The 120,775-nt window shown below is 39.8% G+C and overlaps 1 long non-coding RNA gene across 1 annotated transcript; it reads left to right on the top strand.

The window, feature by feature from the left end:
* The first annotated feature begins 19,496 nt into the window (after window positions 1-19,496).
* Window positions 19,497-101,350, top strand: LOC111092164. Its single transcript, XR_005377355.1, has 4 exons — window positions 19,497-19,558; window positions 67,804-67,906; window positions 78,383-78,512; window positions 100,455-101,350. It is a non-coding gene; the product is annotated as an uncharacterized LOC111092164 (long non-coding RNA).
* The last annotated feature ends 19,425 nt before the right edge of the window (window positions 101,351-120,775 follow it).

Below are 120,775 nucleotides of genomic sequence, written 5' to 3'. Positions count from 1 at the left end.
TTACCCTTATTTCCATCTTCAGATCGTTTCTACTTTTATGAAATATGCATTATCACTTCTAAAGCTGGCAGCTCGTGAGTGCGTACTCCCAAGAAGATACAACTTTAAGAAAAATGAAGGAAGCACCCTCCCTCCCTTGCTTCTCCCCGGAATGCTGAGCCCCTTCTGAAACAAATGATCCTCACCTTGAATGGCGCAGCAGGTGTGCAGTTCCTCACCCCAGGAGGCTGAGTGAAGCTTATGCATAAGTTTCTCTAGGGTCTTCTGCATTCGTTTTTTTCTTAAAAGGTTTTATTTATTTATTCATGAGAGACACAGAGACAGAGGCAGAGACACAGGCAGAGGGAGAAGCAGGCTCCACGCAGGGAGCCCGATGCGGGACTCAATCCCAGGACTCCGGTATCATGCCCTGAGCCGAAGGCAGATGCTCAACCACTGAGCCACCCAGGCATCTCTTTCTGTATTCATTTTTGAGTTTTGTAGCATTCAGGTATAGCCTATTAATATCAAAACACTCTGGAAAATGGTGCTATCTTCAGCAGTTCCTCCCACTCTAGCCAGGAATTGTGCAGGGCTATTAAAAACTAGAAAGATCTCAGGGCTTAGAGATGGAGAGGGAGGGACTGTAAAATAACACAAAAGGCCTTGAAAAAGTCCACCTGTGAATTTCATAGAAATTCAGAATTTCTGGCTGCCCCAGATCTGGTGGGGGTGGGGCCCAGAAATCTGTGTCTCAACAAGCCCCGCAGGTGATCCTGATGTACCCTTGACTTTGAGAAGCACTGCGCTAAACTACTGGTTCAACATCCATGACAACTTCTGCAAGAGTAGCAGAAGCCTGGTTTTATAAAACATTAGACTTGCTCTGACATGAGGAGAATTTAGCAAGTGTGTACCCCATCTGCAACACACTCACAATGTTTGTGCTACTAATTTACATTGTGGAAGCATGTCCTTTCTTTCTCACTGTATTGCAGCGTGTCCCTTCCTTGTGGACCTTACAAAAAAAGCAACTTTTGAGACAAATTTTATTAATGATAATTATAAGTGATGCAGGAGATAATTTTTCACATTCTTTTTGACCCAGAAGAAGTCAGTCATAATTCAAAGAGAATCATGAGGGCTTGTCTGGGTAGAAATACAGAATATAGGGGCACCTGGGTGGCTCAGTCAGTTAAATGTCTGCCTTCAGCTCAGGTCATGATCCTGGGGTCCTGGGATTGAGCCCCACATTGGGCCCCTGCTCAGCAGGGAGCCTGCTTCTCTTTCTCATTGTGCCTGCTGCTCCCCCTGCTTTCTCTCTCTGTAAATAAAATCCCTATATATGTGTATATAAATATTTTAAAATATATACATATATGTTTTATATAAATGAGGAATGGCTACTGAATATCTGAGAATTTTATCTGCTTTTTTGCTGCTAAAATAATAGGATAAGAGATTTTTCCTCCTGGTGCTATATTGTGTTTGATGTGTTTGGGAACTGAGTAAAGCAAACTGCACTTTTGGAAAACCACTAGGGTAATGGTATTACTGGAGTGGGTGTCAGAACACTTGAACCCTTGTTCTGTCCTGATGACTCACTAGCTATGTAAACTTGGATAAGTCAACTACTTCCTGAGCCTCTATGCCCTCCTCTGCAAAATGAAGGTATAGTCCCCCTCTCTATTTTGAAAGTGGTTGTGAGGATAAAATGAGAAAATGGATACAAAAATACTACAAATAGGCAGTATACAGGCCCCATAGTACCCTGGAGGCATATGTCAGAATTCTTCTCTGTACCCTTAGCCCTTCTGCTTCCTCTATGTAGAAACAAAATAGTCTGAGGACCAGACTGAGGACCAGAAGGGAACATCTGAGGCCACACACGGTGGCTTTTCAGGGAGCCAGTGGGAAGGAGAATCCAGGAATCCATCCAGAGGTGGCTGGCTTGTTGTGGAGGACCAGATTGAAGTCTATAGGTTTTGCTGCTACCTAGGGAGGCCCACCCAACAGAAGCCTTGGAGAGGAGATGCACATATATACTTGGGGCCTTTGGAGGTACTTTCTGAGCTTGTGACTCTGCTGATCTAGGGGAGAAGACCAACAGACTGGGTTGTTACTGGGCCTTGTGTGGGGAAAGGGTTAGCATTTGCACCTGAGGAGCCCAGCACTGGACTTCTCATTTATAAGCAACGTAGAGAAAACTAGAGGAAGTATGATTTTATACCCAGCCAAGATAGCATAGGCTAGGGCCAGTAATAGGCATCTATTTTCAGAGTTGCAAAGTCCCAGAGAATAGTACGGAGAGAGTATTTCTAGAAAATGAAACTACATGAACCATGAGGGAAATACTCAAGGGCACAGTCTAATGAATGAAGATTGATTCACAACATGGATCTCAAGATAGGAAATATGCAAAACACAGAAGGGCAAGACCAGCAATGGCCCTGCTTTTATACATGTATAATTAGAGGGAATAGGAAAACAACACAACAGATAGCAAACATAAAATAATCTGGGCAAATAAACTAGTAAATAAACTTTGTAAAATAAATTTAAATCAGCTGAATTCCCCTTTCAGAGGAGAGAGATGATCAGATTGTACAAATTGAAAATAATCAACTACATGCTTTTTGGAATTATTGTACATAAAACCAAGTGATAATAAAATACGGACCAAAAGGATGCCAGGAAATCAACTCGAAATGGAGCAAATGGGAGACTCTTAATGTTCAACAAAATGAAATGCAAGGACAAAGCATTGAATAGGGAAAAGGAGAGGAACAGATAATGGTAAAAGTTTTATTCAGCAAAGGAGATACGATAGTTGTAAAGATATATGCATCAAACATCACATCTGCCAAATACAGAACGAAAACAAAACAGACTAGAAATGTAAGGAAACTGGGACAAAGTACAATTAGAAAGCAGCTGTTGGTAAACGGCTTTCTGCATTCCAAATATCAAGTAAATGAAAAGTGAGAAATGATGTGTTGAAGAATATAATCATTAAACCCTAGTAGAAACATGTGAGGATATGGACATGACAAACAGTGAATATAGACCTTTTTCTTTGTGATCTAGAAACAGTATACGTTCCTCCCTATTTTGATGGAACAACTACTAGTATTGATCGTGTATTTAGCCACAAAGAAAATCTTAATGAAATATCCTAAATAGACATTTTATAGACCATATTCACTGATTCAACACAATTAAGCCAGAAATCAGTAATAAAAAGGCCAGAAAGCACATTAACTAGATGGAAGTTAAAAGTATTCTCCTAAATAATTACTGGATCGATAAGGAAATTAAACTAAAATTACACACTATTTGAGGTATTTGGAAAATAGTGTAAAAAAGAACACTTTGTACAAAAGAAAAAACTGTGGGGTGTAGTTAAAGCTGTATTATGCAAAAAGAGCTCTTTATTGCATTTGTTCTTTACGAAGGGTGATCAGTAAGTGAACTTCATTTTCAAATTAAGAAATCCAAAGGACAAAGTAAACCAAAATAAATGAGGAGAACAGATGCGATTGATTTATTTTAAAAAATGGAATTAGAAAAAAAATTGTAGATAGGAAAAATCAAATAAAAAACAATTTCACTGAAGAGATGAATAAGATAGACTGGCAAGCATGACTGGTGAGAAAAAAAAGGCAAAAATGTGCACTGTTTAGCCTGAGGAAGGAGAGAAACCACTGATCTGTGAGAGATTTAAAAATGTAGAATATTATACATAAATCATGTATTGCACACATATTACACATAAATATTATACATATACATAAATACAATAAATGTTATTATCTGAAAAAGTATAATTGAATAAATGGACTCAACACAAATTAAAATATCTGGTTAGGCCAAAAACCAGTAAATTGATGGTAAAATAATTAAATATCTACCATTTTTTTAAAGGATTTTATTTATTTATTCATGAGAATACACAGGAGAGAGAGAGAGAGAGAGAGAGAGAGGCAGAGACACAGGCAGAGGGAGAAGCAGGCTCCATGCAGGGAGCCTGACGTGGGACTTGATCCCGGGTCTCCAGGATCAGGCCCTGGGCTGAAGGCGGCGCTAAACTGCTGAGCCACCTGGGATGCCCAAATATCTACCAATCAAAGAAAATCACTAGGCCCAGATAGTTTTATAATCAAATTTAACCTAACTTTTAAAAATATGAACATTTCTCTGTAATTTAGGTGACTAGAAACTGCAGGGAAATGATAGAAAGCTGTCCAACTCATCTTATTAAATATATATAATCTTAAGACCAAAATCAAGCTCTTAATCAATTTACTTATGGATATATAGATGCAGATTTTCTAAAGTAAAGTGTTAGTGAAGAGATTTCAGTCAAATAGTAGAATATTTATGGCACACCCAAATAGTATTTATTCAAAGGATTCAAAGGGATTTATTTCAAATTTTGAAACATATCACCTAGTTTTTTGCCTCAATAAATGAAAGAGAGGGAAAGCTATATGATTATAGCATTAGAGACTGAAGGAGTACTTTATAAAGTCCAGCATCCATTCCTCTTAAAAATTCAAAGTAAAATTTGGATAGAAGGAAAGAAGTAGGCATGATAAGGACCATTTACTTAACAGAAAACATGAAAATAAATGGTAAAACCTTGAAGCTAATTCCATTAAAATATGAAAAAATTAGGGATAAACTTCTCTTACTATTAAAATTGAACAATGTTTGATGAGTGCTAACTGATGCAATAAAGCCATTTATTTATTTAAAATAAATCAGCATAAATACAGTAGAGAAAGAGTCTCAGTTATTGTATCCTTACAAAATTCAAGAGACCCCAACTAAGATAACTACTAAAATCACTAAGAGAACAGGGAAAATATCCAAGATAAATATACACAATCAATAGCTTTTCTTCATAACTGAAATATCAAGTTAGAAATAGGAAAATATTATTATTTATAATAGTGACAAAAAAATAAAATAATGGAATAAATAAAATGAGAAAAATATAGGTTAGGTGGGAAAACTATAAAATATTACTCAAGGATATAAAACAAGACAAAAAATGAGGAAAATATATTTCTGGATGGGAGGATCAATATCATAAAAATACCAATTCATCCCAATTTAATGTATACAAATTTAATGCAATTTCAATTTGAATTGGATCTGATCAAAATCATTAAATTCCATTGGAAGACTAAATGATTAAGAAATTCTAGCAATTCTGAAAAAGAGTAATGACTAGGGACTTGACTTAGCACTTACTAAAAATGCAACAATTCCTCTATTAGTTTCCTGTGGGTGCTGTAACAAAATACTGCTAATTTGGTGGGTTAAAACAACAGAAATCTAAAGGCGCCTGGGGGGCTCAGTCTCAGTTGATTAAATATCTCTTGATTTAGGCTCAGGTCCTGATCTCCTGGTGGAATGGAGCTCTATCCTGTGTCAGCTCTTGCCCCCGCTCCCGCCAACTTGCATACATGAGCTGGAGCGAGCACTCTCTCTCAGTTTAAAACAAAATAAATAAAATCTTTTTAAAAAGCCAACAGAAATTTATTCTTTCACAATTCTGGAAGGCAGAAGTCTGAAATCATGGTGTTATCAGGACCTGCTCCCTCTGGAGACCAGAAGCTGAAAGAGACAAGGAACAGATGACCAGAAGCTGAAAGAGACAAGGAACAAATCTGTTCCTTGTCTCTTTCAGCTTCTGGTGGCCGCCAGCAATCCTTGACTTGTGGCTGCCCCATTCCTGTCTCTACCTCCCGGATTGCATGGCCTCCTTCTCTTCTGTCTTGGTAACTTCAGTCTCCCCTTATAAGGACGCCTATGACAGCATATAGGGCCCACCCTGATAATCCAGGATAATCTCATCTCAAAATCCTTAACTGAATCATATTTACAAAGACCCTTTTTCCAAAGAAGGTAACATGTACAAGTTCCAGGGATTAAAGTGTGGCTATTTTTGGAGGGCCATTTTTTAGCTTACCATGGCCACGGTAATCAAAACCTGTTGCTACTAGAACAGGCAAATAGATCAACGGACTGAATAGTAGAGAAGTAGAATCATGTACAAATGGTAACTGAGATCAGGACTTGAGCCGAAACCAAGAGTCGGATGCTTAACTGACTGTGCCACCAAGCACCCCTAAAATGAATAATATTTAAAGGAGAAAAATATTGCCTGTGTTTTGGAGCCATAATGATATGTATTAGTCTTAGCTACCACTATTATTTATAGTATATATTTATGAACTGTACTTTTTCTACCTGTGAAAGGGCTATAACATCTACCTCTGTAGGTTGAGGTGATTATATGTTCAGAAATTTTATATTGAGGAGTTGTAGGTATAGCAAACTGTAGAGAAACAGGGGTGGGGTGAGGGCTAGGGTGTATACCTGTAGTTGATTTGAAAAGTAGTTCACATACAAGTATGAAACCTAAGAATGTGTGTATCTAACCATAGGGAATGGGAGGCCAGAGATCCAGGACGGGCTCAAAGCCCCACCTGCACCCCAAATATCTCTTGCTACTACTGCTAGTTGCTAGAAGTAAAAAAAAAAAATATTAATTATATCTATTCCCAACTAATATGGCGATTAGAGTACACTTTTTCTCAAAATGGATATTTTAACTTACTCATCTAACCTCCAATCTTTTGTAAAGTCTTGGATATTTTTTCTTCCCTTACATTTCCTGTTCTTAGCTTCTGGATTTGTCTTGCTGAAAGAGAGAGGTATTTTCTGAATTTCACCAGCAAGGCTGTTGTGGGAATTTCTTAAAGCATTTAGGTTAGGGTGCCTTTGAAATACAAAAGTCACAATTTCCTAAGCTAGTATCTATTAGGTAAGACACATTCAAGTCTAGGAGATTATCGCATCCTGCCCCAACTTTTTCACAATTACATCACTTACTTGAATAATAAATTAACATTACTCTTCGAGAATAGAATGGAAGAGCTGAAAAATTCTTTAATTTACTTCTTCTTATTTCAGAGAGAAAGGAACCAAGGCCAACGATGGGTCAAGTGGACCTACCACTGTTACAGGGCTTGCTCCTACTGAGTGAGGACAACATCTACATCTTCCAAACCCAGTCAGTTCTTTCCCACACACATGGCCCTGCCTAAAGAATGTGAGGACAGGGATCCCTGGGTGGCGCAGCGGTTTAGCGCCTGCCTTTGGCCCAGGGCGCGATCCTGGAGACCCGGGATCGAATCCCACGTCAGGCTCCCGGTGCATGGAGCCTGCTTCTCCCTCTGCCTATGTCTCTGCCTCTCTCTCTCTCTCTCTCTCTCTCTCTCTGTGACTATCATAAATAAATAAAAATTAAAAAAAAAAAACTTAAAAAAAAAAAGAATGTGAGGACAGAGTCTCCTCTAGTCTGGCGGGAATAGTCTATTGTCCTTGTCTCTTAGAGCCCTGAATAGCTACTATTTCTTTTTTTGGAGGTGAATAGGAAGTGTCAGAACTGCATTATCCACCTCCAACACTCTGCTGCGATTCCTTCCAGTCTGAACTCTACCAGTATCACAGAGTTCCAGGCACTTCCAAATACTAATAAAGGGTCTTAGATTAGAATCCACTGACTACCCTGATGGATGGAATGGACATGTAGACCCGACAGGCTGGCTAATAGGGACAGAAATGGGAGAAAATATCCTGACAGAGATATGCTGCTTACAAATTAAGAAGGCACCTGACTGGCTCAGTCCATGGAGCATGCTACTCTTAATCTCAGAGTGGTGAGCTGGAGCCTCAGGTTGGGCATATAGATTACTTAAAATAAGTAAAAAGAAAATGTTTAAGAAAAAGGAAATAACAACAACAACAATAATAATAAACGCTCCAAGAGAGCTGGGGTAAACAGCTGACTTCCTGCTGGCACGCCCTTCCCCTGTTCCTGAGTAGCATGAACACTATGGGGAAATTTTATTTTGGCACACATTGTTGAGGGAAAATAATTTTCCTAATCTTTCTGAATTTAATGTCAGACAACCAGACACATCCCCACTGTCTGCAATTAGAAGGTCAGTCTGGATTTCTCCCATATCACAGAAGCAGTTTATACTTCTGAGAGGTCAGTGGGGAAGGTGTTTCGTTTTGTTTTTACTTTTCTTGAATCACGGAGAGCTTTTAGCAAGATCTAGGCAGCTAGGCTGGGGTCTAACCAAAATCATGTTTATGGTTATCTATACTTGGATCCCCCCCAGAAGCAGACCCTGAGACTAGGATTGGAGTGCAAGTCAATTATGTCGGGTATTATTGTAGGATGTACCTAAAGGGCAGTGAAGGGTTGAGACAAGGAAAGGAAGAAAGCCCAGGATGTGTTAATGACAAACTCCACCTTGAGCAACTATGGCTCTGTACCACGGGGGACCTCTAGGGGGCAGTGTAGAATACTTCAGCGTTGTCCCACCTGAGTGGTGAGAAGCTGGGGTAGTTATTCACCGATTCCCATTCTTCATCTGCTGAGGCCAGTTTCTGGAGGTATTAACTTTGTAGCACTTCTGGCCAGCCCTGTGCGGGGGCAACAAAGAGACAGTCCTTCCACAGGAAGCTGGCAGCTGCTTGCTGCAGGTCACTATTACTGAAGCACCAATATCGTCTGCTCCAATGACCTTCTAAAAAGATAGTTCACACCTTAATTTTCCACACTTTATTTCATAAATAGTTTAGGGCTCATAACTTGACCTCATAAAGATAATTTAGCCTATATTCTTAAGCAGAGTGCGACCAGTAAATTCATTCATTGATTAGCATTCTGTTTTTAGTTCTAATGTGAAGGGAAATAGTATTTTTAATTGAGATTCTAAATCTTGTTGCTATTACCTGAAAATATTGAGACCGGCTGGGTCCTGACCAGGAAGTTAAAGACCCATGCAGTTCACTCCAATTATGACATTTTAAGCCCATATTATCTCATTGGCAGGAAATGAAGCTCCCCACAAACATTTCGCTTTTCAAACTGAGGAGCAATTAGAGCTGAAAAAGACATATAAATTAAAATATTCAGTGCATTTGCATTGGGACTATGAATCACCATAGTTATTCTGCTCACAAAATCCACACAATAGGGTATGGTCCCTTGGATATGTACTTCTCTGGATTTTTCTCTGCCCCCTTCCTTCTCCGTGCTTACTTTTCCAGGGGTAGACCTAAGAATGGAGGCATTGAAATCAATCCTGTTTTGTGTTATGTGAGAATATTCTCTGGCAATGATAGTACTCCTTTCTTTAAGTTGTGATGATTCCCTTCAAATCTGGACTTGCTCTTACATTATTAAGGATGGTTCCATTACATGTTTGCTGCATTGCCATCTGAGGCCTTGTCTCATTGCCAGCAGCTCTCAAATCCTAGCTTTCTGTCTAAGATATAAGGACAGAAATACTATTTATGGGTGATTGAAAAATCACCTTGTTCCAATTGATTTATTGGAGAAATTTCAATCAAGTTTTAGTGCTCATCCCAAGCAGACAATAGTGCTAATAGTATTTAATGATTTATTGAATACTGCCAACTCCAACTCTTTCTCTCAGTTTTTAGTTGGTGCATTTGGGGAATGTTTTAGATGCACTCAGTGCTATTAGAGATATTTGGTAGATCCCAAAACACTCTTTTCTCTTCCTTGCAGTCGATTTAATTGGATGTGTTTTCTGCTAATGTCCACTGGTAGGAAGGCCTGGGGTATCACCTAGGGTTCTGTAGGTCCTCCTGATTGTAGACTGTACTATCAAGATGTTGGGATGTTGAACGAAAAGTAACAAGGACACTCAGAAGGACTAACTAATGATGAGCTAATTATTTAATAACACAAAGTGAACTTATTGACATCAAGTGTGTAAACTCATTTGTGTTATGGAATATAGTTTCTAGGTATGCCAATATTATGTTTCTGATCTAATCTTTTTTATAATGGAGATATATTGTTTGCAAGGAGTAAAATGCATGGATATTAAGTGCATAGACCAATGGGTGTATATATCTATGTAATATACATCCTGATCAAGGTACAGAACATTTTCATCACTCTAGAAACCCTCTCCTGTTTCTAGTCAGCTTCCCCTGCCTTCAATCACTCCTATGCATTCCATCATTACAGAACAGTTTTGCTTATTCTTGAATTTCACTAGCTCCTTTTACCCAGTATTACATTTGATTTTTTAAAAAGATTTTATTTATTTATTCATGGGAGACACAGAGAGAGAGGCAGAGACACAGGCAGAGGGAGAAGCAGGCTCCTTGTAGGAAGCCCAATGTGTGACTTGATCCCCGGACCTGGGATCATGCCCTGAGCCAAAGGCAGATCAAGATGCTCAACCACCGAGCCACCCAGGCATCTCTACATTTGATTTTTAAGATTCACTTGTGTAGTTGTGTACATCAAGTTTGTTTCTTTTTATTGAATAGTCTTCCATTGTCTGATTATATAGTGGTGTCTTTCTCAACTCTCTTGGTGATGGATATTTGGATTATTCTCGATTTTTGGCCAGTATGAATAAAGCTGCCATAAATATTCTTGTCCAAGACTTTTGGTGGGGTTTTCTATTTTCATTTCCATGGAATGAAACCTGAGAGTGAAATTGCTGGATTATGTGAAAGGTCTGTGTGTAAATCCACATTATTTTTATGGTTTAGAAATGTTGGGTTACATGGTGAAATGTAATAGACTTCAAAGACCACTCCTAAAACTTAAAGTGAATTTTTACCTATATATAGTATCCCAGATATTTCTACCTATACACAACATATTATTTAGCAACCTGGGGTGTTGTCTGCTTTATTGGCATGTAAGGGTATGGCCCACAGGCCATTTTGATGAATAAATTCAGCCTGGGATGTCCCCCAAATGCCATTACCCTCTTAAGTGAGAGAGGAACCCATGACATCAATGACTGCTTATTGTACTCTCCTGATTGTGTATTCAGGTCTTTCCCTAGAAGGGGGGGCACTCCTGGGACCAGGTCCTGCGGGAGCTGGAAAATCTGATCCCTGCCCTGATCACCCACAAACATGTGCGTGAAGGGGTGCAGGTTAGATACCGAAACAACAAAGAAAGATACGAAGTCAGGAAAGCTTCTAAGGAGGAGCAACTAAGAACAGACGGAGGTATCTGGATTACATTATAGACAATGAAGATTTGAAGAACTGTATAAAATGCTCCTTTACTTAATTTGCTTTGTTCTCCTTTCTGTTTTCCCTGCAGTGATTTGTAAGAAGTTCCCTAAGTAAATAAGCCTCTTGATGGGGTGGGAGTGGAGATCTTCTGCATTCTGGGGGCTGCATTCTGGGGGCTGCATTCTGGGGGCTGCATTCTATGGGGACAGAGTAGATTGCCACAGAAAGGGAACCAGACTTGGAAATCCGGCCTGTGTGACCTTACAAATTTATGGTTGACAGGCTGATGGTGGGATGTGCTCTTCTGTTCCTAGAGGCTCACACTAGAGAGGGTATGGTAAAAGTCTCCCATTACCACAAACTGACCTACTTCTAACCTTGTGCGGTCCAAGTAGTCTGTGCACTGTGTGACCTTGACAGGTCCTCACGACAATGGGCCTTAGTAGGTTCCATTGGTCAGTTTTGCTTGATGAGTGCAATGCTTGAGTTTTTTGCTGTTATTCAGGCAAAGGTGATATAATTCCTTGATTAAATGACTGAATTTCAGTCTAGGTTCCCTTTTAGCCTATGATTTCCTGCATTGAAGTTCACCTAATTTGATGATGTAGGAATTCTGTTGCTTGGCCTGAGCTTTTGTTGGCATCTCAGTTTGATTAAAATATCGGGAGAGCATCTTGAAATAGAGCAGCCTTTGATGCCCCACTGTCATCAGATCTTTGAGTGGACTCTGTGTCTCCTGGGCACCCCCGCCTCAAATTTTATATCATTTATGGAAACACTGCCAGGTGAGAATGCAGCTTCGCAGAAGATTTGGAGAGATTAATTAAGGCTTTCTGTATCTGGAGGCTGGAGAGCCATAACTCTCTACCTGTAGAAGTCGCAGAGTGTGGCACTTACTGAACATAGGTTACTCAAAGAACAGGTCCCCATGTTTTAAAAAAGTATTAGATGTCAAGCCTCCCTCCCCTCCATTGGTAGAAATTGCAGTTTTAAAAAATTCAATGTTGGACTCTCAGTTTTTTCCAAATTTTTTTAAACCAAGGACTGGACTGAATATATTTGCTTGATCTTTTGTCACCACACGTCCCCAGTCACCTGGTGAGAATGGAAGCAGCAGGCAATTTAATTTGTTCACAGTATAATCTCAGGTCCCTTTGAGTAAGAGCTTTTAGCAGCTCTGGCCCCTAATTGTGGAATTTACTACCAATTTCTAGTCCCTATGCCCTGCCTGTCCGTGCTTAAATAAACTAAAGCTTTCTGCATTCCCAGAAGTGTTTGAAATGCTCAGCTGGGGGTCGGAGGGGGCCAGAAAGAGGGGGAGAGAAATGCTTATTGCTTACTGTTCAAGTTTTCCTCTGGGAAAAAGGAGTGTACAAATTCACACTCATGTTATTCTTCTGTTTCCAGAGTCTGAATCAAGAAAAGGAGAGTAATTGTGATAAAATCAAGGAAAATGTTTGAGGACAGGCATGGGGAAGTAGGAGAGGAAAAAATACAGGGGAAAGCAAAGATCTTGGAAGAGCTGAGGCTGGAATAAATCAACCTATTTTCTCCTGTCCTTTCTTCCTACTTCTCTGCGACTACAGTGAATTTAGTGGCTTTCTTAATTCAGTGATGTTCACATATATCACAGGGCAGTTCTATTTGCTGAAATATTTATTCGCCTTGAGTTGGACTCTATGAAATGTTAAGCACAGACATGGTAACTGATGCAACACTACATTCCTTTGATTTTCTGGAAGCTTTTGCTCATGGTATCAAGACCCCAGGGGGGGAGTGGGACCCCTTCCAGCACCCTGCCCACCCCCATAGCTGTGGCAGTCACACCCCAGAGTTTGGCAGTGACAAGCACAAGTGATTTCTACAACTATCTTATCTTCTGGTCTCTGCAAAGTGCTCTGAAATTCAGCATTTTTCCTTTGTTACTTATTCATTTAATATATGAACTGTAAGACAGAGAAAGCACATTTACAAGGATTCTGGTAAAAGCGAAGTGGTGGAAAGAGTGAACAGATTTATGAATATGGTTTCATTATCAGCTTCCCACGGGAGTTGGAACTCCTTTCCCATTGCTATACAATGAGGCAACATAAAGACTCATTGGGAAAAGGTGTCACAGCATGGGGTGCAAGAAATTTTGTAAGTCCCAAGGCTCTTGATGACCTGTGTTAGGGACATAAGATGACATGATGAATAAATATCTCAGCTTTCAAGGAAATGGTTGATGGTACTCAAATACACCCCCCTCCCCCCATACACACACACACACACACACACACACACACACACACACAATCTTGACATCAGTAAGTTAACACCCACTGGCTTTTTACAGTGAGAAGAGGTGTTATTCAGGAGGCCAAGCAGGTACCTGGGGTCCTGAGACTCTCTACTCAGACTTTCATGGAATCTGATTATTTAGGAGGCTTTGGGGATGAAGGGTGGCATCTCTTTTCACAGCCAAGCTTAACTCTTGCCCCTCTTATAATGTGTGAAGAAAACCAAACATAGAGCGCTCCACTTTGCACAGAGAGCCACAGTGCATCCCTGGTGGAGGAGTTTCCTCATTTATAATTAAAGTCAAGAAGGAAAGTAGTACATGCTTTCTAAGAGAGGGGAATAACCTTCATGCTGAGAAAATTTAACCCTTCACCTAGATGTTGGCATATTTTGGAGGTGGAGATAGGCAAGCAAGGTGGAGAGGGGTCAGAGAACTAGACACATTTGAGGGCAGAATGGTCACAGGAGTATGTGGAAAGTAATGTCATCAAGGTTTGCGTCAGGAGAACCAGAGAACTGAGTCAAAGTCAGGTGAGATTGGAGAAGTTGGGAGAAGAAATGGATCACAGGCGCTAGAATCCGGGTTGGAGATAAAATGTGTGCTTTTGAACTAGCTGGAAACTAGAAGGAGACCAGATAAGGGTACCATTTTGCTCTGATACCACCTCTGCCTTAACCCAGAGTCCAGCATATAGTTGATGCTCAACAAATATTTATCAGTTGAATGATTGTAATAGAAACTGGAGGAACTGGGCAGTATACTAGAACATGTTCTGGGGAACTAGGGCATAAGACAGCAATACTCTGAGTAGAACAGGGGTATCATACAACTTCTGGTTCCACACAGAGACAAGGAGGTCTTTTTGGAACCAAGCAGGAGTTCTAATCCAATGTGCTTAGATTCTGGGTATATATCTCCAAAAAAACTGGAACCAGGATCTTGAAGAGATATCTGTATCCCTGTGTTTGCTATGGTCTTAGTCACAATAGCCAGGATGTGGAAACAATTAAATATCCATGATGGGTGAATGGATAAAGCAAATGTGGTACTGGGCAGCCTGGGTGGCTCAGCAGTTTAGCGCCGCCTTCAGCCCAGGGCCTGATCCTGGAGTCCTGGGATCGAGTCCCACATCAGGCTCCCTGCATGGAGTCTGTTTCTCCCTCTGCCTGTGTCTCTGCCTCTCTCTCTCTCTCTCTGTGTCTCTCATGAATAAGTAAAATCTTAAAAAAAAGAAAATAAAAGAAAATGTGGTATATACATACAATGGATTATTATTCACCCTTTTTTTTTTAAAAAAAAGGACATCCTGCTATATGTGACAACATGGATGAACTTCGAGGATATTTTGCTAAGAGAAATAAGCCAGTCACAGAAGGAAAAATATTGCATGATTCCACTTGTATACAGAATCTAGAATAGTTAAACTCATAGAAACAGTATAGGTTGGTGGTTTCCAGATACTGGGTCAGGGAATGGAGGGTTATTGTCCAGTGGGTAAAAAAGAGCAACTTCTAGAGATCTGCTGTACAACATAGTGCCTATAATTAACAACACTATATTTTGTGGTTAAAGTTTTGTTAAGAAGGTAGATCTCATGTCATGTGTTCTTATCACAATTAAAACAAGAAAAAGTTAGTTGCATGGCTGGCTTGATACTGAATGTCTCATCCTTAGGCCAATGGCCTTTACATTCCTGCTGATTAGACATAGGGCTGTTGTCTGAGCTTGGAATGGAGCAATATGTAGGGCAGGTACAAAAGGCCACAGCTAAACAGATCTGAATAGTGTAGGAACCAGTTTTGCTTGGAACTCAACTGGCTCTGGGCAAACTCATATTTCAGGGCCTTGTTTAAGAGCGCAGGTAGGAAAGGAGATTTAGTGTCACTGTTTTGCCTTCAAATCTTAAGTGGAGTGTGTATAAGAATATGAATATGTATCTCTCTCTCTTTTTTTTTTAATGTATCTCTTTTTAAGAGAGAATTTCAGGTAGAGGGAGTAGACAGAAGGAGGGATTAGAGAAACACTCATTCCTGGGGATACACAGAGATATAGAGAGATAGTAAGATAGAGAGATACAGAGGTATTTAGACACACAAACAGAACAAGAAAAATGAAGGTATAGAAAGAGTCAAGGACAGCCTAGTGGAATTTCTTCCTCCCTTCTGCCCACAATTACTCATATGGTTGGCATGACTGAGGATGGGGTGATTCTGATTTTAATTGAAACTCTAGGGGTATACTTCTGTTAGATTTTAGGAAGGTTAGAGAAGTTAAGATTTTAAAAAAGAAGAAAGAAAAGTACCCTCAAAATAGAAAAAAGTACTCTTCACAAAAGAGAGTCATTATGATGACAAAATTAAGTTCAGAAACACAGAAAGTGCATGAAGATGGACTCTAGTCCTGCAGGATGTAAGCTGGGTCTGGGTGTTAGGCCTCACGGGCAAGCCATTGTGTTGGGATATTTTGTTTCTGAGAATCCTCCCATATGTCTATATCCATGTAGATCCCTGATACTATGATGACTGAAAAAATATTTATGAATCAAAACATTAATAAGCAGATGCCCTTTTCATTGCTCTTACTCGTATTCAGGAAAACTCCAGGTCAATTTTCTTCCTGGCAACTCTGCCCCACCTCACATGTAAACAGAAGTAATTATAAATTATACTTCAGGCTAGTCAACAGGAAATCTTCCAAGCCTGGGCTTTAATTCATTTTGGGTGATAGTTCATCTCACATACAGCCCCACCAGACAGGAATAACTTACTTTAATTGGCCATCATTCATGAACTGGAGCGTGGTCTACTTTAGAAATGACACTGCCACTTTATTGTAACTGTATTTCTCTGACTCATGGTTATCTAACTGAAGGGAATAGATCAATTTTTCATAAATCACAAAAGTATGCAGAAAAATAAAGTCGATTTCTTTCCCCAGCCCTTTCTAGCTCTCTATACAATAACAACAAATAAAAGAACACTGAATTCGGTGACCATACAGCTATCCTTGGAATTCTCCCAAAGGAGATGGTCTTAGGTGGCAAAAGCCAGAGAAATAGTGGTCACAACCTGAGGTTGGGAAAGGGAACAAGATGGGCCATTTCCCAAGGTTTTTTGACTCTTAAATAGGCTAATGCAATCAAGACTCTTGTAGCCCTACTAATAGCAATTGCTTTGTCCGATAGAGTCTGTGTTCTTTATTAGGGAGCTGTTCCTAGGGACTGGGATGATCCTATATGTAATGGCATTAGGACTCCTATGCCTTTCAAATACCAGGCAGGTAGCAAAGATATGCCGCGGAGTGTGGAAGAACAGATGATGAGGGGCAGTAAGTCCCTGCACTTTGTCAGAGGCCTCTGGGGCCACACTGCTATTTGGACAGAAGACATTGCCATGAACCTCAGTGTAATTTCCTTTCTCTCCTTTTAATCAACGCCTTTTTTGGAAAAGGTTGGAAAGGCATGGGAGGAAGTCATACCCATTCTGTTGCCAAGAGCTGTGGTCTTCATAAAGACAGGATCTCACTGAGCAGGTTAATCCAATAGAGGCAATGGCATTATGTTAATTCAACCCATGGTCACTCTGGGTCCTCACATGATGGGTGAGGCCTGGGCTTTGATGGCTCCTGTGCTGCCCTTTTCTGGGGTCTCTATACAAATAATTCTGTGGCACTGGTTTAGAAATCCACCCCTTGGGATCCCTGGGTGGCGCAGTGGTTTAGCGCCTGCCTTTGGCCCAGAGCGCGATCCTGGAGACCCGGGATCGAATCCCACGTCAGGCTTCTGGTGCATGGAGCCTGCTTCTCCCTCTGCCTATGTCTCTGCCTCTCTCTCTCTGTGTGTGACTATCATAAAAAAGAAAAAAAAGAAAAAAAAGAAATCCACCCCTTTTCTCTTTGAAAGACAGCCACTTTTGGTTCCACTAAAGCATTTTAGTCATATATTTCTAGAGTATAGAAGAAGTCCTATGGGTAATTAAGAAAGATTTTCTTTTCAACTGGAGAGTATGGTTTTCAAAAAGAAAGAGGAACACAATGTAAGTTAGGAGATGTAGGTACATGTATGGATATGGATATGAGTACTAATGGTTTCTCTTCTATCCAGGATCTAAATTATGCATATTTAAAAGAGAAAATTTTAAGTATCGCCCAAGCACTATTAAATATCTATCCACACAGTTTGGAAGAGAGTGTGTTCATGCACAGAGTGTATTTGGAGGCACTGAATCGCTTTGTGGAGGATCACTCATACTCCCGTTTCTTTTCCTGCAGCTTTTCAGAGTCAATGAGCATCCCCACTCCCTTCCTAGTAAACTCAAGGTTCTCCTACATTAACTCCCATACATTAGGAAATAAATGAAAGCCACCATGTAAGTTTAACTTTGGCGCCAAAGTTTGTTGTACTTTGGGGAGCCTTTTCATGTGTTTGCATAAAACAGACGTGTGTGTGTGTGTGTGTGTGTGTGTGTATGTACATGTACATTATGACACATAAATGTATTTTGGGGTTTCAGAAAAGTATAATTAAGACATCATGCATCTGTCCTCTGTAAATATTCAAGAATAACCATCCTTATGTGAAACTGGTATACTCTGATTTGAAAGACTTTAGCAGGCCACATTTTCTTACAAATTACTGACGTGGAAATATTTATACCTGATCCATTCCAGCAATATATTTCAGTATAAAGTACTTTTACTTTTCCCACTTTCTTCCTAATAAATGGTGCAGTTCAGTAATGGACTCATTGAAGCATACGAGGGTGAAGGGCTTCTTAATTCTAGTTTTGTAAAGAGTGGTTTTGGCTGTTTGATGGAGTCTTCCAGTATGAGAACTTGCTAATTCAGTATTCTGGAATCATTTGTTTGGTTGCCTTCCCTGTTACCACACCTCTGGCTGCATCTGTAAATAAAATGAGTTTGAGTCAATTTTGCTGTGTCTATCTTTCAGTGTTTCAATTTAGTTTTCAAAGGCTTTTCTGTGAGCATACCTTTCAAAAATGGGTTTGCCGACAGGTGGACACAATAGAAAGACAATTTCCCAGTTCAGAATGCCAGGAGACATCTCTGAGCAGTTATGGAGACGGAGATGTCTGGAAAGTTTATTGCCCTTAATTTGCACAGCATTTCCTCCTCTGCCACCCCCTCCTTCATCTGTAGGTGTTAGATCTTTAGGGGAGTTTGACATTTAGCTTTGAGATGAACACAATTTTATTTTATTTTTTGGTTCTGCTTAACAACTAGGGTAAGTTTTCATTGGTAATTTAGCAAATGTCAAACTTTTCTAATAATGTAGATTTGATTTATACAGCCAAGCTTGTTATTCTCACTGCCAAGCCTTAGAACTTGGGTGGCTTTCAAACCAAGGCATCCTGTCTCCACTCACCTTCAAATGCCCTGCACCTTCCTCACTGTCCTCAGCACTCCAGCTTGTCTCTTTCTCACCTGTTCTCCACTCCCTCCGGCACCAATCAGGGTGCCAGTGGGTGCAAATATCAGCTGTTTTTCTTTCTGATTCCTCCTTATCACATAAACAAAAGTCACTTCTCTTGATAAGGTTTCCTTGTCTTCTAATGATGAGAGCAACTTGGACATTTTTGGCTCGAGACCAGGCAGTCAAGATGTATTTGTTGAATGTCCCACTGCATGTATGGGCCTCACAATGCAAAATTCTTATTTGCTTATCCAATATCAATTTTCATTTTTTTTTTCTGGTAATCCTTCTTTTTGGGGGGATGTATGCCATTTGCTTCACATCGATGTCCTTCCAGGGTGAAGTGGGCTCTGCTCCCATTTCCTTGTCACGTGATCTACCCTGGCCAGTTGGAGCTTAGCACCTCCCCCCAGCATCCTCTCCCCGCCCCAGGTCTCAGTGATTGGTTAAAGATAGGCATGTGGTCTGATGAGTGCTAACAAGAGCTGACAATCACCAAGAGTAAGGACGTCTTTTCCCATTGGGGTCGGTGAAAAATAAATTGTAGGCCTAGAACTGTGAGCATCCATCTAGGGGGATAGCTTCCCCAGAGCTTGTGTGGGGAGATGACAATACTAGGTAACATTTGGTGTATGACGTGATAGAGACACACGTAGGGTAGGAGATAACACTGTAAGGCTTCACATTATGAAGGACATAGAATTTCAGCCAGACCTTGAAGGATGAAGGGGATTTGGAGACCCAAGGAAGGTCCTTGTGTGAGTGTTCCTCCTTCGACTCTGCCTCCATGACATTTCTTGGATCTCTGTTGGGGTATCTTCTCTCTCCATTGGTTTATTAATGCTCCTTTTTCTCAGGATTCTGTGTGCTTGGATGACTGCTCATCATGTTCTCTACCTCTGGTTCAGTCAACAGCATAAGTTTTTATTACCATTTCTGTGTGCAAATGATTCCCAAATCCATTTTTCCTACCAAGACAGACATCAGTTTTCAAATTCAAGCACACAGGGGCACCTGGGTGGCTCAGTGGTTGAGCATCTGCCTTTGGCTCAGGTCATGATCCCCAGGTCCTGGGATCAAGTTCCACACCAGACTACCCACAGGGAGCCTGCTTCTCTCTCTGCCCATGTCTCTGCCTTTCCCTCTGTGTCTCTTATGAATAAATAAATACAATCTTACAAAAAAAAATTCTAGCACACATTTCCAACTGGCAACAATTTTCACCTTTGAATCTCAAAGTCCTCTCACACTTAATATACTAAATATAAGCTCATCATCTCCCCCACTCCTACTACTTTCTTTTCTTCCAAGTTTTAGCTTCAATTTTGGCTAATGACATTATGACACTGCCATTGTCCCCCTATGATGGCATATACTCTGAAGGCATCCCAGATTTCTCCCTCTTTAAACTTAAAATTATCAGCCTTGATTTATTCTACTTCCTCATTATCTTGGAAATATATAGTCTCTTCTCCACTGCTGCCTTTAGTTAAATATCTCTGCAGATTTTTTTCAAGAATCTCCTTTTGACTTATGTTACATTTCCCTTCCAGTGTGAGTAAGGTTTTTTGTTCTTGTTTTGGTTTTGCAACTCTGTTTTTCTCATGTCACACCCATATCCTGGGTTCCCTTTGGCCTAATAAGATTACATCCACATTCTTTAGCATGGTGTACAACATTCCTCATGATCTGGTCCCTGACTTCCTTTTCTTACATAATTTTTTTTTTTTTTTTTTTTTTTTACAAATCACCAATGTATTCCTAGCCATATCAATTGAATTGTAGTTTCCCCAAACACACGGTGTCCTGTGCAGCACCACTGAATTGCAAATAATATTTGTTGGCTTCAATGGGCAGAAATAATAGTTGCTGGTACTATTTGGGGGAACTTAAGGATACAGGGAGAAGTTGACCACAGTCAGCACTCAAGGCAGAGAGAGACTAGCCATCTTCCCCAAGGAGGATGGAGGTGCAATCTTCTGGGTACAACATCTTCACCAAAGGAATGTGCAGTAGAGGATAATCATAATGTATGAATAAGTGAGCCTCATGGTAGATCTCTGGGAGGCCTAACTTGAAGACCAGTCTTACTTACAGAAGACTGGGTAAGTCATTCCTCTAAGTTTAGGTGGAAATATATGAGGAATCACCTCACCTGGGCCAGGTGCCTCACTTCAATCTTGGGGTTAAACAATGTAAATCCCAGAACGATCAGGTATGAACACAAACCTTATGTATCACTCTTGTGGTTAAGACAAGGCTGTCCAGCTAAAAATCATTCCTGAATTTTAATTGGTTATCTAGTCATCTCTGGGGTCATGCTAACCAGATTATTAGACTGCTATAAGGACCATACTGCAAGATATGATGGCTCCCACCTTTGGGCCTTTTTCATATTCCTACTTGGTCTGACTTACCTTTTACTGCCTTCTCTATCTGATGAACTGCTGCTACTCACCTGTCAAAACTCAGTATGGATGCCACGACCTTTGTAAAAATGCCTCTGCCTTTTCATTGTCATTAGGAGAACCAGCTTTTATATTCTGGTTGCACTTCATACGCCCCCTCTTCCAAGCTCGGTGTGTTGTGATTGTCTTTCTTCTGCCCATGTCCTGTTTATCCTGGCCTCCTCTGCATGGATAATGTCTGACACATAGCAGGTGCTCACAAATGGTTTTTGAATAAATGATTGAATAAGATGAAGGATGGATAAGCAAAGATAACAAACCTGGAGAATCAAATATACACAGCTTGCTTATGAGATCTTATTGGAGATATTGTGGAAAATATGTTGCAGAAATTGATTGTCAAGGTCAATCAATTTGTTTCAGTAGTGAAATGCACTAAATTCACAATACTGTGAATTTGATTAAAATATGAAATATCTAAACAACGCATTTATAGGTTCCCATTAAAATGATGTAGAAATAGATTTATTGATAAAAAATATTCAATTTAAATGCCAATCTAAAGAATTGATGTAGGACAAGGACTCAAGGGGTTGACTCTGGGAATAAAGTAGATATACCAGTCAATGTAGGTTAGTGCCATAACAAATAAACAATCCAATGCCTTGACTCAATGGCACTGTAATTGTTACTCATGCAAAATGCAAAAAAGGTCGTTTTTGGTTGGTAGCAGTGCTCTAAGCAGTAAATCAGGGACCAAGTTTTTTCAGTCTTGTGGATTGTACTGGGATATGATTAGAATTATGCGCAAGAATTCAGTTTTGTGGTCCTACCTAGTTTTAAGGGGGTGAGAAAGGTGGCCTTCCTGTATGCCTAGGAGGAAAATGAAGTGGTTTCATGACCACTGAACAGTGTCCCTTTTGTACCAGAAAATAAAAAAGGAGAGTATATCTTTAAAGCAAACTGTACTTCAAAGGAAATCATATTTACAGTTCTATTTTGTCCATCATAGGAAGTGTACTTTAAAAAAAACTGTAAAAAATTACAAAGGCATTGATATTATTTTTCAACTTTGGAAATGGTTGCTTTGTACTCATTTAAGTCGACAGGATAATTTAATAGCAGTGATTCTATCAGCATCATCATCACCACCATCATCATTATCACATCTTCATTGAAAGCCTAATATGATATATAGGTCAGTGCACTAGGTAATGGAGTTTCAAGGAGGCATAAAGGCCTTGAGGATTTTATAATCGAGTTGGGAAGTCAGAGTAACATTTATAAGGTAAATCATAATGCAAGACTGCATGTGCTTAGTGCAAAATGAGTGGCAGTGATATTATGGAGAAATAGGCCACCTCGAGATAGATGTAATGGACTCCAAGAAATATGGGTATTGCCCATATCAGAGAATCATATACTACGAAAGCCATAAAAACCATAGACTAAAAACCTTTAGGAGTAAAGGCCACTTCCTTCATCTTATAAATGAGTATACCAACTCGTCTCTAAAGATGCCTTCCAAATCCTATTCTTATACAATCCCACACTTTTTCCTTAAGATTGGGCTAACTCCATGACTTGCTTTTCACCCAGAGAATGTGGCAGAAATGGCACTGTGCCAGTTTCAGGCCTAAATCTTAACAAGACCTTGCAGCTTCTGCTTTCCTTTTTTAAATACATACTCTGGGGGAAGTTAGCCACTATGTAAGAGGTCCAACACTCTGAAGCAACCATGTTATGAGGAAGCTCAAGCTATCCATGTGGAGAGACCATGTGGAGAGAGACATGCCCAGCTAGCCATGAGACCCATTCCAGTTCAGATGCCAAGCATATGTATACAACAGCCATCTTGAACTTCCAGTTGAGCCAGTCATTCAAATGACTCCTGTGCAGTTGCCACCTGACCTCAACCCCAAGTGAAAACGTGCCGGCTGGGTCCACTCAACTCACAAAACCATCGTTACCTTCACACAACCTTCACACAGCAGTAAATAATTGGAACAAGGAAGAAACTGAGGTCACAGAGGCTAAATGAGCACCCCCCACACCCAAGGGCAAACTCTCTTGGTGACTGAGCCAGGAAGAGAGCCACATTCTTTGATTGACTTGTAATCCAGTGTATTTGAGACCAGGACTTCTCAAATTTTAGTGGGGAAGTTGCTAAGCGGCAGATTTCTGGGCTCACTTCTCAGATACTGTGAGTCAGTGTCTCTAAGGATTTGCATTTCTAACAAGCTCCCCCATGACATTGGTGCTGCAATCTGTTGACCACATTTTGAGTAGCCCTGCCATAGATCAGGCCAGAGGTGATCTTCCACTCAGGTAAGGCAAACAGTATCTGCTGATTTACCATTGTGCTTCTTCACAATTACTTGCTTGCTGTGTTTCCAGGTAAGTAATTGAAAAGTGCAACGTGACAAGCCTTGTTCAGAAAGTGCCCAGTTGCAGCTGAGCCCTATTTTAGCTTTTTCAGCTGTAGGCTGAAGAAACCCATATGGTCTGTGAGAATAGACCCACTTAACTGAGTTCAGCTTTCCCTAGGTATGACAGCCTGGGTTTCATAACCTTGTTACCAGAAGCAATTAGGGGCATCATCCAGATTTTCAGATCCATTTCCCATGGAGACACGCGTTAGGAATCTCCCACAGTGAATTTAATTAGCAGAAAATGTGGCTCAGCCAGCGACCTGCAGTGCAGATAACAGTCATGGCTGCCCAGCGATAGCAGCTCCTTTTTCTTAAAAAATGACAAGTTTCCTAAAAGGTGGTGATGAGTCTCAGCCAGACATCAGGTGGGACTCTGTGCAGCCTGATTTCACGTAATCAAGCAACTCACACATCTTGCTTCTATTCAATTTAAAGGACTCACCTAGGCAGAGATGCTAGTGAGAAAAGATAATGGTTGCAAATGACAGTGTTAGGCATTTCCTTCGTGTATCTGGGCCTGCATTGGCCACTGGTGTATCTCTGCAGATGTTTTGGATGTAATACAATAATCATATTTACTTCCAGAATTGTTATCGAAGATTATCTAATGAGTATTTATATCCTACATTAATGGGGGTATGCTATGAATTGCTTGAGATATCTCTGCATAAAAAGCCATAGGATTATAGTCTCACATTGTGTGCTGGAGTTTAACCATGACCTTGTTAGGCATTAATGAAAGTCATAGACAAACATTTGTCAAGCGTCACTTGGTGAATAGACCCCTCCCATATGGAATATTTATACTATTATAATACCTATTAGATATGATGTGAGAAATTGATTGAATATGCTCCTTGTAGTATAATCCTACATGAGGATTAATGAATATATTAAGTACCAGATGGTATAATTTGGCATTGACTAATGTTATTGGTAAATTGAGAATTTTTAATGTCCCTAGTGTTTCTGGTTTGGACTAATTGATTGATGGTCAAAATTTAGCCATGCTTCCTCATTGATGGGGCTCTGTGGCTTAAAGTGGGTGGTCACAGTGGTGTGTAACTCTGACTTCTGAGAGGAAGATTTTTAGTAATGGAAAGGGAGCTATCAGGTCAGTTAGTAAGTACCAATTCACTACCACTACTTACCACAATAAGCAGCAACAGTTGAAGTTCTCCCATTTTTCTTCAGCATTTCCAAGATAAAACAATATTATGTAAAAAAAAATTGATCAACTTTGATCACACCTATTTTTTTTATCTGCCTTTATTTGGCCACTACTGAAATAGATGTATTTTTGTCTTATATTTGTTGGCTGTTTGCTTCTTTCTCTCTCCTCCTGGTCTGTTCACCAACATTTCTATTGGTATTTTCGCCATCCTTTGTTATTCATTGGAAATAATTCTTTTACAAAAGTTTGTTGAGCCTTGAAAGATGTTGGTCCTTGAACCATGTCAGTAGCATGGGTATGAGGGCACTCAGAAGCATATATGAGCTTTGTGGCCAGGTCAGTTGGTTATATAATGAGGACTGTTCAGAGGCAAAGGTGGGTTTCTGTGAACCACTCCTAAGTGTTTGCATATGGAGTAAATGAAGAATATTTGTAAAAGTGGGACTAGGAGGCAGCTTTCTAAAGAAGTTGAAGTTTCGGGTAATGTGTTACTTTAATTTACATTCACTTTACAGTCTGTGCACAGGAGAATTATTTGGAAGAGGTTTAATTTCACTAGCTGCTGAAAGCAGTAAGGTCGCTAGCAACAGAGCAGAAAGAGCTGGGCTGTTTGTTAATGCACTTGGGCCACACAAGGCAGGGCTAACGGGGGTGGAGTCAATAAACATGCAGTTCTCTGGCTTTGAGGGTTATTTGTTTTACTGAGCCAATATGTTTTTCCTAGTTAACATTTTCTGTAGTGTTCTGTTTTTGCCTATGTTTGAAAGCCTTGTAAATATAGTTAGAAGGTGTGTGGAAGGGAAAAGTATTGCCAACCTCATGTTGGTGGATTAAACTCACTGTGTCTGCTTCTTTTCCCGTGAAATGCAGACATACCGAGCTTGCCTGTCTTTGAAATATAACAGAATTGAACTTAAAATCTGGACTTTCTCAGGTTAGAGGGCCTTCATCTTCAGTAGCCCCCCCCAAAAAAAACCTCTTAAAATAGCCAGAAAAATCCAAGTTAGTTTTATCATGACCCACCTCAGTTTTGTCACATTTATTGTTTGGAGTAACATGAATGCCTGGGCATTTTATCAGTGAAAGAACTCTATTTGGTTGCAGATTTAGTTTGTTACTACTGGGAAATTTGATTTATCTGTTTTAAGCAACCATCTGGAATAAGTTTATTTGTATTGCATGTCATGCATATATTTATGCTGCAAGATCAAAATCCTTCAATTGCATCCTTTTGAAATTTTATATATTATATAATGACAGTTGCCAACACCACAATGAAGTGATTACATGGCTTTCAAAAATGGAAACATTGTGCAACAGAAAGATTACAATGTATAATGAACAAGTTCATTTACTCGAATATAGATGTGGTGAATAATGAAATGCATACACTATGAGCTGAGATGAATCTTCTGTCATTAGAAATACAATTACAGTGTATTGAAATTTCCAAGGTCTAACAAAAGTAAATAGATATATTGTTATCCAGCCAAAAATAGATCTAATTTATTTGTGAAAGTTTTCCTTAATTATGTCATAAATATATCAAATAGCTTATGGTTAATAAAAACTGCAAAATATTGAAAATGCATATGTATACAAGAGTACATTTGTGTATTTTTTAATCAAAGAGCAGCATTTGTCTAGGTCTGTTCTGTATATAATCTGAAGTCTTCCCCGGTAGCTCTCAAGTGCTCTGCTGTTGTCCCTTTATCGTACGCTCTCCCTATTTTTTTGAGAACACGGTTGCCTTTCCTCATGTCTTAAATATTCCCTAGGAAAATAATTTCATAGGAAGAGATCTGAGGAACACAGTCATACAAAAAGATGGGTTAATGGAACACCACCTTTGCATGTATGTAATGTGGCAGATCTCTCCTGACATTGGAGTCATACCAACTTGTGTTGAAACACCAAAATTGCTACTTCCTACTTGACCATGAGTAAGTTACTTAACCTTTTTGAATTTTCTTCTACAAAATAAAATATGCATTATATTTCTTTTTTTTAAAATAAATTTATTTTTTATTGGTGTTCAATTTACCAACATACAGAATAACACCCAGTGCTCATCCCGTCAAGTGCCCCCCTCATTATATTTCTATAGGGTTTTGGTGAGGATTAAATGGTGTATTTCATATATGGCTCTTGATAAAGTGTGTTGCTCATGATGAGTAAATAATATTTCTTCCTTTCCTCTGCTATAATCTTCTTTTCTTTTGCTGATTGCAATGTGGTCTTTTTGGCCAAGGTAATTAGTTTCTCATGTCCTCTTCCTTGTTGTATTAGGTAGGACATTTCAGCTACAAGTAACATGATACCTACCTAAAAGTAGCTTAAACAGTGAAAATGTTTATTATATCACATCGCAGCAAGCATAGCAATGGGTCAATAGGTGGTTCCAGGGATGGGAGAGTGACTAACGGTGTCATGAAGGATCTCTCTTTCTGCTCCCCACCATTGCCATATTGGATTGGTCCTTTAGTGCTCTCTCCTCATGGTTGCAAGATGGCTGCTACTGTTCCAGGCATCACAGGCAGCCATGGCAATATCCAGCTGAAGAAGGATGGTGTCTTTTCCTTGCGTCTCTTTTTATTGAGGTGAAAAAGTTTTGCTATCTATGATCTGTCTCCAGGAAGATTTCCCCTCAGGTCCCACTGGCCAAACTGTGATATTTTCTCATGTCTTAGTTTTAAGAAGAGGCTGGAAAGTAGGATTTTGGGAGGCTCTTTTTTTGAGGACTAGGACTAGGAAAATTGGGAAGGCTCCCAGGAGCATCTTCCTCATCCCTAAATCATGTAAAGTACTTATTTTGATGGGGTAGTATGGGGATGAAATGAGGTTATGTGGCAGATATGTATATATATTTATCAGTAATGGATCATTTTAAGGAAAACTATGGGAATGTTTCTTGGAAGGTGAGGTTATGTGTATCCAACATGTGACTCATGGGGCAGAAATTGATTTGAAGAGCAAAGAATGCCCTCGGATGTCCTTCCATTGTACCAAGTGAGTGGGAATCCTTTTGCTCAAGACCTTGGCAGGAGAGGTTTGGGGGGTATAGAATAGCCCAGGACTCTGTCTTACCTTGGCTATGAGTAAGAAACAACTATCTAGAGGACTAGATTTATGGACTAGTGATGGATAAGGAGCTACAGAGAAGATGATGAGTGATAATGTCTCTGTTCACCCAGGGACCCAGCAGTGAGATTTTGGGTGGTGGGGAAAGCACCAGCTATTTCCAGAAGGGCCAGCCCCAAATATTTATATTTTGTTCATATATTCTACAAATATTTGAGTACCTTTTTAAGCAGGCATTGGGCTAGGTGCTAGAAGTTTAAAGGACAATAAGATAGTCCTTGTCTTCAGGGAACTCCTGGTCAAAATGACCAAGGCAGTTATGCAGACAACTTTACTTGGTTCAGTTTATTGGGTAATATGTTCTAGATGTGCTAATGGTGAGCATGGGGCCTATAGCTCTGTGTGACAGAGGGCTGTCAGAAAGTATCCGTGTTGATGGCTGTAAGGTTTTAGTTAATAAGGGAGGAAGAGGGCAGAAGCCTATTGAAATAGGCTTGTGAAAGCCTATCATGAATTACTATCATGAAATAGTAATAAATTACACCATTGACTGTATTCCATGCTTTTTATATATATCCTCACAATCTTTACAACAGCCAGGCAAGGAGGGGAGCATTGCACTGTACTTTCCTCCATTTTACAGTTGAGTTATCTGAGATGTGGGAGGGTTAAGTGCCCTGACCAAAGTTGAATAGTCAATGGAGGAGTTGGGATGGCAGGTTTGAGGGGGAGTATATGTTCTGTTTGCTAATCATACTGCCTTCCTATTGCCCCCAGCTCTCTGGGGGCAGTCAGCAGTCAAGAAGGTGACATGGGAGACACTTCATCAGGTTGCATAGAGAAGTGCTATATGTCACTGCTCGGTGTTTGTTACACTAAATTTTCTGCAAGTGGTACTGCAAGCTGGTACTACATCCCTCACTGGGTAGGTCATCTCCTAGAGCAACACCTGAGAGGGAGGATTGGAGAAAGAACACAGATCTTGCAAATCTTTTATGAAGAGTTCACATAAACCCCCCTTAGTCTAGCGTTTTGTCTAACATTTATATTTGATCATAGAGTGAACCAATTCAGAATCCTGTGTACTGTGATGCTCTGCATGTTAGAACATTGGTTTATCTCGTGGAAACTCCACTGCATACCTCTTTTTTTTTTTTTTTTTTTCATTTTTGTATTGCTTAGTTTCTGTATTTAGCAGATAGGGTTTTCAATTCAAGCCTTTAAATCCTGGCTCCACAACCTGTTAATTCTGGAATTGCTGATATGGAATCCTGTCTAAGTTAAACTCTCAAAGCCTTAATTTCCATGATTGGTTAAAAGGTTCTACTGATAGTACGTTTTCAGTATTACTCATGGAGGCAAATGAGCTAATATTTGCAATGTGTTTGGCACATCCATCCCCCTTGTCTCCTTCCTTATGCCTTAAGTCACCTGCAAATTTTCAGCCAGGAAAACTTGACATTTCCGAGTCTGTTAGTTTAGCCAGGGCCCTGGGTTGTAACCCAAGCTACATATTAGAATTACTTGGGGGAATTAAAAAAATACAGGTGCCCAGGACTCATTCTGGACTAGTTAAATAAGAATCTTTGGGGCACATTAGTACTTTGTTAGTACTTTCCCAATTGACTCTAAAATTCAGCCTGAACTAAAAGCAGACAGCCAAGCTACAGATACTGCTTCTCAAATTTTAACGAGTGTACAGATTTCCTGGGTTCTTGGCTAAAATTCAGATTTTGATTTGATAGGTCTAGGGTGAAGCCTAAGACTGCATTTCTTTTTCTTTCTTTTTTTTTTTTTTAAAGGATTTTATTTTATTTATTTTATTTTTTATTTATTATTATTATTTTTTAGGATTTCTTCCCCATTCAGCCCCCAGAGGTGAAATGGAGAGCAGAATTCAGCGTGATGCTACAGGATATTGGGAGTGCAGGTATGAGTCAAGAGAAGGGCTTCCTAAACATCTTTCGCCATTTGAAGGATGGTAGGTTCCTAAGCTCCCTGTTCACAGCAGGACTGCCTCGCACCCCCTTGCTGGAGGGCTAATTAGACTGATGGCATAGTTACCAACACTGAGCCTTCTTGCCTGGAAGGGGATGACTTTAATAGAATGTAGGGATATGAGGAAGCAGCAAGAACCACCAAGGAGGCTTTTGAAGTTGTTATGATCTGTGATGTGGACACATTAGCATACAGGTATGTGGAAGCACTAATCATTATTTTGTCCCAAGAAGGACAGCTAGGTTCAGAGGGTGCACATCTGAAAAGAGAGGAGGGGATCTGATGCATGTTTAGTTAGTCCTCCCTGCCTTTTCCTGTGGACTGCCTCCACCTCCATGTCATATCAGCTCTGGCCATTGGACCTGCTCTGGTACCTGCTGCTCCTGTCTGTCGTCCTGGGCCATGGTTTCCAACTGGAATGTCTATCTTCTCTGCTGGTTCAGGGGTGCATTCGGTGCGTTCTCTCGGAGCTTTCTGGATCTCCCTGTGCTGTGGGCAGTGGGAGTGGAGGTGGGTTGAGGTGGGAGTTTAGGACTCTTTTGCCTTAACAGGGCCTGCCTACCACCCCCGAGGCTGCCCTACAAACTGTGGGGTCTCCTGGGAGATTCTCCCAAAAGGGAGAACCCAGACACCTCTCTTCGGCTGATAGATTGCCTCTGGGTCCTCCCTACCAGCCCCATCCCAGGAAGGTTCCTTTCAGCCTCAGCCACCGTGGTTCAGGAAGTGCCCCAAGTCACACCCTGTTCTGAATCCTCCCTACTTTATGGCTTTTGGTTAGCAAAACAAACAAAAGTAAAAATACTCCTTTTTCTCCTTTGAGCCCTCCAAACTTTTTTTTCTTTTCTTTTTTTTTTTTTACATTTCTGGTTTTGCAAATGAAAGCTTTGGTTTGAACAACTACTCCTTTCTCTCCCTGAAATGGGCTTCCAGAGGCAAATTTGGAATTAGGACCCAACCTGAATTTTTTTCTTCTCCCCACCAAGCTCCACCCCCAAGCACTGGCAGCCTCAGCTGGAGTGGGAGGGAGGTGGGCCGGAAAGGGGCAATGTGAATCACTAGCAGTGAAAACATATTGGGTAATATTTCAGACTATCACACCACTGTGCTTTCTGGGCCCATGAAGCTGCAGAACTTGTCACTGGCCCCTATACAGGCCTCCTTTGCTCTTTTCCTCCTCCGATTATTTGCCTTTTGCCTTTCCTTTGTCCCCTTCTTCCTGTCGTCCTTTGTTCTGGGTTCTCTGCAGAATTACAGGTCAGGCTGCCAGGCCAAGGAGATTGAGCAAGATAAATAAAGTCAAAGATACTTCACCTTTTCTCTTCTGAATTCAAAGAAACAGCATTCTCAGACAGCCCATAGTCTTTTTATTTTCAATTGTCAATAGCTTTGAGAAGTTTCTCCTCTTTTCCTTTTAATTCTTTGTAAGCTGAAGCAAAAGTAAAACGTAGGGGAGTTTGCATTTCCTACAAAATATTTCTCTTATCCGTGGTTTTAGATGTCAAGCTTGGGAGAATATTATTGTGACTTTAATGGAGTCTTTTTATGTTTAAAGCTAGTGTGTGCTAGCAGGGAAAATGTGCATACATTGAGAACTGTTCTCTGGAACTCAGCATATAGGTATGTTTAAAAGATAATGATGCAGCCAGAAGGGAAGATCTCCTTCAGCGTGTTGGCTGCCATTTCCAAATGCATGCAGGTCTGTCTGTATTGAAAATCTTTCTACCAACAGGCAGGGGAAAGTGCTGCAAGTCTGAGAAGCAAACTGTAAAAATGCAAGCGGCTGACTGGCTAGAGCACAGTGAGGCTTAGGGGAGGGACCTCGGGAAGCCAACTGTGGTAGTGGGCATGTAAAGAAATGAGTTTTATTTTGAACAGCATATTGCATTTGGATCTCTTCTTGATGGCTAAATGAATGTGTCATAATAGGATCCTAAAAATTAGCTTTGCGGTAGGTTTTAATATGGAGATCATTTGTCTTGATCTATCTTTTTATTTTTCCTATCCAGAATGCTTTTTATTCAATTGGCTTTTTTCTTCTAATTTAGTTTTTATTGTTGTTTTAATTAGAAGCAAGACCTTTATGTTAATAGTCCCTTATATGTATTTATCAGATATTCTTTGTGTGTGCTAAAGAAACATAATGATCTGAGACTCTGCTGGTAAAACTCTAATCCTTGATTTGGGTGCTGATTGCATTGGTTACCATCCAACCTGGTAAATTTTAGTTTGTCATTTTTCTTTTTTTTTTTTAATTTTTTTAAAATTTTTATTTATTTATGATAGTCACACACACAGAGAGAGAGAGAGAGAGAGAGAGAGAGAGAGAGGCAGAGGCGCACACAGGCAGAGGGAGAAGCAGGCTCCATGCACCGGGAGCCCGACGTGGGATTCGATCCCCGGTCTCCAGGATCAGGCCCTGGGCCAAAGGCAGGCGCCAAACAGCTGCGCCACCCAGGGATCCCAGTTTGTCATTTTTCTATTTGAATGTCTTTTGTCAATAAATAGCTTACTTAATTTAATTAATTTTGAAGAGAGCAAAGTCTCGGGGCAATTGATAAAGGTATATAATGTACAAAATATTAAAGATACAGGGAACTTAAGAATATTCTAACCCATTCCCTCCATTTTGCCAATGGAGAGGAAAAGGAGTCCAGGAACTTAAAAATGCTAGCTAATAAGCAGTAGAGGCAGAATTTGAATCTGGGGCCATATTTTCCATTATGCTGTCTGTGTAGCAACATACGGAAACTGTACTAGATAGTGGCAGGAGTTTCTTGGTTCTTGAAACTAAACACTAGGTATATATCATCTCATTTAATCCATAAAACACTTCTATTGGGAGATGGGATTTTCATTCTCGTTTTTTTCAGATCAGTAAACTGAGGCTTCTCAGGACAAGGGATGTAGTCTAGGTCACACAGTGATTATCAGAGTTCAGATTGGCTCTCAGGTCTCTCTGACCCCTGACCTCACTTCGCAACATCCTGTTGTCATCTTTTTTCCACACCTAAAATTTTTGATTTTGATTTTGATTATTTCTGGACTCAAATTTTACTTTTTCCTTTTGGTGTGAACAGGGTAGGAGAAAGGGCAAGGTTCTGTGGTGAATAAAGTAAATAACCAAAGTTTGTCTACATATATATACAATGTATATATACATATATATATGTATGTATTTTGTTGTTGTTTTGTTATTGTTGTTAAAAAACTAAACAAATAGGGACGTCTGGGTGGCTCAGCAGTTGAGCGTCTGCCTTCGGCTCAGGGCATGATCCAGGGGTCCTGGGATCGAGCCTGCATTGGGCTCCCCACAGGGAGCCTGCTTCTCCCTCTATGTCTGTTGCTCTCTCTCTGTGTCTCTCATGAATAAATAAATAAAATCCTAAAAAAATTAAACAAATATATCCCAATTATTTCTTTAGGTATTAGAGTCAGCATTCTATCTACTTAAACAAGAATTTTACCAACCTTGATATGTGTAGCTATGAAATGAAGCCAGTGAGGACAGAGGCTGCTGGAAAGAACTCATTCACCGAACAAATATCTCTTCAGCCCTTGAAATGGAACTCACAAGTTTCTGTGGTGGAACAAAAATAAACTGGGAGTGTCTTCCCACCCCAACAACATGTCCAGAAAATTTTCTCACATTTGTTTAAGGAAGCAGATAGTCAGCCCGAGGATGCTAGCCACTGTATTGCATGAAAGCCAGACACCTTCACTCCAGAATTATGAGTCCAGCTCAGTGCTCTGTGAAAATAGGTACTTTTCTGGATGATTTTGTGATTGCTTTGATGATGGGGTAATACTAAATGCTGTCATTACTGAGCTATAATGGCCGGAAGTAATTTTCTCCCAGCATCAGGGACCACAGACAACTTGTTCTGTGCCTGTTATTAGTCTACGTTGGAGAGAAATTCATTTGCTAGGGGAAAGTTATTAAAACACTCTAATTCAATATTTGTGTGAGAAATAATAAAATTGATAAATTACAGGTGAGCGAGACCAGTGAGCTCTGTTGTTTCTTTCCTCTGGGGACCCACTACAGATTTCTGATGTTTCCTGTGTTGTAGCTTCTTAGACAAATGATTTGTCTGTTTGAATGTGAGATTAGAGACACGTGTCCTTAGCATAGCAGCCCAAAGCAGCCAGAATATTTGGTAGAATATTGTCATTCATGGCTCCACCATTGTCTAGAGGTGACCAAAGCCCTATTTTGTATAGCACAGTCTTGATTTGTCCACATAAACAGATTATGCTTGGAGCCACTGAGGCTAACTCTTACCTGATCCCTAACTAGTCCCATCACTCAGAGTTTAACAATTTGTGAGGGAGCCTAAACTAAGTGCACGAGTGATTTTATTTTTCCTTGATTTTCACATTGAAATGCACCATAATTTTTCTCATGCTTCTTTGAGAGTCCTTCTATGGTGTTTTTTTTTTCCCCCTCCTGCTTTTCAGGTCCTTCAGCTCCTAAAAGAATACCCTAATGAGCAAACTTCTTTTCTTTGATGTGTATGCTTTCTCCTTCTCTGATCTCATCTACTCTCTGGCCCAAGAGTGCTTCTCAAATTTAGTGCATTCTGAATCATCTGGAGTGTTTGCTAAAATACAGACTGTCAGCTCCAACTTAGAGATCCTAACTCCTAACTCAGTAGGTCTGGTGTGGACCTCAAGATGGTGCAGTTCTAATCTTTTTCCAGAAGATGCTACTGGTTTGTAGGTCATACTTGAAGTGGTGCTGCTCTGGAACTCAGAGAATTATATCTAGGTAGATGATATTATGTTCTAGAGCTTTCTCAAGAACCTGAAACTGATTTTTTCAAACTTCCTTCTGGAGGGCTCTCCTGGCTGACCGACTAGAGTCTCATATGTAGACTGCCCTCAGGATCACTGCCCCATCTTCTCACCTTCCTGTGTTTACTAACAGTGCCTCCTGTTGAATCACTATATTGTACACCTCAGCTAATATAACACTGTATGTGAATGATACTAGAATTAAAATAAATAAAAATAACAAAAATAACAATAACAACAAAACCAGTCCTCCTTTACCACAGGTAGCCAAGATTGAAGCCTCAAAGTTCATTTGCTCAATTTTCTCATCCTTTTTCTTTTGTCCCATTGGGTGCCATGTCCAGCAGTGTCCATTTAAGAAATGACCCCTATGGTTGCCCCTGCCACAACCACTTCTGTATCTGTGGAGGTCTCTTCTGACATTGGCCCCTCTTATACTCTCTGATTTAGTTATAGCCATAGCAAGCATTTAAGTGCCCTTCTGTTTTTAAAAGTGCCAAGTTCTCAGCCGAAAAAACTGTTTACTTCTTTTTGACCTCTAACATGGCTACAACTCATGGGTCATGGATGAATGAAGAGCAGGATTACATTATTTTAAAGACTTTGGTAATGTAGATTTATAAAGGGGACCTGAAATAATCTAGTTTAATCTATACAGAAGGTTCTTGGGATAAATTGGGCTAAGGCTGGATGCTCCTCTAGTTTTTTCAGCTCTGCCCAACTGCTTTTGAAACCCATGTGTCATCTTCACAGATGGAGTGAAAATCCTACTTGACGGTCTTATTCTATCTTATTGTTTAAGACCACCCCCCCACCCCCGCCCCACCAACTAATAAGCTAACCATAATGATTATGGTCACCTGGCTTCCTAGTAAAAATCTTTAGGTCTAACAGAAAGTCTGGGATATTTAAGGGACATTCCTTAAGTTAATGAAGACTTGGGTCAGTGTACCTGAAACAGAAACTGACCCATGGAATTAAGGCATCTAAGCATCCATGAATAATTTGGATTTTCAAGGCTCTTCCTTTTAAAGCATGACCAATTTTTGAAATGTTTGCTGAAAGTCTTTCAGGAGCATATCATACATTTCTGTACTTTAGATTCAGAACCAAACTTGTCTTTCCTTGATAACTCACAACAACCAGAGCAAATGCCACTTTTTGTGTCATGCAGTGTTTTTCTGTCTTTTCTCCAGCTTCCAGGTGGGGTCTTGTAGGTGGCTAGCTAGCCTCCTGCAGCTCTCCTGCCTTCACGATATGTTGATTTTAATCTGCTGGAGCTGGCAACTTAGATAACCAAGTATGCAACAACTATATGCAAAATACATCAAAGGGCTCAGGAGGGGATCCCGGGGTGGCTCAGCGGTTTAGTGCCTGCCCCTTCAGCCCAGGGCCTGATCCTGGAGACCCGGGATCGAGTCCCACATCAGGCTCCCTGCATGGAGCCTGCTTCTCCCTCTGCCTGTGTCTCTGCCTCTTTCTCTCTCTCTCTCTCTCTGTGTCTCTCATAAATAAAATCTTAAAAAAAAAAAAAAAAAAAAGGGCTCAGGAGCTGAGAGAGGGCCTAGCTGTTAAACCATGACCCTCAGCTTTTGTGCTTTATCACAGCCATTTTAACAACCCAGAGTAACTCTTTCCCTCCTTCCTTTAAACCCTCCTCCTTCCATCCTCTCCTCCCCCCCCTTCGTTTTTCTTCCCTTTTTTCTCCTTCCTTCCCTCTTTCCTTTTTTCTCCCTCTTTTCTTCCTTCTTTCTCTCTCTCTCTCTCCCTTCTTTCCTTCTTCTCCCCCCTCTTTTTTTTCCTCTCTCCCCTTTCTTCCTTCTCTCCTTCTCTCTCTTTTTTTGCAAAATAACTTGGGATTGCTCAGCTATGTCTGTTGTTTTCTTGAGTGGAGTTTCCTAGTAGAAGATGGACCTTCAGATGAGTACAACTAAATTACATTTTCACCCTTTCATTAGCTCACCGTGTCTTTATTTCTGCGAAATATAGTCAAGCCCAAGATAAGGATGCTTATTGGAATTTAATTTAAAATAATTTGACATTAGTGGTACGAAAATTCTGGGAGAGAATTTAAAGCCTCCTTTCTATACATGGAACACATTTGTATATTTTGTTTCTTGCAAAACATAAGTTGAAATTGTAGATCATTTTGCGTAATGTGCACTTAGAGAACTGGCTTTTGCACTAGTTGTATAAATTGTGCTAATTACAAAAGATTTTTTAATTTAACTGGGAGAGAGAAAGGAGAGGTGTTATAATATTGGAAGAAAACTGTACTATTAATTACCAATCTCTATTGCTGTTTACATTCTATATTGACAAACTTAACTTGCTGAGGGCTAAAAATTGATCTGTCCGGACTCATTTCCATTACAGTTAAAGTCATTATGTGAAACAACAGCAGCGTTTGCAAAGGAGAAACCATGTATCTATCTTCACAATTAACTAGGAAACTTGACAATTTGACATTTCAGTCTATTGGGTCCTTTTAGTAGGGAATATAATTGTTAAAGATGTGATATTCTCAAATGGTGAGTCCCAACCACTTATTTAACCTGTGCTCTGACAGTAAGGTTAGATTGTGTACCCCTGCATTAGGAGACCTAAGTGTGACTCTAGACCCTTTCCTTTTAGCTCAAGAGTTAATATATATTTATAGAATCAGGCACTAAGGAATACAAAATTATAAGAAAGGTACAGTCCTTATCCATAAGGACCTGCTATTTTGCTAGAGAGACAAGACAAATGAGTAAAACACATGGTGAAGCAAGTGTGGTGCATAAAGACAGCATATAGGGATTTCTTTCAGGGCTAAATTGCCAGAGCAGATGTTAAATGAAGAAGGATGTAATAGAGATCAGTGTGGACGGGAGTTGGGGGAGGAAGCAGGGCTCGATTGTGACCTTGAGTACTTTCTTAAAAAGGAGAGGGGCCAGAGGCAGAGACAGTTCACTAGAGTCCTGCCCAAGATGGAAGCTATCCAGAATGTATGAAGTCAGAGTGAAGGTTAGTAGAAAATGACCTTGAAGGAAGCAAAGGGAACTGGCAGTGTAGCAACTATTCCTGGGACCTGAGAAGACAACATGAGAGTGAGGATCTGTGGGTAGCACTGTGCTAGAAGAGGGATGCTCGTCATCAGAGGCGGTGGCAGGGAAGAAGGGATAGAGAGAGATGTTGACAGGACTTCCACCAGAGACTTTTCAGGAAAGCAGATGTTTTTAGGCTGGGTTCCATGGAAGCAGAGCCTGAGATGGGGATTCTGGTATAGCTGATTTATTGAGAGAGAGCTCTTAGGAGAAAGGGCGGGAGGAACGCAGGATAGGGCAAGGGAAGAAGTAATCAAAAACAGGCTTTCTTTCTCCTAAAGTTGAGACTCAGGCCCATGGAGAGTTCTAGAGAGTCAGTGGCACCAGAGAGCTGTTCTGATTGATGAAAAGGGGTCAGGCTTTCATACTCCATGTCCATCATTCATCAGTCATGTCATTAGCCAGCTGCCCGTTGTCTCCAGGATGGGTGAGGGAGGGTGCAACCTCCCAGGTATTTTCAGGCAGGTAGCTTCTTTCTGTACAGGCAATTCTCTGGCAAAGGGAGCAGGCAGTAAGCCTATGGCAGGCAATATCTACACCTCTGGAGCAGGGTTACCCCTGCTCAGGAAAGAGGATTTGGACAGGGCGCCAAAGGATCACCACACAGATCTTCTGACTCTCAATAAAATGTTCATTTTCAAGTTGTTTCTCCTCCCAGTAGGTCACTTACACTCACAAACCAACTCTCTGACAGATGCTTAATTAGAAGGTAAAAACAGTGTAATCTGCCCCCTTCTAAAAGTCCCTCCCCTACTCCCCAATGATCGACTGCTATCATATCCCTTTTGTGCCTGGTTGTGCCTGATTCACAGCCTAAACTAAATATTAAACAGCTAAAGGGTTCATGTCTGTTATAGTCAGGATCCAGAGGGAGGATGGAGGGGCCTTTGGGATCCATCCCATAAATAATAGCTCTGGCTTTTGGGACAGAAATCACTTCTTATTGCCTGGACACACTGGTGGATATTTAGAGGATCATTTTGCATGTAGGAAGACAGATTCATGTTCATCTTCTCAATGATTCATGTGCAAAAGCAAACACATTTTAGTATTATCCAGACCTAAGACAATAAATGCCTGATCCACCTAGAATTTTAATATTTGGTAAGATGGGGGCAAGATTTGTAGTCAGGAAATTTTAACCCCGACTTCATATTAGAAATCTGGGGAACTTAAACAAAATACAACCATACCTATGTGGATTAAACAAAATCTTGGTGTAGAGAGAAAATCAGTAGGCATTGCTATTTTTAAAAATTCCCAATAGACTATAATGTACAGCCAGGATCTGTTCTCTCTCAGATGGCTGTTATTATTCAGCAATCTGCCCAAAGCTCAGTGGATTAAAACAACAAGCATTTGTTCTCATTCTTGAGTCCGAGGGTATCAACTGACAGTATTTCTGGTCTAGCTGGGCATGCTCATGCCTCTGGGGTCAGCTGTGTCTAGGGTAGATGGTTCCACTAATCTTGGTCAGGGTCTCATGTGGCTGGGGTCATCTGGCTGGTAACTGGTCTAAGGTGACTGTAGCCGAGACAACAAGATTCTGTTCCATGTGGTCTCTCATCCTACAGGGTACCCCAGCACGTTCAGATGGTGACCTGGCAGTGTTCCAAGAAATAAGGCAGAAACACAGAAAATCTCTTGAGTTCTAGGCTCAGAATTGATAGGGCTTCCCTCTACCCCATTCTGTTGGCCAGAGAAAGTCCCAAGGCTGGAGGTCTATAACTGAGGCTAACAGTGCTTTCAATCTACCATTTAGACCTAAATCTCTAACTTTATGTGGGACAACTGACTTGTCAAAGCAGTTAATTTAAGCCTTAGATATTTTATCCACACATCTGTTCATGTCTCCACCCTTTCCCTTGTCATTCACACCTCTTCATTATGGGCAGAATTTGAACTTTGACCTATAGCCACGGCATAGACATTTTAACATACAATATGCATCTATTCTCTATTTTTCAAAGTCTAATTCACTTTAATTATGTTTGTGCTCTGGACTCAATTTACAGAGAGTAAATCCACAGATACACGGACAAGTGAAGGCAAATACTTGAAATTCATTTTCTAAAGTAGTAATTATGGAGTATTAATTGTAAAATATTAACAGCTGAGTATGTTCTAAGAAAGTGATCACGGAATTTAATCTCTCACATTTTAACAATTCATAGCCTTGAGATATTTCCATGCATTTACTTACCTGAAGAACTATTGTTCTGAAGGGAGTGGAAGGTCATGAAGGAGTGAGTCTCCTGGTGTCTCTTTAATCTGGACAGAAACACATTGAAATAGATTATATATCTACAGATGACGGTCATTCACTTTCCAAACATTTTTTATAGTGAATATTGAATATATAGTTTTATCTTTGGGATTTTCCATAATTAGTGCCTTCACCATCTGGTCCTACTTACTCTTACCCCTTCTGGCCTAAAATCTGGCTTGTCTGGAGTCATTCCTGGTCCCTTATTCATGCTCACATTGTTTCACTTACTCCATCTCCCTGAAATGCTATCCCCTTCCTTTCCCCTCTGCTCTTTCAAATCCTACCATATTCTTAGAAAGCTACTCAAACTGCCCTTGGGATCTCCTGAGACTATTTGAGCCACACTAATCCTTTCATCCCTTGAATAGCCATGTAACTTATTATCTTTTTTTTGAGGTTTTATCTATTTATTCATGAAAGACACACAGAAAGAGGCAGAGACACAGGCAGAAGGTGAAGCAGGCTCCCTGCAAGGGACCCCAATGTGGGACTTGATCCCGGGACTCCGGGATCATGCCCTGAGCCAAAGGCAGACGCTCAACCGCTGAGCCACCCAGGGATCCCCTGTAACTTATTAGCTGAACCTACTGATGCCATTTTGTCTTAAGTAGCTGTCTGGCAGGTCTAGGTATGCAATCACATCTCATCTGATTAGCCTGTCAGTCCAGGTCAAGTCAGGTCAACTGCTTTGACTGCTCAGCAATAGCTGGACATTCATAGGAATGTCAGCTCCATGAGGCTAGGCTGTCCATCTGCTGTGCTCATTTCTATATCCATGGCATTTAGCACAGAGAAGGTGCTCAATCACATCTATTCAATGGATGAAGAAGAGCAGGCAATCAATAAATACTAAATTGGCATTCTAGCACTGAGATACAACAAAAATGTTAACATTTTGAGTTAACATTTCCAACATCTGTCCATTTATCTATTGAAAATGAGGCCCCTATTATATGGAAGGAATTTGCTAGGACACTGGGGGTTGGGGGTGGGGCATCAAGCATCAACAAGATCTAGCCCTGAGAGATCTTATAGGCTTGTGTGGGGAGGCCATTGTTTTGAGTGACTTTAGTATACTAGCTGCTAATGCTAGTGATGTTGGAGTGACTGGCTTGTGCATCAGCCACTGAAATAAATAGTTATAAGGGTCCTAAACTCTAGGATGGTCTCCAAACAGCTAAGAACTTTGCACAAGACATGTAACTGTCTGAGCCTCAGGATTCTCATCTGTGAAATCAGAACATCTTGAAGAAATCCTCTAGTTTCTACTTCCTGTGACTGGATTCTCTTAGGAAAGGCTTAACATCCTTCTGGTGGAACGGCTTCATTTCACATCTATGGGGATGAATTGAAAATCAGAAAGTTTGTCATCATTTTTGCTTTCCTGGTTTCTCACTGCCAGCATGACCCTCCTCCATCTCACCATGACAACATTAATGTTCTCAAGGCAGCCCTGAAAGACATTTACCCAAACATCATTCAGCATAGTGCCATCCTGTCTATGATCCTGTTTGTTAAAGCAACAACAAAACAGCAAAAACAGAAGTATTTATTTCTTCCTGACTGGGCCTGATCTAATGGGTATTTTGTTGAATCCTATTGCTCATCCACCTACCCAAATGTTCCCTTTGAATCTGCCCAGGAACATAATGTAATGTTTGGTAATTTATCACTGTTATTAGTTCCCTCAAAGTGAACCAGTGAGTAATAGAATGCTTGCTCCCACTAGTCCTAGATCTCAATCCAGAAGTCTTGTCCCCAGGGACAGTCAGACATGACCCTAATTCCTTTGTGACTCAGAAGCAGTGGCCTGTTTCCCTCCAGATTCATCTTAGCTCCCATCATCATGGGGCTTCACTTTATCCCGTTTTTTGAAGGGTGTCCAGATTTACAAACTTCTAGATTGAGGAAATTTTATAAACTTGGCTCCAAGTGGGGACAGATACTGCACATCATCACATTGGTGCATTAACCTTTTAAAACCTCACAAGGATTGATTTTTTTTTTTTTTAATGCTTGTCTTTCTGAGCCTCTCAGCAATGAAAAACGCTTTGTTTCTAGGTTTGTGTTTGCCTGTCCTCCTACACAACGAAGCAAATGTCTCCATGACAGATGGGCCACACTGTAGCCCTCAAAGTCAGCAAACTAAAGGCTTATTAAGCCAGAGGGAAAACAAAGTCCAGGAGCCTCTATGGAAATCACCCTTTTCTTACCCCATTTGAGCATTTATGGGTACAAGTTGGCTGAAACCTATATATGCATGGAGATTGACATCTCCCTAGTAACTAGAAGCTGTGGCTGGCCAACATTCTCTGGGCATTCTTGAGGATATCCTCTTGGTGAATATTAAGATTTTGCTTCAAGAAACAGGTCAGATTAGTTTGTGCATAAGTTTGTCATCATGAATGCAAAACATTGCCTGTGGGAAGTAGAACGAGGTCTCCCTTTCTTAAAAAAAGTCTTTGCCCAAGGGTTTTTAAGAAGCCATATGCCTGTTGGAGGCTATATTCTCAAGGACACCCAAGATCCCAAGAGGAACTAGCATTTACCTGTTAATCCAGTGGCTTTCCCTTTGGAGTGAAAGGCAAAGGATTTGCAAAGGTCTATATAACCTTGGAGGGTCTGGCCCCCCTCCTGTCCTTTGACTGCCTCCTAATCAAACTAGTTCTAACTACCATGCTGTCCTCACTTGTTTTGGTTACCTGGCCTTTTTATTACACCAAGACATAGTGGTTGAAAACAACAGTGATCATTTATTTTCTTCACAACTCTGCAGTTTGACAAGGAGTCAGTAGAGAAGGCTCATTGCTGCTGTGCATGGTATAAGCTCACGGTATAAGGGCTCAACGAAGGGCTGGAGGAGTTGCTTACAAGACCACTCATTCACCTGGCTGCTGGCCATCAGTTAGAAGCTCAGCCTTAGTCCCTCTTCATGTGGGCATCTATGTAGCCTGTGCTTCCTCACAGCATGGTGGTTGAGTTCCCAGGATAAGCATCCTAAGAAGGGGAGCCAAGCAGAAGCTGTACTCCCTTTCATGAGCTTGCCTAGAAGTTACCCAGTGTCACTTCTGTTATACTTGCCATATTCTATAGCTCAGGACAGTTACAAAGCCCTGTCCAGGTTCAAGGAGAGGAGACATAGACTCCACCTCTTGATAGAGGGTAGGGGATGACAAGGCTCTGGAGGGTCATATGGGATGGACATTTTGTGGTGGCCATGTTTGGAATACAAAATCTGGAACTGTCCCTTCATTACGTTAGACATGTTCTCTTTCAAGGCTTGGCCTTTGCTTTTTCTTTGTCTAGAATGCTCTTCCCTTAGATATGCATGTGGCTCACTTCCTTGATAGCTTTGGTTCTTTGCCCAAATATTTTCTTCTCTTCAAGGTCTTCCCTGGGTAGCTTGTGCAAAATGAAAACCTGCCCCACTTCCTAATCCCTTTCCTGCTTGCTTTTTCTCTATAGAGCTTGGCACAATCTACATAGTGTATATTTTATTTATTTATTCTTCTATTTAAAATTTTACTGTTCCCTTCATTAAATTGTAAGCTTCCATTAAGGGAAAAGATTTTAGTGTTTTATTCAATGCTGTTTCCGCAGAGCTAGTAGAATGCCTGACACATAGTTATGGACTCAGTAAATATTTGTTTGAGTAAATTAATGAACATATGCCTTAATAAGACATAAGAAATGGCAGTGACCATTTGTTCTCATTTACTTTGATCTGTAGATCCTGAGTGCAGTGCCAGGGATATAGACGCTCTATGATGATTTAATTAATGAACTAATTAAATAAATATAGTGGTTTTAAACTTTCACAATTTGAGAAAATCAACAATAAACCAGCAGTATTCCATCTATAGTCATGCATTCACGATTAATCCCCCCTCCTCATCTGCAAAGTTACAGTTCCAGCCAAGGTGGATATTAAATTCTGCTTCTAACAGTGCTACTCCAGCTTCCAGTTAGAGCCAGAAGGTTATAAGAATGGAAAGAGGGAAAAATCACAGGGGGTACCCAGAACAGACATAGCTCTGACAGTGAACCTTTAGGTGTCTCCTTGATCTTGCCTCCACTGTTTGTCATATGATGGGGTTGACCTACCTGTAAGTCAGTTGGAAGGTGGCTTTCCCTCAATCTGGTTTAATGTTTGCACTTCAGATGTCCTAGAAAATGGGAAGAAAACAGAAAAACAATTACTTCAAATGTTATCAATGCAGTTGATGAGGCTCTTGTGCCGTCCTTGAGGGATGGCCTCTCTTGTTTCTAACTGGCTCTTTAGACAGGCATTCCCTGCCTGGTGCTTGTTAGCATGTTCTCAGATATATTTAGAGTAAAGTAGTGACATTTCAAAAATTCTGAAATTAACAGAGGGTCCCTTAACTTGTATATTTCTCTTAAATAGTACTCACTAAAGCATACAAGTTGGAATCAGGCTGGGATGCCCCAGACCCATCATCAGGTATATTTTCCAGAAGTTCAAAAGGAGTCTGTTCTGAGACAGGCTTACAGTGACATTTCAACATGTATAATGTTTGACAATTTTTCCCTCTGCCAAAGCAGGGAGAAACAAGAGCCATGGACCCCAGACACCTTCAACTTGATGGACAGGGTCATAACGGTGACTTACATGTGTCACCTGAGCCAGTCCAGCAGCATACAGGGTCTCCATCATTTCCTGTTGCACCAAGATCCTGAATCTGGGAAGGTCCAGAAGAGAAGCAAAGAGTGGCCTGTTCTTGTTCCCGTGTCTGGTGGGTTGTGTGGGGGCAAGAGGGTTCCCAGGGCTCCTCCAGGGCTGCTTCCTCCCCAAGCAGAGGTTATAAGAAGGAAAGGGACTGACATGCTTTGAGCTCCTTCTGAGACAAGGTAAGAATATAAACTATTAATGTAATTTATGGGTAGAAGCACTTTGAATATAAATGAAGCAACCAATGGCCCTTTTGATTGGCATTTATATCTCCTTTTATAGAGATCACATAGAGTAGTGTTATAATTCTTGACGGTTTTGATTGTAAAATATATGGGACTTTAAGCTCTCTGGAAGAAAGCAAAGATGATTAATATTAATAATGGATAACTAAATACACAACAGACATGAGTATTATGTTTTATATTTATATGGCTATTGTTTTAACTCCTTGGAAAATACTATATGCTTTATTGTCAGGAAGGCAGTAATAAGAAGACACTATATTATTTGGGTCACATAAAAAAAGACATTCAAGCTAATCCCTAAATCCTATTAATTTCTTTACTCACATTATAGAAAAAACAATAGCCATTTGACTTTCAAACTAATGTATTCAAAGCAATGTGCCTGATTAAAGACGTAGATCAAAATTCAAATAAGTTGGTTCAAATGCAGTCAGTCCTGGAGTCATTTGGAAGTGTCAAAGAAGACTGTGGATCTCTAAAAAATAAATAAGAGACTGAGCAAATCAAAGTATATTAATACCACAGTGGTGAGCATGTTTTGTGTTTTTTTTCCTCTATATGCAGGATGCTGAGTGAAGTAACTGGGCTCTGTCAGCAAAAATACGGTTCTAATAAGCATGTGCATTGTTATGGGGGAAACTATTTCAATAGAAAATGCACATCTCTTAGATTATATCTAGCACTTGGAAAATTGCAAAATGTTTTACCACTTCTATTTCCCAGTTCCTCCTCCCTTCTCACGACTCTATCAATGGCCACATGGAAAAAGGTAGAAGGTGATGACAAGAAAAAATGGACATTGTGCATTTTCTTTAGGTCAAAATAGAACAAATGAACAAGTGAATGTTGCATATATCAGATCTTCATCCAGAAAACATTTAAAAAAATATTTTATTTATTTTAGAGAGAGAGAGTGGGGAAGAGAGAGCACATGAGCAGGGGCAGAGGGAGAGGGAGAAGCAGATTCCACTACTGAGTGGGGAGCCTGATGCAATACTTGATCTCAGGGCCCTGGGATCATGACCAGGATCACAACTGGAGCCAAAGGCAGATGCTAAACCGACTGAGCCACTCAGGCACCCCAGAAACCATTTGGAATGCTTTAAGAGCATATAACATAATAGGTAAGGGGTGAAAAACAGTAAGTAAAAATTATATAACATGTGGAAAATGTGATCCCCCAAATAAATAAATGACCAGTACACACATTGTATTCTGAAAAGTCCTAGTCATGGGTTAGAGGTCCCACGTGGAATCTGAATTTTTTTAAGCCAAAGAAAGAAGACAACATGAACAGCTACATAATTTGCATATGTGTGACTACTTTCCTTAGGAAAATACACTTGTTTTATTTTCTAAGATTTGAAAGGCGCTTTTGTTTTGATTTTATATTATTTTGTGTTGTTTATTTTGTCTTCATTCCCATATAGGCTTTAAAATAAGATTCTGATGATAGAGACAGAAATAAATTCTCCCATCCCAACCCCTTTTCAATTTGCTGTGGTGTGGAAAGCCTGTCTTATACAAGGAATTGTTATGACTCTCCACTGTTCTATTTACCTCTGACATCATATACCTTATTTTTAGTGATGTGCCTATTAGCCTTTGCTGCATAAACAAGCTATCCCAAAACTTCATGGCTTACACCAACAATTATGTATTTGCTCACAATTACGTAGTTTGGCAATTTGGGCGGGGCTAGCCTGGGCCATTCCTCAGCTGGTCTTGCCTAAGCTCACTCATGTAGTAGCTGCATCTGGAAGCTCAGCTGGAATCGAGTGGGTGAGGATGATCTCACTCACATGCTGGTTGTCATGCTGAAGGCTGGGGTGCTTTGTCTTTCCTCCATTTGGCCTTTCCAATAGGCTAGGTTGGGCTCCTTCAAATTATTATTTAGAGTTCCAAGTACAGCAAAAAAAGAGCAAGCCTTATTTGAGTGCAAGGCACTGTTCAAGCCTCTCTTGGCATTACATTCGCTGATGTTGCATTGGCCAAAGCAAGTTATACAGTCAAGGCCAGATTCAAGGGGTGGAGAAGTAGACTTCACTCTTAAAGGCAGGACCGGCAATGAATTTGAATTTTGAATTTGAGGCTTTTTAAAAATTTGTGTATTCTACTGCAAGTTCAATTTTGCTGCTGCTACAGGACGAAGGGACTACCTCCCCTTGCTTACCCTGTAGCATAAAGGAAAAAGCTGTAGCTTCTATTCCTTGCCTAAATCCTGTGTCCTACAGGGTGGTCACCTGTGGGGTCTCTGAGATGTTCTTTCAGAAAAGGAATTCACCTCATCAGTTGAGACAGCAGGGACTGAGAGTGCATATGATCTAAGAGGTGTGGGGACAGCAAGGAGAATATAGAAATGAGTAGAAATAATGCAGGTGGAAATCGTGAGTGTGAAATTGTGGGCATGCGTACATGGGAGGTGAGGGATGAATGAACTTGTAGTTCAGTGTTAGCCAGCTTTATTCCTTTGAGGGAAAAGGAGAATCATTGAACAATTTTAGACTTTTATAAATCATTTCCCAAGTGCATACCAGGTTGTCGGTTAAGATAGATCGCAAAACATTATCACAAAGCATTCTTTCTTTAGCAGGACCTTTCAAGGTGCCTTCTTTTATTTCTGGAAGTTCCCAGAGGCATTCCAAATGTTTTTACAAATCCAATCTTCTTAGCTACTACGTGGTGTCTACCATTTTCTCTGCTTCAGTCCCCTGCAGGGATGTCAGCTGCCTGAGGCCGCTGATGCTGGCAAATGCTCTTTGAAGATTCTGGGGATACAGGTGTGATGCAGACTTTGTCTCCCACCGGGGATGAAAGTGCTAGCATCAGCATTGTTGGGTCTGCAGGTGCCCCCTTGTATTCTTATAGCCTTGTAAAGGTTTTACTACAATGACCACCGATGGATTTTACTGGTTGTTATATTTGTTTTATTGACTCAGATGAATTGTCTTGCAGTAGTGTTTTAGTTCCTCATGCAAATAGAGCTGTGATGGGTCTGCTTCATAGGTCCCTCATATAACCCTTGCATTAGTTCCCTGTGGCCATGAGATACAGTGTAGCAAAAAACCACAAAGCTTTATAAGTCTATGGGTCACCTGAGTGGCTATGGCTTGTACCTCTGTGGTCAGCTGTGGGTAGTCGGGTGGTTTTGTTGCTCTTGGCTGTACTCTCTGACTACTAGGTGGGCACTTAGCTTAGGAGGTGTGGCTCCATCCATGTCACCTCTCATCCCCCAGCAGCCTAACCCAGGTTTGTTCTCATGATGGAGGCTAAGTTCTAAGAGACAAAGGGAGCAAGCACTCAACATCTCTTGAGGTTTAGGCTCAGAATCTCTGCAATGTGACTTTCTACTATTCAAAGTCAGTCGCCAGGCCATATTCAAGGAGTGGAGAAATACATACACTTTATCTCTTGGTAGGAGGAGCTGCAAAATCACATTGCAAGGGGCATGGATGCAGGGGAGGACAGAGAATTGGAGCCATCTTTGATACCAATCTAACTACCACAGACCCAGTCACCTCTGAGTCCTGAGGTGAGCACAGGCTGGCAACCCAGACAATGTTAAATGTATTTTAAAAAGATTAATTTGGTAATCCTTCTCAAAGGGTAGGAGATAAATTGATTTAAGTAGTGGTAGGAGAGGTTTGTGTAACCCGCAAAATGGCTTTTGCCTTAATATAAGTGATAAATCAGGTGTGTCTAGAACAGGGATAGCAAATAGGTTGCATACTGTGTGACTTATTTGTAGTAAATGCCTGGAGTGGGGCATTGAGGAGAATTATGTGGCCACTTTCCTGGGAGAGCTGAACACAGAGCTTTGATGAATTGGTCATGTTTGCCATGGTCATCGATGGGGAGAATGACAACACAGGGCCAGCTATTTGCCATTTTTGTTCTATCAAGGGTGGTGAAGTGAGGTTGAAGAGTCTTTTTGAAATTAATGAGGAGGCAGAATTAAAAAGTATTGGTGATCCAGTGCAAATGAAGGAAAACTATTATTCTAGGATAGGCTTAGATTTTGGATTTGGAAACTAGATAAAGGATAATGTCATTTCTAGAAGTGGGTCATATTATATAAGGAGTAGATTTGAGTCTGTTTGCATAAGCCAGTCTTATATGACACTGCAAAAGGAGCACATATTTTTTTTTCTGTCATCTCTTGTTGTATAACAAACCAACCAAAAGCTTATAAATTGTGATGGTTAATTTTACATGTCAACTTGACTGGGCCATGGAGTGCCCAGATATTTGGTCAAACATTATTCTAGGCATTTCTGTGAGAGTATTTTGGGATGAGATTAACATCTTTATTGATTGAGTTAAGTAGATTGCCCTCCTAATGTGAATGGGCCTCATCCAATCAGCTGAATGCCTGAATTAAACAAAAAGGCTGACTCTCCTTGAGTCAAGAGAATTCCTTCTGCTTCATGACAGCCTTGAACTAGGATATCAGCTTTTGTACTGCCTTTGCTCAAACTGAAACAACAGCTCTTTCTGGTTCTTGGGCTTCCTGACTTTGGAACAGAACCACATCATCTGTTTTATTGGTTCTCAGACCTTTTGACTTAGCTCTCATGGGTCTCCAACTTGCCAACTTACCTTACAGATCTTGGGACTTGTCAGTGTCCATAATCATGTGAGTCAATTCCTTATAACAAATAAACATGTACATCTAAATATGTACATACACATCCTACTGGTTCTATTTCCCTAGAAAAACTTGGCTAATATAGAAGCTTAAAACAATAGCTGTTTTACTTCTCAGAATCTATAGGTCAGATATTTGGCAGGATGGAGTAGGAATGCTCTTTGATATTTGGAGTCTCAGTGCTCTTCCCTCTGGCCTCTCTCTGCATGGTCTTATCACAAAGAAATCTAGTTTGAGCTACTTTAGAGTTTGGCAGATGCCCCCAAGAGCAAGCATTCCAAGTGGGCAAGCACTTCTTAAACCTCTGCTTCCACTATGTTTGATATTGTACCATTGGCCAAAGCAATTCTGGTGGCCAAGTCCTAGAGTCAGTGACAGGGGACTACATAAGGACATGGATGCCTGGAGATGTAGTCCACTGGAGTCATCAAACTTAGTCTATGACTATAGGGAGGTTTGATGTTCCATCTCTGGCATATCGATTCTGATATGTCTATGTGATATCTAAGTAAGAAGAGTCATGTGCAAAAATAGGTCTGAAGCTAGGAAAAAGTGATTTAGCTGGATAGGTACCTTTGGAAATCATGAATATATAGGGGTAATATGAAAGTATTCCAGGGATCCCTGGGTGGCGCAGTGGTTTAGCGCCTGCCTTTGGCCCAGGGCGCGATCCTGGAGACCGGGGATCGAATCCCACGTCGGGCTCCCGGTGCATGGAGCCTGCTTCTCCCTCTGCCTGTGTCTCTGCCTCTCTCTCTCTCTCTCTCTGTGTGACTATCATAAATAAATAAAAATTAAAAAGAAAAAGAAAAAAAGAAAATATTCCATAATCAGTACAACAACCAATCAGAACAGAGTCAGGCTAATAGGTCTGAAGCACAGTCTCAGGGAATCCCCTGTTATGCTAGGCATTTTCCCTCTAGTTTTTGAATCACTGGGAGATGATAGGAGTCCCAGGAAAAGAGGCAGGGTAGACAGGGTCATGAGATGGCACTTGCAGGAGAAGGGTACTGGGCATCAACTGTTTACCAATTGGTAGAAAAAATTATAATATTTTGACAACTAGTCTGAGTATCACCTCTGTGATGGCTGAAGTCATAGGTAATGTGGTCAACAGTGAACTGAGACAAAGCATTAGATTATGCAGGATGATGTGATTAACCAGTTTTGGCCTACAAAAAGCATAATTTTATATGCTTCAACCTAAGCCACAATGAGACAAAAATAAGTCTAAAATGGATATAAAAATTTGATTAACAAGCAGGCAAACAAGAGGAGTCCCCAAAAGAAATTGAAGAGAAGATTCCGTGGAAGGCAAAGGAGAAGCACATAAGAGAGAGGAAGACACCAAAGATCTTGAAAACCACGTAGCAAAGTTTATGTAAGATGAGCCTGTCTTTTGTTCTTGGCCACTAACAGGTGACCTTGGTGAGTTCCATTTCAGGGAAACAGGATAGAAATTATGTTTCAGAGGCTTATGAAATACCTGGAAAGTGAGAAATTAAGATGAATTTAGAGTATTTCCTTTTGCCTGATAGAGGATTAAAGGTAATTGATTTGGAAGTAGAGTTAGGGGTAGATTTTTTTTTTTCATATATATGTATATGAATAAAATCTTTTTTAAAAAGATTATGTATAGATATAATTTTTTAAAAGATTTTATTTATTTGAGAGAGAGAGAGAGAGAGAGAGAGAGAGAGATCATGAGCAGAGGGGAAGGGCAGAGGGAGAAGCAGACTCCCTGTTGAGCAGGGAGCCTGATGCCAAACTCGGTCCCAGGACCCTGGGATCATGATCTGAGCTGAAGTCAGACACTTAATGGACTGAGCCACCCCAGATTATATTCCTTAGGATGAGAAAGACCTGCTCACATTTATATGAGAAATGGAAAGATAATATTTAAAGCTCCTTCAGGGTGATGTTATGAGATGACCTGTTGAAAAGGTAAGGTGGTGAGTGGCAAGAGCATAGTCCTGGGGTCAGGTGCTTGGGGCTCTCATCCCGTCTTTTCCAGTCTTGAGGGCCAGCCTGGTCACTTTGTACCAAATCTGTCTCGGTAAACAGTAGTTCACAGCTTGAATGAACAGTATGATGACCTGGAGGAACTTAAAATTCTCCAGACTTATGTCTCACCCCAGATCCTCAACATCAGAATCTCTGGGGTGTGCCTAGGCTGCCCCACTCTTTTTGAGATCCTTCTTTATTCCATGTGCATTTAAGATTAAGCAAAACTGCTTTAGAGTATCAGTCCTTTATTTCCTATTGCCTCAGCTTTGGTGCTTTAGCCCCCAAATGTTCACTACTCTCAGGACCAGTGGCTTCCCGTGACAATGTGGCTGTTAAAGAACTTCTCCCAGGGAAGTGATGCTCAGCTTTAGCTGTGTTATTAGAATCTCCTGGGGGCGCTTGTGAAATGCTGGTGTCTGGGCCTCACCACAGAGACTCTGATGTAATTGGTCTGGGATATTAATATCTCCCCCTCCTCCCCAAAGATGTTTAAAGTCCTAATCCCTGTGACCTTATTTGGAAACACGATCTTTAAAGAGGTGATCAAGTAAAACTAAAGTCATTAGTATGAACCCTAATTTGAGTAGCATCCTTTTCAAAAGGGGAATTTTGAATACAAAGAATTGTAGAGAGGTTACATGAAGAGAAATAAAGGAAATGCCATGGCAAGATTAGATTGGCATTATGCTGTTTCAAGACAAGGAACATCTGGACTGCCAGCAGCTGGAAGAGGGAAGGAGGGATCCTTGCTGTCCAGGTGTCAGAGGGAGCATGAGTGATACACAAATTTTGGACATCTAGTCTCTGGAGCTGTGAGACAATAAATTTCTGTTGTGATAAGCCACCTAGGTTGTGGTACTTGGTTAGAGCAGCTCTAGGAATTAGCATACATGGTCTTGGGTAGCAGTAGTTTTAAAAGTGGCTTAGATGATTCTATGTGCCAGGATTGGCATTCATAACTATTGAGGGAAATAAATGTATAGCAGGTATAACCTGAGTAGAAAATGTCAAAATCAGTTTAAGAACCATGCAAACATAATTATCACAAGTATAATATTTAAAATGTAGTAATCTTCAGAGTAATTTTAATGCCTTCTTCTATATTTTTTCCTAACTTGGGGCTTTGCATGATAAAAGAGACATTTGCTGTCTTGCTCCTCTGCAATTTCTTGCCTGGATGCTCATTTTTAGTATAATTTCTCACCTTGACTGATGAGTTTCTGGATCTCTACTTCATGTGTGCTTTACAGGTCTCCTCATGGCATATCTTTTATTTTTCATGCCTAAGGGCACTGACTTGCACCTATCCCTATTGGACTTTATCCTGTTCATTTATAATGTAACATTTCTTCAATTTGTCAAAGTTACTTAGAATTCTGATCCTGCAGTCCAACATTCTAATTTCTATTACTCAAGGAGAGTCCCCAGGACAATTGAATTAAGAATTATATGAACAGGAGGAGGAATCAATTTTGAGAAGATCAGATAATGGAAGGTTTATTATATTATGTACTGCATTAAAGTGTAAAGATGTATGAAAGATAAATGGTCAATGCATGAATTATACAAAGAGTTCCATAAACGAGCCTGTGAGATCAGTCCCTGTCCAGGCATCATGTGAGATGTAGAATCTTGTCACTGTCATTCAAACTGTGGTACACAGACCAGCAGCATCAGCATCACCTTGGAGCTGGTTAGAAATGCAGGATCTCAGACTATCCCAGAACTACTGAATTCGAATCCGCTTTTTTTTTTTTTTTTTACAGGGTCTCCAGGTGAAGCACATGCATATTATATTTTCAGACACCCTGATGTAGACATGTTTCCTGCCTTAAAGAGCTCCCAGTAGGTTGGTTGAGGATGCAAGATACAAATGTGATAGATCAGTGCTTCTCAAAGCATGGTCTGGAGGACCACTTGTATTTGAGTGACCTTCAGTGCCTGGTAAAAGGAAGGAGATATATTTGGCCCCTTCGTAAACCGACTCAATTTGAATCTTTGGAGGTGGGACTCAGGAATTTACATTTTTGATGTGTTCCTGAGATGAATTGGATGCACACTGAAGTTGCAGAGTAACTGTCCCAGAACAATAGAAATTAATTTTGCTTCAGCACATCTGAGGAATATGACACCCTTCCATTAATAACAGCTGTGCATGATGGCAGTGTCATGGAGGTGGCAGCTGCACGTTCCTAGAGCAGTGGCCTTAAAGGATGGTCCACAGATCAATAGCATGGATATCCCCTGGGAGCTTGTTAGAAATGCAATATTTCAGACTTAACCCTATATCTATTGTTAGGGGCTGAATCATTTTCCCTCACAAATTCTTATTTGAAGTTCTAATCCCCAATACCTCGGAATGTAGCCACATTTGAAGATAAGGAATTTAAAGAGGTAATGAATTTAAAATGAGGTCTTTAGTATGGGCCCTAATCCAATATGACTGGTATCCTTCTGGGAAGAGGCAATTTGGACACATATATGTGTGCACAGACCATGTGAAGACAGAGGGAGGCAATGGCCATCCATAAGCCAAGGAGAGAGGCCTCAGAAAAAAGATCAACCCTGATGACACTTTGATCTTGGACTTTTAGCTTCTGGAATGGTGAGAAAATGCATTTCTGTTGTCTAAGTCATCCAGTCTGAGGTACTTTGGGGCCCTAGCAGACTAATATACCAATTAAATTAGAATCTGAAGTTTTTAAAAGACTATTTTTTTAAGTAATCTCTGCACCCCACATGGGGCTTGAACTCACAATCCAGAGATCAAGAGTCACATACTCTACTGACTGAGCAAGCCAGGTGCCCCTACAATCTGAACTTTTAGCAAGATTCATAGGTCATATGGGTGTATAAGAAGGTTTGAGAAATACTAGTCTAGGACAGTGGTTCTCAAACTTTTACTACATCAGAGTTACCTTGAGAGCTTGTTAAAATAACAGATTGCTGGGCTCTATTGTAGAGATTGATTTGGTTGTCCTGAGTGGGGCCATAAAAGTCTGCATTTCTAAGCTCCCAGATAATGGCAAGGCTGTTGGTCTGCTGACCACGCTTGAGTGTACAGCTGAGACCAGCAGCAGCTTCATCTGGTAATTATTAGAACAGCAAATTTGGAGACCCTACCCAAGACTTGCTGAATTAGAGATTTGAGGTCTGTGCCCTCAAATCTGGGTGATTTGGGAGCTTAAGTTCAAGAATTGGTGGTTGAGAGCTTAACAAAATCTGGGCAAAAGAGTCATGAATGGTGTGAAACACTCCCTTACCTCCAGGTGATTATTTTGACGTTTTTCTAGAAGGCATGCTTTGACCTTTCCAGCTAAGAATCATCCCTGGAAATGATTCTGGCAATAGCCAAAGCACTGCTTCTTAAACTTGAAAGTATATCAAATCACCTGATTATTGAGCCTAGCCTTCAATTTATGGTTCACTTGCGTTAGAATCGTATCCCAGGGCAACGCTGGTGGCTTAGCGGTTTAGCGCCACCGTCAGCCTGGGGTGTGATCCTGGAGTCCCAGAATCAAGTCCCACATCGGGCTCCCTGCATGGAGTCTGCTTTTTCCTCTACCTGTGTCTCTGCCTCTCTCTCTCTCTCTGTGTCACTCATGAATTTAAAAAAAAAAAAAAAAAAAGAATAGTATCCCAGAACTTCTTAACAAATTCTCACTTGATTCTTATGCTGCTTGTTCAGGGATCACATTTTGACAAACATTAAACTTAGGGCTTGCAAAATGTTGTCATGTGGGTCAGATTTTGATATCACTGATATGGCAGACACTGTTGGTTGGCCAACCAAACACTCATTTTGGACCCATTTTTCCCCATGGCTTTATTCAATGTGGGACCTAAGAAAAGGTAAATGTTCTCTTTCTGACTAGTCAATAGCTAGGAGTGAGCATGTGATACTCAGACAAAATTCTAGCCATTGGGACCTAAGCAGAAGTCTGCAAGAGGTGTGGGGCGATTCTGGAAAGGTTATTGCTCTACCCTAATAGCACACTCAGCACTCTGTTTTCCCCTTCTCAGGCTTGGAACATGGAGAGGATGCCTGGAACTGAAGTAGCCTTGTTAGGACCATAAGTGCTACATACAAAATAAAGGTGGCAAAGTGGCTGGTTAGAAATATAGAACCTGGACACCTAGATGGCTCAGTTGGTTAAGTGACTACCTTCAGCTCAGGTCACGATCCTGGGGTCCTAGGATCAAGTCCCACATTGGGCTCCCTATTCAGTGCGGAGACTGCTTCTCCTTCCTCTGCTTGTTGCTCCCCCTGCTTGTGTGTGCTGTCTCTCTGTTGAATAAATAAAATCTTTAAAAAAAATACAGAGCCAGTGTTAAAACCTCTACCTTCAGATGCTGCATTATGTGGGAAAATAGTCCATTGCTTATGCCACAGTAAGTTGAGTTTTCTGTTAATTATAGCCCAAACCACTTCTAACTGGTAACAAATCATCTGTATAACTAAAAAAATTAACAAGTGGCCTGAGGTCATCAGACTTTTTTTTTTAATTAATTAATTAATTAATTAATTTATTTATTTGACTTTTTTTCTCTTAAGTTAGAACATAAAACCAAACCAAACCAAACCAAAACAAAAAATCCAATAACATAGGAAAACTATAAAATTACCATTTAGCACCATCATCGTGGTGTATAATAATGGGCATGTTAACCTCCACAAAAAGGGTAGGAAAATTTAATTCACTGAATCTAGCTTTTGAAAACAGCTTTGTTCTTCAGTTTGATGAAGATAAGTGAAAAGCTGTCAGAGGTCTTCCAACATCTCCAGACCAACATTTGGTAGTGGCTAGCAGACGGTTGACATATTATATCCTTAATGAGCTATAGTTCAGGCAAATAAAGATATTCCTTTGTTGAATAGTCTGTTTAGCTTATTCAGTAATAAGTGAAGCTCATTTAACATTTCATAAGTATGTTTGGACGTGGCTATATCTTTCTGGCTCTTAGGCAACACCTTCCTATAGAAGTTCGTTCGGTCAGATCACAAATTGCTCTCACCTGCTGTGTGCCGACACATGGGTCCCCGCTGAAGCACACATATGCACATTTAACCATCAGCAATGAAAAATGAAGTAAAGGTAGAGTCACGGAAAGACTCGAAAATGGCATGTGTATTTTAAAATAATCCCTTAGAGATGTGCTCATCGCTGAGAAACTGCTTTGCTCAATCCTAAATCCAGCCTGAGTTGTTTTTTTATTGTTGTTACAAAATAATTAGTCTCTGAGTCAGCTTTTAATCTTATGTTAATGAGACACCCTACAGCCTTGGCTCATACCTTCAAATTAAAGATTGATCTATAATTAATAAGGCTTATAATGCCAGTATCCGAGACAAAAGAGATCTCTGGGTGGCAGGAAAGAGAGAGCAGAGAAGTATAGGTTTACAGTTGTATTCATATCACACACCGACTTGGCTTGACAGAATGAAGCGGGTGTCTCTGGGTAAGAAATCTGATAGCTCAAGCTCCTCTGACAAGAAAAGCAGCTAAACTGCCCTTCGGAGATCTTAGGTGGGACTTGGAGTGTTGTGTCTGGTTTCCATCCTTAGCAAGAGCATCCCTGCTCACCTGCCCCTGGTCCACCCTTGTGTGGGGTTCCCACCCTTGCTTGGGAAACGTGCTTTGAACTGTTCTGAGAAAAGTGCCAGGGCAAGGAAGCATTTGTTTTTTCCAGCTTTTTTTGGAGCCATGTGACTTCTCAACACTGTAGCTTTACAGCCTCAAAATTCCCAGTGATTGGAGAAGAGGAACACTTGCTGATTAATTAAAATCTAATTTTCTATTCTATCATAATTGCAGCAGCAGAGGAAAAAAAAAAGCAAGACTTATTATTCCAAAAATGAAAATGATCCCTGGACAGTTTGGGCTTATTATGAGCTCTGTGTTACAATTTGTTTTAAATTGAATCAATAGAATAAACATGGAAATGAGCTCTGTGAAATCATTTATTTTTAAAGGATTTAAATGAAAGCCTGCATCATTTTGGTTAAATTTTTTTTCAACTCTGCTGGGAGAGACCTCTTGATAAAGACAAAGGAAAGAAGAGGGCTTAGGTTTTGTGGTAGATTTGGGACAACCCTCTGGGATTGCCTGTGCATGGTTTTATGACTGTGATTTCTAATCGTGTTTAAGACACCACAGTGGATCCCCCTGTTAGCTCAAGACATGATGTGAAATTGTCCCCCGACACACAGAAACCTCAAAGCACAATTGATTGCAGTTCACTTGGAATTTTTAGACTATGTAACACTGGAGAGTTGAGGCAGCTACTTGAAATGTGCAGGAAAGCACTAGAGAGGCTAGCTGGGTGGCTCTGTCCCCTGACCTGGTTCCAGCATGTGGGCTGGGGTGTGAAGGGCATCAGTGTGAGAGGTGGTGACCTGGCACCTGAGGATTAGAGCTGGCTCTCCCAATGTAATTACTTGGTTCACTGGTTCTAATGGGAAGGAGGAGTTGATTTTTACCTCTTCACTTTCTGCTGAGTCTTCACATAGCCCGCAAAGTTGTATTGCCTCTAGCTGGGGGTGGGGGTGGTGAGGGGAATGATTAGTGGTGGACACCTGGGGAGTTTAAAATTTGCACTTCATAAATGTCCTGTATAAATGGGTGAAGTACAGTTAGTCCTAAATGTAAAAAAGTAGGTTATACAATTGAGTATATTTATTTTTATACATTTGTTTATATTTACATTATGCATTTATATATTCTGTATATGTATATATTTATAGTGTATATTAATACTTTTATCTATGTATATATACATATATTTTATGTAAAATATATTTATAATATACACATGTTTTTATATGTATAATATATACATATATATACATTTATGTTCTGAAATCTTTAAAAATATATGTATTGCATGTATGCCTATAATATATATGTATCTATAGTGTATACCATAAGTGTCAATGCATACTTATATTTTATATATAACATATATAAATATGTGTATATATGTGTATATTGATATTTACAAAAATGTGTCACATATACAGCTGTGTGTATATGTCTGTATATCTAGATAGGATATAGAATATGTCCAAATATCAAATGGATAAAGTGGTCATATCTGGTAAGTGGGATTGCAGATAATTTTTATCTTCCTTGTGTCTTTCTGTATTTTCTAAATATCCTATGACTATAAAGTATTACTTTTGCAACCACAGGAAAGTCAATAAAAGGAAAGAGAGAAGCTTTCCTGCATCTTGTACACATCCTCAGGACAATTCTTTTTCTGCTGAGTGAGGGTTCCTGGTTCCCCTAGTCATGGGCCTCTTTCTTTATCTTAGAATGTTGCCTGTATTCTCTGGGACAATGGAGCACAGTCCTCAGGCTACGTGAGTTTGGACAGCTCTAGGATTTGTCCCTCTCCTCCCCTTCCCTCAGGCATGCATAAGCTCACTCATCTGATACAATCACAAAGAATCTCCAGGGTCCCCCGAACAATCCTGTTCTTTGTGTTCACTGATGCTTGTTGGATTTATCATATACGTGACTTCCTTCCCTGAATCTTTTATGGCAGACAAGGCAGAAATGAATCTGTGGTAAATATACATATGTGGGCACTTGGGTAGCTCCATCAGTTAAACATCAGACTCTTGATGACAGCTCAGGTCATGATCTCAGGGTTGTGAGATCGAGTCTCCCTTTGGGCTCTGTGTCCAGCACAGAGTCTGCCTGAGATTCTGTCTCTCCCTTTGCTCCTCCCCTTCCCCTCCAATAAATAAATAAATAAATAAATAAATAAACAAACAAATAAATAAATAAGTTTAAAAATATATACACATGTTAAGCCCAAGCTGTAGCCCAGTATTCTCATGAGTGTGAGATCTGGGAGGAGTGTGGAAACACTGAATTTCTGATTTAGGAGGTCTGACTGGGGCCGGAGGAGCTGCATTTCTAACGAGTACCCAGGCAATGCCCCGGCTGCTGGTGTCTAGACCACCCTTTGAGGGGCCAAGTCTAGTAGCCCTCAAGCTGTAGACCCCATACCAGCAGCATCAGCAGCATCGGCGAATATGTAGAATCCGGGCTTTCAGACTCTGTCCCAGAGGTGTTGAGTCAGGATTTGCATTTTTAAAAAGGTTCCCAGCATACTCAAGTGCACATGAAGAAGAGGCACTGGGATAGGCATGAGCAAGAAAGACAGGGGCTTTGAAGGCAACTAAGAGGCACGTTGAGCTGAGAGGGCCTGGCTATCCTCCTCTCCAGGGTACTGACCAAAGTTGCTACATCCTAAGCAGTGGAGGGAAGGAGTATGTTTCTCAAGAACAGAACAGTAAGTTGTTAGGTCTGAGGCATAAAATCAGAATGCTGAAATATTAATTTATGAGAAAAATAAAAATGATGACAGATGTGGCACAGGTTGGGTCACCTCCCTGAGAAGGCAAGTGACATGGGAAAGCCAGTCAGCCTCAGCAGGTGCACAGGTGAACAAAAGCCAGGCCCAGTGGTTAGGGACAAGGTTCTGGGCTCAAGATCTAGCAGTGAGGACCTTTTGCATGGAGGGGAAGTTCCAGGGCATCCTCTTTCCTGCTCTCCACCGGGATGGGAACACGTAGTCTTCGCTCTCTGACTCTGTTACTTTAAGTGTTCTTTATTTTTTAAAAAATTATTTATTTATTCACGATAGACATAGAGACAGAGAGAGAGGCAGAGACACAGGAGAAGGGAGAAGCAGGCTCCATGCCGGGAGCCCTTTGCGGGACTCAATCCCAGGACTCCAGAATTCTGCCCTGGGCCAAAGGCAGGCGCTAAACTGCTGAGCCACCCAGGGATCCCCTAAGTGTTCTTTAGAGAGGTAAATACTTCAGTTAGGTTACCCATTTTGCCTTTTTAAAAATGATCTTGTATATTTCTGCTCTGACCCCTTGTTTGTTTCAAAGTTTAACTATTAGTGGACAATTCTGTTTCCTTTAGTTCAAAATTCCTTGGATTTACCAGAGAGCAGGCTTTGTATGATCCTCACAGATTGCTCAGTGGTGTTTTATGTAATTCAAGCTTTTTTTTTCCTCACTCAAAACAAAATGATAAAATATAAATTATTATCTCTACTTTTCAAACAAAAAATTGAAGCCAGAGAGGTTGTTGTGGATTGAATTATGTTCCCTAAAGTGATATGTTGACATTCTAAACCCCCAGTACCTTTACTTGTGACCTTATTTGGAAATAGGGTCTTTGCAGAAGTAATCAAGCTATGATGAGGTCACCAGGGTGGACCCTTATTCTTTTTTTTTTTTTTAATTTTTATTTATTTATGAGAGAGAGAGAGAGAGAGAGAGAGAGGTAGAGACACAGGCAGAGGGAGAAGCAGGCTCCATGCACCGGGAGCCCGATGTGGGATTTGATCCTGGGTCTCCAGGATCGTGCCCTGGGCCAAAGGCAGGCGCCAAATCGCTGCGCCACCCAGGGATCCCGGTGGGCCCTTATTCTAATGTGACTGCTGTCCTTATAAGAAGAGGAGGATGCCATGTGAAGACTGAGACACACAGGGAAGACCCCATGTGACGAGAGAGGCAGAGATTGGGGTGATGCAACTGCAAGCTGAGAGTTGCCAAGAATTGAAGACCATACCAGATGTTAGGATGTGTCAAGGAAAAATTCTACTGAAGCCTTAGAGGGAGCATGGCCTGTTGACATCTTGATTTTATTGATACTTAAATGATTCCAGAATTGTGAGAAGATAACTTTATTTTTTTAAAAGCCATCTAGTTTGTGGGAATGTTTTGTTTTGTTTTGTTTTGTTTTGTTTTGAGAGAGAGGGAGAGTGCCATTGGGGGTGGGGGAAGGGGCAGAAGGAGAGGGAGAGAGAGAAGCTCAGGCAGGCTCCACTATCAGTGCAGAGCCCGATAGGGCTCTATCTCAGGACCCTGGGATCACGACCTGAGCTGAAATTAAGACTCAGATGCTTAACCGACTTAGTCCCCCAGATGCCCCTAGTTGCATGGTGTTTTGTTAGGGCAGCCCTAGGAATCCATACAGAGGGTTTTTATCCCAGAGACCTCAGTCCTTCTACTTCAGCATGGGCTGATCACATCATCAGCAGACACCTGTACCTCCCCACCTGAGCACCTTTTCTGGTTCATGAGGCAGGCAGTTTGGATGTGCTAAGTGAACACCTCCAGAAGCTGCCTTCAGCCCACAGTATGTGTGTGTGTGTGTATGTGTGTGTGTGTGTGTGTGTGTGTGTGTTGGGGGGGTTGGCACGGGCTGGAAGGTCAATGCACCACTTCTGCCCCAGGCGGGGCCATAGTGAGGTGTTCTGCACTGTGTCTCCCCAGGGTCCCCGACGGAGCTGAGCTCCTGTTACCCATAGTGGTGACCTGCTCATCAACTCACCTTGCCTTGGTCCCCTTCCCTTGCCAGTCTCACTTCCCACTTCCCTAAAGGTGCTTCTGAGGCTCACCTGCAAACAACACACTTGTACCTTCCGTCCCGGAAGCCATGGGAGAAGGCCAGCCTCAAGCAGAGTTAGACCTACTCCTTCCTGTCTGTGTTCTTTCCAGTCCAGCACTTACAGGAAATAGGTGATGATAGGCGATGATATTTTCCTTCCTTGATTTTCTCCAAATGCAGAGCATAAAATTGGCAAAGTACTTAATAGGTTTCAAAATGTATCAGTCTGTACTCCCTTAGAATTTGTCACAAAGCCCTCCAGGAGCTGGGAGAGGAGTGAATGACTGGCAAACAGTGAGAAACCAATCTAGTGGAGCCTAACATGATAAGTTGGGGGATGCTTGTTATTGCAGTAAAATATACATAAGATAAAATGTACTATTTTAGCCATTTAAATGTACAATTCATTGGCATTGAAAGCATTCACAATATTGTGGAACTATGACTATCTGTGGTGGTTCATTTTATCTGTCAACTGGACTGGGCTAAGGGATGATGCCCAGACAGCTGGTAAAACCTTAAGTCTGGGCCTGTCTCTGAGAGTGTTTCTGGAAAAGATTAGGATTTTGTTTGGTAGACTGAGGAAAGAGATCCGCCCTCACCTATGTGGGAGGGCATTATCCAGTTCTTTTGGGTCTGAATGAAGCAAAAAGGCAAAGGAAGGGGGAGATCCTTCTTCTTGATCCATGGTCTGCTGCCTTCAGATATCAGAGCTCCTGGTTCTTGAACCTTCGGACTCTGGGACTTCCACCAGTGGCTGCCTGGTCCTCAAGCCTTTGAACTTGAACTGAATTATACCACCAGCTTTTCTGGTTCTCCAGCTTGCAGATGGCATATTGTGGAACTTGGCCTTCATAGCTGTGTAAGCCAATTCCTATAATAAATCTCCTCGTATATATAGCTATATATATCCTATTGGTTCTGTTTCTCTGGAAAACTCTGACTAATACACTCTATTTCCAGAATTTTTCATCACTCCAGACATCACTTTTAAAGTTAAGAATTTCAAAAATTTTACCTTTACGTATATATATGTAAAATTGATTGATTGAAGAGAAAGAGAGAGAGCACAAGTGAGCAAGGGAAGGAGCAGAGGGAGAGAGAGAGTCTCAAGCAGACTCTGTGCTCAGTGTGAAGCCTGATGTGAGGGCTCAAATCTCATGACCTGCGTGACCTGAGCTGAAATCAAGAGTCAAGCACTTAACCAACGGAGCCACTCAGGCACCTCTATCTTTACATATAAGAAAAACATTCTATTACCTTCAGTATATGGTGATGTCTGCCCTCTTGTTCACAATGGTGGCATCAGCATCTTGTGAGCATATTATCAAGGCTTCTTTCTCAGAATCTGTGCAGTGAGGGGTCTTGAGCTTAAGTTCATTAGCTTCATGATGAACCCATCTCTGTGTATTTATGTCTAAAACAACTATTTTTTCTATTTGCTGAAAATCACCTAAGTTCTGATCTTACAAATAAAGCAAAAAATGGAAGAGTTATTTTTGGTGTTTCTGGGACCAACATACTGATTGGGTCTCTACATTTCAGCCCATCTTCCTGTCATGCTTGGGTTAACATCATCTGTGGATGGGCTTTTCCTCAGTATCATCTTAGACCCAGTCAGGAAGGACCCTTGCTCTAAGCCCTGTGCTTTGGGGGGCCCCATGCCTGTTATGGTCCTGAGGCAAAGCCTTCTTGTCTACCTTACTCTTTGGGCAGCTAGGGCCCTAAAATTTCTTTCCAAAGGGCCATAAAAATTTTGTTTTCATAGCCCCCATTTGCCTCTTTCTGAGGTCCACCCTTCCAAAGGTATATATACCCTGATGCCCAGGGGGTAGCCAAAGGTGGCTGTTTGAAGTATGGGAGAATGTGGATGAAAATTAAATTTGCAGGCTAGTATCTGAAGATGTTTACTCAAGACACTTTACAGGGAGGATAGAGCTAGGGAATGAGAAAGGAAGAGGGCTAACCCACAGGTCTGGGACTGGAGCTGGCTCTCCTTGCACCACTGTGTTCCAATATGATTATCCAAAAGGGGTCCAAACATTCAAAATTGCAATTTGGCCTTTCAGATGATTATGATGGAATAATATATTCCAAGGTATAAGGTCAGAACATGCTTTATATAGTGGTTTGTGGTTAAAGTGGTTTATCACTTTTAAGTACTCAGGCATATGCAATGTGGGCCATTGTTACTATCCTGTCCTAGTCTCGTAAGTAATAGGAATGGTCCTGATCTTTTTTTTCTTTCACTCATTTTGCTAAACACAATCTCATTGGGCCAGATACCTGGATACATACAAATTATACTCATGAAGAGGCTCTTGTTTACTTAATAAGAATCCTGTTGTCAGGCAGTCTCTGGGTTGGTTGAATAACTTGCGTAGCATCAAAGGCTCAGGCATTGCCTTCCTTCTCATCTGTCATCTTCAGAATAGGGGTGTCTGACCTCATGTCACAGGATGGCTGCCTGAGTAAATATCAGGCTATTGATATCACACTGTCTGATGATAGTGCTCTGAGCAAGAAGCGAGGAGACATCAAGCAGGTTTTCTTCCCCTCATATCTCCTGTTCAGTGTGAAAAGTCTTACCCAAATGCCCCAGCAGAATCCTCCATTCATCTTATTGGATGGAACTTGTTACATTATCTATATCTAGACAAATTAGAGGTAAATGGAATGTGTTGCCTAGGAGTTGGGCACATTACTACCTGAACACAAAAATTCAGGTTACTTTTAGCAAAAAGACAGAGAGAACTTGCTTTAGGCTGGTAAGCCATAACAAAAGATAGAAAGAATAGTTACTTCTCATAGAATTATAAAGGAGGATTAGTTACTAAGAAGTAAAGAAGGGAAGGACATTTGTCACAGAATAGAAAAAGCAGCCACAGCTGAGCTTGTGATCAACAGATTGTGAGAAGAGAATGTTCAAATGAGGTTCTGTGGGTCTTCATTATAAAAGGTGAGTGATTAATAACATTGAATTTCCTTAAATTTATGGTTTGTATTTGTTACATAGCACATAACTAATAAATAATGTCTGAGGGATTAATATTGTTATTCTCCATCAATATTTTCATGATGTTGTTTTACCAGAATTAACTGTTGCTAGGAGAAAAATCAACTCTAAACCCTTCCGTTGCTCATGAAGTAAAAACGACTTAATCAGTTCATCCTAGAATAAATGAGAAAGAGTCTTGAATCACATTTAAAATCATGATGAAGGGGGATTCCTGGGTGGCTCAGCAGTTTGGTGCCTGCCTTTGGCCCAGGGCGTGATCCTGGAGTCCCGGGATCGAGTCCTGCATCAGGCTCCCTGCATGGAGCCTGCTTCTCCCTCTGTCTGTGTTTCTGCCTCTCTCTCTATCGTGCTCTCTCTCTGTGTGTCTCTCATGAATAAATAAATAAAATCTTTAAAAAAAATAAAATCGTGATGAAGCATTCAACTTCTAACATTCCAAGAAGAGGGATCTGAGTTTGACTTCCCTTTGTCTTATCTGGTCCACGAGCAAAGATGTACATAAGGAAAGTGCATAGAAGCCAACAAAGTGCTATACGTCCAAAGGCTGCTCAAGTGTCTGACCCTGAGGAAATTCTTACATTGACCTATCACTTGCCAGCTACTTGAAGCTTACATCCTGGTGGTAGCAGGCTTATGGTGTCCTTTTTCTATCTAAAGGATAAGGCATTTACACGGACCATAAATATATTGACCTATAGATACCACATATATAACAAATGGCCTGGAGGATAGAATTACATCTCAGTGGCTACATTTCTACACTGTCATGCTAAGTGGCATTTTGGGTTAGGAAGGGTCTATGATAGAAGTGAACTCTGTTTTGGGAAGTGACGTGGCAGGAGGCCACAACGTGGGGCTGACTTTTATATGGTAGAAAATTCACTCTGTACTGATTAGGCTTTTTTCACAACATTTTGGCCAAGTTCCAAGAACAAGCATCATCCCCACCTTCGCTCCTCCCTCCTCTCCCCAGACACAGAAATAGAAGCTGCCGGTTTCTTAATGCCTGGGCTGGGGAATTGGCATGGTGTCCCCTCTGCTTCATCCTGTTTGTCAAGCAGAGAGCCTGGATTCAAAGGAAAGGGATAGGGACATAGATTCCACCTCTTGATGGGAGGAGTATGAAAGAATTAGGGAGACATATTTTAAAACAATCACATCATCTGAAATGTCATCTCCTCCTAGAGGCCCTGATTGGCCCTCCCCACAATCACTGTCTGTCACAATACTTCTTGGATTTTCTTCATAGCACAATTACCTAGACTTCTCCGTGAATGCATTTATTTAATCGCATAATTGTAATGTCACTCCCTGCCAAGTATGCATTTTCTGAGACAGCAAGAATTTTAGGGATATTGTTCACAGCTACATTCCTCAACCCCCACAGCATAGTAGGGACCTCATAAGCACACAGTTGGTACACTGTTAAGTATTTGTTGAGTACATGAAATGTTTATCAACTAATTTTTCCAACAGGTCAAAACAGGGATGTATCTCATACCCACCACTGATACTTGTCCCCTAGCTTCCTTTTATAATCTGGGGCTCTTATTAATATGGCCACTCCCAGACCTGAGAATCCAGCTAATTATCACAGACTTAACCAGTGAAGCTGTAACTCGAAGCTTCCTGGAATCAGCAAGAGCGTGGCTGATTGTAGCCTTATGAAATGCAAGTACCCTGTCACACAAATTCCCAGCTCTGACATGAAAAAGTTGGATTAGGAAATAGCTAAAGAAGAGATATTCATGAAGGCATAGCTTTCTGAGGTGCAGAGAAGAAAATGTCTCGGTGTATTTGTTACTGTCCGTGATTATAGTTGCTGGGAAGCAAACAGTAACGGCACAGCCGCACAGCCGTACTTCTGAGAAAATGGGCTGAGTGACTTATTGCCTGTTGGTTCAGAGCTTGCAGATCTGTTTTCCAAAGAGCAGCCAGGATAAAGCTACAGAATAACATGCAGCTTTTTACTTTCTCCCTTTCTCCTGGGTCCTTTATTTGGGTCTGGGAGGAGCAAGCTGAGTAGGGAAGGGAATAAGAGAAGCTCACGTACCAGATTCTGTGTGTTGCAGACTGGGGAACCGCAAGATGGATTTTCACCAGACTTCAGTTTTCATTTTAAATTAGTGATGCATCTCCATTAACGAGGGCAGACCTCACCATGATTGTGCATCTCTATTTCTTTTTGGAAGAAAATAAAGTCAATTAAAATCATTGCCTTTGAGAAGGAAAGCAATTCACACAGTCTTTTATTAGTAGCACAATGATGTTGTTTTCCTTTGTTACCAAGACAGCAATTAACAGATTTCTAATGGCACAAAGGTGGTGACAAGTAAAATAGGCTATTAGGAAGGTGGCTGCTTTCAGACCTCTAAACAGAGTGGAAAGCTTGAAGGATTTAAAAATAAAATAAGATGTATGCTCTATGTATGCTCTATGCTGTTGGACTCTTCACATGAATGTATAGACCTGCTTCCAGTCACAGCCCTTATGTTGTTTGGTTGAATGATATTTCCTTGTGTATCTCAAGTATTAAAATGATGCAAAGCAAACTTTAAGTCATTTCTGGAAAGTAAGAAGGGGTTTTAGAAGATTTGATAGCTGTAGGATTCCAGGTGTGAGTTTTGGTAGTTGTTTTTATACATGGTATATTTTAATTCTTATCATTTTTATTTTTGAATTTATTTATGTCTTAAAAATATTTTTTTTTCCTGTTTTGTTGATAAAGAAACAAGTTCGGCTTCAGGAGAAAACTAAAAGAAATGCCTTGTGGAAGTTGGTGACATTTTCCTCAAGAAATCCCCATGAGACTGAAGAAAGAAATCAATGAGGTAACAGCATTTGACAAAGATCAGTGAGAAAAATAGAAAAGGACCCAGGTCTTCTGATACAAATGAGACAGAATAAGGAGAAAAGTCAGTACAGAAAAGAAACCTAGTATGGTCAACATAGAAGTCTTCGTCTTTCCTTTCATTCTAAAATTTCATCCATTCCCCCAATCTACTTCTGAAATGTCACCATTCTTCTGGCTTACCAGGCTGGAATATTCTATTTTGATTCCTTCTATTTCTTTGTATTTTATCTTTTTGTCTTTCCCTAAAATTAGACCTCTAGATGTGCCATTTACATCTATCTTGTTTTTCTCATAATCATTCTTTTCTGTTGTTGTTTTTAAATGTTTACATTTCCAGGTTGGAGTGAATGTTTGGTTTAGTCATAGATCTACTGAGCTTGTGTATAATATCCAAAGCAGAATTTTCACCAGATGGGTGTAAACATGGGGTTGGAATTCAGGAGAAATCTCAGGGAAATCCGAATTTGAAACCCACCCATGAAAAGACACAGTGGAAGGTTTCAACTGAACTGAATGGAGATAGAGACAAATTAGGTTCAAAAGCCTGTTCTCAAGGTTAATGGAAGCAAGAAAGAGAGTCCAGAGGAGGCGATCTGGGAAAGGAAGGTCAAGAACACAGTCAGGGGCAGTACCCTGGGAGGCAAAAAAGACCTGAGCTTGAAGGAATTATTAGATATTATAAAGACGTTCAAGAAGGATTAAAAGTAGGAGCAGCTGGTTGAGTGTGATATTCAGGAGGGGACTTTCTAGGTTTAATAGAGTCTTAATGAAAGCAATTTGAATGGGAGCAGAGTGACCTGTAGTGATGAAGTTTAAATGGGAATAAATGTCTTCAAAATGGGTCTGAAAGCTTCTCAAGTCATGCTCATCTCTTCCGTTGTCTTGGTTTGGGTTTCCCCACTCCCCTCCCTAGATAGAGGCCAAGGGAAGGGCTTGAGTGCAGGTAGTTTATTATGTAAAATGATCCTAAGGTACAGGGGTGGGGTCTGGGGAAGAGAGAGACAAAAGGTGAGAAGGTGATGGGAGGCTGGGTTACAGAGCCCATCCAGCTAAAGCTGTTTGTACCTCAGAGGCTGAAGGCAGAGTAAATGTTAGGCTAGCTCCCTGCTTCTTATTTCTTCCAAATCCCAACATTTTTGAAGCTCTTGCTTCAGTGTTGTTGGAGAAACATCTCACCCTGATACATCTCACCCTCTACTTACCCTGATAACCTCACAGACAATCCCCACCCAACTCTAATGATGATTTCAGCTCCCAAATGCTTGCTCACCTGCTCACCTCTCTTTACCTTCCAAATCTTAAATAGTATCATTTATTTGACTCATTGGGAGAGAAAGTCTCCCTGCTTCTTGAGATCACTCGGTTTATTACTTTCAATCCCCTCCCGCTCATTGGATTTAGGTTTTTGGACACAAAAACCAGAGTGTCTTTCAGACAACATCTACATATTTATCATCTAAGACACCTCCCCACCAAAACACACACACACACACACACACATACACACACACGCACGCACACACACATATGCTGTGAAGCCAATGGATAAATACTCCCTTCTTCTCTCCTCCTGAGGGCAGTCAGTGGTGCTTTTATGCCACGACTAATGAGGTTCCTAGCAGGATGGAGCCATGTAATTAGATAACATGCCCTTGGACTGGCCTCCTTTCCTTCTTCATCTTACTCTGGGAGTACTGAACAAGAGAAGAGATGGGGAACATAAAGTAGAGGAAATCATAAATGGGTATCTCCAAGTAATTATATTTGACTTTTAATATCTTCAAATGGATACATAGTTGAATGGGAGAAAAGGAGGACAATAAAATAAGAGAAAACCATAAGTTGATATTTTAAAAAATATCATCCAGCCACAAAAGCTTTATTTTTTTTTAGCTTGACTATAATAAGCTATACACTCATTGAGATTAGGCACTATATACTACCTATATTTTATCCCCTTACATTGCCTAATATGATAGTGGGCATATGGTCATGGTTGCTGTTCTTGCACATTGGCTATATCTGTTGACTCTGAAACATTGTTAAATCTAAGGAATATAGAACTTGGTTATTTTTTTCATAGTCTTTGCACAGTATGTACTTCTAGTATGATCAGTTGTAGATGTTTATGCTAGAAATCCTTTCCTGCTGTCTCATCAGAAAACTCATGATTCGTTTAGTGTGTAAGAAATGCCAAGAAGCACACAAACACATACCATTCTCAATGCCTTCTTTGTATTCTACCAACGTTAGGATCACTTGTTAATATTCTCAGAAAGTCTGTCCTTTTTTAAAAAAAAATATATTTTATGTATTTACATATTTATGCATTTGGAGAGTAGGGGGAGAGGCAGAGAGAAAGGAAGACAGAGAATCCCAAGCAGACTCTCTGCTAAGTGCAGAGCCTGACACAAGGCTTGATATTATGACCCTGAGACCATGACCTGAGTGGAAATCAAGAGTTGGATGCTTAATCAACTGAGCCACCCAGGTGCCCCCTCAGAAATTCTAATTTAACCTGTGTTGTTGTCTATCAGTTCATAGATTTTTGTGAAATTAACAATTCTCTGTTACATTATAACTCGGGCAGACTGAACATTCTTGGTTATTTTCACTTTGTCTTCATTTCCAGAGATTAATGTCACTGAAGTTGACACTGAGCAATGGTTTAGTCCAACCCTCTGTTCCTATTTGGACAGCAGGCAAAGCACCCATACTTAATGGTTTTCCTTTTTAGTAGCAAGGAAATAGTTCAGTGATTTAGTTAATGTATACTGTATTTTAAAAATGTTCCCAACTAACCTCAAACCTAAACAAACATTGAACGAAGATTCTATATGAAGATCTTTCATACCTTATTTTTGACAGAACCTAGTAGCCCCACATAAAGGTTCTACAGGCTGTTCTTGGGAGCAGGAGAAGGAGGAAGAAAAGATAGCCCATTTCCCCCACTATGTCTGCTGCAGATGCAGCTGATATTAGAAGTAACTGGACATTTTACTTGCTAAGAAAGGACACAGATGCTTCTCAATTCATTATATAGGAGCTTTGTATCCAGTTGTTAAACTGTTATTCTCTTGGTTCTGCTACTAACAAACTCTCCAGCTCAAGGACCCAGATAGATGTCCCTTTTGCCCAATTCTCCCTAAGGACAAGGGGATCTTACTTATAGCATGACTTCTGTGTATCTTACTGGGAAACAATGTCTAGTAAGATGATACTCAACCATATCTAGGTGATAGAAATTGTCTGGGCAAAAATACCTTTCCCCTGAAAATCTCTAATATTACCAAAGAACATTCTCACATAAAATATGACATAACAAAGACTATTCCCACATAATATATGACATAACAGCTTCTGATATAACCATGGAAGGGTCCCCATCCCTGTAAGCAAACATTAGTAACGCATGTTGGGGTGATAGTTTTGTCTTTCCCCTCAGACTCAAAAGTGGGCTAGATCATATTATGGATGTGCTAGGTAGGGTTCTCCATCCCGGCCACTGAGAGACTTTGTCCTGGCTAATGATGTCAACAGGTTCTGGAATCCCTTGAGGGAAAAACATTTAAAAACCTTAAAAATTGTATTCTTCTGCAATTCCTAGAATGATATTTTTCATGTAGATATTCGACAAATGTCTCTAGGAATGACAAGGTGAATACAAAGGAAGAACAAATTAGACAACGCATGCTGGCCACAGTAATTAGAAACTTCTTATATCAGTCAAGACTTTGCGGCTGGAAGTAAGTGATAGAAACTGAACACAAGTTAGGAATTTGATCACTCCATTAGGAGATTAAGGGGAGGGACTGACCTTAAGAACTTCTGCAGAGACCAACAGAGAGTCTCATGCACTGCAGGGAGAGATGCAGAATGGGACAGCCACTTTGGAAAACAGCTTTACAGTTTCTTATACAGTTAAATATATCTTTACCATATGAACGAGAAATCCTACTCCTAGACATTTACCTAAATTGGATGAAAACCTGTGTATGCAAATATTTTTAGAAGCTTTTCATAATTGCCCCAAACTGGAAGCAAATGTTTCTCAACAGGGAAAAGGTTTATCCATGCAATGGAATAATACTCAGCAATAGAAAGGAACAGACTAGTGATAAGAATGGTATCGGTATTTATAGGGATACTTGCACGGAAAAATCTCAAATACATTGTACTGAGTGAAGACCCCAAATATCACATACTATATGAACTATTTATATGACAGTTTTGCAAAGGGCAAACTCTAGTGACAAAGAAAACATCCATGGCTGCCAGGATGTAGGAGGAGGAGTGACTGCCGACAGACATGCTGGGTGATGAACGATTCCACATCCTGATTGTGATGGTGAACACACAACTACATACACTTTCCAACTCACAGAACTCTACACTACAACAAAATTAAACTAAAAAGTTAGATAATAAAAAAGGGCCTCCCACCTTCTCTCTCTCCTTTCTCACCCAGAATGTGAATGAGTCTACTGGCTTTCTCTGTCTCTCTTTCTTGTGATTTTTACTGGGCACATTCTCCTAACACATGGCTTCCCCTGTGTGTGGGTGCATTACGCACAGGCGGAGGCTCATGTCTATTCAAGTTAGTAGCTTCAGAGAAGAGGGGACACATCTTGTCTATAAATATATAAATATAAAATCCCAGGAAAGGGCTCCTTTGGCCCATTTTGGGTTGAGGGAACCTCTCTTGGCCATTTTGACCAGCCTGATGGACTGCTATTTTTGTAAATCATGTACTTATTCCTGTGGCCACAGAGGTGGGATAGAGTGATGAACTAGGCTCCCCTAGTATCACATGGAACTGGGAGGTGGTCTCACTAGAAAGGGGAGGGGATGCTGGGCAGACCAAAAAAGCAGAGACCACTCTTTTACAGATTGTACATTTGCAGGGTGCAGGGAGGTCAATAATTGGTGACTTTAATGCATTGAATCATCACAAGCTGTTACAATCAGGCATCCAACTCTGTCACGTTGGATGACAAGTAGAACCACTGGGGGCTTTGAGATGTCTGCTTAGAATAGTTACGTCCTTGTTCCTGTTGCTATTGTTGTGCCAGTGAGTGTGTGTCTGTATATATATATACACACACGTATATATGAGTCATTTTATACATTTATAATGTCTAAATACATATATAAATATATATATATGTATTTTTTCTTTTTCTGGATCACATTTTTTTTTTAAGATTTTATTTATTTGAGAGAGAGTGAGAGCACAAGAAGGGAGAGGAGCAGAGAGAGAGAGGGAGAAGCAGATTTCTTGCTGAGCAGGGAGCCTGACGCAGGGCTCGATTGCAGGATCCCAAGATCATGACCTGAGCTGAAGGCAGAGGCTTAACAGACTGAGCTACCCAGGTGCCCTATGGATCACAAATTCTTCTGAGAACGTAATGAGAGCTTTAGATCAACACCCTTGATAAATGGAGGGGGCATTCCCCCCATCTGCCCTCTAGTTCATGAATTTCAAGAAAGGATCATGATTCTCTAACATTAGCCTGTATTATATTCCCCTAGAGGGCTTGTCAAAGATTGCTGTGTCCTGCCCCAGAATTTCTGATTCAGTAGAGCTAGGATGGGACCTGATACTGCATTTTTAACAGGTTGACACGTTCCCAGGTGATGTGGATACTGCTGGCCCAGGGACCCAGATACGGCAAACCACTGCTCTCAACCAAAGATTAATGGTTCTGTCACTAGGTCTGCTATATCATGCATCTCCAGTTCTGCAATTTTTCCAGAGTGAGACTTAGTCACTAAAGAGTCTCAATTTGTGTTTATTATAACTGCTGCACTCTTGATGCCTCTCTTAGGGCACCATTGGGATCAAAATAGCAGTGTTAAATAGCTCCTCATGTATTGATTCATATCTTGCAACCGAACTATTTAAAACATGAACAATGTTCTTCCAGGGGATTGACGGATATTAGAAATTGGCCTTTAAAAATCACTTTAAAAAGTTAATCTTTATTGTAAAAAGAGGCTGCCTTTTTAAGAGTCATTTGTATGCTTTTAGTTCTCCCACTAAAAAAAGAAACACCTAATAATTAATATTCATATGTTTTTACATGGCAAATACCAGACTGTATAAACAATTTTATTCCTATTTTTGCTTAATATCCTATGTGTTTCCTCCCAGCATTCCAACACCTTTAAAAACAGGATTTCTTGGGGTGCCTGGGTGGCTCAGTCAGTTGGGCCTCTGACTCTTGATTTCAGGTTGGGTCTTGATCTTGGTGTCGTAAGTTTGAGCCCTATATTGGGCACTATGCTGGGCATGGAACCTGCTTAAAGAAAACAGCAAAAAACCAGGGATTTCTCATCGGAGGCACAACACTATCACATGGATATCTCAGAATTTGCAAAACCTTCTTGTGTTTTGCTCTAATCAAAGAAGTTTCTTATTTTTAAAGTTGAGAATTATAAATAACAATTTAAGCATACCTTCAAAAATAAACTGATGGTCTCCCTCAAGTAAATACTCTAGTACTATTCTTGCCATTCCTGCTGTTGCAATGAATGGATTAATGAATCTGAATTGTTAAGACTTTTCTTTATTTTTTACAAATGCCAAGCCAAATTAGACTGATTATCAGGCCTGGGACATTTGTGTAGGGTTTTAGGTTCTGAATGAATGAAGACTTTGCAGGCAAATTGCCGCTATGTGGTCACTCCTCAACCTCTTTAATCATACCTTGCACTGCCTTCCAGTTTATTTTTTTATTTTATTTTTTATTTTTTTTGAAGTTCTATTTGCCAACATATAACACCCAGTGCTCATCCCATCAAGTGCCCTCCTCTGTGCCCATCATCCAGTTAACCCATTTTGTTTTTTATTTAAAACCTAAAAGGCAGCTTTTTAGTGAAGCACATAGAAACGTAAAGGCCCTGGAAATGATTGTGAGACCCAAGAATGAAGATTTCCTTATGCCCTTTCTTGTGCAGTCTGGGTGGGCCACGCACAGATTTACACAGATTTACAAGGCATTTGTGGCTCCTGGTGACAATATGGATGGTGTTCTGACCCTCAAGGATCCAATTCATGCAATTCCACTTGCAATCCTGACTTCTCTCTAATGGAGGACTGTTCTCCCCCAACTTTCTTTTAATTCCATGGCCCTCATGGTCATTTTGCTATCTTTTCACCCCTATTGTAGATCCATTTCTGAAAGAAGTTGACTGAGACTCTGAGATTTCCATGCAGGAATTCTTTTGATGGGTTCTCTTGGGATCCTGTGTAGGAGAGTGAAAGAGGCAGGTTGGACCCGGGGAGAATTTGGGTTGTGATCCAATTGTCACAGAGGACTCATCTGACCTAAGCTAGGGTAGCCCTGTGTCTCCAGTTGGGGCATGCATTTGGGCCTTCATACTCTGATTTGGCATTCAGTGCATACAGGCTGTACCCTGGATGGGACATGATCTTGGTGAGGACACTTCTCAGGGAGGAGCTCAGTTCTACACCAATAGCTGCTGACAATGTTGAAAGCTAGGAGGATGAGAGGCTTTGCATGATATGCTCTGGCATCCATTATAACCCATGTTGTTGCAGGCATAAAGCTCCATTGCTTGGCCAGTTTCCATAAGAAATATGTCCAAGTAAAGTATTTAATGAGTATAATTTAACCAGGTTTTGAAGATTGTGGGAGCGGTCTTTCCACCATGTCCTTGGCTCATTTCCTTCTTTCTCCACTCCCCCAGTTCTGTCCCCATCTCCCACTTTCAGAATCTCCCTTCTTCACTTTCCTTCTCTTCTGCAAAGCAGAATATGGCCCCTTCTAATCCAGAAGCCAAAGGCCAATTCTGAAAGGAGATAGAGCTTAAAGGCTTGATGCCTTCCAGTAAACTGGCCTACCTGATAACCTCCAAGTTGCCTGGCAGACAGACTCAGGTCTTCCCATTGTCATTGTCCAGTAAGGCTTTCTTCTTTCCTTGTGGCGTTTTCCTGCAGTGACCCAGGCATTCAGGCCCTTGCTGTCTGGAGGTCAACCTATAGCTCATCTCTAGCATGCATTCCCCCCAAGGACAAGGAATCTGCAGGGTCAGGAATGTACCTACCCAGAGGCCCTACACCTTTGAGACCAAGCAGCAGGAACCCAGTTGTATATGTTCCCTATTGTTACTATGCCAAATTATAACAAACTTAATACCTTAAACCAACTCAAATTTATCCAGGAGTCAGAAGTCTGAGGTGGGTCTTATGGGACTAAAACCAATGGGTTGGCAGGGCTGGGTTTCTTTCTAGAGGCTGTAGGGGAAAATGCGTTTTCTTGCTTTTTTTCTAGCTTGTAGAGGCCACCTGCATTCCCCTGATCCCCTTGTCTCTTCAAAGCCAGGAGTGGCTGGTCTAGGATTTCTCACATTGAAATACTCTGACTCTTACATTTCTGCCTCCCTTGTGACTACATTAGGCCCCCGTAATAATTCAGGCTAATCTTAGTTTAAGGTCAGTTAATTAGCAACCTTAATTCCATCTGCAATAATCTTATTTGTCCCTTGTCAAGTAACCTAACATATTCACAGATTCTAGGTATTTGGGTGTGCACATCTTCGAGAGGCCGTATTCTGCCCACCACACCAGGACTCCAGGATCCTCCTCCTAAACAGACCTAAACTCATCTGGTCTGTACTCTGAATACAGCCCCATTATCAGTGAAAGCACCCTAGGGTTGGGGTGGGTGGGAGGGAGAAATCACTCTGTGGTTACCCTATTGTCCTGAAATTTTGAGTTATTATGAAAAGCAGACCCATTAGATTTATTTTGATGTTGCTAGAACATTTCTAGGGTAGTAAGAACATATCTGTGGTAAGCCAGGGTACTTGTTCTGAACCACAAAGCCTTGTAGCAAACCTCAGTGATTCTCAATCTTGCCAACCAGAGCGCCACATAATGAGTTTCTCTAAAGTGACAAGCGTCCAGGTAGCCAAAGCATGAAATAAACGGCTTTCGGTGTCAAATGATCAGAAGCGGAGGGGACTGCAGGCAGTAGACTGAGCATCTACATCTTGCGGCTCGAAGAGTTTGACGCCTTTCTTATTCTGAAAGTTAGTTAAAAGTTGATTTGTTGGGTCTTCTGTTTATGCTCAAAACTGTACTGCTGTGCCTCTGGTAACTGCAGAGCTCAGTGCAGTGTGGGTGCAGCTGAGAGGCCTCGGGATTCACCTTCCTGTCATTGCTTATTTCATTAGCTTTGCTCTCCTGTGATTCTTTGTGATTGGGCTCAGCAGTTCCCAGAGCGAATTCTTAACCTTTTGGTCCCTAATCCCTTCCTTTCCCCCTGAGGAAGCACTTGTTCCTTGTACTTCAATTTTCGTGGGATGCTTAAAATAAAACACTCTTGGCAGCTGACGTTGTATGAGGAATCGTCTCAGAGCATTTTCCTGGGAGTAGTGTCGAGGCACCTCTCAGGCAGCACATGCAAGGCTGGCAATTGGTTGATTAATCGAAAAAAAATAACAGAAAGCAGGGGGTCGTAAAAAATGATTCATACATGCCTTAAACATTTTTATTTTAACTTAAAACATATAAATTGACATTCATTTGCCAATCTTTGATGTAAAGCGAAGGTCTTTTCTCTTAATTGGTATGATGTGTAGTCTTTCTTCATAAATCACACTTCTAATGCATCCCTTAAGATCCTCAACTTCGGTTTCTTTACATTGAAGCAAGAATTAAAGTGACTTGCAAAGCAATCTGATTGAATCATCTTCCACGACTGTTACAATCTCGCCCTGAGCTCTTCTCAGTTTTCTTAGCTACACCCAATCCAACAGTTTCTTACATTTTTACTGGCTTGCTTACATCAAACTCTTCTGAAGAATTCGACTTATTTTTTCATGGAAACATCTCTTCCTGTGCACTTGTATTTCATGGATTCTGTACACTTAATTTATATGCAATTAATTTGCTCACATAAAATGATTAGAATGCTAACATACTCGGTAAGACGCTCCGCTGACTCTTGGAAAGCACCGGTAAGTTTTCAAGTCGGAGTAGAAGTGCAATGGTTTACTTAGGGAGAAGCCTTTGAATGAAGGGTGTGGATATTTGGGGCTTCATGGCAGGTGCTGTCTCGGCCGCTCCCTCGCCTCTCCCTAGGCCCCTTTATCCACCTTGGACATCACTTACAGCCTTGAAGCCCTCCTCCCTCTAGTGACCAAGGACAGACTGAGAGTGCTGGAGAGCGAGCCTCCCAAGGAGCCACCCTCAATGAATGTGATTCATGAGGAGCAGGAGTTGATGGATGAGCACTCTGGCTCCCTTGTGCTTTGGGGGATGGTTCTGGGACAGATTCTATTCAGTCCCCCAGGTGCCCACAGAGGTATCCCCTTTATTGGCTTCCTCTCCTACTGGCTTCTTTTCCCTGTTCTTTCAGGGGTTTTCCTCATATCACCTCCCAAATTTGCACCCAAATTCTCAACTCTAGGTCTTCTTGTGTAGGAACCTACAACCTGGCAATATGCTGTGTTGAGAGAACTGAGAGAGTGGACCTGGCAAGTCAATTGAATGGAAGCCACAGAAGAACCTTCCACTATTCTGGGAAAACTTTGGTCTCTCCTTCTTCAGACCTGTAAGCAATTTCCATTCTTCATTTTTTATACACATAGTGCTTTCTTGCAACCAATGTTTTGCTTTCTTTGTGGCAAACCTTGAGAAGACATGTCTTAGGGAATATGTTAGAAGCTTCTCGCTGAGGCAAGAGTTGATTGGTGTCTTATCATCACAAGCCTCCTCCCCGAATTCGTCTCTTTCACTCCATTTGCCTTGAACGTTATAAACTGTCTATCCTGGGCCTTTGGCATCATCTGTGTCCCAGTTTCTGTTTCCCACTCTGATTCTTAGTTCTGCTTCACCTAGCCTTCAATGTACTGGTGGTTCTGGGCTCCGGACTACGGGAAACCATCACTTAGCTGAGACCCCACTCTTAAATGTATGCCCTAAAACTTCCAACTCTCTCTCTTTTCCTCCCTGCCCCTATTCTTACCTGTACTATGGTCATGGCCTCAGGCCCACAGGTGGACTCTAGGTGGTATTTCTAATGCATGTCTTTATAAGTATTTTCCTATAAAGCTTACCTTCCCATCATTTAAAGCCATCTAAATGTTTTTCTTCAAAGATACACAATATTGAATTAATGCTCTTTCAGAAACAGAACAAAACCGTTGTATTCTGTCTCCCCCATTCTTAAGAACAAGTGTTTGGATTGTAAAGTGATTGAACCACACTCCATTCTCTCTTATTAATGGAAAATTGGCCATAAATTGTCGAGGCGTGACTAGCTCATTTCCCAACACAGCTGCAAATGCTTTATGCTGGGATCACTTTCGATTTCTCAGAATGAAAGGAGAAATCTCGATAGAATTGACACTTCTCTAAACAGTACCCCTAGTCACTCCCTACAGGGCCCAGCTATTCTGGAGGGTGAATTGACTGATGGTAGCGCCATCTTCAGCTAAGGCTGTTTCCTTGCAGTGTTTGTCTATTTTCTTACAGCGTGGTGGATTCAGCTGCAAACTTTGAGAAGGTAGGCATTAAAACATTCTCTCTCTCTTTTCACTTAAAAAATGAATCCAAAATGCATATATGCCTGGGAAGCACTGTGTATTTAATACACCATAATACACCATAATTCATAATAACACCTTATTATAACTCGTGAAAGCATATTACATTTTTCAAAGCATCTTCATCCATAAATTACCTATTTTAATCCCCAGACATCCTGGTGAAATATATTTTAGTATTCCCATTTTGTAGATGAAGAAGATGTTCAGATAGATTTATTGATGTGCTCAGGGACACAATACATTAAAAAAGATACTTGAGCTTCCATCTTCTGACACCACTTCCAGCATCCCAGTGGATAGTCATCTTTTGTGTCTCCCCAGCAAATCTTTTCTCCTGGAACCAGCCCTCCTTTTTGGGAAACTATTTATTCCCCAATTTCATATATCACAGAGTGGCTTTCAAACACTGTCTCTTTCACAGGGTTTACAATCAGTGCAATAGAGTTCTAGTCAGCATTTTTTTTTTTTTTTTTTTTTTTTTTACTAAGAACCAAAGGAAGAAGGTTCTTCCCTCTTATGTGATAAAAGTTTAAAGCTTTTCACTGTCAAGTATCAATCTCATAAGAATGGCAGCTCAGTCCACAAGAATGAAGTTGACATTAGGATAGGAAGAGACATGAGAGATATGAGGGGAACAGCATGCCGCCAATGTGGCTAGCTGAACCCAGACCCTACACAATACATCACTTTTTGCCCTTGTCCTTGGGGTCTGTTAGTTACATTGAAATGACACAGGTTTCCTTCCAAGTGCATTAACTCATGTGAGCTTCAGAAGAACCTCATGGGGTAGGCATCTTAGTTATTACAATTTCCATGTGGGAATTGAGTTACCTGAGACTGTTCATTTGAGGCTAATCTATAGACATACAAATTAGTAAGTGACCAAGCTGTGATTATGACTCCCCACTTTTTTTATACCACATCCAATACTTTTCTTCCTCACCACACAGTTTATCTGCCACTGAAGGACACAGGTAAAATAAGAAGACTTGATTAGGTACAATTTTCCATTTTTCTTGAAATTAACTCCATGTTCTTTTAACTCAGATGTCCTCACTTGGAGATTAATAACTATTTCCTCTTCCAGTTTATTCTATGCCAAATAAATTGTGGTTTAGTTTAATCATTGGTCACCTAACATTGAGTATGTGTTTCACTTTTGGGCCAATATTAGTGCTGGAGATTTTATTCTGTGTAAAAGATACAATCCCTGAATTTAAAGATTTCAAAGCTCTTTTTTTTTTTTTTTTTTTTTTAACATTGCTCTGATGTCTCTGTTATTTTTGCCACTAGGATGAGTACCCACACAAATCCCCTTTACCAGGATGGAGCCTCTCCTCCCAGCTGCTGTGAGTATTGGTTGTTACCTGGCTCACAGCTGCCCACTTCTCCTGAGAGAATTGCCTAGGCTTCGAGGAGCTGCACCATCAAGAGATGTGTGTAGGTCATCCCCTCTCTTGAGGCAGCCTTCACACAGACTGATCTTGGTGTCATTCACATCTTTAAACTCCCTGTGGGGTCAAACTGAGATTAGACTTCACCTGAAACTATATATTTTGCTTACCTTCTTTCTCTGTACTACCCCACTTTTCTCACTCCCTGACAGGTTTCTCCTGAGAACACTCCATCACTTGTCAAGAATCTCCATCTAGTATTCTGCTTCTAGGGAGACTGGCCTAAAACATTATCTTTCTGGGATTTTCACTTTTCCACTTCTCTTCATATCACATGTATCCATTCTACTGGCTTTTGCACCTACCTGATCACACTCTTGCTAACTATGTTGGTGCACTGGGGTAGAAAGAACAGACTGGTGGTGCCTAACCTACATACTACATATTGCATAATGCTACTCAAAACTGGTTAAGCTGGTAGGTCTGAAGAGTGAGAGATACCCTGCATTTCCTAAAATAGCATAGCAGCAGCTGTACTAATTTTAGCGAAGGACACAAAATGCCTGGGGATATAAAGATGTGGTTTTCTTTCCTCCTTAAAAGATCAAATTGTATAGAAAAGCTTGCAGGAAGCACAAGATAAGTTTAGAAAGTCATGATTTTCACCAGAAGTGCAGTAAAGGCAAGACCTGGTGGATTGATGTCAGGTACCCCTCTCCAATGTTGATATATACCTGGCTAATGGAGTTCAGAGACTACAGAGTGGGAGAGTGTGAGGTCTGTTCTATCCATGGTTACCATATGTTGAGTTAGGAGTGAATGTCAGAATCTGTGCCCTGAGGAAATGTACAAGAGACACCTAGAATAACATGTTAATAATTGGTATTTTATCAAGGGGCCACCACTGAGTAGTAAGGACAGAGTCAGCCATGGGAAGAGCAGAGAAACAGAGTAGGGGTGGAAAATGCTTAGTGAGTCCTAGAGGGAGTGCTGATTGTGGTGCCTCCCATGCCAACTATTTCTCTGCTCTAAACCTCAGGATGCCCCTTTGGAATTCAGGGATTTCCTCCATTTTACAAAGTAGGAAACCTGAGACTCAGTTATGTCACTGACACCACACAGCTAATTTTTTAAAAAATATTTTATTTATTTATTCTGAGAGAGAGTGAGAGAGAGAGAGAGAGAGAGAGAACATAAGTGAGACAGAAGGACAGAGGGAGAGGGAGAAGCAGACTCCTTTTTGAGCAGGGAGCATGATCCATGACTCCATCCCAGGACCCTGGGATCATGACCTGAGCTGAAGGCAGATGCTTAACTGACTGAGCCACCTAGCTGCCTACACTCAGCTATTTTTAGATCTATTTTTTTTCTACTGCAATGGTTGTTAAGGTAATGTTAAATAATACATTCTGAATATCTGTTATATAGTTATTTGCATAATGTAAAGTTGAGCTTCTTTTTGCTTGTTCTCCATTTTTTCCTTTTTTCAAAAGCTTTGGAAATTACTTTCTAGCTACAGTGGAACAGGAATTAGTGGACATGTCCAGATTCAGGGATTCAGGTGCAATCACATTGGGCAGCTTTTGTCTTGGTTCTTAGCTTCTGCTCTTCCCACCAAGAGAATAGACACTTCTTTTTTTTTTTTTTTTAATTTTTATTTATTTATGATAGTCACAGAGAGAGAAAGAGAGAGGTAGAGACACAGGCAGAGGGAGAAGCAGGCTCCATGCACCGGAAGCCCGACGTGGGATTCGATCCCGGGTCTCCAGGATCACGCCCTGGGCCAAAGGCAGGCGCCAAACCGCTGCGCCACCCAGGGATCCCGAGAATAGACACTTCTTAAGTGTGTTTTCATTTGGCCTTTTTTCTTTCCCTTCATTGATGAGGTTTCCCATCATTCAATCTTACTTAGGTCTAAGGTAAAAGCATAATTACACCCAAATTCTCCTGACTCCCAGCAACTTCCGTTGATCATTGTTCTTGGCCTTAACCAACCGCTCTTCATTACTTCTCACAGCAGTAAACAAAGTGAAGACCACTTAGAGACTTACTGGAAAAATCACTCACTGATCTCTCCACATCCCATTGGGTATACCACCATTATCCCTCTAGATGCATGCAGCATTTGTGACTGTGTATCAGTAGATCATTCCCATCCATGCATACATGTAGCATATCATTTTGTCCTAGGAAAATTTCTCTGGAGGTCACCAATCCCTTCACCCACCCAGTTTATAGATGAAGAACTAAAGTCCGGAGTTATGACTTTGTCTAGGGTCACATGATTACATGCTAGAAAAACTGGAACCAGAACCCATCATCAATCATCATCATCATCAACAAGGTATCTTCCCCAAACTCCACAATTCTCAGATACCAGGATAATTCATAGCATGCAACATGATATATTTTCAGTTATTCACGTCGGCATGGAGGATGAAGCAGATCGTCCAATGAGGATTTGAGTGAAGGTGATTCACTTAAACTGTGTTCCCAGGAGAAACCAATAAGAGTTCAGAAGAAGCAGGTCAAGGAAGAAGAGGGAGCCAAGCAGGGATATGACTTAAGGCAAAGGTTCAGCCTCAGCCTGATCCCAGGGGATCTCAGGAGTGCAAATTACACTGCAGAGACTTTTCCAACCCCTCACTCAAGGCTACAGAGCTAAGCCTTCATGCCTATGTCTTTCTCCAGCTCCTCTCAGAGGACACAAACTTTTGACTTTTTGCTTAATGTGGCTCAAAAGTGGCCCAAGAGAAGACTTCTGAATGAAGCTGCAGGTACACAAAGTTAGACATAAAGAATACAGGAAGCTGATCTTGGGTATCTGGTCAGATTATCAATAGTGCATACTACAGAGATAAAATCAAAGAAGGAGTATAGCTTCACGAACATTTCACAGCCATCTGGGGCTTCTATTTCTATGTGTGACACTCCTTCCTCACATCTCCACATGGCTGCCCCCTTCATCCTTCATGTCGTTGTACTTCCTAAAGAGGCCTTCTTTGACTACCCTATCTAATGTAGGTCCCATCCCCTCTCAGTGTTCTCTATCTCATTCCCCTTCATTATTTTCTTTGGTACACTTATTCCTCCTTGAATTTACTTGTTTCAAAGTTTAATACTCTTTACCCAGTATAAACACCAGGAAGCCTGAGATTTCGTCTCTCTTTTCATCATTTTATTTTTAATCATGGAAGGATGCTTGGTACACAGTAGGTATTTAATGTATATTTGTTGAATAGTAATGAATGGATGGGTGAAAAAACCCATCATGAAGCATCTATAGAGAAATGTGGAACTATTCTGAAGTTTTGGCAGTATGCATTATGGCACACAGAATTTGCTGTCGCTCCCTCGCGATCAGTATGCAAAGGAATATATATGAAGCATTGTATTAAAGTTTAATCTATAGTCTTCCAAATTATTCTAGATAGTATTGGTCTTAATGGGTGTATTTTAAAGTGGTGAAATGCTTCCAGAAAATTTTTGGAGAAAATTATGGCATTGAAGGGAGCCTTTTAGTTCTTTGATACATTATGCCTCTCAGTGGAATATAATAGCTTCTCTTTTTTCCCCAAGAAGATGTGTGCATTTCATTATATGTCATTATCTGATATATGTTTGGTATAAAAGGCATTCCCCCACACTTTTATTTTTTTTTTTTTTTGCGTGAGACACATGTAGTAGAAAATTTCCATGAGTTGGTGTCATATTCTCTTCTACAAAGTATCTCATTTGGGATTAGCCCCAGCCCCTTTCTTTTCTGCTGTGGTGTGGGGGAATATATTGATTCATCACATAATTTGTATTCTATTCTTCAGATCAGAAATTGACCTAGGCATTCAGACTGCACAAATCTCTCCCCTTGCACCAATATTTTTTTTTCCTTTAGCCAAATACCATTTCCCTGAGCAGCAATTTAGTCATTACCTCATGATATAAAAGAAATGTGAAATCTGTCACAAGGAAGATGATGTTGTGACACAGAGAGGGATCTTCTGGGAGGCTTAACCAGGTTTTCCACAAGATTGAGATGAATATGACACTATGTTCAGATTCATAATTAAATTTATTCTTTTTTTTTTATGTGTGTGTGTGTTCTTCTTTACTATGGAGAGGATGAGAGTGAGAATGAGAAAATGTGGCTCTGGCTATGGACTGAGGACAGGAATCAATCTTAATCTTAAAAATAGCAGCTTAAATATATGGGTTGTATTTTAAGTTCCAAGGTACTCAATGCAAAGCATTGAACTATAACTGTGACTTCAGGCTATGGGCTAATAATAGATGGCTAATGTGATCCCCAGGAGAACTGTAATTACCTTTTAAATGGCATTCTTCTGTGCTAGGCAAGGGTGTAGCAGCTATGGCTGGCTAGTCTCTACAATGTAGTATTGGCACATGTAGATACCTTACAAATATTTGTCAAAATTGGATACAGAAAAAGATGTGATTGAGAGGAGGAGAGAGGAGAAAAGGAACAAGTGGAACAATTTCATAAAAGCAAGGAATAGTCATCCCTTGTGAGACATGGCTTAAGTTTAATTAGGAGGGCAGCCCGGATGGCTCAGTGGTTTAGCGCCATCTTTGGCCTAGCAGGTCATCCTGGAGACCCAGATAGAGTTCCGAGTTGGGCTCCCTGCATGGAGCCTGCTTCTCCCTCTGCCGGTGTCTCTTCCTCTCTGTGTCTGTCATGAATAAATAAATAAAATCTTAAAAAAAACAAAAAAGATTGACTTAGGAAAGCACCACTCTCCCACATGGAATGAAGAGTCCATTGGAACTGGGGGCTAATGGTCACCAAACCATTTGGAGGAGATAGGCATGGCCAACTTCTTCCTGACACAAGGCATGAGGAGGGGAGATCCTGGGGACCAGCTGCAAGGATCTCATAGGGTAAGGGATGACTCTGCCACACCCATTGCCTTTGGGTGCTGTAGACTGCCAGGGGTCACATGATCAGAATGCCAATGGGTGAGCACTGATCAAGCCCAATGGTAGCTGTTGATTGTTGGTACCCAGGAGTCCTGATGTTCTCCTATGTCTGGTGTGAGTGAGATTCACCCAAGTTTAGCAAGTCAGCTTTGGTGCTTTGGTGGTCCAAATTTAGACAATCCCAAATTGCAATTTCATGCAATTGTTAGCATTGTTTACGGCAAATCCAGCGATATTACCCTACACTTAAATTTGATATTATAACATCTGTCTTACAAACACACACATACACAGACCCTATTACTAGTAGTCAGAATAATTGATGATCCAGTGGGTCTTTGGGAGGATGATTTCCATTGATCATATTCCCATTCTTTTATCAGAAAGTCTAATTTTGAGGGGAACACTGACATTTTATTTTAATTAATTAATTTTGGATTCACTCCAACTTAGTCAAGTTTTATTCTTTTTCTCAGAAAATTTAATTTTTAAAGATCTTAGAATGGTTTTAACTCTTGTTGATTCATGCTGAGGCAAAAAAAAAGTACAAAAGGCAGAGGAATGGTTGGCCAAAAAGCATGTGAAAGTATGCTCATATTCACTAGTAATTATGGAGGTAAAAATAAAACTCTTAGCAAGGTACAGTTTCATAACTGTCTTATTGGCAAAAGCATTTAAGTCTTATAATATGAAGTGTTAGGAGGATGTGAGAAACCATCATTGATGGAAATGCAAATTGGTTCAACTACTTTGGGAAAATATTTACCAATATCAAGTATATCAGTTATGTCATACAACAATAATACTGTGTATGAAACCACTCCAGAGCTTAATGTCTTAAAACAAGAACCATTTATTACTGTTAGGTCAACTTATACATCTGTGGTCAGCTATGGGTCAGTTAGATAAGGTCAAACAAGTGTAGATAAGTTGCATTGTTGATTTTTGGCTGAAGTCCAGTCTAAGATGGCCAATGAGATGCCTGGGCTTTTCTTAATTTTTCTTTGATATCTATATCTATATCTATGTCTATATATCTATTACATTGCTCCAGCAGGTGAGGATACATTCTCCTAGCAGTCTCAGAAAAGCAAATGTGAGCATGTTTAATCATGCAATGATGCAAGTAGAATCATAGAATCACTTTCCAAACCTCTGTTTGCTTCGTATTTCCTACCATCCAATTGGCCAAAGAAATTACATACCCAAGCTCAGGGTTACACTATTATAGGAAACAGTTCACACTGTTTCCATTAATTGACACCATTCACACAATCTATCTGATGCATTAAGTGGCATGGAAGATTCAAATATACTATGACTTAACAACTCCATTCATAAAATCTCTGACCCATATGTATAAGAAGACATGTATCGGTGTATTGATTATAGTAGTGTTTGTAATTATAAAAAAAAGTTGGAAAGACCCTAAACGTCCACCAAGAGAAGAGTTAAAATTTTGATAGAGTCATACAACAGATACCATGACAGAGTGAGAATGAATAAACTAGATATTTAGCGAGCACATCACATGAATCCTCAAAACCAAATATTAAGTAAAAGAAAGCAAGTTGAGGGGCTGCCTGGGTGTCTCAGTGGGTTGAACGTCTGACTTTTGGTTTCAGCTCAGGTCATGATCTTGTGGTCCTGAGATTGAGCCCCTTATCAGGCTCTGTGCTTGTTCAGCAGGGAGTCTCCTTGTCCCTTTCCCTCTGTTATTCCCCTTGCTTTCTCTCTTTCTCTCATAAATAAAGAAAACAAGTTGAGGAACGACATATAGAGAATGATATTATTTATGAAAATTAAAACAAAGAACACACACTTTTCACAGGCAATTACGTGTATATGTTTAACTCATTCTTTCTCTGGTTGGCCTACTTCATAGGGTGGTTCTGAAATGTAGGAGTAGATGAAGGAAATGGAACCCTCTAAACCCAACTGACCAGTGTTATTCCAAAGATGGTCCCTAAATCAGGAGCATCAGCATCACCTGGGAGCTTGAGAGAAACGCAAATTCTCCAGCTCTGCTCCAGACCTCTGAATCAAGATACTTGGGGTGGGGGCAGACCCAGTGGCACAGTGGTTTAGCGCCGCCTGCAGCCTGGGGCGTGATCCTGGAGACCTGGGATCGAGTCCCACGTCAGGCTCCCTGCATGGAGCCTGCTTCTCCCTCTGCCTCTCTCTCTCTGTGCCTCTATGAATAAATAAATAAAATCTTAAAAAAAAAGATACTTGGGGTGGAGCTCAGCAATCTGTTTTAACTTGCCCTCCAGCTGATTCTAGTGTACGCCCAGCTTTGAAAAACATTGTCATAACTTCTTTTCAAATAATGAACAGTTAATTGCATCCAAGCAATGCCCACATTGACTAAATAGCAGTCACATGACATTACTCCAAACTCAATGAGAAATGCTTATATGAGGTTTCCAAGAGATGATGAGAAATGGGGGTAGCTTAAGCAAGGATTTCAGTTCTTATCACTAGGAAATATATTTATTATTATACTAGATACCTTAGTACAATACTAAACAAAATTGGGAAGAACTAAGAATGGAACCGAAAATGTATTTACTCATACTTTTTATTTTCCACACTTTGAACATCTTTATATCTTGTATATTGCTTTTTGATTTAAAAAGTTATGTAACTTTCTTTTGATCTATCACTGTCCATTCCACAGAGATTTCTAACAGAAATATGAGGAACTGTTCAACTTCAAATCATATTATTTTTATTTGCCTTGATGAATAAAATGCCTGTAGAATTTAATGGAATATGCTACAGAAAAGTAATTTAATTTTTATGCAAGTGGCCCTATCTATAAAAGAGCAATTTTCAAGGAAGGTTGACATTCTGTAAAATTTAATCACAAACTATCCAGAAAATAGCCGTGAAATATTTCATAGTTTTCCTTCATGTGTCCATTTCTCTTAGAATCTTAACTTTTTTATAAGAGTATATTCTTTGTGAAAACACTTTTTTGTTTTTTTATGTTACTATCAATGGTCCTATTTTAGTTTAAAAAGTATATATTGAGCACTAAGTATGCACTAGCCACCATTCTAGGTTTTAAGAATTAGCAACCAAATGAGATACAGCTACTGATCTCATGGAGCTTACAAACTGGGTCAGGGTTGAGGAGAAAGACAAAAAGTAAGCAATTTTATAATACATCACAGGGTAATAATACATAGTGCAAGTAAAACTGAAGCAAGGAGGAAGTATAGAGAATCAGAGCAGTGCTGTTAATTGGGTAGTCAAGGAAACTCTGAGAGGTAATTGAGGAAAGTAAGGAAGTGAATGGCAACGATACAGGAGGATGACATCCCAAGAGAGGGGATACTGAGTCACAGGACCTGAGGCAGGAACATACTGGGGTTTCAGAGAAGTAGCAACTAGGCCAATTTTGCTTAAGATGAATAAGAGGTAACAGTGACCAAGGTATGTTGCATAACCCTGTTTGATTTGGTAGTTTGAGAGTGATTGGGTCTTTTTATGCCGAAAGAGACTTTTAGATTATTATCCCATATCAATCAAGTTTATTTTCTATGCTGTATGCAAATTATGCAGCTGATATCAAAATGCCGTTAAAAGGACAATTTGCACTTTGGTCAGTAGTGAACTCTTTATATGCTATATGGAATGTAATATTGACTACACTGTTGGGCAGGCCAGAAAGAAAAGACATGCACCATTAAATGCTGCCTTCTTTCTCTCTTTCAGGAGAGCATTGTTGCCCCTCTCCAATCACACGATGTTGGAATTTAGAAACATGTCTCTGTCTGGACCAAGGCTGAGTGGTGGGAGTGGGGATCGTAGGGGTGGTGGGGGTGGTAGGCAGGTTGTACAAATAAACTACAAGATCCTTTACTTTTTAACCTGGGACAATCCTTTTAATTTTGGTGAAATCTCTCTTACTTCACATATTGAATTCCTAGAGAGGACTTTTCAATACAAGGTAACATGTTAGAAATACTTTGAATAAGAGTGACTCAAATAGGGCAAATTGTGTCACATGTGTCTGTAACATGGCTATTGAAAATCTGGGGAGGGCCATGACTTCCTTATGCCCAGCCTTCTTCCAGTTCCTGGAGAAGTCTCCTCTTGCCACAAGGACTTTACACATACTGGTTTTTTTTGTTTTTTTTTTTGTTTTTTCTGTTTGGATGTACACTGGGACAATCTCCAGCTGCCCAGACTACACCTCCAACACGTTAAATCAGGATCTCTGGGAAGTTTCCCAGGATATTCTGATTTGCAACCAGGCCTGAGAACCAATGTGTGAGCAATCTGTTTATCAGCCTACCTTTCAATCCTGCTTCCCATGGCCTCCTCTTTGACTTCCTTGCTTAAGAATACTTCTTCAGAGACATATTCCCTGACATTCCCCTGTCCCAACCCCAATTCCTGTCCCTCTGTTTTATGTGTACCTCCCTCTGGAAACACCTATCACAGTAGTTATTTTACATTTCTTGGTGAAATTACTTGTTTAATCTTTTTCTTTTCCAAACTCTCTTTTTTTTAAAAGATTTTATTTATTTATTCATCACACACACACACACACACACACACACACACACACACACAAACACAGGCAGAAGGAGAGGCAGGTTCCAGGCAGGGAGCTCGACATGGGACTCAATCCCTGGTCTCCAGGATCAGACCCCCTGGCTGAAGGCGGCACTAAACCGCTGAGCCACCCAGGCTGCCCCTCAAACTCTTTTTTTAAAGGTGATTTTAAAAGACTTATTTACTATGACAGCCAACACTTGCAATCCCGGTGTCTTAATGCCGAGAATGATGACTGAGTCTATGTTGACTTCTTATCCGACTTTTTTTTTCTGAATTAATCAAATGACCTCTGTAAGCATACCAAACTCCTGCTGATCAAGGGCATTTCCAGCAAATTTATCTTCCCCACACAGGACTCTGTGGTTCAAGCTAAAATATTTGAGAAGGCACCCTGAAATACGAGATGCAGTGCAACCACCGAAGTATTAAGCAAGTGCTTATTTTCTGCCAATTTCTGTAAAAAGAAACCTAGCCTTATGTGCAGAAAAAAACATGGTGTTCAAAAAATGTGTTCTCTCATACTCTTGACTGTGAGCTCCATGAGGGAAATGATGGTGTCTGATTTTGTTTACCTTTTTTATTTTTTAAAATATTTTTTATTAATTTATTCATGAGAGACACAGAAAGAGAGAGAGAGAGGCAGACACACAGGCAGAGGGAGGCTCCCTGCGTGGAGCCTGCTGTGGGACTCGATCCTGGGACTCCAGTATCATGCTCTGGGCCGAAGGCAGATGCTCAACCGCTGAGCCACTGGGCATCCCATGATTTTGTTTACCTTTAAATAAATCCCCAGGTCTGAGCACCTGGCACCCAGTGAACATTCAATAACTATTTGTTGACTCGGCGAACTGGAAAGATGAAAACTATTCTAGGGGTTTATTTTTCAGCAAGTTCCAGTTCAGTTGAAAGGGGAAAAAATAATTTTCATTCCTGACTGAATATTAGCATCGCCTATGATAAAAAGTATTGAAATTCCCCAAGCCTGGACCCCAACCCAGATGAACCAAAACTCCCAGAATTTTGGAGGTTGGGGTATCGCTGTATTCATTTTCTATTACATTTAACACATTATCTGCTTAATTGCTGGATTAATTTAGCAGCTTCAAACAGCACAAACTTCTTACCTCACAATTTCTATAGGTCAGAAGTTCAGGGGCATAGTGTCTGGATTCTCGTCAAGGTGAAATCAGTTTGTTGGCCAGGGCTGTTCTCTCTGGGGTTCTTGATTCTCTTCCAAGCTCACTGGTTGCTGGCAGAATTAATTTCCTTGTGGTTATAGGATTGAGGTCACTGTTGTCTTCCTAGCTTTCGGCTGGGAATCACTCTCAGGAAGTCACTCTGAAGTCCTTGTCACCTGGCCCTTTCCATCTTGGCAGCAGAGAACCTCCTTGGTGTCAAAACCCTTCATGCTTCGAATCTCTCTGACTTCTCTTCCATGACCAACTGGACAAGACTCCCATTAAAGGCTTGAATGATTAGGTCAGGCCTATTCAGATAGATTCTTTCTTTCTTTCTTTCTTTCTTTCTTTCTTTCTTTCTTTCTTTCTTTCTTTCTTTCTTTCTTTTTTCTTTTTCTTTCTTTCTTCTTCTTTTTTTTTTTCTCTCTCTCTCCCTTCCTTCCTTCCTGTCATTTAAAATGATCTCACAATCAGAGGACATCAACAGAATTTCTAACTGTAAGGTAGCAGAGATTTACTTAGGGCCCCATATGACTAGGATTTGAACTATATATATCATTTCTGAAATCTAGTGTATCTGTCAGTATTCCAACCACAAACAGGGCTCACCCTGGTGACAAGAGATTCTGGTGACAAGACTAGCTACAGAAATGTGGTCAGGGCTAAGGGAACAGGCCAGGGAAGGAGACTAGCCCTAATGGGAGGTCATTACCACTGTGGAAGGAATTGCTGTCATTGGAGTCCATGGAGCACTGGAGTGTAGAGGAAGCTGTAAATAGGCAGGCAGGGTCAGAGACCAGGGAGGGAAGCTAAGACAGAGTAGGGAGAAATCTTTTGACTTTTCTCACCTCCCAGCTTGTGATCTCCTGCCATAACTTCCTAGTGGCCTGACCCAAGTGGAAGCCAGCTGGCAAGGGGGTCTACAAGAGGCTGTGCTGAGGGAAGTGTCCTCCTGGGGTACAAAGTAGGGCAGAGAATGGGAGAGGGAGCTGGAGTAGGCAGAGGGAGAAGAACCGTCACATCTTGAAAATGGTACACTTTTTTCAGATCGAGAAAATATGTTTTGAAAATTAAAAAGTGGCATAAATGGGAATTCTTTATGCCTTATAAAATAATTTATCAGGGTGGTTCCTATGTAGTAAATAGGGCATTTCCAATTAAGTCACTTACTCATCACTCCTGGGCCCTGGGTTGTCCTTTGTTTTATTGTTAGCTTTTTAAGGTCCATATAGATTAGCCAGTGAGGTTGCCACTGGGTTAGGAGGCAGGGAAAGGGAGGTTGAAGATGTATGTTTTTATTTTCAAGACCAATAACATACATTCCTTTAAATTAGTATAAGCATGAAGTTATCATGTTAATAGAATGAATGATTTTACTGATAAATTAGGGTATTTCTTGGTGATATATCTTACACGCGATATGCATAATCTATTTGATATGTATGAGTAAAATGAAGATAAAATAGTACTTTTAGCAGACATGGACCTTTAAAATGCTTGTTAATTTCTGATTTATATGAAGATTTATAGCATAGGCACATTTTAAATCTTATTCTAGCATACTTATTATTCTTTTTCATTAAAACAAAGAAACTCCCTAGGGAGCTGGCTGGATATTGTCCTAAATTTTATACCTTCTCTCTCTTGTCTTTACTCTCCCTTCTCCCTACCTACATGTATGTTGGTGTTTTTGTATTTCTTGGATGTTCTAAAAATAATCTTGAACATACTCCACTATCACTTTAAATTCCTTAGTTTCATGTTATTTATATAATATTACTAAGTAATAAATACTATTCAAATTTTTAAAAATATGTTTAAATTCAAGAACTGTGATTGAATACATCTTTTAATCCTATATATTCCAAAAAAAAAAAAAAAAAAAAAACCTTGTGAAATAAAAATCTAAAAAGCTAAACAAAAAGGAAAATATTGAAATGACAGGAAGGAATTAAAACAGAAGGGAACATCAGTGGAACAAAGATACTTAGAAATTTCTGAAAGGTAGGATCATACCAACAGGTGATTTGAATGAGCTCAGAAGTTGTTAGCTGAGTGTGGGATTCATGCTGTGGACCAGTGAAACTGCAGATATGGAGAGCAGAACTGAGAGAAGGGATAGAGTAGGGGCCTGGCTGACTTCTTTGCTAAGTGGCTTTTAGGATAGCCTCTCCTACCCTTCTTCATCATCCCTTGAGTACAGCTGCAGAACTAATTTCCAGGATAAAGCCAGAGAGATACTCCTTAAAGAAACAGAAGTTTTGGTCAGAAAGTGGGCATCCAGAACAGGGGTTAGCTTTGTATATTAGGACCCTTCTAATTATGCCATTTGGAGGAGGGGAACAGCTTCTTCTTTCATGCTCTATTAGGGAGTAAAAGAGAAGCCTGCCAGTTGACATCATCTCATAACACACACACAGATTTTATAGCAAGTGTCCTTTAGTGTAGGAGTTGATAAGGGCTGAGCATATTCAAGCCAGCTGTTGATGTTTTTAATCTGGTCCTCTGCAGTAAATCACTGGATAACCAACATTTCCAAGTATTTGAAGACAAATGGCCATGGAAAGGAGAAATAACAAGATAAGCAAAAAGACAACAGACTGAAGAGGATGCATAAATAACCTAGGGGAAGAGTTGCTAACTTAAGCTTAAGTCCTCAGAGATATTTGAAATGCCATTTTACCTATAATCTTTAAATTGAATCCATAATTGAATAAATCAAATCTGTTAGTAAAATATAACATAAAGAAGAAGGGAAAAAAAAAGCTCTTCAGGCAATGTTACCTTCTCCAGAAACTTCTCTATAAAAGAAAGAAAGAATACATATTTTATACAAACTCTTCCAAAGAACAGAGGGGAAACATTTTGCAACTCATTTATTAGGCTAGCATAACTTTGATAACAAAACCTGGCAGTTATATTCCAAACATAAAGCTGATACCTTACATGGAAATAGATGAAAAAATCCTCTAAAAACTAACAATATATATCAATATATCAATATCAATAATCAATAAACTTAATATCGATATATATATCGATATATATCTTGACCAATTTAAGTTTATTCCAGGAAGACAAAGTTGGTTAAACACACACAAAAATCAATTCATTTGATCACATTAACAGAATATAGGAGAAAAATTAAATAATCAATAAATGCAGAAGACAGTTTATAAAATTTATCATTTGTGATAAAAAAAATCTTTAGCAGGAGGGTGCCTTGTTGGCTTAGTCAGCTAAGTATCTGAATCTTGATCTCTGCTCAGATCTTGATCTCAGAGTAGTGAGTTCAAGCCCCACGCTGGGCTTCATGCTGGTACTGAAGCCTACTTAATTTTTAAAAAGTCCTTAGCAAACCAAGAATGTAAGGACACTTTTTTTTTTTTAAGATTTTATTTATTTATTCATGAGAGACACACAGAGAGAAGCAGAGATACAGGCAGAGGGAGAAGCAGGCTCCCTGTGAGGAGCCCAATGTAGGACTCGATCCTAAGACTCCAGCATCACAACCTGAGCCCAAGGCAGATACTCAACCACTGAGCTACCCAGGTGCCCATAAGGACACTTTCTTAATCTAAATATGAGTGTCTAGGGAAAATGCCCAAGGTTGGGATTAGGACAAGAATGTCTGATATTAACATATATTTTCAATTTTGTATAAGAGGTTCTCTCCACTGCAAAAAGAGGTTCTCTCCACTGCATGAGGCAAAAACAAATAAATATGGCTAATATTGGGAAAGAAGAAATAAAACTTACTACTTGGAAACAACACACTTTGATTTTTTTACATAGAAAATCTAAAGGGATCTTCAGAAGTAACATTTGGTCAGGGATATAAGGTGATCCTTAAAAATCATCGTGTCATGTACTACAGCAGCAAATATTTACAATTTGCTGAAATTAAAATACTACTTAACAACAGCATTGAAAATATCAAACACATAGAATAAGTCTAGTAAAAATGTATTGGACTTCTGCATAGAAAACTGTAATGCATTGTTGCTAGAAAATAAAATCAAAATACATAATGATATATATCATTTTCATGAACAGAAAGAATTAATATTGTTGATGTTAATTCTCCTAAATATATATATTCAATACATTTTCAATCAAAATCATAGCTGGTGATTTTGTGGAAATTGACAAATTAACTCTAAAATTTATATGCAAATGTAAGGGCCAAGAATAATTAAAACTATCTTAAAAAATATTGAATTAGAGGACCTACACTACCAACAATACCTACAGCCTCAGTTTAGAGCTACCATAAATTGGGGCACCTGGGTGGCTCAGTGGTTGAGCTTCTGCCTTCAGCTCAGGTCATGATCCCGGGTCTGGGGATCAAGTCCCACATCGGGCTCCCTGCGAGGAGCCTGTTTCTCCCTCTGTCTATGTCTCTGCCTCTCTCTCCATGTCTCTCATGAATAAATAAATAAAGTCTTAAAAAAATAAAGCTACCATAAATTAAAAATGGGTAGCATGGTGCCAGGATTTGCTGATAGAACAATGGAACATCCTAGAGTCCAGAAACAGATCCATGTATTAATGGATTGTATTAATAATATTAATAATTAATAATATTATTAATTGTATTAATCCATGTATTAATACTTGATTTATGACAAAGGTGGCAGAACAAAAAACTTTTTTCCCTTTAATAAATGTATTGGGTCAATATGGACAACTTGAATCCTGACCCCTACCTTTCACAAAAATCAATTCCAGTGATTATAGATCAAATGTGCATGATAAAAGAGCAAAACTTCTGCAAGACCATAAAATAGACTATCTTCATGACTTGTGTAAGGAATCTAAAGAAGGCATGTCAGCACTAACCACAGAGGAAAAGATGAATGAAATAAACTATTTCTCTTCATTAAACATGTTGTTGAAAGAGTATAAAAGGCAAGCCAAAGAATGAGAGAAGATATATGTTATAATCAACTAAGGGTTATAGTTTTCCAGAATATGCAAAGAACTCCTACAAATCAATTAAGCAATACAATCAACCCACTAGGAAAATTCGCAGAAAACTTGATCATCTATATAACAAATGGCCAACATTGATAATACAGAGATACTCAAAGCTTGAAAAACAAAATGCTACTATACACCAGTCAGAATAGCTACTGATGATACCAAGTGCTGGTGAAGATTTTGAGGAACTAGAACTTTTATACATTTTTAAAAAGATTTATTTATTTATTTATTTATTTATTTATTTATTTATTTATGATAGACAGAGAGAGAGGGAGAGGCAGAGACACAGGCAGAGGGAGAAGCAGGCTCCATGCAGGGAGTCTGATGTGGGACTCAATCCCTGGACTCCAGGATCGCGCCCTGGGCCAAAGGCAGGCCCCAAACCGCTGAGCCACCCAGGGATCCTCCTAGAACTTTTATACATTGCTGGTAAGAGTGATATTGGTAAAATACTTTGGAAAATAGTTTGATAATATCTTCTAAAACTTAACAGAATCATATTGTACAACCTTAAATGGCATAAAATAGAACACATTAGAAAAGCAAATATATGTGCACTAACATAAATGTTTATAATTTATTTTCAACAACCAAAGACTAGAAACAAACAAATGTGTATAAACATTAAAAAATATGAGTTTTTGTATATTTATAAAATGGAAGGCTTTTCAGAAATTGAAATGAATAGATTAATTTTATAAGCAACAATGTGGATAAATCTCACATACCTAATGTTGAGTGAGAGGGGCTAGTCACAAAGAATATATGTTATTTTGTTTTTATTTTATACATTTCAAAAACAGTTAAAACTATTAAGCTGTTAGGAATCAGGAAAATGATGCCTTATTAGAAGAAGAGGGTAGTAATTGGAAATGAGACTCAAAGAGGGCTTCTGAGACACAGATATTGTTTTATCTCTTATTTGATCACTTTGAGATAATTCATCAAGCTATAATTTGTCCACTTTTGGATTGTACATTATACCTCATTAAAAATTTTTAAATAAACATAACTTCATTGCATACTAAAGATTAAGAATTGGATTGGCATTAAAATTCTCACATCAGCAACCTTGTATCTTAAAAGATGATATAACTATGCCTTCAAATTATAAGAAGAAAAAAAACAGGGGTCTAGAATTCTAGGAAATAAAAGATACATTCATTCGTGTAAGGACTCATTAAACTCAACTCCTATACACCATTTCTAAAAGAATCCAAGAGAAATCCAAAGGCTTTAGGAAACAATAGAACTAACCCAGGAGAACAATAAAAAGAAACAAGAAGACAGCTGTGCTTATGGCCTAGAAGCATTTTATATCATCCAACAAGTAGCATGATAAGGCAAGTTGGTGCTTTAAAGAATGTGATAAAATATGAATACTTTCTCTCAGACAACAAGAAAAACAAAGGGAATGCAATAAAATTCTTCGACAGATTTGTAAAAGTATAAGAAAATCGTCATAAATTTGAAGCAAACTGAACTGGGTCATTATATCGAACAAGTGACAGAATGTCATAAAATACATTTGACCTTGATGTTTGAAATACTCTCCTTCAAATGACTCAGGTTAAGAGACACAGGATTACCTCTTTGTGAGTTCAATTAGCCAATGATTTCTGCATGATCAGCATATTTTTAATATTGTTTATTGGTTCATGATTTTCAGAACCAAACTGTGGATGCAGAACTTTATTATAAATAGAAGTCAGAATATAAATGCTACACAACATTGTCAAAGTAATGCGATGCCTGGCAGATTCTGACAAGTGGTAGAGGTGTGGGCTGTGAAAGCCAAGTGGAAAGATGTCAGAACATGAAATACCTCATCTTGTACAGTGAGAAATTGAGAGCTACAGCTTGGAGCTGATGAGTCTGAAATAGAGATCTTAGTATGTGACTTAAAATTTAAAAATGTAATCAACAAACATAGAAGAAGGAAGAGAAAGTAGATGGAAGAGCTATAGAGAAAATAAACTAAATATTTCTTATGTCCACATAGGGCTGGAACAGACACTGCTTAGTGTTGGTAAATGTGGACATAAAGGCACAAACATTTTATTTAGTATTACCTCCAAAGGCCTGAAGGGAGAACTATACAAAAATGATCCATAAGGAGCAAGCGTGGAGTGGGGAGGGAATGAGAAAGATTGAGGGAGAGTCTTTCTCTTCATTTTGTATCTCTTTCTTTTCTTTATATTTTCTTTCTATGTACTTGCATTATGCCTTTTTAAATAACAACAAAAATTCCCAATGAAGGCAAAAATAATTGTTAAAGGAATTATTCAGAAGTAGCAGAAAACTTTAAATAGTAGTAGGTATACAGAAATTATGATTGGAAGTCCCATGCTAAAGACCTTATTTTGTTACCCCTATGAAATCTCGTGTTTTGCTTTCTGTGATAGATAACAAAATTAGCCACATACTTTGCAGTTCCTCTCTGTAACTGGATTTTTCCCTCTTCTAGAATCTGGTTGGCTCTTGACTTCTTTGGCTAATATATAGTAGCAAATGTATATAAAGGGCTTGAGAAGTGCTTGTAAATTGGGGCTTACCCTCTCTTGCTACTCTTGAATCCTGAGACTTCTATGTGAAGAAGTCTGGGCAGGCTGCTGAATGATGAAAGCAAGTAATCCCTGATAGATGACCAACCTCCAGGATGTGAGTGAGGCTCTGCTAGATTATCCAGCTGCCAGTTTACCTGTATGACTCCTAAGTGAACCTAGCCAAGACCAGTTGAACAATCCCAGATCAGATGAACTGTCCAATGGACCCATGGAGTTGTGAGCTAAGCAAGTGGTCATTTTTTTTGTATTTTGGGATGTTTCTTATGTAGCGAAAGCTAACTGATACACTTCTTATAAATAGTGGCATTTTGACTACTACCATCTCATAGAAAGTTTGTGAATACTAACAAGATCATAACGGATATGATCCTTGAATATGACTAGGCAAGCAAATTTAGTATATCTCTTGATTGTGTATATTTAATAAGTAAATCTTTAAAATGGATGACAAGTTTTTTAGTACACAAAATTTATGTCTCTCTCTCTTCATTACGCAGTATCTAGTGGTAAAAATATTATTGCTAAAAATACTCCCATTTACATTCACATACATCTGCCTAGGTGATGCTTTATAATGCTTTGTACATCAAACCTGCCTTATATTACACTAGAACAGAAAAGGACTGGGTAATCGAACTGCGATTAAGGATAAAACTGGGATTAAAGATTAAATTTTGTCAATTGTAAAATTCACAAGGAAGCATTAGTTAGGATACTCACTTATCTAGCTAACAGAGACAAAGATTTAAGAAAGTCAATGAAAAATTTCAAGAATTTTCTCATTTTTCAGAGACAGTGAAAATTAAGTTTTGGAAATAATCCAAAAGCCCCTTTAAAGTTTAGGATTGAGATATTCTCTGTGTCGTTTAAAGGACAATCAAATTAAAGAAAAATCTAATGGAAAAATGTAATAATCTAGTCACTATAGTTCAAAATGTCCAGTTTAGGCCATTTAGTGTTTTCACAACTAGTTCAAGGATCAAAAATTATATCAAGTTTCCAAGACTACTCAATGGGGGAAAAGAATAGTATTTCTGATCAATGGAACTTAGACAGCTGAATATTCATGTGCAAAATGGTAAGTTTGAACTTCTTTATACTATACACAAAAGTTAATAGTTTATAGATCTAATTGTTTATGGTTTATAGATCTAATTGTAAGGACTGAAACTACTAAACACTTAGAAGAAAAAATAGGAAAAAATCTTTGTGACTGTAGAGTAGGCAAAGTTTTTTCAGATATGATACCAAAAGAAAAGAGAGAAATTAGACTTAATCAAAATTGAATTTTTTTGTTTGTTTGTTTGTTTCAGAGGATACCATCAAGAAAGTGAAAAAACCTGCAGAAGGGAAGAAAATATTTGCAGATCATATGTCTGGCAAGGTTGTAATATCCAGAATATATAAATAATTCTTACAACACAACAACAAAAAGACAACCCCTTGAGAAAATGGGCCAAGGACGTAAATAAATGTTTCTTCAATTAAGATACAAATGGTCAATAAGCACATGAAAAGATACTCAACATCATCAGCCATTAGGGAAATACAAGTCAAAACCAAAATGACACTTCACATTCACTAGGATGACAATTATCAAAAAGATAATGGCAAGTGTTGATAAGGATGTGGAAACATTGGAATCCTCATATATTGGTGCAAGGAATGTAAAATGGCACAGCTGCTTTGGAAAACAAAGTGGCAGTTTTCAAATGGTTAAGCAAATACTATATGACCCAGCAATTCCACTCCTAGGTGTCTACTCAAAAGAAATGGAAATGTATGTCCATGCAAAGATGTGTATATAGATATTCAAAATAGCATTATTCATAGTAGCCAGAAAGTAGAAACAATCCCAGAGGTTGGGGTTCAACAGATAAATGGGGTTCAACAGATGAATGAATAAATAAAATGTGGCATATTCCTACAATGTAACATCATTTGGCCATAAAAAGGAATGGAGTACTGGTATACCATATTTGACTGAAACTTGAAAACATACCAAGTGAAAGAAGCTGGTCACAGAAGGCCTGCATGATCTCATTTATATGCAGTGTCCAGAAGAGGCAAATATATAGTGACAGAAGAGTTTGTAGATTGCCAGGCCGGGCCAAAGGAGGGAATGAGGAGTGACTGCTAATGGGCGTGAGGTGATGAAAACGTTCTAACATCGGATTGTGGCAATGGTTGCACGACTCTGTGAATATATTTATGCCCACTGAATTTGCTCTTTAAGTGTATGAATTGCATGGTAGGTAAATTATATCTCAACAAAATTATTATTTTTAAAAAAATTATGTTGGAGAACTCATTTGACCTAATGAGGATAAATGACCTAAACTGTAAGGTCCTTTACCAAATAAAGCCGGATTCAAGAGATTTTGATTTTGTTTTTTTAAAGATTTTACTTTATTTTTCTAAGTAATCTCCACACCCAACATGGGACTCGAATTTACAATCCCGAGGTCAAGAGTCACATGCTCTATGGACTGAGCCAGCCAGGTGCCCCTTGAGGGATTTTATTCTTTAAGGGACCCTAAAGGGAGTCTTAATTTTGAATCTTGTTTTAAGAAAAGCTGGGTATATGAAACTCAGATTTGTGAACTCAGGACAAACTGCCAGAATACTAAGAGAAGAAAGTATTTGGTATTCTTTCCTTGGTCAAAAATACTGTTATGCTGTTCTAAGTCTGACTTATGAAATATTTTGTATCTGGCTATTATTTAGGAGAAGCATCAAGATAAATTTTGAGATTTAAAAATATCTGATATAAGTGAAAACAAAATTAAAAAAATTTTGTGAAGTTTCCCCCCCTAACATATTCATGTGAAAACACATGCTAATATTTCATCTTTGTTTTCTTCATTCAGCTTGCCAAAGAAACAGGCAAGGTGTGATATTTTAATCATCTGTGTTGCTTTAATATTCTAGCAACATATTTTTTTGCTCTGAATTCCACGCAGAGTCATTTCTCAAGCAGACGCTATGAGAAGAAATGAGAAACTTTTATCTTGTTTTGCATGAGAAACTCATCAGATGAATTGATAAATACTTAATAAAAATAGTTTATGGAAAGGGGGTAGGGAGTGGGTGGTAAGAAGAGAGAATTGAAGTCAAGTTACTCATTATTTTTGGAGTAAAATAAGATTGATTGTAAAACATAGTTACCAGATTGGGCTGAAATGACTATTAAGTATTTAGGTTAATTCCTATTTTACGTTTGTTAATTCTCTTCACCTCCTCCCTTGTAAACTTCTCAAAGTCAAGTAAAAAATATCTAGTTTCTTACCCCAATTATGAGCAAAAGACAGAGTGGTTAATCAGCATCCTAAGGGCATTTAAATACTGCATTAGATGAAGCACTCTTATTTGGTCTTCAAAGCATTGTCCCAGATAGGGAAGTATTATTATTTCTCATTACAGATGAAGAAATGGAGCCTCCTACAGATCAAATTATTCAATAAATTATTTATGTAAATTAAATGTGTTGTGAGGACTCAAATCTAAGACATTTGCTGAATCACTTATTTGACAATTGTATAGTAGGCCTATACTAGATATACAGTGATTGACTGATGTTTCCACAGACCTGCTTCCAGCTCACTCAAAACCCTGGAAGTTGGTGTATGAACAGATAAAGGTATGTTTCATGGGGCAACTGAATATGTGAGACCACCCCTGATGTGAGACCACAGTGGGGTAACTATTCTTGTTTGATTTTCATTCTAGTATTTGAGTTGTATTGACTCTACTCTCAGCCTGGCTGAAGCAGTGAATTCCTTTCCCCTGGCATAGGGGTGGACATGCAACTGAAGTCAGGCCAATACAAATCAATCCTAGGACTTACTGTGGAGGCCGAGAAAATTAAGGCCATTCCACTTTAAGTTCAGCGTTAGCACAAGTACAGCCATCCCAACCCGGTGAATAAGAGCTGAAATTTACCTTACTTCAGTTACAGGAAGAAAATCGTTTACAGCTTAACGTCCTAGAAAGCCCCATATTAGAATGAGAACAGAGCCCAAGCCAGGGGCAGAAAGCCCCATCCATACCAGAATGAGAACAGAGCTCAATGCGCTTGAAAGCCCCATATCAGAATGTAAACAGAACTTGAGAAATTCCTCCACCCCTTCTGGAGGTCCCCTAGACCAGCCCTTAAAACTAAGCTGAAACCCACCTCGGGGTCCAAATCCCTGCTCTGCTCTGTCGGGTACACTTGGACCCAAGCTCGAGCTTGTAAATAAACCCTCGTGTGTTTGCATCGGTGTCGGCTCCTTGGTGGTTTCTCGGATTCGCGATCTTGGGCACAACACTTACATTGCAACTTCTAGGAAAAAAGAAGCCTACTTACTAATGGTATTGACAAGCAAAGATGGTGAGATATAATTTCAGAGCTGCTAGGAATTAGTACCTGCAGAGAGAGTGCCTGAGAATAAAGCCCACACAGAGGAAAGCTATACTGAGAGATGGAGAGGCAGAGAGTGACCCAGGACATCACATGAATCCCTAGACCAAGACCTACCTAAGCCAGATATACTTCCACTTTTCATATACATGAACCAACCAAATCCTTTTTCTTAGAGTAAAATAATTTTATTTGTATTCTGTGAACTGCCTTCAAAATGATCCTTTGCAAAAGCCCTAATTTTCTAGTTAATTCTTAACTATATTTGTCCCTATTATTAACACCCTCGGCTAGGGCAATGTGAATGCATAAGGCATCCATCTAATACTCACATTATTAGGGGTGCCTAGGTGGCTTAGTTGGTTAAGCATCTGCCTTAGGCTCAGGTCATGATCCCAGGGCCTGGGATCAAGCTCAAGTGGGGCTGGCTTCCTGCCGGTGGGGGGGGGGTGGGGAGCCTGTTTCTCCCTCTCCCTCTGCCCCTCCCCACGTGTGTGCCCTCCCCCCAACAAATGAATAAAATCTTAAGAAAATCTTAAAAAATAATATCTACATTATTAGATAATAATATTAAGTGATTAGAAGGTAGGGATTTTTAAAAGGAATGAGAATGGATATAAGTATTTTGGAGGAGGTAGCCTTTGAAGAACTTGCTTGAGATGCTAAAGATTATAGGCATTCTTTTATACACAAAGGATCCCATTAAAGTTTTTGAAAAGGGAGTGACATGATACAGCTTCTGCTTAAATCAAAGTCTCTGGAGGCCAAGGGAGAGCTATTTTGAAGAACAACAAGCTTGAAGTCAAGAGAGAAGTTGCTCAGATAATGAAGCAGAGGAGCTGAGAAAAGATGAATTTGGTCTGTAACACTTTAAAGGAAGAAATAATGGAAATACTGGTAAAAGTTGCAGAATTTCACAACTGGTTAGTCATGGGAATAATCAAATAAAAAGTGTAGTTCTGAGCCAGAGTCTTTTTCAAAATTTCCTTTTGTTTGTATTGCATTATTCCACTCATTGATACTCTCTAAAACTTCAGCTTATTCATATTTAAGGAACCTACAGAGTCTAGTCTCATGTTCTTCACTGAATCACTTTTCAGGGCACTATTGTTAAAGTGTGTTTAGATTTTGTATTGTATCAGCACTTTAGTTTTTAGTTCTATTTATAGGTAATCTGAATTTTTTTATTGGATTATACAGTAATTTTCTTTTGGCCTGGTATGCTGACGAATTGTTTTCTAGGAACTATTGTTAGATGAAATACTGTCCCAAATGAGGGGTCATTCACCAACTACCATTTTATTTTGTTCCTGGATTTCCTCAGTCAGGGATTCAGACAGAGCATAGCAAGAATGGCTTGTCTATGCTTCATGATGTCTGGGGCCTCAGCTAGGAAGACTAGGGCTGGGACAACTTGAATGACCTGGAGACTTCTGGAGTTTAGTTAGGAATGCCTTGAAGCTAGGGTGGGAGTGATCTGAAGACTGGGCTCAACTTGGATTGTTAGCTTGAGTGCTTACACGTAACCTCTCCAAATGGTTTGGGCTGCTTCACAGCAATGGCAGCTGGACTCTGAGATGTAGTATCCAAGTGGAAGCATTTAGAGAGTGAGCATTCCCAGTGACACAAGTGGAAGTTGCATGGTCTTTAATGACCTACTATCAGCAATTACACAGCATCACATCTGCTTACTTTGTTATTTAAAGCAGTCCCAAGGCCATCCAAATTGAATGGACAGACTTTACCTCAATGTGAAGAGTGTGAATGAATGTTTATCCATTTTTAAAAACTGGTGCAACATTTATAGATGTTCTTCTAGTACTTGCAAGTTAGTTGTACTTTCTAATTGTAGTAAGCAAAATCAGCATCTACCTACAACCTCTGTTGTACAACTTCTTGCACTGATATGCTCCATGTTTTCATCTGTAGGATTAATAATGATAAAATAGGTCTATTATTATTGTTATGATTTTATAGATTATTTCATTTTAGTCAGTTCTTTTTTAATGTAATTTTTTACTCATCTTTGCTATTAAATATTCAGGTATAAATATTGACATCTTCACATTCATCCATTCAATACCTACCATATGTCAAGCATTTTTGGGGAGTAGTGGTCGTGAACTGTGACTTGGGCCAAATTTGGCTTGCTCCCAGCTTTTGTATGGCTTGTGACCCAAAAAAAGGTTTGTTTGTTTTTTTTTTTCCATGTTTAAGTGCATGGAAAAAACACAAAGGAAGTATAATACTCAGGGTGCTTGAAAATTATATGAAATGTAAAATTGTGCGAATAAATATTTATAAGACTGCAGCCATGTTCATTTCTTTGTTTATGTATTATCTATGATTATTTTTGCATCCCAATGATAGAACTGAATCATTGTAACAGAGACCACATGACCCACAAAGCCTAAAGTATTTACTGTTTGATCTATTACAGAAAACATTCACCAACACTTCTAGGGTATGCAGTATTGATAAATTCTCACTTTCAGGGGTTTATATTTTAGTGAGGAAATCTGACAATACACGTATATGAGGGCTGAGAAGGAAAAGAAGGCAGAGAAGGGGGATATGTAACCTCAAGACAGGGGACTGAAATTTTGGCCAACGCAGTGTCACTGTGATGGTGAATTTTCCATAAAGACTTGAAGGAGATAATTTGGGAAATAGCCTTCCAGGCAGATGGAACAGCTAGTGCAAAGGTTTCCTATTTGGCTGAAAGTGAAAAGAAGGGTAAGTTTTAGGAGATGAAGTCAGGTAAAGTTGGGCCAGGAGATTTAGGCTCCTGTTGGTCATAGGAAATAAGCATGCTTTTATTTTTGAGGTCCAGGATTTTGAGCACAGAAGTGATCTCATCTGAATGTTGTCTTAATTGGGTCATTCGTAAGCAAATGTGTTCTCTTTGAATTGTGGTGTATTACTATTATCTCTTTTTGTTTCTTTGTATTTGAAGTGGATTGATTTACATTTGCCTATGTCTTTATTTTTATTATTTTTTTTAGAGAGAGAGAGAGTAAATGCACATGCCCATGCAAGCAGATGGGGGTAGAGGGGCAGAGGGAGAGGGAGAGAGAGAATCTTAAGCAGGCCCCATGCCCATTGTGGAGCCTGATGTGAGGCTCATGACCCCAACATTGTGACATGAGCTGAAATCAGGAGTTGGCTGCTTAACCAGCTGAGCCACCCAGACACCCCAACCTATGCTTTTATTTTTAGCATTACTTTATCTTTTTGCTCTGAGTTTATCTAAGTATATCTCTTGTAAGCTATATATTATTAATTTTTAAATAAATTTGAGGCATGTTGGAGGTCAATCTAAACTTTACAAGTATTATTACAATTGTTTTCATCATATTTTTTCCTTAAAAATAATTATTTTATTTGTGATTTCTTTTTGAATTTATGTATACCCCGTTAATGGGGAAGAAAAACATTGGTAGGTAAGGATTTTTTTTTTCTTTGGAGTTTTAAGTATCCCTGAATTCTCTCTTCCCCTTCATTGAAGATTACATTATTGTTACCAATTATTTGGTGTTCTTTACAGAGATTATAGAGAGTGTTGTTCCATCCCACAGTGTTGTAATACCAACTAGGTGATGCTCACCAGTGTTAGGTGGAATATCTAAGAGCCTCTGTCATGGGGCTGGACATTCCAGATCAGAAGCTCTCTTTCAGTTTGGATCTCAGAGTGCGGAACCAAGGTTTGACCCACAAGTACTCTTCCTCAGAGCCTCCAAAAAAAGGAATCAATATCGTCATTCCCTTGATTTTGAACTTCTAGTCCGGAAGCATGAGATAATAAATTTTTGTTTTAGGGCACTAAATTTGCTTTACTTTGTTATAGCAGCCCGAGGAAACTAATGTACTTAGGCATAATTTAGATTTTTAAGATCAGAGATAGGTAGCTTGGAACTTAAAATTGTATAAACCATTCCCATCTAGAACATTAGATTTGAGAAGCCTCTCATTTTCCAGATCATCTACAAAATCTGGCATTTAGAAGATAAAGATACTGAGGTACAAAAGGTTGGCTTGGCTTATTTTAAGTTTTGTGTGTATGGAATCTGGTTTCATCTTCCCCAACACAGAGCCCAGACAATCCTGAATGGATAGAAAGGTAGTGGTAACTATTGCTAAACTATCAATTTTCACTTGTAAATTAGACATGATGAAATAGCATTAACTGAAGATTCACAATGAGTTCACATTTTAATGAAGACTGGCAGGTAACCAAATGTTGAAATAAATATATGAAGGAGCACTGTGAGCATATAGAGGTGAGAATAGCAAAAGTAATAAGACTAGAAAATCTCCTCCTATCACATTTCTTCTGAAATTAAAAAGTTTATTATAATGGGCTAAATGGATATGGTTCATTCATTTCTTTGTACAGTAGAAATGACTTCTAAGAAAAACCAGTGTGAAAAATAGGAGAAGAATCTGGAAGAAACAAATATGAAAAATAAAAACCATCTTCACATTGAATATCCTCTACTAATTCATAATCTTAGAGAAATCAGACATTTTCCTACATCTAAATTCAATTTTTTCACCCGTGCAACTATGCTTAGTGTTATGCTTTATAGGATGTTCTTCTATAAAGAGGAAGTGACACAGGGACGAAAGATGTAAGATCTAAGAAGGAGGGGTCATGACACAGAAGAGTAGTGAATGGAAACCCCAGAGTGAAAGAAAGGTAAATCCTAGGATGACAGACCTAGAGAAAAGCTATCTGGGTTACAGCAAGAAGACCATAGCTCTGAGACAAAGGTCTCCATGGGGGGAAAATAAATGACAATTATTTATTATTTTTGAATATTATTATTAAAGATGATCTATTATAGTCATTACTAAGTCTATTATGATCATTATTAAAAATGACCTCTTACGATATGCCATTTCAAGTAAGGAGAACTTGTAAGAGGTGTATGAGAGATCTGATGAAATATTTGGAAAAGTAATGAGGACAGATATATAGGTATCTATGTATGACTAGCAGAATAATGCCAATGATTAATTCTAGTAAAAACAAAATGTAAAGAAAGGATATGTAATTATAATGCAATAATTGGCTTAGTGAATAACATTCACTTACATATAATGAAATAGACAGATGTCATTGATTAATTGAAAATGTAGGTAACTCTATTGGGACTATGGAGAAAACAATTTTAAAGTACTTTCTTGTTATCTATTGCTACATAACAAATTACTCCCAAACTTTGTGGCTTTAAACAGCAAACATTTTATTGTTTATTGATCCACCTCAAACTTCTCGTAGATCAAGAGCTTGGAAGCAGCTTAGCTGGAGGGCTCTGGCTCAGGGTCTCTCATGAAGTTATAGTCCAGATGTTGGCTGGGTCTGCAGTCTTCTGAAGACTTGGCTTGGGCAGGAAGATATGCTTCCAGACTCACACAGCAGCTGGCAGGAAGCTTAAGTTCCTCAATGGATGTTGGACGGTGCCTCGGCTCCTCACAACATGGCAGCTAGCTTCTCCCCCTGCAAGTGGCCTGAAAGAGAGAAAGAGAGGAGCAAACCATGACAGAAGCCACAGTCCTTTTTGGACCTGATCTCCAAGTCAAACAGTGTCATTTCAGTTTTGTTCCTTTTGTCAGAACCAAGTTACAAATTTCAGCCCACACTCAAGAAGAGGAGGATTAAGCCAAGCAGAGTATTAGGGAATCTATGGACATATTTTTTTTTAAATCTACCTAAGAATTTTGATCAATTATAAAGAGTGTCAAAAGATAAATTAAATCTGACTGATCAAAAGAGTTGTATAAGCATTTTATTTTAAAATTTCAAAGTAAAGGAACACCTGGGTGGCTCAGTAGATTAAGTGTCCAACTTGTAATTTTGGCTCAGGTCACGATCTCAGGGTTGTGAGATTGAGCCGTCTGTAGGGCTCTGTGCTGGGGGTGGAGCCTGCTTAAGATTCTCTCTCTCTCTCTCTCTCTCTCCCTCTGCCCCCTCTCCCTCTGCTCATGCAAACATGCTCTCTCTCTCGAAAAAAAAAAAAAAGAACTATTAAAAAGCAGCTAAAAGAGGCAAAAATGCTTGTCTTTGGGGAGGAGAAGTGAGGAGGAAGGAGGAGGGAGGTGAGGGACTATTTTTTGTATTGTTCTTACAGCCTTTTCATAACTATTTTATTAAAATATTTTTATTTTTTATTTTAAAGATTTTATTTATTTATTCATGAGAGAGAGAGAGGCAGAGACACAGGCAGAGGGAGAAGCAAGCTCCACGCAGGGAGCCCAACGTGGGACCCGATCCCGGGACTCCAGGATCACGCCCTGGACCAAAGGCAGGCACTAAACCGTTGAGTCACCCAAGGATCCCCTTTTAAAACATTTTTAAATTAAAGACATAGAAATAGGGAAAATGGAAAATAGAAAAACCTTCTCACCATGTATTTGTTATTTATCATTTAAGCCTTCTTTATAGAAAACTAGTATTATTCCAGGCTTTGAGAATCATAGACCTAAAGAAAGAAAGGAAAGTGTTAATGAGACTCTTCTTATTTTCTGAAAGGAAGGGAAGGGAATGGAAGGAAGCAAATAGTAAGAGAAGAGGAAAAGGAATGGGAAAAGGAAAAAAGGTAGTTCTGTTTTTTCCTTCAAAGTCACCATATTTGACAGCCCTTTAATATCCTGTGAAGTTTAAGATAATTAATTAAATTTAAAAAAGAGACATTATAAACCAGTTTTCAAGGAGCTTGATTAATATTTGTTGAATGAATTAATTGTTTTCCAAAGACCTAACACATAAATGTTGTCAGTTCTCCAATATATTGAGTTTCCCACAATGATAGTAGGTGAAAGTAATTCTTATATTCCCAGGGAAAAATCTCATCTGTGGGCTTTCTTGTTTTTATTTCTATTTTGTGTACAATTTTTTTGACTCCATAGCCCCAAATACTGCTTTAGATATATAATTTTGAAAATGTGTCCATCCAACTTCAGGCTGTGCTCTAGAGTAGGCAACCGTCACTCCTGTTCTAAGGTGGATCCAGGTGGACTTATCTTTCCTAGCCTTGGGTAATTGCTCTATTGAATCCTCTCCTGTCTCTCATGTATACACACACATGCACACACACACATATGTTGTATGTGTGTGTGAGAATGTGCATTCAGCCCAAAGTGACAGCAAGGACCTACAGTGGGTTAAACAAGTAAGGAATTTTCTTTTTTAAGATTTTATTTATTCATGAGAGACACAGAGAGAGAGAGAGAGATAGAGAGAGGCAGAGACACAGGTAGAGGAAGAAGCAAGCTCCCTGTAAAAAGCCTGATGTGGGACTTGATCCCAGGACCCCAGGATCATGACATGAGCCAAAGGCTCAACCACTGAGCCACCCAGGTGTCCCATCTTTTTTCTTTTTAAAAAAAGATTTTATTTATTTATTTATGTGTGAGAGAGAACATAGGCAGGGGAGGGGCAGAGGGAGAAGTAGGCTCCTTGCAGAAAGCCTGTTGTGGGGCTTGATCCCAAGACCTTGAGATCATGACCTGAGTTGAAGGCAGTTGCTTAACTGAGAGAGCCACCCCAGTGCCCCAGGATGTTTCGTTTTTTTTTTTTTTTTTTTTCATGTAAAAAGTATTCAGGGAATAGGCTTTCTTTGTCTTCTTTTTCCTTTCTATTCAGCCACTTTAAGATGCAATTTCCAGGGACACCTGGGTGGGTGGCTCAGCATTTGAGCATCCGCCTTTGGCCCAGGGTGTGATCCTGGAGTCCCGGGATCAAGTCCCACATCGGGCTCCCTGCATGGAGCCTGCTTCTCCCTGTCTATGTCTCTGCCTCTCTCTGTGTGTGCCTCTCATGAATAAATAAATAAAATCTTTAAAAAAAAAGCAATTTCCAAGTTGATCGTTATTGCCTCAAGGTTTCATAATGGCTGCTCCACCTGTGGCATTGCTTCTGCATTCCTGCAGGAAGAAGGAGGAAGATTCAAGGCAGCATTTGTAAGGCAGCTAAGTCTCTTTACCATTAAGGAGCTTTTATCAGAAGCTCACTTATCTGTCTTGACCAGAACTATGTTCTGATATGCTCAGATATGATCACCCCTCAATGTAAGGAAAGCCGGAAAACTTTTCTCCAGTTGTTGCTGTTTGTTTTTAATCTGGACGCATTGCTGCTCCAGCAAATTGTTTGCAAAAGTGATGGTGATTAGGTCTCTCCTTTTTTCCACTCGTTCAACGTGAAGTTGAACTGCCTCTCACAAAGAGGTGGAGTCTCTTTGGCCATTTTTTTGGTCTGGGCTTGCCTTAGAAATTGTTTTGGCCAATAGAACAAAGGGTAAATGGTATTGTGCTAGCTCCTAATCCAGGTGTCACAGGGATGTTTACTCTTTGTCTTGCTCTCTCAGAACTGTATGGATCCACTAGGTGAACAAATCCTGGCTATCCTGCTGGATGGTGAGATTCATATAGCTCAATCACCTCTGTTACCAAAGCCAATAGCTAGCCTATCCTTAGATCTCAGACATATGAATGAAACTCACTGAGACTAAAAACAAACAAACAAACAAACAAACAAAAAAAACCTGCAGCTGAACCAAGCCCATATTGTTGACTCATCAAACCATAAATGGTGGTTGTTTCTAGCCACTAAGTTTTGAGATGGATTATAATGCATCAAAAGCTAACTGATACAGTTGCCCTAAGTAAAATTAGGGCTTTCTTGGTAAGAGAGAAGGTAAAAAAGGCTGATAATTAGGCAGCTAGTTACATTTGTCATAGGGCGTTCCAGTATTTCCCAACTCTATGGTATTCTGGGGGCTTAAAGAAACTGATGTCTCTTATTTTTTCCAAAAATTCAATAAAGATGTTCTTGCTTCAGCAGTGCATATGAAAAAATTCAATAAATAAGATGCTTATTTAACTACTATTTTAAAATAAGGCTGAGAGATTTGGGATGCATATCAAGTGAGCAAGTACGAAGATTAGTGGACAGCAGATGAGCATGTGTGGGCTGCATGGCTCCCTTAGTTTCTTACTCAGGTGAATACCTCCGGACCTTATGGTGGTTTGGGCCTTCATCAGGTTTAGGTGTTTTCATTCTGAGTCGTATATTGTTTAGTATCTGTCCAGGTAGGACTGATGGTTAGGTGGGAGGATGAAGACATGCTGATGTGGAAAACAAATTAAGAGTCGCATAAAAATCCCATTAAGATTGTCTTCACCAGATCTGCAGGCTGCAATCATATTATCTATTTCTCAAATAGCTTGGAAGCTTTCCATGGCACTTAAGAAACCAATGATAAAAAGGGAAAATATAGCAATGATTATTATTTCTAAGTTGGCATATTATTTATTGAAATAAGAATTAACCTTACTTACACAGTGATTTGCAAAGAATTACTTCTAAATATGAATCAGAAGCCTTCTCCCACATTTATTTACTTTGAAACACAACAGGAAAGTTATAAAAATAAACTATTCTATTTTTTATGAAAAATGCAAGCATCTCCAGTAGCTATTTGTAAAAATTAGTATTTTGTGGTGGTATTTACATTGAATGCTGTGATATGAAATTCTGTTTCAAACTATAGTTTTATACATATTCATTACGAAAAAAACTAATCATGACATAATATGCTACTGTTTTTGTTTTATTTTTATTTTTGACATATGGATAATTAAATCAGCATGTCTCTTGCTAAATGAGGATGCTTAAAATATAACTATATATTGGTATATAATCATTAAAGACTTTAAATGAAATATATATGTACATACATATCTTTGAATCATAGTAACTTAACTTGTATTTTACTTAATGTTGTTTAGCATAAATATCTGAGGATAAATAATGGCTCCATAATGGGATAGCAAAGATAACTAATGAAAATCCTGCCTCATAGATGTGTTGCTTCAAGGCTGTGGGTGTTGCCCCCGACTCTGCACTACTTACCTCATTCATAATTTGTTTCTGCATCAACCCCTTGCCTTTGACAAAGGATGAGGCATTTGCTGAGTTAAACATGGCAGACTCACCCTCACATGGTTGGTTTTCTCCATCTGGGAATCCTCCTTGCTCCCCATGTTTTACAGCAATGTGTTGCTTCTTTGTTTGCAAATGACCTTTCCGGAGCAAATCCTTTTTGTATTAAGGATTCTCTAGGAGTTGAGGGTCAAATTAATTTGGCAGGCATGATTCTTATTAGAATTTATTTCTGAAAAAACAGCATCTGGTAAAGAGGGACCAATGCAGTGGGAAAGTGCTGAAATTTTCTGAGGCTAAACAGGACAAAAAGTAATGAAGTCCATCCTCTTGATTTTCTTCCAGAGGGTAGTGGACATCTGGAGTGTCAATCTACTTTGATATTCTTAGTCAAAGGGCTATTTAAAAGAAATCAATATAAAACAATGATGTTCTGTACAGATGCAGAAGAGCCTTCATTAAGGACCTCCACATATTTCAGAACTCAGTGCTGTCCTAATTCATGAAGGCTTTGCTCTGTGAGTGTCCCCATGTGTAGCAGGTCTTGGTTTCCTTTTTTAGTATCAGGGACTAGAGCAGAGAGGAGTCAGGGGGCTTCCCTAGCTTCCCACAAAATTGTAAAGAAAAATTAATGAAGGGTCAACACTAGAACCTATTTACTTAAAAAAAAAAAGATTTTATTTATTTACTTGAGAGAAAGCAAGTGAGAGAGAGTGAACGAGCACACAAGTGGGGAGGAGGGGCAGAGGGAGACAGAGAAGCAGACTCCCTGCTGAGCAGAGAGCCCAATGTAGGACTTGATCCCAGGGCCCCAGGATCATGACCAGAGCTGAAGGCAGGCACTTAACCAACTAAGCCACCCAGGTGCCCCCGGAACCTATTTTAAACTCACTTGACATAACTGTGTTTTCTGGATACATAGCCAAGATTTTTCTAGATAACAATGTGTCCATTCTTCAGGCTCTTACTCTGACCTCGTGTACCTCCAAGAATGAGTAGAGGTAAGGCTTTTTTTTTCAGGAAGGCCAGAATAAAAACATTTTATAGTTCTTAATTTTTTATAAGGTTCTTATTTCTAAATTGGATTTTATACCTGTTGAGGGCTTGGCTATATTTTATTCTACATTCTGGCCCCAAATTTATATTAGGAGCACATATGCTTATCTGTATCAGGGGCATACAAAAATTTTTCATAAAAATATTAAAGGATAAAATTGGTATGTTTGCAGTTAGAGGCCTGGGCTTCTGATATATGTGCCTTAGAGGAAGGTGGTAAGGATATTTCAGAACTCAGATGATTGGTACAAAATCTTGGCAGGTGTATGACTGAGGGTATTTTAGATGCTGGTCACAACAGAAGCAGACACTTAGGGCTAGGGTAAAGATTAGTATGTGAGAAAATACGGGGGAAACAAGAAGGAGCCACAGAAAGGATGACAAATATTATACACAAGTTCTAGGTGAGGTGAGGCACCCTCACTGTCATGGCAGTATTTGGGACATTGCAGGATGTAATCCATGCAAAGCCCTTAGGACAATGTCCAATGCACAGCAAGCACTTAGGAAACATTTATTAAGGGACCTAAGGAGCAGGCTTTTTATGCAAGTCATTTGCTTTTCAGAGCAACTCCCTAAGAGAGGTGCTACTATTATCATCATATTATAGATGAGGCAACTGAGAATGGAAAGGGTAAGTTACTTGCCCAAGGTCACGTAACTACTAGCCAGAAACCTATCACTAGCTACTAGGCTTTTCTGCCTCTTTGTCAGCCATTATCATGAGTTCATGCTGATTGTCATACCATCTCAAAATGCTCACTATTATCATTAATATGGAGTCTTAGTAGAATTGCACAGTTTTTAAGGGTCTAGGACCTGGAATTCAGGCTGCCAAGGTTCGGATATTTTTTTCTACCATATCCTGTAAGCTTAAGGCAGTTACTAAAGCTTTCTCAACTGATCATACTATCTAGAAAATGGGTATTACACTTGTATTTTGATCATCAGGGCATATCACAGATATTCTTTAAAAAGTCTTTCCTTTTGGGCATACAATGGGATTGCACTTCCCCACCCCTTCTGAAGGTAGTTGGCCACGTGACATCATTTCACCAGTGAATTGTGAGTTGTAGTGAATAGTATAACTTTGGGTAAGGTGTTTAAGTTATTATGTCCCCTGTTCCTTGCATTGGCAATCACAATGAAGGGCAGTCACCTGAGTCCCTAAGCAGCCTCCTCAAATAAACCATGATGGGCATACAACTTGAGTGACAAGTAAATCTTAATTGGGTTAAGCACATGAGATTTTTAAATATTTGTTTTTACAGCATTATCTAGCCTATCCTGATCTAGCAGCACTTAACTTGGTCAGTCAGGACTGGTTAAGTCATGCTGCAGTAACACCCAGCCTCATAAAGACATTATGTAGCTTATGCTGCATATGAACATCATGGGTTGATTGCACGCTATTCTTTATGTCACCCTTATTCAGGGACCCAGGCTGACAGAGTAGCTGCCATCTGCAAACCTCTTGGTTTCATGGCAGAGGGGAAAGAGGGCATGACAAACCATGTGCTGTTGACTCATCAAGCTTCTGCCTGAAAATAATGCACAGAACTTTTTCTCATATCTTGAGGGCCTCAGCTAACTGCAACAGCACAGGGAATGGCAATCCTACCTCTACTTTAGAGAACAGTGAGTACTATAATATATTAGTGAAAGACAATAATCTTCTATCTCACAAATCTTCCATATTCTCTCCATATATACATCATCTGCCATATATGTTACTTATAATATTTCCAATTTTAAATTTTACATTCTTATATGTAAATCTGTATCCTCGGTGTGGAAAATGATTTGTAAAACAACTGACATCTTAGTTCTAGGCTTAAAAAAGATATTTAATCAAATCTCTCTAGGTAGAATTTTCTTTGGGATCCATACAACTTTTTTTTTTTTTTTTAACTTGTATGGTGTATTCCTTTGGAAAGAAGAAAGATTATGGTCTCTATCTTCTGGAATACTTAGTTATCAGGGCTCTTCTGGAAAATATCAATCAATGGGCCCCCTCTACTTCAGGTTTAAGAGCATTTAAAGGGGCCTCAATACAACTTCTCTCCAATTTTCACTTTCCTTTATCAAAAAACATGCTCACTGTGGTTATGTTATAATACAAGTTATAATCACGTGTGTATTGCCTACCATGTACATCTTATTACCACTCTGTAAAAGAATGACTATAAAAATTATTAAATTTGGAAGATTGACTTAATTGAAGTTTGGCTTAATTTCAAATCTAAACCTTATTTCTATGTGCTCACTCTTATTAGTTGGCTATACAATCACATTGGCCACTAATTAGATTTTTTTTTAAAGATAAAAGAAGAAAAATAAGAGAATCCTCATCCCTGATACGATGGCCATAATTTTTCTCATTTTAGTGATGAATCCATTTAGTGTTTGAATGAATTCCATAGGTAGCCATTCATCTGGAACTTTCAATAATGTGACTGTGATGTGTCTACACACAGAACTCTAAACCAGCTGAAGGCCTACTAGCTTACCTGCATAGAAAATTGAATTCTGCTCCCTAGAAAATAGCAGGGACAAGCAGAATGTGAGGATCAATGAAGATTAATGGCATATTACTTGATGCAAATTAAAACAGACAGAGGAAATGGAGTCTCTTGGGGTGAATCAGGGACTTAGCAGGGTCCAGAATTTTGTTCTAAAACCCAACTTCAGTAGTTCTGCTCTGGGATACAGTTGCTGTTTCTGCAGCCCCTGTTGGCTGAGTGAGATGGACGCATTTATGATAGAGTTTTGAGGCTGTAGAATTAACAAAAGGGAAGGGAACCTGTCGTATCAGTATTTGTCAGGGTCTCATGATGTTTGTCACACGTTAGTGACAGGAAAACCTTTGAATATCTCCAAAAAGTCTTGTGGCCAGTATTCACAAATGGTCTCACTTGTTTTGTCATTATATATGTTTCCTTCTTAGGGTGCCTGGGTGGCTCAGTGGGTTAAGCATCTGCCTTTGGCTCAGGTCATGATCCTGGGGTCCTGGGTTGGAGCCCTACACCAGGCTCCCTGCTAGGTTGAGAGTCTGCTTGTCTCTCTCCCTCAGCCCCTCCCGCCTTCATACGAGCGTGTGCTCTCTCTCTCAAGTAAATAAGTAAAAAAAAAAAAAAAAAAAAAAAATCTAAAAAAAAAAATGTGTTCCCCTCTTGACTTCTTTGCTGGAAGCTCAAAATTAAATCTGTGACGGTTTAAACATTGTTGCAGAATAGAAAACATTTTGGAGTACTGCTCAGCCTTTGCTTTGCTTTATTTAACCTCATATACTGTCTTTTGCTAATTGTTTTAAGGCTTCTTATGGAACCACACAGGGAATGAATGAATGCATTAATTCATTGACATTATTATGGCTAACTACCAATATTTATAGTTACAGTGATGAGACAAAGACTTACCAGAAGCCCAAAGATTTCATAAGCCAGATTATACATAAACCTATACAGATACATAAACCTAGAGCTATCTGGGAGGTTGTTGAAATACAATCTAATTAGATTGACTGACTGGTGGTCAATCTCTGGGCTGTTCTGAGCCAGAAATACATTAGTTTCTCAAGGAGGTACAGTCAAGCCCTAGAAAGAAAAGAAGAGGACAAGTGATTTAGAAAAGAAAACCAGGTTGGGATATAAATGGGAAATTTTCTTGAGGATCACCATTGAAGATGGAAGCCAATACTTCACTGTTAGGAGAAATGGAGAGTAGTTATCAATATTAATGAACTCCTTGCGTGTCTCGGTTGACCCCTAACAGCTGGGGGCCTGGTGTAGCATTACTAGCTTGTTAGAGAATTCATTGGAACAGAAGACAGAGGTTGTCTTTTGGGTAGTGGAGTCTGTGGCTCATCTAATGTAAACTGAGGTGAGGCAGGAAAACAGGCTGTTATCCGCAGCAACTATAGCAGCGGAGTTAAGCTCCTAGGGCTGGTGTTCTACTTGCCTGTTAGTCTACTGGTGGAAAATGGTGAATCCATAAAGGGATCCAAAGGATTTTTGGAGAGTGTTCCTTAGAGATAGGAAATAGGACAGAGGATAATGACTGGTAACCAGCAGCTAGGTAGTTTGTAGACAAGGAAAATACTTTTATATATTAAGTGGCCACAACTGGAACAAAGAGTGTGTGTGTGTGTGAGTGTGAGCACGTGTTGGTGAAATTGTGACTATGGAAGGTGGACTAAGCTGTGACATAAGCTCTGTGATGACATCCATGCATGTTTGGGGTTCTGGAGATGGCATCACAGCTCTTGGTCCAACCACCTATTAAAGTACTTTACATGTATTAACTCACTTTATTTTTTGGCTCTGTGATATAGATGCTATTATTATAACCATTTTATGGAAAAAGAAGAAACACTTAGATAACTTTCCCACAGTCACTCAACTTCTAAGTCCAGTAACTAGGATTCAAATCCAGGCAACGGGACTTCAGGCTTAGCCACCACATCACCTGAGCTTTGCTGTTCTGAATCCCTACTTGGGATGGCATCGATGTCCCATATAGTCATAATCAGGATGAACTCAGGAGTGGCAGAATTAGGAGGATGCATTATTAGCAGCTTTGTGCTCTAGTCAGCCCCTCTTCCCCTCTCCATCATGTAACATCATGGCCTATTTTTTTGTGCTTAGCTCTCAAACATGAATGAATTCCCTTTTCTAAAAAAAAAAATTCATTGGTGGAGACTTCCTGTCTTCATCTTCCAACTAATTTATCTATGCAGAACTGTTTCTTCTACTTGTACCTCAAAGAACAGATTGGGTCTTGGCCTTTTCTCTTATTTAAGTCAAACTTTTCCCTCTGCAGTTACCATATTGGCAACAAAGCATTGCATCTTTTGCCATGCTTCTAAATACTAGTAAATTCCCTTTCATCCTGCTTCCAGGAAAATGGGTATTGTACTGGTCTTAGAAATGTATAATGCAGGGAAGAGCCAAGTGACTCTCTGCAAGATGAAGTAAGTCCGTCTCTATCAGTTAAAATAAAATTCAACAAAAAGCTGTACCTACTTCATAGTTACACTCACGGAAATTGGATTCATTAGAGCCCCTAAGTACTGACACCACCACCAATTATCTCATGACTCTCAGAGCCTTGCTTTTGTCACAGATCATGACCAGACAATGGCCTCCTTGGCAGGGGGACAGCCCTCTGTAATAACTGGCCATAAAGACCATTAGTGGTGTCACTCCTTCTGCCTCTGATCTGTAATATGCTCCAATTACCATTGACAAGATATCAGAAGATAATCTACTACAGGGAGGAATATTGAGTGCTCCAGCTCTGCTGTTTGACAAGGGTGGAGGACAGGAAATGTTAATTTTTCCCAATAAGATGTTTTTTTACTTTAAACAATTGAAGTACAAGTGTGAGAAGAAAATAAAAAAGAAGAAAATAAGATGGCAGTGCCCCTAATTATTGTTTCCCAGATTCTCTCTTTCTCTCTCTCTCTCAAACCACTCTAGATCTGCCTCTTTAAATGGTCTTTATCTTCCTTAGGATTCAAGATAGCAATTAACACCTATAACAAAAATTTAAAGGATGTCAGTTACCTAGGAATTCTAATAGCAATTAAAATGTTATCAGGAAAAATTTAAATACTAGCTGAAGAAAAAGAAAAACAATATCATTAAAAATCTTCAGTGACATTTTAATGCTGGAGACAAAACTCTTCCCAGATCTCACGGGTAGTGCTTTGTGCATAGAGAGACCTTTAAAATAAATGTCACAGAGGACAGGGAAGGCCCACCTGTTTCGAGTAGGCCAGGCAGCTTTTCAGAGGTTCTGGGCCACAGTATGGTCTCCCAGAGGGTGAAGATTTGCATACAGTCCACACCTGGAGAACTGTATCAGTCAGAGTTCGGCCAGGAAAACAGATCTAGTGTGAGTAATATGAAATGAGGGCTTTATTATGGGAATTAGACCATACACAACTGTGTTAAGAACTGGGGAAGTGCAGATCCAGAAGAAGAATCTGAGAATCAGCCGCTAACTAGTTTGACTGGAACTCTGGTGTAGGTGATGTCAGAACTTGCAGGAATATTCTGTAACCAAGAGGGAAGCCAAAAAGGGGGTCTACCGGAAGCTCTTGCTTCTGTGTAGGGCTTACTTACCAACATGGGTCTACAGCCAAGCACCTGTTGAAAGGGCTGGGCTGTGAGGAAGAGGAGTAGGACAAGGAGCTGAGGAGATGAAAAAAAGTGAGCCTGCCAGAT

This window comes from Canis lupus, chromosome 24, assembly GCF_011100685.1.
Source record: "Canis lupus familiaris isolate Mischka breed German Shepherd chromosome 24, alternate assembly UU_Cfam_GSD_1.0, whole genome shotgun sequence".
Classification (NCBI taxonomy): Eukaryota; Metazoa; Chordata; class Mammalia; order Carnivora; family Canidae; genus Canis; species Canis lupus.
Note: the sequence above shows the minus strand (reverse complement) of the source record. Positions and strands in the feature narration are given on the sequence as shown.